This window comes from Lissotriton vulgaris, chromosome 1_1, assembly GCF_964263255.1.
Source record: "Lissotriton vulgaris chromosome 1_1, aLisVul1.2, whole genome shotgun sequence".
NCBI classification, from domain to species: Eukaryota; Metazoa; Chordata; class Amphibia; order Caudata; family Salamandridae; genus Lissotriton; species Lissotriton vulgaris.
Window position 1 is genome coordinate 120,619,328 of NC_141685.1, and position 144,179 is coordinate 120,763,506.

At 47.3% G+C, this 144,179-nt stretch overlaps 2 protein-coding genes and 1 long non-coding RNA gene across 3 annotated transcripts; all 3 read right to left on the bottom strand.

Moving 5' to 3' along the window:
* Window positions 1-4,645: 4,645 nt before the first annotated feature.
* LOC147737714 (uncharacterized) lies at window positions 4,646-98,437 on the bottom strand. The gene is made up of 6 exons (XM_086942433.1): window positions 98,393-98,437; window positions 94,632-94,699; window positions 86,957-87,007; window positions 85,707-85,825; window positions 6,881-8,184; window positions 4,646-6,798 (listed from the first exon to the last, which is right to left on the bottom strand). The coding sequence occupies exons 5-6, from the start codon at window positions 6,901-6,903 to the stop codon at window positions 5,724-5,726; spliced, it is 1,098 nt and encodes a 365-aa protein (XP_086798559.1). The 5' UTR covers window positions 6,904-8,184; window positions 85,707-85,825; window positions 86,957-87,007; window positions 94,632-94,699; window positions 98,393-98,437; the 3' UTR covers window positions 4,646-5,723.
* Window positions 98,438-140,229: 41,792 nt separating this feature from the next.
* LOC147737715 (uncharacterized) lies at window positions 140,230-141,405 on the bottom strand. Its single transcript, XM_086942435.1, has one exon. The coding sequence runs from the start codon at window positions 141,281-141,283 to the stop codon at window positions 140,390-140,392; it is 894 nt and encodes a 297-aa protein (XP_086798561.1). The 5' UTR covers window positions 141,284-141,405; the 3' UTR covers window positions 140,230-140,389.
* Window positions 141,406-142,080: 675 nt separating this feature from the next.
* Window positions 142,081-143,714, bottom strand: LOC147737716 (uncharacterized). The gene is made up of 3 exons (XR_015300848.1): window positions 143,648-143,714; window positions 142,935-142,988; window positions 142,081-142,399 (listed from the first exon to the last, which is right to left on the bottom strand). It is a non-coding gene; the product is annotated as an uncharacterized LOC147737716 (long non-coding RNA).
* Between the last annotated feature and the right edge of the window lie 465 nt (window positions 143,715-144,179).

Consider the following 144,179-nt stretch of genomic DNA (forward strand, 5'->3'; position numbering starts at 1 on the left):
TTCAGTAACAATGTGAAATAATTACTATTAAAAAAAGAAGACTGTAAAGTAACTAAGGTAGACGTGACTTTAGTACACAACGTCAAAAAATTCAATACTGCTTTTATATTAATATACCTTTGAAAGCTTGAAGTGAAAGAAAATTCTAAGAGGCATTTGGTTATGAGTAGGCCCTAATGACTATTTCCGGATGATAATGTAATTAGCATTTTTTGTATAAGATGTGTTAAAAGTATGGGTAGGGAAAATGGCTATTTTGGCCAAAGGCTGCCCTTTCTATATGCATGCTAGTTTTAATTTGTAAACAGAATCACGATTTGTTATGTGGTACACTGTAATGTTAGATGAATCTGTTTTACCCTTCTGATAAGCAAGGGATGACGATGAACCGTTTTTTCGTCCCTGGTTTTAAATGGTTTCAGGTTGGAACAGAAGAGGTGTTGGTTGACTTTACCTCAGAAAATGGTTGTTTCCCGCATGCTGCTTTCATGCGACTTAAATCCCTTCAGAGGAAGAGGCGGCTGCATGCCTGCATATATGGCCAGATCAGTACTTGGCTGTTTCGGTTCTCCGGTGGGGCTAGAATAGAAGCTGTTAGGAGCAGGGGCTTAGCTTCCCATTGGTGCAGCAGGTGCAGTGGCTCCAGGTCCCAGATGCCTTAAAGGCCCACTGAACACTGATAACTGCTGTTTGTCACAGTTCAAACAGAGGCCTGAGGGGCCCACAGAACAATGATTATTGCTGTTTTCCACAGTCCAAATAAACGGCAGAGGTCACATTTCCTTTCTTGCCTTGGGGCCCAAGGCACACTGGCAAGGCCACTGGTTAAGGATGCAGTGGGGAAGAAGTGGCGAGACAGGTGGATTATCTAAACAGCTCGACGATGACTTCATGCCTGAGTATTAAAGTATTAATTACAATTAAAGACTTAAGCAGGAATAGATATCATAATATAGGAAGGCCTATGTACAAATGCAGCTCGAATAGCGGCTGCCTTTAACTTCGCACTTATCAACTCTCCTAATTTACAGTTTTATATTAGATGCAGACATAAATCGTGACCTATGAATATGTTTATCTATCTTTAGGTTCAAATGACCCAACTTTTCCATATGCAAGTATCAGACAGGTCGGAAACGCCTAATGGCTTTAAACTTGATAAAGCCACATTAATCACTGGTCTTGAAATACAAATGGCAGCATTAGACATGCAGAGGTGTAATCTACGTAATCTCATTATGTTCAGGGTACGCGAGAGTATTTAGGGCATAAAGCACTTTGACAAAAACATTTCTGCCACCATAGAAATTCAATCTTCCTTGTCCTACCCTAGTATACAAGTAGTACCACATTCTTTGTATACCTGAATTAAATAGGCACACAAAATAGTACCGTATTTAAAGGCCCAGTTCAGAATTACATGGAAGGTGCACTGTCCCAGACTACACAATGGTGCAATTTTCAGTGGGTGCTATCATCCCACACAGGGGGAGCACACCAGATTATGCTGGAAAAAACATGTGGTGCCCCAACGTAGGCGCAGTTGTAAGCCACCAGTCTGCTTACATAGTAAAGCGTCTGGCAGCTATTAAGTGAGGTGGCACGTTTCCCCTGCAGGTGGTTGGGGTCTGTCACCATCCTGTCAGGTGGGGGTATACAATCAGTGCGCCTCCTGACTGCTTGTTTGCCTTTTTGCCCGTGTCAATAATACAGTGGAGTCCTTGGACGAGTAGTCAATCTGTATTCATGAAAGACACTTGTGTTTCTCGGATGTGTAATCCCCAGATGATGCCTGAACCGTTCCCCAGTGGGCTATTTGTATATCGTATTGAATTGTATGTTCTTATGAGGACTGTTAATAATAATAAAAAAGATTTAGTGAGTGTTTATTGCCCTTTATGTCACTCTACTTCTAAGCACCTAATACAGCTTGTACAGTGGTTACTGTCATCTGCTCACTTACTTGCTTATTATGCTTAATATAAATAGTGCACAATTTAGGCGTTTGTGTCTGCCTACAACGTGGACATGATACAAATAGCAGTACCTACAAGGTGGATGGTACAATTCAAAAAGAGTCTAAGATACTCCAGCACAGATGACTTTGCATCAACATTACGGGGCATCAGTCTTGATAGCAAGCCAACTTAAAACTTATCAGTATTGTATACATTATTATCAGAGACTATACTTGCCTCTTGGATACAACTTTACAACGGAATTTTATTAATTTGTGTACAGTTGTGTGTATACAATAAAACAACCTCCCCACCATAATTGATCTGTCTATTCATCTTGTTGGGATCTGGAGTAGCATGCTACTCGCCGAAAAGCACTTCAACACTTCATCAGGGGTAGCAAGCGCTATATAAATGCAAAACCTCCCCTCTTCTATCCCCCCACAATCTTTTTTAACCCAACTAACAGACCAACATGTCCAGCTCTCATATACATTTTATATTTCCCTATACTAATTCACCACTAATAATTTTTGGATCCTAGAGTAGTGTGCTACTCGTCGAAAAAGCGCTTCAAAGTTCGTATGGGGTAGTAAGTGTTATGTAAATCTAAATACATTACAATTACTGTTTACATCGGGCTGCACTAACACGAGGATAGAAGTAGAGTGGGGATTAGAGTTTATCTGCCCAGAACAAAGCATACTACAGAAAGTGTGTGAAGAGTCTATATGTTGTGCACCTGGCAGAGAAAAACACAGCAGAGGTGGGAAGAAGGTAGGTAATCTGATGGTCAGACCTATGTGGAAAGAGGCAATCACTTTGGGCAGAAAAGAGGGCTTACACGGAGGAATACTTTGTTTGGATGGACAGCAAGAAAGGGAGGTCTGGAGGATAAACCTGAAGCTCACTCATCCGGCAAGCAGAGGTGATGGCAAGCAAAAAAACTAGTCTTCTAAGGAGGCGAAGAGGACAATTATGTAGGCGCTCAAAGGGAGCACACATAAGATAAGTGAGGTCAACTCCCACTAGGGTATTACGAGAGGAAAGAGATGAGTAATGCACTTCAGAAATCTGTTAACAATAGGATCAAAGGCCATGCTCAAGAGCTCGGGGTACCAGACTTGGGACTGATCGCGTTTGATCTTCTTCAGCAATATTGGCATAAGTGGTACAGGAGGCCGCAACTCCACTTGCAACGAAAAGGGTCGCCGAGCGAGAGCCGCTTTGGAAACTCTAACACGCAGAACTGCTGACATTGAGCGTTCTCTTCGGTGGCAAATAGATCTAACCAAGGCTCTCCCCACTACTGAAAGAGACCTAGCACAACCTTCGAGTGAAGATGCCATTTGTGATCCATCATGCACTGGCGGCTGAGTGTGTCCGTCCTTGCGTTCAGTGAACCTGTTAAGTGTTGAACTACCAGAGATATGCCCTGATGTTCCAGCCATGTCCAAAGGCGAAGAGCCTCTTGACATACGGTCCACGACCCCACCCTGACCTGTTTGTTGCAGTACCACATGGCGGTGGTGTTGTCCGTGAACACCTGCACCACTCTTCCTTTGACAGAAAGAAGGAATGCCTTCAGTGCAAGATGAATCGCCCGGAGCTCCAGAGGGTTGATGTGGTGCCTGGACACCGCCAGAGACCAGAGGTCTTTGATCTCCACCATTCCCATATGGCTGCCCCAACCCAGGAGTGATGCATCCGTCACTACTGTGAACTCAGGTTGGAGAAGGTAGAGGGATCTGCTGTTGACCCAATCCTGGTTCGTGAACCACCACTGCAACTGACTTGCAGTCCCCTCCGAAATCTGAATGTCATCGGAAAGATTCCCCTGGTGCTGCGCCCACTGAAACTTCAGGTCCCACTGCAGAGCACGTATATGCCATCTGGCATGATGCACCAGCAGGATGCTGGAGGCCATGAGGCCCAGCAGCCTCAGGGTGATTCTCACCGAACACCGGGATGGAGGCTGAAACATCGGTATCATAGCCCCAATATACTGGACTTGCTGCTAGGGAGGATAGACCCAAAACTGTGTTGTGTCCAGAACCGCTCCGATGAAAAGGAGCTTATCGGATGGAATCAGGTGCGACTTCAGCACGTTAACTGAGAACCCCAGCAAATGCAGGAAGTCCGTCGTAGTCTGGAGGTGGGAGCCTTCAACAGCCAGTCGTCGAGATAGGGGAAGACTGGAACCCCTGATCTGCACAGATGAGCTGCGACCAACACCATCACTTTTGTGAACACACGGGGGAGGGGGTGGCTGGTAAGGTCAAAGGGAAGCGTGGTAAACTGAAAATGCGGGTGGCCTACCGTGAACCATAGGTAATGCCGGTGGGCAGGCAAGACGGGGATGTGAAAGTAAGTGTCCTGCAAGTCCAACGCTACCATCAAATCTCCAGGGTCGAAGGCAGATAAGACCTGAGCCAAGATTAACAACTTGAACTTCGCCTTTCGGAGAAAGCGGTTGATGTCCCTGAGAACTAAGCTAGGATGCAGGCCTTTGTCCTTCTCGGGTACCAAGAAATAGTGGGAGTAGCAACCCCGACCTACTTCTGGCACAGGGACGCGTTTGACAAAGAGATCCATAACTTCCTGGAATTGAAGGGCCAAATGATCCTCCGACATGGGATGAAATCACCACAAACTGCATGACCCTTACGCACTCCGCTGCTTGCGGAACTCCGCGTAGACCGCCAGAGTTTTTTTGTCACTTTGCGGAGTTCCTCACTGAGGAACTCCGCATAGGCTTAATCTTATCATGAAAAAATAGATATCAGTCATATGTTAAGAAACAAGGGTGAGTAGAAGCCTTTTGGGTGGAGTAAAATTTAAGACATTATTATTGTGATTTTTTGGGCAATTAGTTGATTTTGCAAGCACTAACACTTCTCTGTGTAAAGTAAAGACCTTGAGAGTTTTGTAACTTTCAGATACTCAAATTGTGGATTCTGTTGCAATGAAAAATATTTCCAGGCCTGAAATTTCTTTGGAGGTTGCAGGCGGGCAGCCTAAGTTATCCTGCAAGAGTTTCTTGATGAATTCTATTGCAACTACAATATGTGCTCTCTCATGTAAAGTCAGGTTGTTAGAAGCTTTTCTGCAACTCAAGATACGCCTTACTGTTCACCTGGTGTGGATGCATTTCTCATGTTTAGTGATATCTCCTTTCTGAGTATAACGTTTCTGACTTTCCACTCCTGTATATGGCTTTAGTCCGGTGTGAATTCTCTCATGTGAAATGACATTGTATTCAAGACTAAACCTTATCTGACATTCAGAACACACATAAGGCTTTTTTCCCCCGTGTGAGTTGGCTCATGTCAAGTGAGAAGTAATTTGTACCCAAAACATTGCTTGCATTTCAAGGACTCATAAGGTTTTTCCCCAGAGTGAGATCGCTCATAAAGCATAACACTGTCTTTCAGATTCAACCTTTTATGGCATAAGGATTTTTCTAATGTGGAGTTTCTCATGGTGAAAAGGCGTTTTTTCTGCAGCTTTTTTGGCATTCAGAGCACTCATAAGGTTTTTCATCAGTATGGAGTTGCTTATGGTTAGTGAGGCTGTGGCTATCAAATAGGAATTTCTGGCATTCACAGAAATTGGTAATGTTTTTCCCCTGTGTGCGTCTCCTCATGTAGAGTGAGATTGAGTTTAAAATGTATGCTTTTCTGGCATTCGGAGAACTGATTATTTTGATGGTGTGTTTTCTTATGGCCCTTGTAACCATCTCTACCTCTGAATCTTTTCTGACATTTAGAGCACTGATAATTTTTTTTCTCCAGTGTGGATTTTCACATGTTCAGTGAGATGAGATTTTTGTCTGAAACATTTTTGGCATTCGGAGCACTGATAAGGTTTTTCCCCAGTGTGGGTTCTTATATGCTGAGTGAGACGGCTTTTTACACTGAAACATATCTGGCATTCGGAGCACTGATAAGGTTTTTCCCCAGTGTGGGTTCTTATATGCTGAGTGAGACGGCTTTTTACACTGAAACATATCTGGCATTCGGAGCACTGATAAGGTTTTTCCCCAGTGTGGATTCTTATATGCTGAGTGAGACTGTTTTTGTACATGAAACATTTCTGGCATTCAGAGCACTGGTAAGGTTTTTCCCGAGTGTGGATTCTTATATGCTCAGTGAGATCGCTATTTTGACTGAAACATTTCTGGCATTCAGAGCACTGATACGGTTTTTCCCCAGTGTGAATTCTTATATGCTCAGTGAGATTGCTTTTACGACTGAAATATATCTGGCATTCAGAGCACTGATAAGGTTTTTCCCCAGTGTGGATTCTTATATGCTCAGTGAGATTGCTTTTTTGACTGAAACATTTGTGGCATTCAGAGCACTGATAAGGTTTTTCCCCAGTGTGGGTTCTTATATGCTGAGTGAGACTGCTTTTTTCACTGAAACATTTGTCGCATTCAGTGCACCGATAACGTTTTACCCAAGTGTGGGTCCTTGTATGTTTAGTGAGTCTCATTTTGTCACTGAAACATCTCTGGCATTCAGAGCACTGATAAGGTTTTTCCCCAGTGTGGAATCTCATATGTGCAGTTAGAAGTGATTTAAGTTTGAAATCTTTTGGGCATTCGGAGCACTGATAAGGTTTTTCCCCAGTGTGGGTTCTTATATGCAGCATGAGATGTCTTTTTTCATTGAAACATTTCTGGCATTCAGAGCACTGATAAAGTCTTTCCACAGAGTGGGTTAATTCATGTCGATATAGACTCGGTTTGATACTAAACCTTTTCTGACATTCAGAGCACTGAAAAGGTTTTTCCCCAGTGTGGATTCTCATATGCTCAGTGAGATAAGATTTACGCCTGAAACTTTTTTGGCATACTTTGCACGGAGAGTGTTTTCCCCCAGTGTGGATTCTCATATGCTCAGTGAGATAAGATTTACGCCTGAAACTTTTTGTCATACATTGCACTGAGAGTGGTTATCCCCTGTGTGCATTCTGTCAAATTCTGTGAAATAAGATTTCTGGCTGTTTCTTTTTGGGCACAGGTAACTTTTTTCCCTAACTTCGGTTATTTTGCCTCGATTTTAGAGTCGGGCTTGTTTAGATAATGTTCAGCACTTATCTCTAAAAGAAATTGTGTGTAATCTTCTCAACACTTGAATTGAGCAAAAAATGTCGGGAAGCAGTCCTGTAACACCTGTTGAAATTTTTCTAACAGATAATAGTCTTTAGGTAATAGCCTCTCCGGCATCAACTTAATTTGTGACTAAAGTTTTTCTCAAATCTATTTGTATAGGTTCTTAGCAATGCAGTAATAAGATGTTAGTCTGATATTTAATGATTAAACTGATAAGTACCTTTTTGCACTGGTGGAATGGCAGTAACTGAGGGCGTTAGAACGTGCAGAGTACTATTGTGGATCATTAGTCGCAGAACATCAATTCCTTCTACCCTTTCTATGTTTGGGGTAAGGTTAAGGTTTGTAGTTCTGAGGATGAGGATTTATTTACATTAGATATAGCGCAACGGTGCTCCTTTAATCCATTTTTATATTTAACAGTTTTACATATCACTCCTGCACAACAGATAATGTTGAGGCGATTTACATAGAATTACAGAACAGTACACAATAAAAAGGAAACAATCTGAGATGGTCATTAACACAATAAAGTGGTGAATTTTTAAGGTTTTCGCAAGAGTGAGCAGAGTGGGTCGAGGTGTTATATCCCGAGGCAGATAGTCTCAAACTTGCACAACTGGTTAAAAACAGTTGTTGAACCAAGGTGATTTTCCAATCTTTTGGTTGTTAACGTGTCAGCTTCGGAGTCTCCTTTCAGCGTCTTTTCTTTGATGGGATCCAGAAGAAACCTTTAGTTGTAACTTTCTTTTATGTAGTGTGTGCTTCCTCTCTAGAATTGCACGATGCTTCAGATGAACGTTATTCTGTCATGCTGAGGCAATTTGTCTTTCTGATAATATTTCAGATGAGGATGCTGAAGCGGTCTTTCTACATTATTTCTGATGCTGTGTGCACAGATATGGCTTTGCTCTGGGTTAATGAAATGCAAAATTAGAGACTTCACTTACAGGTATAGTACTTTCCTCGCCACACTTAGATTTTTGGAAATTGTTTAAGCGTAGAATGCTGGATGTCCTTCAGTTTTTCAAAATAATCCTTCTTATGGCACTGACATTCAATTGCTTAGTGCTAAATCTTGCTTTCTTCGTCCGTAATTTCAATCACCTATAATATTAAAATTAAATAGTTAATACATGTACATTTCAAAAAATATAATTTACAAGCCAAATCAATGCAGAATTTTGAATATGCTGAGCTGTTTTTCAGACAGAGCAGAGTGTAGAATGGTAGCCTGAGAGTACTTGGATGTAGGAGTGAGGTTTTGTAGAATATTCAACATTTTATTAAGCTCACAAAGGATACATGTACCCTATGGAGTTGCAACATAGAATGCCAAAGGCAGATATGAAAGTCATATGGACTGGCACCAAACAGATATTTAAAAAATATATACTATTGATTAATTTGTAATGCAGATTTCTGGGAAGGGAATGACTCATCCACGGACAACAGGCGTTTTCCCCTGCCCTGAGTTACCACCTACTTGTATCTGGTTTCCTGACTTTTGAGTTTTGGCCTCTGCCTCAAGCACATCTATTGTGTGCTGCGAGGACTATGCCTAGACCTATCCCTCAACTATGGTCCAGAGTATGAATCAAGTGCAATGAAATGAAGGCGGACTTTCATGTGTTCATTTTATTCCACCTGATCATTAGTTGTTAGGTTTTTCTGCACCTGGATTTACTGGGTGCAGAAAACCAGGACACAATCTTTTTCCAGACAGAAAACTTAGACTGAAAAGACGCATAAGACTCTGGGTGCAGGAGAAGCAGCCAAGACTTATGCTGTTTTTTTTCACTAACTGGGGGAAACACACAATTCTTCCCTCTGTTGGTGTTCACAGTTGTTTTCGGCCTGTGATTCGGTGTTGAGTGCAGAGCGTATCGATTAGAGCCGAGGGGCCGAGCAAAGGAGGAGTTGACGAGCAAGCGGAGCGGAGCCTGGGACGACTGCCAGGGTTTGTTTTGTGACCGGTTCCCGCTTCACCGCGTCCTGTTATACGGGCCCTTTAAGTTCTATGGATCTGCGATGGAGGCAGGAATGGCCGCTGCCAGCACCGCGATGCTAAGGCGCTGCTGGTGCTGCTCATACGGTGGCTGCTGCAGGGCACAGAGGGCACAGAGGAGCCTTGGCCTGCCACCTGATTTATGTCAAAAATGTGTTTATTAAATTTTTTTTTTCACAGTCCACAGGCAAAAATTACATCATCACTTGGTCCCACGCAGGGGATCAGAAAGCCTCAACAGAATTATAACAGGTGGACAAAGTGCATTGATCAATATAAATCAGCTCCTCCTCTTATTAGATAAGCCAAATGAAAGATACAGCTTCTAAATGCCCCGGAGCTTAGAGAGAAAGATAAAAAAGAAAAAAAAGAAGATCATGCAACTTTGCTAAGCCAGCAGATAGGTCTAAAGAAAACTCAACGGCCTTCTGTAACGGTAATTTCTCCAGGTTGCTCCACCGAGGTGTTGTATGCGGAATAGCCAAAAAGCGTGGACAAACTCATCCTAACATGGGATAAGTAATTATGAATCTAACAAGGAACAAAGAAAAAAAACTAATAAAAAACCCACTTCCCGGCGTGGCTACCGGCCGAGAAAGATGGCCGCGTTCCAGCAGAGCTCCGTGACTGCAGGGCACCTTCCTCGACAATCCGCACAATAATCCTGACTTCAGCAGGCGCTGCTACGGCTGTATAAAAACGGGAGATCTTCCGGTTCCCGGTGAAGCAATCCGCTACTCCAGACTTCTAAAAGTCAAGCGGCTACGAGACAGTGCAACCGGGGCCTAACAGCACTACGGAAGCCGGGGACTAAAGTTTCACGGCGGCCCGGCATACAGATGACCCGACAAGAACTGCTCCTGAACACAGAATAAAGGCGGCGAAAACCAAAACGGACGCGGCTGCGCGCACAGGACATCCTCGGACTACACGGTACTGGCGACTGCTAGAGGAGGCAGCGAGGGGGCTCTGAGTGAAAACCCGACGTTACCGGGCAGGGACTGGGGCGCCGCAGTACGGCCGCACAAAATGGCGGCACAAAATGGCAGCTCAATCCTGGTTCCCGCCGCTGAGCACACCAGCCTGCTCACCTGCACCACACGCAGCACTAGCTGCAAATCAATGACACCAGCAGGCATTTTAAGGGGCATACCCTAGATAGTACTGTGAGAAGACACCCGGCGCAGTCTCACGAGCTCAGCGGGGGCTATAGGGAGCAGTTCCACGGCTGAAAGACAGGAGCTGGAGGTACCACAGGCCGCTGGTTCGACACAGCGGACCAGCCCAGCGCAACGCAGGCCCGGAGTCACCAAGGAACACACTGTACAACACATCGAGGAACAGTTGACAAACGGGGCTCTTCTCCTGTCCTCATGAATTTTTGGGTGCGTGTCCACTGCGATCAAGTACCATGACGGGCAGGGGGCCCAAGGTGCAACAGCCTCCGCGCTTGGAAAAATATGCCTATGTAAAAGAACCCCAGAATGGTCACTCGAAAGCAAAGCGCCACGCACATCATCCCAGACGACCAACCCGCCTGGTGACGCCGAACAGGTCACCCTGAAAGACGTCATGGCGGCATTGCAGACAATGCAAACTTCAATGGGCACTATCTCCACTGATATCTCCCTGATAAGGGCGGACTTCTCCAAGTTGTCAGACCGTTTGATTGAGGCGGAAAAAGCTACATCGGGGCTAACTGACGACATGGCGGCCTTGAAACACAAAGTACAGAAACTGGAAGATGACAATCTGCTATTAAAGGCGAAACCTGACGAACAGGAAGGCCATTCACGGCGCAACAACGTACGCCTGGTGGGTGTACCGGAAACAACAGGGGGGCCTGTGTTGGACCTATTCGTAGAAGATTTGATCCAAACCAGGCTGCAACCGAAGGGCCTGTCAAATTATTTCTCAGTAGAATGTGCCCACCGGGTGCCAGGGGGGAAACCGAAACCAGGGGCACCACCGCATCCAATCTTAGCGAGGATCTTCAACTTTCGCGACCGCGATGTCATCCTGCAGACAGCTCGAATGGCTCCACCAGTCAAAATTGACAACGCAGAGGTCACCTTCTATCCAGACTACACGGCAGCGGTGGCACAACAACGACGAAATTTCACGGAAGTGAAAAGGGAACTCTGTTCTAGGGAACTCAAATACTCAATGCTCTTCCCAGCGAAGCTGCGTGTTGACGCGGAGGGAAAAACTTGGTTTTTTGAATCGCCCAAAGATGCGCAAGAATGGTTGAAGGGCTGGCGGCAGACAGGGAAACCCAGGAACCGGGACGCAAGACATAATAACCGATAATGGAAAAGACAGAAGCCCACAACAAACTGCATCACAGAAGCGATGCTATGACTTGGCTTTTTAAGGATTAAGGAACTCACAGGCTGCCACGCTTCACAACACCGCAGTAGGAGACTATGATATGGACACGGCCCGAGATTGGGCGGTGAGCGCAAGGTGGTGGGTACTGTTACATTGACCTTCCTTAGAATGGGTCGATTAAGGACGCGATACACAGGCAAGTTATGAAGACTCCTACAGGTAGGACCTACCGTGATGTTGGTAGCGCTGCATGGACATTGATGGGTGGGAAGGAGGCTATAACAGTCACAGTAGTCTCACCCTCACGAACACTACATTTTGTTCTGAGAAGTAAGCACTCTGCTCAGTTGGGGGTGGTGGATGGTTCTGTATCTGCTTGGCAGGGAGGCAGGGTGGGGGGGGTGGTATTTTGATAGCGATAGTCTAGTCTAAGTCTAGGATCTGGTAGTACTGAGACCCCCTCCGATTGAGACATGGTTCCCATCACTTGTGTCCAGTAGGGTGCAATTTTCGGGCAGTCCCATATAGTGTGATAGAAGGTCCCTTCCTCACCACAACCCCGCAGGCAGTAAGGATGTGTTATTTGTCTCATCTTATGCAGTGTGTGTCTCGTGTAATATGATCTATGTAATATGCGTAGTTGTACCAAGCGGAGAAGTGAGGGGATGCCTAATTCTTTCGGGGACGCAATCGCCTCTTGCCACTCCGAATCCTCAATGTTCCCACAATCATGCGTCCACTTCTCCCGCAGGGGCCCCGTTGTGAGATGTAGCTTTTGATGTGGAACCACTGATAGTGTTAAGGTTGAGAGTACCAAGGTTGACGAGAACATGTGGAGGCAAATAAGATCAGTGAGGGACATTTGTCTGAGCTTCCGAACTAGTAATGGAATTAGCAGGAGAGGCAGAAAAGCGTGATCAAATATCCCTGACCAAATCGTCCATAGGCATTGCCTTTGGATGCTGGGTGTGGGAATCTGGATGCAGAGTTTGGGCATTTTGCGTTGTGCACTGTGGCAAACAGATCTATCTGTGGAAAACCTCAGTTTTGAACGTAGGGAAGAAGAAGTGGGGATGAAGTTCCCACTCGTGGACTTGCTGCCTGTGTCTGCTGAGCAGGTCTGCATCTGATGGTCTTCTCCTGGGAGGTGTTCTGCTAGGAGATAGATTTTCTGGTGAATCACCCAATACCAAATGCTTTGTGCAAGGCACGACAGCTGGAGAGAGTGAGTCCCTCCCTGTTTCTGTAGGTAGTACATTGCTGTCATGCTGTCAGTGCAAACTAAGACAGTCTTGCCTACGCGTTGGGTTAAAAAAGCTGAGTGCCAGGAACACTGCTAGAAGTTCCAGGTAGTTGATGTGGAGACGTTTGTTTTTGTCCGACAGCAGCCAGTGGACTCTGTAATGTTGAAGATGGGCACCCCAACCGGTTAACGATGTGTCTGTGGAATCGGGTCTATGAAAGGCTGTCCTTTTGCTAAGTTTTGAGGGTTCAACCACTGCAGCGAGCGATGGTTGCGGCGGTCTACCAACACTAGATCGGTTAATATTCCCTGGGCCAGATGTAAGACCCTTTCATTTTGCGCCTCGCAATTTGCGACTTATTGTTATGAAATGCTAAATGAAATGCACAGTAGTTGTTATTACACTAATTAGCGATTCCCAATGGGCTTGTAAATTGCGAGGCTCATTAATATTAATGAGCCTCTCGCAATTCCCCAGCTCAGCAGGCCCCGGATGGTGGGCTCAACAGACCACCACGTCTGGGACTGCGTTTTAATAAAGCAGCTTTTTTTTTTAAATGCAGCCCGTTTTTCTTAAAGGAAAACGGGATGCATTTAATTTTTAGAAAGTGAAACGTTTTCGTTTCATACTTTAAGGGCAGGCAGTGGTCTCTGGTACCACTGCCTGCTCTTAAAAAATATTTTTAGACACAGTCACAAAGTAAGGGGACCCATTTGAAATTGCGACTGCATTACCACCCTCTTGAAGAGGGTGGTAATTTGCGACCGCAATTGTGGTCGCAAAACATTCACACATAGCATTGAGAACGCAATTAGGAAGGGAATGGCCCTTCCTAACTGTGACTCTCAATTCCTAAAAAGCGAGTCGCAAATAAACTGTGACTCGCTATTTTGGAATTGTACATGGCCAACAGTGATTTTGCATGTGCAAACGGGTTCGCAAACCCGTTTGCGCATGCAAAATCACGTCGTACATCTGGCCCCCTGTGATTGATTCCACTGACTCGCTAGACATTGTTGCAGAGGACACATGTGAAGCCTTGCATGAGGTACGATTGCAACGCAGGATGCCATCATTCCCAGCAGCAGCATGAAGACTCTAGCTGGTAATGATTGGTTGGGTTGAAATTGTAATAGTGTGGCCTGGATATTGTGAATCCTGGCTATATTAGGAGTGGCTAGAGCTTTGAGAGTGTTGATGGAGGCTCCCAGATAAGATTGCACTTGTGCCGGACACAGGTGAGAGTTTTGTGCAATGATTGTAAAACCCAACTGGTTAAGTAGATGTACTATTGTCTGATTGTGTAGCGTCCTTGGTGAGAGGGAGGATGACCTGGATGTGCGTTGGATACTATACTGAGTCCGTGCTGTTTGATGATGGTGGCGAGGAGGGCCATGTAGATTTTGAAGAGTGTGGGGCTGAGCAACGATCCTTGTAGGTCCTCGGCAATTGATTTCTGTGGGTTCGGAGAGGAAGGGTGGCAGTCTGATTCTTTGGGTTCAGCCAGTGAGGAAGGAGCGGATCCAGTCAAGGGCGGTTCCCTGTATGCCGGCGTCATAAAGTCTGCCGGTGAGGGTGCAGTGGGAGACGGTGTTGAATGCCGCACAGAGATCGAGTAGGATCAGAGCGGCAGTGTGCCCTTTGTCGAGGAGGGTGTGGATGTTGGCTACGGCAGCGAGTACAAAAAACAAGACAGCTCAAGACAGTGTTTCCCATGGGGACTCACTAGAAAAACATAGAATATTAACAATTAGCTTGTCAATGGGGATGGCTCCCTCACTAGAAGACAGTACAATTTGAGGTATAGTCTTTGCTGCAGTATATATCAGAACACATGGTACCCCTTCATTGGCTGTTTTGATAGAAGTGCTTAAACCGATCCAGAATGTACGGGGTAGTACCTGCCCTGGACTTGGGAATAAAACTGATGGGCAATTTTGCAACGATGTCCTCCATAATGTTGATTAACATAAAGAGGGAAGCAGCAGCGTTGGCTATATGCCAGCGTTTAAGGATTTGGCTCCTGCATAGCAGGAGCGCACATTTCCTATAATTATCGAAGAAACATAAGCTACGCTGGATAGAGATAATTTGAGTGCCAGACCTGGTAAACCACAATTGAAGAGTTATTCTGCAGATGATAACTCTAAAAAAGCACCTGACTTTTCAACAAAGAAGTAGTAGGAGAATAAGAAAAACAAATATAAAATAAAACTACAGGGTGGGTCTCCTACACAGGAAGCTACTGAAAAAAACTACAATCTGCTTAACTGCGATAACATTAGACCACCTAAGAGGTATCAGGATACTGATACATGTTCATCTCGTTCCTTTCAGGAGTTATCCGAAAAGCATTTGGAGAGAGGTGAACGGTCAAAGCCCAGATCGGAGGAGAACGTGAAACCAAAGGATCCCAATGCTCATCTGACTACATCATTAAACAGGTTAAACAAGTTAAACCTTCCAAACCTCAATTCAAAAAGAAGAAAGTAGCTGGACTTACAGTCAGGGATGCCCCGCATATTCAGGACACTGCTTCTGAGCAGGGAATGGGCAGTGACCATGCTAAAAAGCACAACAGAAGTCACAATAGTTCGCCAGAACCTGATGGATTGTCTGGTAGGAGTAGCGCTGAGTGAGTACATCACCGTTGAGACACCCGATTTATTTTTTATTTATTTATTTATTTTATGACATTTGATTAAGCGCGAACAAATGCCCGTGGGCGTCTCGGCGCTGCAACATCTGCAAATAATTCTCCTGCTGCGTAAAGTGTGTTCCGGTGTTACTGGTTAAACAGCCAGGTCTTTAGCTGTTTACGGAAGGACCAGAGAGTGGGACTGGTCCTGATTGACTGGGGTAAGGTATTCCACAATTTAGGTGCCGAGACCAAGAACCTGCGGTCTCCCCAAGAAACAGTTTTGGTGCGGGGGACCACTAGATCGTTGAGGGTGGTAGATCGAAGCAATCTGGATGGACAATAAGGGATCAATTGTTCTTTGAGAAACAAGGGTCCTTGTTTATGCAGTGCCTTGTATACAATGCAGAGAGTTTTAAACTTAATCCTGCTTCTGATAGGGAGCCAATGAAAGTTTCTAATGGTGTCAGTCGCAGACTTGTATTTAGGGATTCTAGCAAGTAGTCTTGCTGCTGAGTTTTGAACAGTCTGCATTTTTTTGATGACCCTGACCTGAGCGTTTGCAAAAAGACCATTACAGTAGTCCAAAGTGGACAGCACTAGAGAGGTCACCAAGGTTTTACCAGCAGTATCAGGAAGGAAGGGGATGATTTTCTTTATTAAGCGTAGTTTGTGGAAGGCTGAGGAGGCGATTTGGTTGGCATGGGAGTTGAGGTGGTCGTCAAAGACAACTCCCAGGTTCCTTACCTTGAGGGCAGGTTTAGGCAGGGTTCCGAAAGCCGTGGGCCACCATGCGGGGGACCAACTTGGAGTAAGTTGTCCAAATATGACAACTTCCGTCTTTTCGGAGTTGAGTTTTAGACAATTGGATGCCATCCAGTCCCCAATTGCCAACATTCCTTCTTTAAAACTCTCGGCCACCTTGTCGCCGTTGTTTTTGATGGCCAGGACTAACTGCGTGTCATCCGCATATGAGGTTAGGCTCATCCTATGTGCTCGAATGATGTTAGCTAGGTCCGACACATAGATGTTAAAGAGTGTCAGACTCAGGGATGAGCCTTGTGGAACCCCGCATGGCAGAGACAGGTTGGACGATTGGAACGATCCCAGTATAACAGCCTGAGTTCTTTCAGACAGGAAAGATGCCAATAGTTTTTTAGCTGTTTGTTGAATGCCCATTTTTTCGACACGGTCGACCAAGATCGAATGATCGACCGTGTCGAAAGCTGCAGATAAATCTAGTAGTACTAGTACTGCTGTTCCTCCCTGATCTCGATAGTTCTAATGTCATCTGCGGATTTAATCAAGGCGGTCTCAGTGCCATGGAACCTACGGAACCCAAATTGGGTGTTGTCAAGTAGGTGATGTTCTTCTATGAATTCAGATAACTGTGAGTTCATAGCTTTTTCAGCGACTTTTGCCAGAAATGGGAGGCTTGCTATTGGCCGGTAATTTTTCAGTTTGTCCTTATCAAGATATGTTTTTTTTAATAATGGTTTAAGGAGAGTTTTTTTGAGTGAATCTGGATAGGTTCCTGATCTAAACATGGCATTACAGATTTGGGTAATGGCGGGTATCAGGGAATCCATGATTGGTGGGAGAATTTTAAAGGGGCATGGGTCTAATGCAGAACCAGTTTTGATCGTGGTGATGATATCTGCTATTTGAGCGTCGGTGATGTCTTTGAAGAGAGTAAATTTGGGAACAGGGTGTTTGAGGTTAGTGGTACTTGAGGGGGTATTGATATTATCCGAAAAGGCTGAAAAACATTTCGTTGACCTTTGTAAAGAAGAAAGTGGCCAAGGCATCACAGAGGGATTGAGAGGGAGGTGGGTTTAGATCAGGGGAGTACCCTGCTAGCTGCTTGGTAGTATCATAAAGTTCTTTGGAGGAATTCTTGGCTAGCTCTATCCGTTCGCTAAAGTACTTCTTCTCAGCCTCAGTGATCATGGATTTGTATTTGACCAACGTCTCCTTATAGCGAATTTTGTTTTCTTCGCTGTAGGACTTCCGCCAGTGCCTCTCCCTGTTCCTACAGTGTTGTTTCTGGGTCCTTAGGTCTTCGGTAAACCAAGGGGCAGAGGGGGCCGATCTATTTCTGGTCACATGTTTGAGAGGAACCAATGAATTAGTGGCAGTGCCCAGCCAATCCTGGAATTGCTTAGTGGCTGTGTTGGGGTCAGTAGAAAATACAGGCTGGGAATTATCGAGTAAAGTTTTTAGGCTTGAGCTATCTATGTCGTTCCAGGCTTTAAAAGGTTGGTGGCAGGTAATGGATACTTTGGGTGTAGGTGTTTCATAGATGGTGATTGAGCCCAGAATGTCATTGTGATCCGACCATGTGAGTGGGAGGATGTGAGTTATATGAAAATCCTCCAAATTGGAGAAAATGCCATCCAGAGTGTGACCGCCGTCGTGAGTGGGGGAATTGACCAATAGGGGGAGACCAAGGGTGTTCATGTCCGAGAGAAGGGAGGACGTGTCCCTGTCCTCTAATTTGTCTAAGTGAAAATTAAAGTCACCCAGTACTGTTAGTGATTCTTCAAGTGCAAGAGACTCGAGGATAGAGCTTAAATCAGTGAGGATATCTGACCATGGTCCTGGTGGTCTGTATACGAGAATCCCTCTAAAATTATTAGAGGGGGATAGATTGATGGCAAATTGCATGGCTTCACAAGAGGATGAGGAGATAGCGAAGGTCCTCACATTAAATGTGTCGCGAGCGATGATGGCTAGCCCTCTCCCTTTTTTGCGCTGTCTATCCTGTCTATGAACCGTGAAGCCTCTTGGGACCGCAATGACTAAGTCTGGGTCAGATGTGCTGTCCATCCATGTCTCAGTCATGAATAATATGTCTAATTTCCGATCCTCTATCAGGTCTGCTATATCCTGTCTATGTTTACCAAGTGAACGGACATTGGTAAGGGCTATCAGTGTGCTCTTAGGGGTATTTTTGTTGCCGGAGAGAATTGTTTTATTTGCCAGAAGAATGGAGGCCTTACAATGGGGGCAGGACTGCATGGATGGACCAGAGATGAATATAGGATCAAGCTTTAGGCAGGCATTATGATCGCGTGGGCGCAACTTGTGCAGCGTAGTGTTTGAGTACTGGACACGGGGAGCTGGGGCGTCTGGACCAGGGGTAGCGGCCCTGGGCCCGGTGCAGGCGCGGACGGGCGCAGACGGGCTTGCCTTTGGCGCGCCTTTGGTGCGCCGCCGGCGTGCCCGCTGCGCCCGCCCGCTGAGCGGACGGGAAGGCCAGGTGTTTTTATACATGTTAGAGGAGGGTGGGAGGCGTCCAACAACTGGACCGCAACCCTTTCCTCCCAGCAAGATGGCGGCTAAGGTGGATCAAGTCACGGTGTCAGCGCCTGAATCGGCTGCGCCGTGCGAGGAAATGAGGTGTTGATGCCTTCAGTGCGACGCAAATCTCGCCCCGAAGTACGGATGACTAGGTAATTAAAAATGACAGATTAAAATATCTACAGTTTTTAAAAACGGGAAATTCGCGAGTAAACAAGGATAGTACAGAGTGCCCCCGGCTTCCGCCTCAGGGGAGAAATAGCCAAATGCGCTGTAGTTGCTTGATGTGCTTCGCGGCGCTACACTTCCTCTCTCGTTTGAATTCCGATGGCTGACTGCTCCGCGCTCTCTCACCAGGAGGATGAGACCCCAGAGGCCATGATGCTCGTACCGATATAAGGTTAAGCGTCCCCCATCTTTTATACAAAATACAACTTCTATTGGAGGGGGAGGTACCTAGAAACATTAATTTTCTCTTTTGGAAGGACTTCACTAAAGGTTAAGAATATTCTTTTGGCTAAAAAGGATTGTTGACCTGATTTCGTAATGGATTGCCTAAACGGAGAAACTGTGATTTTACCTGCCTTTTTCGAGCTTGTTCAATTTTGGAATTTGGAATTTGGAATTGGATTTGTAGAGCGCATAGCTACCCTTGGGCATCCCAGCGCTGAGAGGACCTAGTTTTTCCAGGGGGGAGGTGGACGGTTGGGAAGACAGGGTTTTAAGGGAAGAGCCAAGTTTTTAATTGTTTCCGGAAGGAGAAGAGGTTGTGTTCTCTCCTCATAGCTACTGGAAGGGTGTTCCAGAGCTTTGGCGCGTTGTAGGCGAACAAACGGCCGCCGGATCTTGACTTTTTTATTCTTGGGATGTTGGCAAGGGCAAGTGCGTCAGATCTTAGATTTTTGGTAGACTGGTGGGGCTTCATCAGGGGTCTGAGAATTGGGGGGCCTTTGTCGTGCATAATTTTGTGCGAGATGCATAGCGTCTTGAAGGTGATGCGCTCCTTCACTGGGAGCCAGTGTAGGCTTTTGAGGGCTGGTTTCGCCGAGCATCTCGCTTTGGTTCCTGTAAGGACTCTAGCTGCCGCGTTCTGAGCCACCTGAAGTTTCTGGATGACTGCTGCAGGGGCTCATAGGTACAAGACGTTACCATAGTCTAACCTGGAGTTGACCAGCCCCTGCATCAGTAACTTCCTGGACTGGAAGGGGATCAGGTGGAGGATCTTTCTGGACAGGCGAATAAGGCCGAAGCAGGACCCAGAGGTTTTTCTAGCCTGGGTTTTGAAATGAAGGTCCTGGTCGAGCCAGATGCCTAGGCTTTTGACCTCGGTTTTTGGGGTCGGGTAGGTACCCATGCAGGGTGGCCAGGAGAGATTGGTAGGTAGTTTGTTCGGGTTGCCAAGGAGAAGGATCTCCGATTTGTCACCATTACGTTTTAGTCGAGAATCACACATCCATTGTGAGATTCCTTCGAGACATCTGGCGAGATTTTCTAGGCTGGTGTTTGATTGATTGATGGAGACCACCAGCTGAGTGTCATCAGCGTACATCACTGTCTTGACGCCGAAAGGAGTGATAACGTCTTCAAGGGGGGACATATAGACGTTAAAAAGTGTGGGGCTCAGGGAGGAGCCCTGGGGAACCCCACACTGCATGGGCAGAGCTTTGGACGTGGAAGTGCCATCTGACACCTGAAAGGATCTTCCCTCAAGGAAAGACTTAATCCAGGCAAGGGCAGAATCGGTGATTCCCACTCGACTTAGCCGGTGGACCAGAATGGCGTGGTCCACCGTGTCGAAGGCGGCACTTAGATCGAAGAGGATCACTGCCACTGATCCTCCTGCGTCTATGATGCTTCTCGCCTCTTCGACAATTGCCAGGAGGGCGGTATCGGTGCCTTGCCCCGGTCTAAAACCGGTCTGGGAGTCGCGTAGTAAGTGATTCGACTCCAGGAAGTTGGAAAGTTGCTGGTTAGCTATTCGTTCGGCCACTTTGCTGATCCCGTGGAGGAGCGAGATGGGTCTGAAATTGGAGGGATCCGTGGGGTCTAGGTGGGGTTTTTTCAAGAGGGCCTTGACGGTAGCCTTCTTCCAATTGGCTGGAACGGTGCCCTTTTTAGGTCTCGCAGCGATACAGTGGGTAAGCACTGTACTCGCCGAGATCTATTGCTACTGACTCTGCTTCCCAGGAGACAGCGCCGGACGCGCGCTTCTCTCAAAATGCGATCGGCGCAGGCCACGCGCTCGCCGTGTCTGTCTCCTGGGAAGCGCATACATACACAGGCACACACCCCCCCCCCCTTGCACGCATGCGCACACACATACACAAGCACACACACACACACGCACGGAGACATCCCCCCTCCCCCTCCCACACACAGACACACGCACAGATACAGGCACCAACCCCTCCCCCCTCCCCGCTCCCTGCTCCCCGGCACTCCAGACTTGTGCAGCCCCATGCCTCCCCCCCCCACCCCCCCCCCGAGCCCAGCTCCAGGACCTGGCCGATTGTCCCCACTGCCGTCCCGGCCCCCACACTCACCTCTGTGCCCTCGGCGGACCCTAGGCTGCTTCGCCCGGACACGGGTGAAAGGAACGAGAGGGCTGCAAGCTCCGACTCAGGCTTACCGCGCCTGCGTCCCCACTCTTCTGCCGGTTTAATGCGCATGCGTGCACGCACGCACGCTTATTTCGCAGGAGTTTTGGTTTTTGTTTTAATCTTCACAGATCGGAAACCCACGGCCTCGGTCTGCATTAGAGGCTGAGAACTCTCCCAGCTGCTGCTGCAGCCATGAAACCTCCCACTTTCCCCTGAGTCTTTTTGCATGGTGCCCAGCCCGTCGGATCGAGTCTGACACTTTCACCGGGTTATGATTTTTTTTTCTTCTTTCTTACCACTTGGGTGCCTTCATTTGCTAACGTCGGACTTCCCCAGGGAGCCCTTGGTGGGGTGCTGTCAATGTCGATACCTTTTCCCCCCCCCCCCTCCCACTGTACCCTTGCATTGCCTATCTGCATATTTAACGAGACAATATTACAGTTGGAAATGCCAGTATCTATTATGAGATTCCTAGACATGTAATGGGGTACGGAGCAGTACTTCAGTACTTCTCAGCAGACTGTTGGGCATTTAATGGGATAATTGACAGTACTGCTTGCCATGATTTCTATACATTTATTAGGTCAATACCAGAACTTCTGAGCTGTGAGTTATATAGTTTATTTTTTAAACCTTTATATTTTATTTAAACAGTTATCGCAGCAATCATACGAATAGAAGTATCAGAGACACAACACCAGCTGCACCGGGGTCTCTGTCTCACACATGCAATACCAGTACTTATGAGGTGGTAATTAATAGTACATTTAAAATCAGGGGTATGCATTTAATCTATAGTCATTAATAGTACATTTGAAATCGGGGGTGTACATTCCATCTATAGTCATTAAGAGTACATTTGAAACCAGGGGTATACATTCCATCTGTCCATCACACGTCACCTCTCTCGCTCCTCCTCCCCTCAGACGTGTCCCGATTGTGCGGTTTGTAGTTAATGGGATAATGCCTGTTCTTCCCAATTTGGCCGCAATACATGTAATGAGATAAACCTGTGGCTTCTCAGCACATTTGCTATACATTTAATAGGATCATACAGCCGCTCCTTGCCACGCTGTACGTATAATGGAATAAGGCCAGTACTTCCCAGCAATGTTGCTATACATTTAAAGTGATTATACCACTACTCCTAGCACGGTAGCTATACAGTCAAGATTCCTATACATTTAGTGGTATGACACCAGCATTTCTCACCATGGCTTCACTACATTGACTAGGATAACTCCAGTATTTCTAAGCAAGGCTGCTATACATTTAATATGATACTGCTAGTACTCAGCAGGGCTGCTATACATTCAACAGGCCCGCACCTGTACTCTGTGGAGGCTGCAGTGCATTTAACAGGAGAGCACCAGTGTGCCTCAGCAGCTGCCATGTTCAAGTATTAGTGTCACTCGTTCCTGCTTCCCCTCGTGTGTGCGCATGCGTGAGTGACTAGCGTAGGGTGTGCACAGCCAGACGAGGTAGCGCCAATACACAGGCAGAACCTGCATAAATCGGCACCCCTCTGACGTAGGGGGTGTACAACACGACGGGGTGGAAATATAGTTAGAACACCGGCATGAGCTAAAGAAGGGACTGCGGAAGTATAACAGGGCATGTACGTCAGGCAGGGGACGTTCACTACGCCTGTGCACAGACAGGTTGACACCGTGAGCCAGGCAGGGCGCGCTCACTGCGCACAGCAACAGTGCCTCTGCCCGGCATGAGCTAAAGGGACTAAGGAAGCAGAGCAGACAGTAGAGCCAGTGACGAGGGGGGTGCTTCCTCGCCCGATTCCCAGAGTACGACGGCCGCGGGATGGTTATTGCTGTGCTGGACACTGGCGTGGACCCTGGGGCGCCGGGTATGCAGGTAACAGAATGTGCATGAAACGCAGGGACGAGACGCGCTTTCGCCACCCTGCACGCGATCAATGCTGTGGGGTGACATGGTTCATTAAACACATTCTTGTAGATATGACCTCTTACGAGCATCTTCCATTTCACTTTTCACCATTACAGATGCAAAATTGTATGAACATTGGGAGCAACATAATAAAGTATAGGCGGTGCTGTTGTGCCGTTCGGAAATTGTGTGACTTCATGAATTTCACACCCTAGTTGACACCGCAATTAATTTGTGCATATATGCACTGTTGTACCAGTGCGTAATCTGTTTGCCCTGCATTCCATGACGATTACCCAAACGTGAGGTACAGTGTGTAGTTTAATCAACGACAGAGTGTCTGCATAAATGAAGTCATCAGTTGAGTCGATCATCTTGGCGTATTATTAGCATAGTCCCCAAGAAATTTAAATGGTCTGTTTTTCAGAGAGTTTTCCAGAATATCGTTTGCTTCTGCATGTAGTTTGTAGTTCCTATTTAAAGTGTGTGATATCAGACTACTATTCGGATTTGATGAACGGTAAGATATTTGCGTGCATGGAAAAACTACCTTGTAGCTTGAATGTGGCACGTGCCTCTCGGTTTCTGGTGATAGCTTAGTGATGTCTACGGTTTTCTGTGCATTATATAGTTCTGCTCCATAGCTTATTCCTCTACTCACTCCTCTCCTCGAGCCGAGTGGTCGCTCCCAGCGTCCCCTGCTGGTTTTGGTATCGTAGCGCTGCTTTGCCTCTGAATCTGCCAACTATTATTGCCTGCTGCCTGCCTGACTGCCGCTTTGCTTGACTTGCATTGTGATTGATATTTACTGCTGTTTTGTCCTTGGTCGCGCGTCTACCTGTAGCGCTCCGCTGTGCTCCCCCCTCCGCCTCCATTTTGATTGTTGTTGTGGTCCTCGTGTGCCCACCCCGCCTCCCAGCTGAGACGCCCTCGCCCCTCCCCCTTCACTATCCATATATGACAGTTCTTCCCGCGCGCAGCGTTCACGCTCAGCGACCGCGCCCAACCCGCGCCGAAGGTGCGCCAAAGGTAAGCCCGTCTACGCCCGTCCGCGCCTGGACCGCGCCCAGCGCCATACCCCCTGGCCCCCGTCCCTCCCAGCCCTCCCGCATTACCTACGATGCCGCAACCCTCCTAGCCCTTAACCCCGGTCGCGCCCCCAACTGCGTCCAAGCAGCTCCTGGACACACCAATGGACCTTTCTCCTGCTACTCCTGCAAATTCAGCGGCTCCGACAACTACTCCGCTACGACCACTCCACAGACTCCCGACCCCAACCACCTACAATGCATCCTTCTCAACACCCGCTCGGTCCACAGACATGCCATTGACCTATGGAATCTACTAGACACCATCTCTCCAGACGTCGCCTTCCTAACAGAAACATGGATGAACGCTTCCTCCGCCCCAGACATCACCATTGCCATCCCTGAAGACTATAAGATCACACGCAAGGACCGTACCGGCTAAACAGGAGGAGGAATCGCTATCGTCCATAAGAAATCAATCCGCATCTCAACCAGCTCTGACGCCAACCTCGCCAACTCCGAACACCTTCACTTCCAAATCCACATCAACCCCAAGACCACACTCAGAGGCACCCTCCTCTACAGACCACCAGGACCCCGCGCAAAATTCAGTGAAGACATCACGGACTTCATCACTCCACACGCGCTCCCCTCCAAAGATTACATCCTTCTGGGAGACCTCAACTTTCACCTTGAAAAGATCAACGACCGCAACACCACCACCCTCTTGGACAACCTCGCCAACCTCGGACTTAAACAACTAGTCACTTCCCCCACCCACATCGCAGGTCACACACTCGACCCCATCTTCACCTCCAGCAATCATGTCTCCTTCAGCCACACTACGGATCTCCTCTGGACTGACCACAGCTGCGTTCACTTCACCTACAACAAGCCAAAACCCACCAACCACCTCCAACCAACTCTGCAAAGAAACTGGAACAAAATCACCACCGACCAGATCTCCGCATCGCTCCTTCTAAACACCCCAGCCCACTCTTCTAACCCAAACCAAGCCGCCGCCAACCTCACCCTATGATTATCCAACACCGCCGACACTTTAGCACCACTGAAAAAACGTCAAAGCAAACCTGGCAGCAAGAAGGCCTCATGGTTCAACGATGATCTTAAGAAGTCCAAGAAACTCTGCCGCTCCCTTGAAAAGGCCTGGAAAAAAGACCCAACCACTAGCACCAAGGACGCCTTCAAAAACGCCACCCGCACTCACCACCAACTAATCCGAAAGGCCAAGAAAACAGCATTCAAGGATCGACTCGACAACAACGCCCACAACAGCAAGGAACTTTTCAACATCGTCAAGGAATTTTCCAATCCCTCGGCCAACTCCAACGACATCACCCCCTCTCAAGCCCTCTGCGACTCCCTAGCCTCATTCTTCCACAACAAGATTGCAGGCATCCACAACAGCTTCGACAACCAACCCGGAGACCAACCCACCCAACCATTTGCTGAACATTCTCCCCCCGTGAACACCCTTAACGACTGGAACCCAATCTCCACTGAGGACACCATCCGCCTGATGAATTCCATCCACTCAGGATCCCCCACAGACCCATGTCCTCACCACATCTTCAACAAAGCAGACTCCGTCATAGCACCGCACCTCCGAGACGTCATCAACTGCTCCTTCAACTCCGCCACCTTCCCGGAAGACTGGAAACACGCTGAACTCACCGCCCTTCTGAAAAAACCCACAGCGGACCCCACCGAACTCAAAAATTACCGCCCCATTTCGCTCCTTCCATTCCCGGCCAAAGTCATCGAGAAAGCTGTCAACAACCAGCTCGCCGCTTTCCTCGAAGCCAACAAATCCCTCGACTCCTCACAATCTGGCTTCCGAGCAAAACACAGCACTGAGACCGCCCTCATCGCAGCAACAGACGACATTCGAACTCTACTGGACAATGGAGACACAGTCGCCCTCATCTTCCTCGACCTCTCTGCAGCATTCGACACAGTCTGCCACAGCACCCTTTTACAACGCCTCAATAACATCGGAATACAAGGAAAAGCACTTGAATGGATCACCTCGTTCCTCACCGGAAGAACCTAGAGAGTCCGCCTTCCACCATTCAAGTCCGAGGCCACTGAAGTCATCTGTGGCGTACCACAAGGATCCTCACTCAGCCCCACCCTCTTCAACGTATACATGAGCCCCCTCGCGGCCATCGCCCGCCAACACAACCTCAACATCATCTCTTACGCGGATGACACTCAACTAATCCTTTCTCTCACCAATGACCCCAGCACCGCCAAAACTAACCTACACGAAGGAATGAAAGAAGTTGCCGAATGGATGAAACAAAGCCGTCTGAAACTGAACTCAGACAAAACAGAAGTCCTCATCTTAGGTACATCCCCCTTTGCATGGGACGACTCTTGGTGGCCGGAAGCCCTTGGAAAAGCACCCATCCCGACAGACCACGCACGAAACCTAGGCGTCATCCTGGATTCTTCACTCTCAATGAACAGACAAGTCAGCGCCGTATCCTCATCCTGCTTCAACATTCTTCGCATGCTCAAAAAAACATTTCGCTGGATCCCCACCGAAACCAGGAGAACAGTCACCCATGCTCTGGTCACGAGCCGACTGGACTACGGAAACACCCTCTACGCAGGTACTACCGCTAAACTCCAGAAGAAACTCCAACAAATCCAAAACGCCTCAGCCAGGATCATATTAGACATCCCGCGCAACGAACACATCTCTGGTCACCTGAAAGACCTCCACTGGCTACCCGTCAATAAGAGAATCACTTTCCGACTGCTAACCCACGCACACAAATCACTCTACGACATCGGACCAGAATGCCTCAACTCACGACTGTCCTTCTACACCCCCTCCCGCCAACTACGTTCTTCCAGCCAAGCCCTCGCCACTGTACCTCGCATCAACAAGACCACCATGGGAGGCAGATCCTTCTCATACCTGGCTGCTAAAACATGGAACTCACTCCCCGCTTACCTTCGCCTTACCCAGAACCACCTAGCATTCAGAAAGCAACTTAAAACGTGGATATTTGACAAGTAATCCTCCTCCCCTTCCTAAGCGCCTTGAGACCCTCTGGGTATGTAGTGCGCTATATAAATTCTCTGACTTGACTTGACTTGACTCATAAAAAGGTCGGCAGGAGTTTTTTTCTGATTTCGATCTCTTGGGAGCTGCCATGCTGTTTGTCCTTTATGTTTGGCCTGGGGCTAGTAGAGCTTGTCGCTCGAATGCTTTTTCTTTTATGGATGTTGGTAGCTAATTGTATGTCCAGTTAATTATGTGTCTGTTGCCCTGGGCTGAGAGAAGAAATGAGATGCTTTTATAGTCGAAGTGAGTATTCATGTGTGCCAGCAAGTTTCAAATGGTATGTGTGAAAAAACTCAATGCTAGTTTGAATGAAACTAGGCATGAGCTGAAACATAGTGTGGTCATGAAACTCCAAATCAGGGTAGGCGGATACAAGGATCTGTGTGAGACATACACTTAGTACACCCCGAAAAATCATGGGCTTTAGCTATAAGTAAGGACTGTCAATAGACGCCTTTTGTAATTTCTCTTGGTGATTCCGCAAACTTTCTATATTTTCTGCCCCGTGCATGAGGTGCATCCTCAGAGCTGTGTGAATAATACCAGCTGTGAACCCCTGTGTGAGGTGCATCATCAGAGCTGTGTGAAACAGCTTTGAGCCCCTGCGTGAGGTGCATCATCAGAGCTGTGTGGATAATAACTGTCAGCCCCGTGCCTGAGGTGCATTATCAGAGCTGTGTGAATAATAACAGCTGTGAGCCCCGTGCTGAGGTGCATTATCAGAGCTGTGTGAATAACAGCTGTGAGCCCGTATCTGAGGTGCATCATCAGAGCTGTGTGAATAATAACTGCGTCAGCCCCGTGCGTGAGGTGCATCATCAGAGCTGTGTGAATAATAACTGCGTCAGCCCCATGCCTGAGGTGCATCATCAGAGCTGTGTGAATAATAACAGCTGTGAGCCCGTGCCTGAGGTGCATCATCAGAGCTGTGTGAATAACTGCGTCAGCCCCGTGCCTGAGGTGCATCATCAGAGCTGTTTGAATAACCGCTGTGAGCAACAGCGTACTCTTGCACACACTCTCACTGCTCACCAATTCAAAGTTTGCAAAAAATGTTATGCAACGCATTGTCATACACAATGCCAATAACTCAAACTTTAATGCTGCGAGACCTATTGCATTGTAAATGCTTGTTGAAAGAGGCATTGAAGAGGTTGGTGAAGGGTAGGGCTACCGTGGGGGCAACCAGTTTTAACTTGCTGATGGGGGCTGGGTCAGATGTGAGGAAATATAAATTTTATGGTCAAATTGTGTTCCCTAGCGCGTACCCCACCGTCTCCATGTACCAGCTTAAAGTGCATGTAACTTCCCTCCTGTGCCAGCTATGAAGACGCAAATACATTTGCGTCCAACGTTAACGTGTCCTCTTTCAGATCCACCCTGAATGGATTAAATAGTCCGTTCCTAAGTGTGCTATGCCAACGTCTTTTTGTAGTGTACCTTACATGTTTTTTCAGCTCTGGCAAGGTAGGCCCTGAATTTCTGCCATCGAGCCTCTTATTCTGGCTTCTGACTCTGAAAGCCTCAGCCCAGGCTGCCTCTGTACCCGTGAACTCTGACTTACTTCCAGCGTGGCCCACCGCGCTCAGCTCAGCCTGCTGCCTGCCAAGACTGACTATAACCTTCGAGTTATCTGTTCCGCTCCTCGAAAATGCATTCCTGCCTACTAGCTTCAGTAAACATCCCCCTCAGTTACGGGGCCAAAGGGCCGACCTGTCTCCGTGCAAGTAATTCACAGCCTCTGTTACCATGCTCCCATGGAAGGCCCCATGCCCCACGCTTCTCATGCAGACACTTAGGCGCTTAAACACGCACTCACAGTCAGTATAGAATAGCTTCTGCCCCAGAGACCTTTCCGTCCAGATAATATGGTTCCTAAACATCAGATATCAGATACGATAGAAGTACAAGTTGATCTGACATGCCAGACTTCTGTCTCTTTCCGTCAGTGTAAATGTCAAGTCCCCTGCACCCCTCCAGTTTCATGTCTATCACACGTCATGCAGCTGCGCGCGCATCCAAGCTTCCGATTTCTGCTGACATTGCAACATTTCTGTTTTGTGCCACCCCCTAGTGACACCTATCTGTGACGCTTCTAGCACACACCTCCAGTTCACGCCTAGTCCACGCCTTCTGATTACGTACTAGTAACACGTGTATACTATTATCTTGTCTTCTCTCAGCTGTTACGCCTACTGTACTGTTTTCTATGACATGAATTAAGTATATAAGCTATGTACTATCAATAAAATGTGGCGCGCTCTATCCCTTCTTCCACCCCTGCGGTGGGAAGAACATGATATTATGGTCTTGACCATTCCTTTTTGAGGAATAAAACCCCTAAGAACTCTAACACCACGGACTCTGGTTCTTTCTTTCCGACTTGAGTTATTATTGATTAAGTACTTACCTGCATAGAAATTTCGACGGTAAATCATATATTTACATCATTTTGGCGCCCGAACAGGGACCCCTCCCCCACCTCACGCGCCGGTTGGTGCCTTGCAAGCTCTGTCCCCTGCCATCAGTTAGACGGAAACTACGCGTACCGGCAGGATTTCCTGCATCTCCCTCTGGCCCACGGAGGTGACGAAGACTGCGATCAGTACCCAGACGAGGCGGTGAGGAGTGCGGAGGATCCCGACCAGAGCCTAGCCGAAAGAAGCAAGGTCCGAGGTGTCAAGAGGCCCACCAGTTTTCCAAAGTTTTCCGAAGTTTTCCGAAGTCGAGCCGAGTCGAGTCCAGTCCAGTCCAGTCGAGTTTTCCGAGGCCTTCTGTTTCCGTGCTTCCCGGTGAGTACCATTGCTGGGACGTATCTAGACGGGTTTGGGTACACAAGTCCGGTCTGCACTGTTTTTAGACAGTGTATCTGTACTGTTTAGCAGTATATCTAGTATTCTGAAGTTCTGCACTGTTTACCAGTGTATCTGTGCTGTTTAGCAGTACATCCAGTATAGGGGGTAGTCATATATGTTTCAAAAATGTCTTTTCGTGTGATAAATGTCGTGGTATGAATGAGACCGTTTTTTTAATGTGCCTTATTGTGTTCTTGTATAGCTAGCTGTATCCAGTATTAAGTAGTAAGGTTTGAGTATTCAGTATTAAGTAAACAAGATGCCGTTTTTCGACAAATTAAAGCAGATAGGAACTAGGAAAGGGATACTAGAGGAAGCAATTCCTATCCCCCCTAGGGACACTCCAGGAAACTTCATGTACCACAAGCATGGCATAGATGCCATATTATTTCTAGAGTTATGGGCCGACTATACTAAACACCTAGACGAAAGACACAGATGGCCTGTTAACGGAACATGGGATGCTGAGTGCATCATGAAGGTGGAGGAAGTACTATGGAAAAAGAAAGCCAGACAATCTCAGAAAGACGCCATAGAGTTTTGGCGTAAGGAATCGCATAAGCGTGCTGAAAAAGCACTACGTAGAGAAGACAGACTTAAAGAATCAGAAAAGGCCCAAGAAAATGAGTTAGTTACCGAGGGGATTCGAGTAAAAACAGAACAAGTAGACCGCGCACGAAATAACCTCGTGAACGGTATGTATCTCGCGGCTGAGGGTTCGCCTGAGGCCATTTCTGAAATACCGAAAAACCTACCGCCACCATTAGTTCCAACTAAAGTAATGCATAAGACTACTAAAGACATATTCCTGAATTCCTATCTAGAGGATGTAGCACCCGCTTACACCAATCTGCCTGTCCGCGCCCTGCCTAACGACAGGGACGGGGGTGGTAACCCGCCCCAAGATCAAATTCCGCCAGTACCACAACAGAATCCTCCTGTTCCACCACCTCCACCACTTCCCGCACTTAAAGTTGATCTACCGAAACCACTTCTACCTGATCCGACTAAAAGACAAGTTCAAGTTCAGATACAGACTCCGCCGAGAAATGATACCCAAGCCTCCGCCTCAGGGGGTGCGGAAGGGGGTCTACACACCCCGCCATTGACACACAGGTTACAGCTCAGGGACTTTCGGAGTCCTTTTACGTTCAAATCAACCCGCCTTGACGCATTCAAAGAAAACCTTTCAGTTTGCAGATATGATCCAGTACCCGGAAAAGACGATATAATGATATTGGCATCACTACGGTTAAGATCGGCTACTGATTTCCTGCTATGCTATGCAGGAATGAGGGAGCGCCTAGATAGGATATATGAGTTTGTTCAGACAGGGAAAGACCCTGACAGTATTCAGGAAGCCATGGAGCGACAGAAAGTTGATGTTCAAGCACAGATACTACGTTTTTTTATAAATTGCCTAATAAGAGAACGAGACAGGCCTGGAACAGAGCAGAGTGAATTAGATGCACTAAACAGATGGGGTCAAAATATAGCTGACGGAAAACATGACAAGGGGACTTGCATAGCCAGTATGTACAAGAAAATTAGAAAAACAGTGATAGAAATACACCAAAAAGAGAAAGAAAAGGCTTCCTCCGAGGAGGAAGAAGAGCTTGAAGAACCAGAAAAGACTACAGATACTATAGCATATGTAGGTAAGGGAACTTACCTTAGGAAAGGTATCCGTCCAGAAAGCAAGAGAGTTTTTCTCTCTGCCTTAACAAATCCGAATTCTTCTGAACACCAGTTCCAGGAGACTGATAAAAGACTCAGAGACCGAGTGGGGTACCACATACTCAATTCGATGGATGAACAAGAACTAGCCCGGTCAGCCATATTATGGGCTGAAAATCCGGATATGTATAATGATGATACATTAGCGCAGACATTTCTGAACCTCTCCCCAGACGAACAGAAACTAGCAGGTGTATACATGATTCAGCACCTCCTCACGAAATACAGAAACCAACATTCTGATCCAGGTCCCTTACACGAAACATTAGAAGCACTACTCATGGATAGATGGAGAGGTTTAAGTACCAAGTTAATACAAATAATTCTAGAACAACGACATAGATATAACACTTTCATAAGCTCTGAATATGTTCCTGCTCCGCCCCCAGAAAGGAAAACGTATCACATGCAATGCCTGAGTGGCATTGAAAGTCAGAACCCCTTACGAGAAGTACACCCAGTTATGGGTGAGGATCATCTCTTGAAACGTGTATATGTACACACGCCACTGACTAAGTTAGAACTGTTAGAAATAAAGAAATGGATTGAACTAGGAGGGATCCAGACAGATCAAGGTTGGATAACGAAGGGAAAATCTACATGGTTTCTCCCTGACTCCATGGTTCAAGTCATGATTAATACAGCACATAGTCCAGCACATCTAGGAGAAAAAGCGATGCTAGACAGTTTACAAAATCTTTGGAACAATAAACACTTACGAGCAGCAGCAAAACAGAAAGTGCGTACTTGCATGATCTGTTGTCAGTTCAATCCAGGTAAAAGCGTCCCTGTAGAGCAAGGTGGATTTCATCCTCCCGATCACCCTTTTGAAGTCCTCCAGATGGATTATATCCAGATGGACCGTTGTCGAGGTTTTAAATATGTTCTCGTAGTTGTTTGTGCTCTGTCCCGTTGGACCGAAGCATACCCAGTCCCAGATTACACTGCTCCGACCACTGCCAGGCAGTTGGTTCGTGAATTCTTCCCACGGTACGGCTTGCCTCGTGTCGTGTATTCAGATAACGGTCAGCCATTCTCATCCGAATTAATGAAAGAAGTTTCTTTATTGCTAGGATACCAGTGGAAATTCCATTGTGTCCGACATCCCGAAGCCGCAGGCCTTGTAGAGAGGCATAATCAGACATTAAAGACACGACTTGCTAAAATATGTAAAGAGAAAGGGGTCGACTGGATAGTCGCCCTGCCAGTGGCACTGTTCTATATGAGGATGGTTGCCCATTCGAGATCAGGACTATCCCCGTACGAAGTGGTCTTTGGGAGACCACCGAATATGTGGGGGACGCCCATTCCGAAAAAAATTACTGATGTTGATTGCAATATGTTGACAGATTACCTTGCCTCCTTGATGTCTGCACTCCAATCATGTCGTTCACAGGTTGCCGCAGCCTTCCCTGACAACACCGATGTAAAGCCACATGATGTCCGTCCAGGTGATCTAATACTGATAAGAAACTTCGACCGGAAAAGTCCGTTGGAGCCCCGCTGGAAATCGCCGAAGACCGTTCTACTTACTACAAGGACAGCGGTGAAGGTTGAGGGCAGGAAGGGGTGGGTCCATATGAGCCATGTTAAACTGTGTAATGAACTGAAATCCGACCCAGGCTCATCCACCCCTTCCAAAGACTGTATCGAGCCCAGTGACTTTAAAACTTCCGAACGAGAAAAAACTCCCCAAGAAGAATACAGACTCAAGCTCCGATCTAGCAAGTCAGACAGTTTAATTGTTTAAGTCCTCCCCTAGGTGAATCGGTTAAATAGTTTCTGATATGTATCCCCTAGATCGAGATAGAGAGAGAGAGAGAGAATACAAGAAACGTACATACTGTAAATCACTGCGTAGTCACTGTATAGTGACATTGTTAATAATGTTTTTTCTAAGTCTTCTGATAATAGTTGCAAGTATACTTCTCCCTATCTACTACCCTATTTTCAAGCGTGAACAATCTGCTTACAATGTCTCTGCTGAACACACTTTTAGCGAGTTACCTCCACATGAACTCTCCTACAGACTTGCGCTGCGCAACAACACGTTCATTAGTATGTTACACCATTCCCATCAAACTAACAATGCTACAGACTGCTGGATATGTGGCCGACTCCCTCCCTACCAGAATTACAAGGGAGCTCTGCCCCTCTTTCCGTACCCGTTCACTCACAATGGTTCCTGTGGTGCATGGTTTAAAATAATTAATTCCTTAGATCCTGATATTGCTGTTTTCGACGAGGGCTGGGTTTGGGGAAACTTGAACTTGGTCCTGCTCGACGTCTGTTACCCTGATAAGGAGGGACTCCCCACTAGAATAGGAACTGATCTAGAAAATGAAGTGTATGGATTAGGTAATTACACAATTAGCCTTATGATTCTTACTGTTGAATCCGAAGCCGCACCTGTTATACCCACTATGTCAGTATTACCCGTCTCTGGTGAATTATGTGTCAGGAAGAAAGGTTCAGTACACTTAGGTCATAGTAAATGCACTACTGTGGTCGAATTCAGTGATCATGGAAAATCGTCCTTTAAAGCTATCAGTCATTCCTATTTTGTTTGTGGTCATACCGCATACATACGCCTACCTCCAGATTGGGGATGGAAGATCCTATCCTTCCTAGGCATTGGCCTAGTCCTAGTATTCAGTTGCTGCCTGTGCCTGCAGTGCGGGCCAGCGATTTGTGGACTGTGTGCCACATCTTGTATTGAACATTCCAGTTTTCTCTCAAAACGTAAAAGAAAGAAAGAAGAGCAAATGATGTTACAAGAACAAACTGATCGATTCATGAGGATCGATATATCATGAAGGGTCCGTAGGGAACAAGGAGGGAATGAGGAAATATAAATTTTATGGTCAAATTGTGTTCCCTAGCGCGTACCCCACCGTCTCCATGTACCAGCTTAAAGTGCATGTAACTTCCCTCCTGTGCCAGCTATGAAGACGCAAATACATTTGCGTCCAACGTTAACTTGTCCTCTTTCAGATCCACCCTGAATGGATTAAATAGTCCGTTCCTAAGTGTGCTATGCCAACGTCTTTTTGTAGTGTACCTTACATGTTTTTTCAGCTCTGGCAAGGTAGGCCCTGAATTTCTGCCATCGAGCCTCTTATTCTGGCTTCTGACTCTGAAAGCCTCAGCCCAGGCTGCCTCTGTACCCGTGAACTCTGACTTACTTCCAGCGCGGCCCACCGCGCTCAGCTCAGCCTGCTGCCTGCCAAGACTGACTATAACCTTTGAGTTATCTGTTCCGCTCCTCGAAAATGCATTCCTGCCTACTAGCTTCAGTAAACATCCCCCTCAGTTACGGGGCCAAAGGGCCGACCTGTCTCCGTGCAAGTAATTCACAGCCTCTGTTACCATGCTCCCATGGAAGGCCCCATGCCCCACGCTTCTCATGCAGACACTTAGGCGCTTAAACACGCACTCACAGTCAGTATAGAATAGCTTCTGCCCCAGAGACCTTTCCGTCCAGATAATATGGTTCCTAAACATCAGATATCAGATACGATAGAAGTACAAGTTGATCTGACATGCCAGACTTCTGTCTCTTTCCGTCAGTGTAAATGTCAAGTCCCCTGCACCCCTCCAGTTTCACGTCTATCACACGTCATGCAGCTGCGCGCGCATCCAAGCTTCCGATTTCTGCTGACATTGCAACATTTCTGTTTTGTGCCACCCCCTAGTGACACCTATCTGTGACGCTTCTAGCACACACCTCCAGTTCACGCCTAGTCCACGCCTTCTGATTACGTACTAGTAACACGTGTATACTATTATCTTGTCTTCTCTCAGCTGTTACGCCTACTGTACTGTTTTCTATGACATGAATTAAGTATATAAGCTATGTACTATCAATAAAATGTGGCGCGCTCTATCCCTTCTTCCACCCCTGCGGTGGGAAGAACATGATATTATGGTCTTGACCATTCCTTTTTGAGGAATAAAACCCCTAAGAACTCTAACACCACGGACTCTGGTTCTTTCTTTCCGACTTGAGTTATTATTGATTAAGTACTTACCTGCATAGAAATTTCGACGGTAAATCATATATTTACATCAGATGGGGAGCCACTTTTCACAGTTTGCAGGGTGGCTAAGAAAGTCTCCGTGGTGATCTGATCAAAGGCTCGTAGGTATGGAGCCTCAGGATGAAGGGGAGGTGCGGTGGCATGGTGAGGGGCAATGGGTATAGGGAGTGAAGTAAGTATTTTGTTGATTTTTGCTGAGAAGAAGTCGGCCATTTGATTGCATCTAACGCCCTCTGGGTCTGGCGGGGGTAGGGGATCCTGGATTTTTGTCAGGAGGCGTACAATGCGGTAAGTTTCCTTCGCAGAATTGGCCGCTGCTGCAATCTTTCCTTCGAAGAAGGTGGCCTGTGTAATTTTTATGGAGTTCTTGTAGAGCTTGATAGCGGCTCTGTACTCATTTTTGGATTCCGTTGACCAATTTTTCCTCCATACGCGTTCAAGTTTTCAAGCATCGGTTATACACTTGTATGCCAAGGAGTGGGCACTAGAACTAGCTCCTACGTTATACCCCAACCCTGAGGGTGGTATGACAGTTGCCCTTGCCATGAAGTACCACTGAGGACAATTCCATAACCTTAAAGATAATACTCCATTAAGCAAGAAGCTAAAAAAAAAGTTAGGGAAATCCTGCAAGAACTTGAGTACCGGGGTGTAATAAAAAGTTGCACCTCATCAATGAATAATCCCTTGTTTCCTGTGATGAAATACGATCATTCATATAGTCTAGTGTTAAACTACAGAAACTTGAAAACAGAAAGTCGCACATTTGTAGTACAAAATACACATAGTGTCGCACTAATAAACAACATTGTGCGGAAAAAATACAAAACCAAACTTGATATCTCAAATGGATTTTTCTGCCAAAATATATCGCCTGGAAGCAGGTATTTGACGTGCTGCTGGATCCCGGATAAATGTGAAAGCAGCAGCACTAATTTCTATCTTTTGGGGGTGGAGTTGGGGCGAGGGGGCTGGCAGGCACTGACCTGGAAAGAGTATAAGTCTGGTGGGCACCAGGCAGTATAAGTCACTTAGTCCTCGTCTTTCAGGAACTGGTCCTTCTCGGTTTGGTCCCACAGGCTCTCCTTGTCCTCCATGGCGCTGGTACTTGTACACTTGGCCGTCATGGTTCTATTTTGTTTACCGTATTTATAGAGCGCAACACTCATCCCTAGAGGGATATCACAACACTAGTCATCCAGCTGGAACTCATTCTAGTCTCACTAATCCAGATCCTTGGTTTTCCTAGATCTGGTCCTCAAGGCCGTGTCCCAACCATTAACATCTGCATATCCAGGTCTTGATCCATATGTTCTTGCTTTTTCTCCTGATCCTAGTCCTCAAGTGCCCACTGGTCCTGCTGTCGCTGCAGCTCATTCTTGAGGTCAAAGTGCTTCTGGGCCATGTCCTAGTATTCTTTGTCCTCCTCGTCTTTGTTCTTGTAGCCGAGACTACTGGTTCGTGCCTTCGCTGGTTATGGCTCCCTCTGTCTTCAGCGCTGCGAGGCCTCTGGGCAGTTATGCGCTATATAAGTGGAATTTTTCACTTCATTTCATTTCATTTCATTTCTCAGTCCTGCCTACCCTTGTTGTCCTGGTCCCTTATCCTCCTGGCGTAGTCGCTGGCCAACTGACTCCAGTCCTCATGGTCCAAATGCTAAATGTCATGACTCGCTCCCTGCTCTTTTGTGCCCACCACCATTGTGCTGAATTGTGAGACTCTCCAGTGTTTTAATAAGCTTCTGGACCTTCCCATCTATGCATATCTTGACCTCCAGCCATTTTGATGCTATTTGGAAATTCCCATCCATTCCCAATCCATGCCGGGTTTTGTGAAGCCAGTCTCTCTGATCATGCTTGAAACTCCATTACCTATAATGCCCTGTTCACTACTTCCTCTCCACCCCTGCAGGCCAAGCATGAGAGGAGGAATACAGCAAACCTGTAGCTGGCAACTGGTAGCATGTTCACACCTGCTGCATGTGAATACTGTGAGCTCTTTGAAGCCCCAGCTCCCTTCAGCCCAGTGTTGGTCACTGTAGCTGTGTTCCTGCGAGGCCGACCCTTGTTTCTTGAGCTTTTGTTATCATTGTTTCCAGAGTTCCTGAGCTATACCTATTCCTTGCTTTCTGAGCTATAGCGATTCCTTGTTACTGAACTAGCACTGCTTTCACAGCTATCTTCACCCTGAGCCTTAGCTACTTCTTGTTTGCTTGATTCCTGAACCAGTACTGTTTAGTGCACCCTTCCAGCCTCCCTCCTGTATTTCCCTTTTGCAGTCCTTGCTTCCCCTCCCATTAACTTTGTTCCCGTTCCATGTTTGCTGTCTTCCTGTGCCTACGGTCTTGCTACTGGTTTCCCCTGTATGTTTGTTACCTGCTTTCTGCCAAGTGTGCAATTTCGTTCCCCTTTTTTTCCTGTACTTTGATTCCTTGATTTCTGAGATAGAGTTAATTCCTTGTTCCTTGAACTAACACTGCCTTCAGTGCAACCTTCTTTTCTTGATTCCCGAACCAGTACAATTTAGTGCACCCTTATAGTCTCTCTCCTTTTGTAGGCATCTATTCCGAGTCCCTGCCTTTTTTTGAAAATTTACCTCTTATTCCAGTTCCTACCTTCTTGTCTTCCTGTTCCTTTAGTCTTAGCTTCCTGTATCCTAGTGGTTTTCGCTTCTCACTTTCTGCCAAGTGTGCCCTTTGTTTTCAATTCTTTCCTGTTAAGCACTCCTCCTTGCTAACTCTTGGTCTATTGTGGCTGTATATTTAGTTCTTCACCCTTGCTGTTACCATCTTGCCGGGTCCGGTTTGATCGCCAGGATCTGTGGGCACAGCTGACAACCCTGGTGTGTTTCTTGTTATTTTTGAATATTGTGTTTTAGTTAAATTTCTATTGTCATTATAGGTATTTGCTCCACAGACCCTGTCTTTTCATGTATATCCTATATGAAGTTTGAAGTTTATTGACGTGTATAGCGCTGAATCACCCATGAGGGTATCTCGGCGCTTAAGACAGTGGGGAATACCAGAAACGAAGGAAAGATTAAAAGAGGTGGGTTTTTAACATCTTTCTGAACTGAGCCAGAGTAAGTCCAGAGCGCAGGTGTGAGGGTAAATTATTCCAAAATGCTGGAGCAAGATGAGAGAATGCTTTCCCACCACTACGTGCCTTTTTGACTCAGATGCTCAGAGCATGACCTAAGAGTTCAAGCAGAGAGTTTAATTGCAAGATACGAAGGGCCTTGACCATTGAGGGCGTTGAGAATAATACAGACTATTTTGAATTTTACCCTTTTTCCTATAGAGAGCCAATGGAGTTGGTTCAGGAGAGGTGCAGAGGGTGTTCTAGCTGGGGCGTTGACAGTAAGTCGGGCAGCGGTATTCTGCACCACCTGAAGTCTTTTTATGGCAGATTGATTAGCTGAGAATAGGAGGGCATTGCAGTAGTCAAATCTACTAAGCACCAAGGCCTGCATCAAAGTTTTCTTAGTAGAAGAGGGTAGAAGGGGAAAAATCCTTCACAGGAGGCCAAGAATGTAAAAGCAAGATCCTGCAGTAGTGTTAGCGTGAGTGTCCTAGGTAAGTTTGTGATCCATCCTGACACCTAGGTTCTTAACCACTTCTTTAGGGGTAGGGTCAGTACCCAGCTCTTCCGGCCACCAGGTACGCGACCAATAACTGGCAGCTCCTCCAAACAACATAATTTCAGATTTGCCTGCATTAAGTTGTAAATAGTTGGCACGTATCCAGGCAGCGATGGCTTTCATGCCTTCAGAGAACATCCGTTCGATGTTAGGTATGTTCTTATCAAATATAAGTAGGAGCTGGGTGTTGTCAGCGTACGAAATGGGAGTAAATCCCAAGGATCTCATAAGTCTGGCCAGAGGGGTGACATAAATATTAAAGAGGGTCAGGCTCAAGCAGGAGCCCTGCGGGACCCCCTTGCTGACCTTGGTAGTTGTAGACCTAGTTTCCATAGGGAAAATATTTTTGGATTTGCTAATAAGTTTGGTGTTGTTTGACAAATCCTCCTGAAATTCTCCCAGAAAAAAGTCTATATAGGTCAGCTCCTATCCTGAAAGTTTGGGGGTGATTTGTCAAGCGGGGGTTGAGAAAAAAGGGGGATCCTAAAACGTGTTTTCTTCATGTTAATTTCCAGAGGAAATTTTGGGGGTGGGGGGGCGGAGCTAGCTGCAAAGCGAGATGGCCGCTGCTTGAGCGAGCTCCTCGCCTGAGCCAAAGCAATCCTTAAGAAACCATCCTTTTTTTTTCAGCTGAACCTGCACCGACACATGCCGAGGGCTGTTGGGGGCACCGGGACAGCAGAGACAGAAACCGGGAGGAAAATCGAAGCCCCGGACCCCCCAAACCTGATTGGAATTCCGGGGGGCCTAGTGACGGCAATGCGAGGTCGAAGCCCCATCCACGTGTAAAACGGGACTCGCGACGCAGATCACGCACGTCGGCCACGCTACATGGTGAGTTCCACCCACAATACTCGCCGAACCGCGCTGTGCTGTCCTAGGCCACAGCAGACATCGAGAGCGCAGGGGCTGAGACGCTCCGCATCGTGACCCGCCCTGGGGGGGTGAGGGCCGGGCGGACGCTGGGAAAGGCCGGAAGACGACCGTGAAGCAAGGCCCGAAGACTTTGAGGCTGGAGCCGCCTGGCACTGCGCCCCACCCCACCCCTGCTAAATAAATCTGCTGCGAGGTCCTCGATGCGGGCTGGATCGGGCCTAGACCTGGCCCCCCAGACTCTGGGTGGCGGGCCACGATCCGGCTGGTAATCCTGATGATCTGGCTGGCGTGGTGCGAGACGAGGAGGCACTGAGCACCTGGAAAAGGGGGACACTTTGACCATACTGTGGTGGAAAGCTTGTTTGCAGCGGCTGGATCGGTGACGCACCGAGGGACCAACGGCCTGCCGCGAAAAAGACGACACGGGCTACTACACTCAACAGGTCCCGGGGCCTGGGACAGACACCGAGCCGGCAACATACCTTACCGGGGGTATTTGGCGGAGCTGTGGGGCGAACCTAGCCCAGGCGAGCATCTGCGGTCCGGCGCTGAAACAGAAAGACCGAGGCGCTGCAGCCTCTCGACAACCTTACGCTGACCGCGCAACAGCGCCACTGCACTGAGCTTCACTTAGAAACACCCCCGGTCAGCGCACCTACTCTCTACGCCCCCACCTACACAGAGACCACCTGAACTGACCCACTATAATCAATACCGGTAGAGTAATGGGGAAACCGGACCGTAACCAGCCTAAGATAACTTTTGACAAGGTCAGAAAACAACAGGATAACACCACGGAAGCGCAGGCCCCGCTCCCGCTCACATCCTCAGAGGCAGGAGCGGGACAAATGACGCCACACAAACTATGTTTCACACCATACAGACCTCACTGACGAACATAGACGGGAAAATCGACTCTTTAACCAACAGGGTTTATAGAATGTCGGAACGCTTAGATAAGCACACAGAGCGCTTGGATATGGCGGAACAACGAATCTCAGAGGCTGAAGATTCACAGGTGCAAAAGGAGGTGAAACAAACGAGAATAGAGAAACAGCTGGTGGCCATGGCGTCAAAGACGGAAGATTTGGAAGCCAGGTCCAGGAGGAGCAACATCCGCCTGATGGGAGTTTCTGAGACCACGAACACGGGCCCAATGGAACACTATGTTGAGAAACTGCTAATCACCATGTTAGGACGGGACACCTTTTCGGAGGTGTTCATCGTGGAAAGAGCGCATAGGACTCTGGCGCCGAAACCACCCGCCGCGTCCAGGCCGCGGCCCAGGCCGCGGCCCAGGCCGCGGCCTGGACCCGGCGGGTGGAGACCGCGACGCGGCGTTGCGGAAAGCCAGGGAACAAGGCACGCTAACCCATGAAGGGATGAACATCTCATCTATCCCGACTTTACCGCTGCAGTGCAAGAAGCGCGGAAAACGTTCATGGATGTAAAGCCGAAACTTCGAGAGCTCAACATACCCTATGCAATGCTATATCCGGCAAGGCACAAAATCACTGCCGAGGGCAGAACTCGGATCTTCAATGACACAGCGGAGGTGCAGAAATTCATGAAACAAAAGGGGAAGCAGAGTGTGAGGAGAAGATCACCAAGAAGCGAACAAGGAGAACAACCTGTAATGTCAGACGTGGAATAGCTTGGACTAAGGCTGAATGGAACCTGCGGGGGGCTGGGATCATGGACATGATTCAAGAATCGGCAGACGCTGGACACTGGTGCTTAACATACAGGACTACAACAGACAGCGCTCCCAGATAAGTGGACATTTGCTAGATATCTTGCCAGACATGATTGCTGCCGGTAACTGTGGTGGGATCGATCTTAGAAACGTAATGTTGTTCAATGTTGTTCCAAAGGGCTTCACATATAAGATTGAAAGTAACGTGAGTGAGTGAGCTGATAACATGACGCGGCGGGCTCAGACTCATGTAACTGAGGTTACAGGAAATGGGTAGGCAGCTCTGACTCCCACGTGTGAACCGCACAGTTTTATTGCATTATGTTATTTCTTTGTTCTTTTCTATTAAGTTGGCTATGGGACAGGATGATGTTCGTTGTAAGGGATGTCTCCACTAGGTTTGGGGTGGTGGAGTGGGTGGGGGGGATATGGGGAAATCCGAAAACTCTGATCGGCAAATTGAACACTGACACACCTGTGGCTGGCATCCTCCGACAGCAAACACGTAGGGGGCTAACATTAGACTGTGACATACAAGATGGGAGGTCCCTCTAAGGATTGTAGACCATTAAATCTCATTACATGGAATGTACGGGGCCTACACAATCCACAGAAGATACGCAAGGTGTTGGCGTATCTAGACAGACATAATATTGATGTAGCTTGCCTGCAGGAGACGCCTCTCACTGACATTCGGGAACAACATATTGGAACAAGGTGGGCTTCGTTCTGTCTGGCATCCTCTTATTCGTCACACGCTAGAGGGGTCTTGATATGGGTAAAGCGCACAGTACCCTTCACTCACCTTAAATCAATACGAGATGACCAAGGGCGCTTTGTGGTATTACAGTGCAATTACGGGGGCTCTGTACTGACGATAGTGAACGTGTACGGCCCGAACATGGACAACCCTTCTTTTTATGCTAAAGTCTAGTTGACCCTAAGAGAGATGCAACCAGGCACTATAATCTGGGGCGGAGACTTTAACACCTGCTTAGACCCCACATTGGATAGGTCAACTGGGCTGGATAGGTATGGAAAACGCTCAGCCAGGGTGTTGCGGGACGGAATGTCACTATCACGCAGTGCGCATGCTCTAGGTACTTTATGGTGTCCTGACGAACACCAGAATCACACTCTTGCCCCATGATTGTCCGAGCAGGATTGTTTCCAAAGTCCCACGCGGATAAGCTACTGCTCTGGGTGGGGCGCGTGCTCCCCTTAACCAACCCAACTGGTGCGGAGTCAACTTCACAAGCACTGTTTTACAGAGACCGGACATTCCCAAGCGCATATCAGCAGAGGAAGCACCTCAGGGTCCGGTATGTGTTAACACTGATGAGCTATTCGTAATGTTATGCTTTAAAAATACTATGCTATCAGCATTCATACTGTTATGCTTTAAATACTATACTTTCGATTTCCATGCTATCATCAGCATTCGTAATGTTATGTTTTAAATACTATACTTTCTATATCCATGCTATCATCAGCATTCGTAATGTTATGCTTTAAATACTATACTTTCGATTTCCATGCTATCATCACCATTCGTAATGTTCTGTTTTAAATACTATACTTTCGATTTCCATGCTATCATCAGCATTCGTAATGTTATGTTTTAAATACTATACTTTCGATTTCCATGCTATCATTAGCATTCGTAATGTTCTGTTTTAAATACTATACTTTCGATTTCCATGCTATCATCGGCATTCGTAATGTTCTGTTTTAAATACTATACTTTCGATTTCCATGCTATCATCAGCATTCGTAATGTTCTGTTTTAAATACTATACTTTCGATTTCAATGCTATCATCAGCATTCGTAATGTTATGTTTTAAATACTATACTTTCGATTTCCATGCTATCATCACCATTCGTAATGTTCTGTTTTAAATACTATACTTCCGATTTCCATGCTATCATCACCATTCGTAATGTTATGCTTTAAATACTATACTTTCGATTTCCATGCTATCATCACCATTCGTAATGTTATGTTTTAAATACTATACTTTCGATTTCCATGCTATCATCAGCATTCGTAATGTTATGTTTTAAATACTATACTTTTGATTTCCATGCTATCATCAGCATTCGTAATGTTCTGTTTTAAATACTATACTTTCGATTTCCATGCTATCATATGCATTCGTAATGTTATGTTTTAAATACTATACTTTCGATTTCCATGCTATCATCACCATTCGTAATGTTATGTTTTAAATACTATACTTTCGATTTCCATGCTATCATCAGCATTCGTAATGTTCTGTTTTAAATACTATACTTTCGATTTCCATGCTATCATATGCATTCGTAATGTTATGTTTTAAATACTATACTTTCGATTTCCATGCTATCATCAGCATTCGTAATGTTATGTTTTAAATACTATACTTTCGATTTCCGTGCTATCATCAGCATTCGTAATGTTATGTTTTAAATACTATACTTTCGATTTCCATGCTATCATCAGCATTCGTAATGTTCTGTTTTAAATACTATACTTTCGATTTCCATGCTATCATATACATTCGTAATGTTATGTTTTAAATACTATACTTTCGATTTCCATGCTATCATCACCATTCGTAATGTTATGTTTTAAATACTATACTTTCGATTTCCATGCTATCATCACCATTCGTAATGTTATGTTTTAAATACTATAGTTTCGATTTCCATGCTATCAGCATTCGTAATGTTATGTTTTAAATACTATACTTTCGATTTCCATGCTATCATATGCATTCGTAATGTTCTGTTTTAAATACTGTACTTTCTATATCCATGCTATCATGAGAATGAGGCTCGGGTTTGCCTGACTGCAATGGCTAACCCTGGGGACTAGATCACGCACGTGGTTTTTTTTTGCACTTCGTTCTTCTGATCTCAGTTGCAGTTCAAACGTTGGGGGGTTTCTTTGGGTTATTTTATTCACGGGACACAATGACGTCAGCTTTGAACAATTACATCCTTACTTATGCTGCCGGAGCTTCTTTTATATTATCTATGTAATGGATCAATGCAACTTTATTTTATTATGGAATTTCACTTTTTGTAGCAGTGGGCGTTGAGCTGACGGGTTGAGTTTTACCTTATATGCAAGTGACTATAGATGATGTGCAAGCTTCTGATTTCACCCACAGTTGGTTATGGACTTCAGCTATGGCTGCTGCTAGCAGTGCCTGCATTACTTTAAGCTAAATTTTATGTGAATTGTCCTATCTGCACTCAGAACATGGAGGCAGGAATTATATCTGATTTAGGCCCAAGCTTGAAAACAAAATCAAGATACAGTGATGGTCCGATAATTTGATGAATAGTAATGTGCACGTTATTCGGCTGATGGGATTACTTTAACTAGGACTATTTGGAGCTGCCGCTGAGGACCTAATTGAAACACACACTGCACTTCAACTGAAATAGCCGTGTTTTTATTTTTTTAATTAAGGCAGGCATGATCTGCAATGACGCCATCTATTTGAAGCGGTGAGGAAATATAAATTTTATGGTCAAGAAATGTTCCCTAACGTGTACCCCACCGTCTCCATGTACGAGCTTAAAGTGCATGTAACATCCCTCCTGTGCCAGCTATGAAGACGCAAATACATTTGCGTCCAACGTTAACATGTCCTCTTTCAGATCCGCCCTGAACGGGTTGAATATTCCGTTCCTAAGTATGCCTTGCCAACGTCTTTATGTGGTGTACTTTACACGTTTTTCAGCTCTGGCGAAGTAGGCCCTGAATTCTGCCATCAAGCCTTTTCCTGCCTTCTGACTCTGAATGCCTCAGCCTGGGCCTGCCTCTGTACCCGTGACCTCTACCTTACTCCCTGCGCGGATAACGGCGCTTAGCTCAGCCTGTTGCCTGCCAAGACTGTATTCAACCTTCGAATTATCTGCTCCACTCCTCAAAAATACATTCCTGCCTACTAGTTCAAGTAAACATCCTTCCAGCTGCAGAGCAAAGGGCCCGGCCTCACTGTCTCCGTGCAAGTAATTCATAGCTCCTGTTACCATGGTAGGCCCATGCCCCTCACATCTCATGCAGACACGTAGACGCTTATACACGCACTCACAGTCAGTATAGAATAGCCTCTGTCCAAGAGACCTTTCCCTCTAGATAATATGGTTCCCAAACATCAGATATCAGATATGATATAGGAACAAGTTGATCTGACATACCAGACTTTTGTCTTTTTCCTCTAGTGTAAATGTCAAGTCCCCTGCACCCTCCAGCTTCACGTCAATCACACGTCATGCAGCTGCGCGCGCATCCAGATCTCAGATTTCTGCTGACATTGCAAGATTCTGCTATGTACCCACCCACTTGTGACAATTTCATGTGACGTTTCTTCGCACACAACTCTATGTTCACACCTAGTTCACGCCTTCTGATTACGTATTGCTAACACGTGTGTGCTCTTATCTTGTTTCTCTCAGCTGTTACGCCTACTGTATTGGTTTCCATTATATGATTTGAGTATAAAAGTTATGTATTATCAATAAAGCATGGCTCTATCCCTTCCTGAACCCCAGTGGTGTCAGGAACCCGATATCCGGTTCAAGAACCATTCCTTTTTAAGGAATAAAACCCCTAAGAACTCTAACACCACGGACTCTGCGTCTTTCTTTCCGATTGAGTTATTTTATTTTTAGTACTGACCTGCATAGAAATTAGGACGGTAATTAAATATTTACCACATTATTTTGGCGCCCGAACAGGGACCCCTCCCCCACCTCACGTGCCGGTTGGTGCGTTGCAACCTTTGCCCCTCGCCATAAGTCAAGACGGACAATTACGCGTACCTGCAGGATTTCCTGTATCTCCCTCAGGCCTACGGAGGTGACGGAGACTGCGATCAGCACCCAGACGAGGCGGTGAGGAGTGCGGAGGATCCCGACCAGAGCCTAGCCGAAAGAAGCAAGGTCCGAGGTGTCAAGAGGCCCACCAGTTCCGAAGTATTCACGTATCGAGTCGAGTCCAGTCCAGTCCGGTCCAGTCCAGTCGAGTTTTCCGAGGCCTTCTGTTCCGTGCTTCCCGGTGAGTACCATTGCTGGGGACGCATCTATTTTTTTTTTTTTTTTTTTAAATATATTTTTATTGCAGAGTTATAAACCACAGGATACAATTATTCAGCCAGTACACTTGTGGGGTCCCCCCGTCCAATAAGAATTCCCAGTCATACACAGCCATTCAGCCCGCATCCCGGAGGCCGGGCGGCATATTATATCGCTCAAGAGGAACACATCACAGTGCACGTCCCATAGGGACCCTGGCTGAAAGATCGTTTTGCGTATCTGCTTTTACCCCCCCACCCACAACAACATTCCCGTCAGCCATCCCAGTGATAGTCAGTAATGTCGCCCTTGTCGGGACCTGCCCTAGGCGCTATGGGTCGTCACACCTGGCCGCTCTACCCAGCCATTCTACCCTCCACATAGTATCCACCGTCCCAGTAGATCCAAGGCCCTAACAAGCGACCAACTAATGGCTTCCGGCCCTCCCCAAACACCCTACAACCAACCCCCCCAAAGCCCCCCCTCCCCTGGCAACTGCTAAGGTGTGTGCCTCGTTCTGTCGAATTAGATGGGTCCACTACAGTGCGCGGTACCATACTTCTGTGTTCGCCCCACGGTGTCCAGCGGCTTAGTTCTCGCCATCCTCATCCTCTACCAAAGAATCACGCAGAGCCTGTACCACTAACTCCCATGCACGCGCCGCATCCAATGCCTTCTCATTCCCCAACTTCACAGCTTGCTTCATCCGGAGCACACTCTCGCAGTCAGACCACCGCAACAGCTCATTCTTCCATCTACGCAGTGAGGGTCCCCCCCTGGACTTCCAATGCCATGATATTTCCCTCTGTGCCAATATCAGGCCCAGATCTATGAATTTGCTTGTCACCCTGGTGTGCTTAGTATGCGGGAACCAGAGCAATAGGCACGCCGCCATGTCGAATTCCACCTCCCTGTCAGTCACTTCATTCAGAAGTTCCCCTACCTCCGCCCAATAGGTCCCCAGTTGTGGGCACCCCCAAAACAAGTGGTCCATGTCCGCTCCCGGGGACGAACACCGCGGGCAACAGGCATCCGGCACCTGAAAGTACTGCTGTAATTTCTCAGGAGTTAAATAGGCCCTATGGAGCACATAGAAATGCACCTGCTGAAAACGCGCGTTTCTAGTGCCCTTCCACGTGCGTCGCAGGATGTGACCCCATGCCGTCTCCGGTATGGGCCGGCCGACGCTCACCTCCCATTTAGCCTTGAGCCCTTGGAGTGGTTCCAGCCCCTCGTTCAGCATCCTATTATGGAGGCACGTCACAGCTTTGAACGTACCAGCCGCCATCACCACATATTGGCACGCCATAGTCGTCGTGGGTTCCAGGAGCCCCTCTTTCCAATGCTTTTGTATGGCAGCCACTACTGCCACGTGTAGGAGGAAGCCCCCAGCAGGCAGCCCGAACTGGTCCCGGAGCACTTCGAACGGCGCCAAAGCCCCATCTATGTACAAGTCGCCCACCACCTGCAGTCCCGCCTCCTCCCAATCCAGCAACGGGGACCAATCTCCTCCGTGCGGCAATGCCGTCAACATCCCGATCGGGATCTCCGGGGCATAAGGCCGCGATGCCCTCGCTCTCCGAAGGCTCCTTTGCCAGCACAGCCGGAGCGTCCGCTCTTCCATGGTGAGGGCCCGTAACTCGAGCCGCTGCTGCATGATGATGTAGGACAGCACGTGGCGTTGTATTCCCCGATCCCGGTCCTCCTCCGGGCCCCGGAACACCCTGGCTACGTTCTGTGTAAGGACCTGTAACTGCGCTGCAAGATAATACAGCTCGAGATCGGGCACAGCCATGCCCCCTTCCAGCTTGGGGCGAAGTAGCGTGCTCAGGGCTACTCTACGGCGGCCGTGCCCCCATAGAAAGCCAATTATCATTGACCGCAGTTCTCTAAACACCCCCTGGGGAATCCAGACAGGCAGCGTTCGGAAATAATAGAGGAAGCGGGGGAGCGCCACCATTTTCAACAGTGCTATCCTGCCCAGGACTGTCAGCGGGAGGGTTGACCAGAAAGACAAGCTGCCCCGCAGCGCCCGGACACAGCGGCCAATGTTGCCCTCCAATAGGTCCGCAGCCGCGTGGTAAATGCGGACACCCAAATAGGTGATGCAAGAGGGTTCCCATACCACACCCAAATCGCTGCTAGGGGCTGGCGATCCCGCTCGCAGCGGGAACACACAAGTCTTCGCCCAATTGACCTTAAGGCCCGACAGCCGGCCGAACTCAGACAACAGATCCATCGCTCCAACCAATGCCCCCGAGGTGTCAGCTAGGTACAGGAGCAAGTCATCCGCGTATAGCGATATATAATGCCACTGCCCGCGACTAACTATCCCCGCGTATCGGTCACCTGACCTCGCATGGACCGCCAAGGGTTCCATCGCCAGGGCAAACAATAGGGGGGAGAGAGAACATCCCTGTCGTGTTCCCCTGCCCACCGGGTACGCCGCAGACACCAGGCCGCCCAATCGTACTCTCGCCGTCGCCGAGGTATATAAGACCCTCGTCCACCTCCGGAACCCCTCGCCCATGCCAAACCTCTCTAGCACTCCATCCAAAAAAGGCCATTCCAAGCTATCGAAGGCCTTCTCGATGTCCACAGACAGAACCGCCGGTGCTCCCTCCCTGTCCAAGATGGCGTCCATTATTCCCACCAGGCGGCGGATATTCAGCGCCGTGCTCCTCGTGGGTATAAACCCGGCCTGGTCCCTGTGTACCAGGCCCGTCATATGCGGGGCCAGCCTGGTGGCCAGGATTCGGCTCAGGATCTTATAATCCACCGTCAACATGGACAGCGGGCGATAAGACCTCACATCCGCGGCATCCCGGCCAGGCTTGAGGAGCGGTACAATCAAGGCCTCCCGCATGGACCCAGGCAATGCCCCCGTCTCGAAGGCTTCCGTGTACACCACCAGCAGCCTGGGCGCCAAGCTGTCCACATATTGTTGATAGAATTCAATTGGCAGTCCGTCCACCCCGGGCGTCTTGTTGCGGGCCATATGTTTGATGGCCACCCGTATTTCTGTGAGCGTGATCGGGCTACCCAGCTCCCTCACGTCGTCCTCGTCCAGGACCGGAAGCTGCCTCTCCCCCAGGTATTCCGCGATGTCCTGAACCCCTACTCCCAGCTGACTCCGGTATAGTTCCTCATAATACCCCCTAAATCGTTCCAATACCGCTGCCTGGGAGTACACCATCTCTCCCTGCGCGTTATTAATGCTGAGAATCGGGCAGCCCCTTAGTTCCGGGTTAGCTAGTCTGGCCAAGAGGGTACCCACCTTGTCTCTTTCTGCGTGTGCCCTGATGATGTACTGCCTATAGTCATAGCACCTTAAACGTTCCGTCTCGGTGGCAACCACTTCCTTCGCCTCCAACAACTGGGCCTGTAAACCTGGCCTAGCCGGCCTGCGGCGCTCCAAGTCCCTCAAAGTTTCTTCCGCTTTCATTAGGTCATTCAGCACAGTCGTACGAGCATTTGAGAACCTACCCAAACACACCCCTCTCACAACCACTTTCATTGCGTCCCATTCAGTAGACCTACTCGCAGCCGTGCCCTCATTCACTCCGAAATAACTATCAATGCCTTGCCGAACCGCATCGCTGAACACAGAATCCTCTAGCGTCTCCGGCCGAAGCCGCCATGTTGGTATCACTGAGCGCTCCCTCTGCCACTGAATGTGCACCAATAGGGGGTTATGATCGGATATAGTCCTAGCCAGGTACTCCGCATGGGTAATCAACGGGGCTAGGGATCCCCCGCAAAGCACCGAATCGATCCTGACATGTAGATCATGGAGAGCGGAATAAAAGGAATAATCCCTGGCTCCCCCGTGCCGCTCCCTCCAGACATCCAGCAACCCCCATCGTTCCTGCCAGTCCTTCCTGTGCGCGGCCAGCCTGCGCACCGGAGAGTCTACCAGGGGGGGATGGGACCTATCCAGAGTAACATCCGTAATCGAGTTGAAGTCCCCCCCTAACACTATCGGACCCGCCAGGAAAGAGGCCAAGGACCCCGAGAGACCATCAAAGTATCGGCCTTGGTCAGTGTTCGGTGCGTAGACACAGCAGAAAACCACATCCCGTCCATATAACCTCCCCTCCACCGCCACAAACCTGCCATCCGGATCTACTACTTGGTTCAGCACTTGAAAGGGTATCCCCGCCCTCACCCAGATCAACACCCCCCTGGCATACGCTGAGTAAGTGGTGCCAAACACCTGGCCCGCCATCTTTTCTGCAAGGCAGCGCACTCTTTTTTGGTGAGATGAGTCTCCTGGAGCATAGCAATCTGAACCCCCCTGCGTACCAGATATGCATGGACTTTGTGACGTTTCACAATGGTCCGCAGCCCCCGGACATTCCACGTTAGGCATTTCAAGTTAGGTAATGTCCCCATTCCAACTTCGTACAGTCCGAATCAAATAACAAAGGTCCATGGCCCCCCCAGTGCAGTTGCCCCCCCCCGAACCTTCCCAAAACTGAAACACTTCCCCAACCCCACTCCCCAGGACAGAGCACACGAACCCTATGGCCGCCCCCATCCAAACCTTGAACCAACTTCGCACACTCTTACCCTGTGGTCTCCACCACAGTCGACCTTAAGGGCCCAAGGGGGGTGAGTCGCCGCCGACCCCAGCTAGCGGAGCCCGCACCCCGCACCTGCATCCCCTCCAAAGCACACAGCTCCCCCTCCCGGCAACCCGCCTTCCATCAGCAGGATATCACCCTACCATGAAGTCCCGATCTAGTCCCAGTTCTATCTCAGCCGCAGAAAATACCATCCGATGTCTGTGGGGTTACTATCGGCCCCTTCGAGCTTTCCGCCTCTGAAAGTTCCTCTCCTGTTCTGCTGCCTTCCCCTCCCGAGTCCGTTCCTGCTCGTTCACTGTCCTGTTGCGACCCTGTAATGGCCGCCGTCGCTGCAAGCGCATCCCTCTTCTCCGCCGCCATTTGTGCCTCCCGTTTCTCCCTCTGACGCCTGTTGCGGGATCTGATGCGTTGTGACTGCCGCACCCGGGGCTGCTTGGGTTGGTCTCGCCTACTTTGGTGTGATCTGTCCGTCCCCGCTCTATATGACTCGAGCCATTGCCAAACTTCGTCCGGAGTCTGGAAAAAGTGCGTAGTGCCGTCCATAATGATCCGCAGCTTTGCTGGGTAGAGCAAGGAGTACTGGATGCCTTCCTCCCTGAGCTCCTTCTTCACAGCGAGGAACGATGCCCTGTTCTTCTGGACCGCTTGAGTATAGTCCGGAAAGATCGTTACCTTACTGTTCTCCACCTCATACGGGCCCGACATCCTGGCCCGCTGGATGAGAAGATCCCGGTCCTTGTAGTGGAGGAGCCGCACCACCATCGGTCGGGGGGGGCGGCCAAGCCCCAGCGGGCGAGCAGGCACCCGGTGAGCTCGCTCCAGAGTGAAAAAAGGAGTAAGCCCCTCCGGTGCCACCACAGTGCGGAACCAGTTCTCCATGTAGGCCACCGCATCCTCCCCCTCAATCCGTTCCGGCAGGCCTACGACCCGCACGTTGTTCCTTCTATTGCGGCCTTCGGCATCCTCCGCCCTCCGCTCCAGTGAGTCCAGTCGGGCCAAAATGTCCGAGATCCTGTGCTCCGCGGTCACCACCGATGGCTTCAGGTCCAGCAACAGCTGGTCATGGTCCTTGACCCTGTCTGCCAGCTTCGCGTGATCCGCGCGTAGCAGCCCCAGGCCCGTGGCCACTTGGGCAATGTCATTGTGCAATGCTTCTTTAGTGGAGGTGATCGCATCAAGGATGGCATCCAAACGCCGGTTCAGCCGCTGTTCCTGATCAGGCTCCGGGGAGGGACTCTCACTCAGCCGAGTTGATGTCGCTGAGTCCCCCTCGCGACTCCCGGGCATCGGCCCTCCGATCGCCGCCATGCCAGGGTGCTGCGTCACAAGTCCAGTCGCCCATTTAGCGATTACGCCCGTGGTTCCGTGCCGGTCTCCGGGCACCGGGCAGCGCAATGTCCCCGCCGACGCTCTCAGAAACAATGGCCAGGTGGACGGCCTCCGTTCGGTCACCCCCCTCCGGCCTGAGGGGGGAAGGATGAGTCTCAGGGCGGTGGCCAGCGAGGGTCCCCGAACTCCTGGGTGAATCAGGTCAGCGTCCCCTGGACTCAGGACACAGCACCGCCAATCCTAGTGCCTCGGGCAGCCGAGTACAGGATCTCTTGCCACTCGGCGACAACTTAGCTCAGAGCTGAAGTTCGGGACCGTCCGACCTCCTCGCCGCCATTTTCTTCTCACCCTCGGCAACACCTCGGCCTCCTCTTCTCTCGATCTTCTCGGGGCCAGCAGTCCCCCAGCGACTCTCCGATTGCGCCCAGCTGTCCCCTTACACTTCAGAGGGCAGGAACGTCGTCTTCGGGTCGCCTAGGGTCCCAAAAACAGGAGAATTAGCGGGATTCCGCGCGGAGCTGCGAGCTCACGCCGCCATCCCGATCGGCGTCCAAGCCATGCCCCCCTGGGGACGCATCTAGACGGGTGCATTTATGTATCCGGTAAAGACGGGTTTGGGTACACAAACACGGTCTGCACTGTTTTAGACAGTGTATCTGTACTGTTTAGCAGTACATCAGGCATTCAAGTTCTTGCACTGATCGCAACAGTGTATCTGTACTGTTTAGCAGTACATCTAGTCTCAAGGGTAGTCATATGTGTTCAAAATGTTTTCATGTGATTAATGTCGTGGTATGAGTGATTGTTTGATGTACATTACTGTGTTTTTGTGTAACTAGCTGTGTTCAGAGTAAGTAACAAGTATCGAGTATCCAGTACTAAGTAACAAGATGCCGTTTTTCAATAAATTAAGACAGATAGGAACTAGGAAAGGGATACCAGAGGAAGATATTCCTGTCCCCCCTAGGGACACTCCTGGAAATTTTATGTACCATAAGCATGGCTTAGATGCCATACTGTACCTAGATTTATGGGCCTATTATACCAAGCACCTAGAAGAGAGACACAGGTGGCCTGTTACAGGAACGTGGGATGCCGAGTGCATCATGAGAGTAGAAGAAGCGCTATGGAGAAAGAAAGCCAGACAATCCCAGAAAGATGCCATAGAATTGTGGCGTAAAGAATCACATAAACGTGCTGAAAAAGCACTCCGAAAAGAAGATAAACATAGAGAAGAGTCGGATGAAGTCAGAGAAAACGAATTAGTTAATGAAGGGATCCGAGTAAAAGCAGAACAAGTAGACCGCATGCGAAACAGTCTTGCAAATGGCATGTACTTTGTGGCTGAGGGTTTGCCTAAAGCCACTTCAGAAATACCGAAAGATCTGCCGCCACCATTGGTTCCAACTAAAGTAAGTCACAGGACCACCAAAGACATATTCCTTGCTTCCTATCTAGACGATGTAGCTCCCGCTTACACCAATCCACGTGCCCACGTGCCGCCTACTGACGGTGACGGAGGTGGCAACCCACTCCAAGACAATGTCCCGCCATTACCGCAACAAAGTTCACCCGTTCGACAACCTGCTCAACCTGCTCCTCCACCTCCACCACTTCCCACATCTAGTAGGAATATACTAAATCCGTTTGCGCCTGATCCTAGTAAGAGACAAGTTCAGGTACAGATACCGACCCCACAGACACACAATGCTCAAGCCTCCGTCTCAGGAGGTGCGACAGGAGGTTTCCAGACTCCGCCATCAACACACAGATTAAACCTTAGGGACATAATGAAGCAACGTACACCCCAAACACCACGTTTGGACATGCTTAAAGAACCCCTTCCAATTTGCAGATATGATCCAGTACCCGGTAAAGACGATAGAATGTTGTTAGCATCACTACGCTTACGAAAAGTTGCAGATTACCTAGTGTTATTTCCAGGAATGACTGAACACCTAGATAGAATATATCATTTTGTCCAGACTGGGGAAGATCCTGAAAGTATTAAAGAGGCCCTGGCTCACCAGAAAGTTGACACTCAAGGTTGTATATTACGTTTCTTCATAAATTGCTTAATAAGAGAACGAGACAGGCCTGGAGTAGACCAGGAAGAGATGGAAGCACTAAACAGGTGGGGTCAAAATATAGCCGAAGGAAACCATGATAAACTGAATTGTATAGCAAGCATGTACAAGAAAATCAGAAAAGCAGTAATAGAAATACACGAAAAAGAACAAGAAAAAGAAAAAGGAAGCGGCAGGAATGACTCCTCCGAGGAGGACGGACCTGAAGAACCTGACACGGCTAAAGAAATGATAGCGTATGTGGGTAAGGGGAATTACCTTAAGAAAGGCATTCGCCCAGAAAGTAAGAGAGTTTTTCTCTCTGGCATATCAAAACCGAGTTCTCCTGAATACCTGTTTCAAGGTACCGATAAAATTCTTCAAGAACAAATGGGGTACCATGTACTAAATTCTATGGATGAACAAGAACTAGCCCGGTCAGCAGTACTATGGGCTGACAATCCTAGCATATACAATGACGATACAGTAGCACAGACATTTCTGAACCTTTCCCCAGACGAGCAGAAACTAGCTGGTGTGTACATGATTCAGCATCTCATCACGTTATACAGACAACAACATTCTGATCCAGGTCCCTTACCTGATACATTGGAAGCACTACTTATGAATAGATGGAGAGGCCTAAGTACCAAGTTAATTCAAATAATTCTAGAACAACGGCGCAGATATAACGCTTTCTTAGGCCCACAATATGTTTCAGCTCCGCCCCAGAAAGAAAAATGTTTCATTTTGACAGGCAGAATCCTTTACGAGAAGTACACCCAGTTATGAATGCCGATAATACCTTGGAACGTGTGTTTGTGTACACACCTTTAACAAAGTTGGAATTGTTAGAAATGAAGAAACTAGTACCCTGTCATGATAAAGACCCTGCAGGTTTTCACCGAGAACTTAAGGACATGTTACTCATGGGAGATTACACGTATACGGATATTATGAAATTGTTAAAAGTACTGCTGCCCACCGGCATTTACGAGAAACTGAAGGAAAAAGAATGGGAGGTGGGAGATAAAAAGATTATTTGGACTGAAATAGAAGTCGAGGAAAAAGCTCGTACTCCAGGGCTAGGCCTTGGGGACAAAGCTAAAGCATTACCAGGTTTAATAGTACAGGTTTTGCCAAGATTATTGACAACTAAAAAGGAAGACTGGGACGCAATCTCAGCCTGTAAACAGAAACACGATGAAGATACTAGTGACTTCTATTCAAGATTCGAGAAATGTTTCATTATTAATAGTGGCCTGAAACCGGGTAGCGAGTCATACCCACATCTCTTCGTAACAAAACTAGTCGAGAATTCCCTGACACAAGTTAAGAACCGTGCATATAAAGTTGAAAGTACATGGCAAGCAAATACGCCATCCCAGATGTTACAAATGTTACAATATCACCAGAACAGAATTAGAGAAGAACAGGATCATGAACAGAGACGTATGAAAGACACGAAAATGAAAATGTTAGTGGCCCAGTCAGTTCCAGCCGACGGTCAGAGAAAGGGTGCGACCCAGACAGGTAATTCAGCAGCTCTCGTTAAAGGGACATGCAACTATTGCAAACAGCCAGGTCACTACGTACATGAATGTCCAGTCCTGAAACACAATATATCAACAGGTAAAACTAAAGAAAGACCGCGTCAGCCTAGACAAGACCAGGTCCAGCAACAGACTCCACAGAATACACAGCCTATGCATGCTCCACCACATACAGTACAGACCACAGCGGTATCACAGCCACAGCCCATTGCCGCGACGCAGCAAGTTTCACAGCAGATGTACCAGTATGCCCAATCTGATTACCCCGATTATCAGCGATACACATGAAACAGCCTAGAGAGGGAGGTTGGCTTGCCTCTTATTGAGATTCCTGTAGATCAAGAGGGTCCTTATGTACACAGTCAAGTATTGGGAAAAGACAGAAAGTTTTTAATTGACACAGGGGCAAGCCGCACAACAATAAGCCATGATGAAGTCCCAGGGGCACCCCTCTCAGGCTCACAGAATGTTTCCCTTGGTTTTTCAGGACAGCCTATTGTAAATGAAGTATCGAAACCAGTCCCCCTAGCAGTAGGTCCATTATCACGTGTTACAGACTTGTTACTCACGAAATCATGTCCAGAAAACTTGCTAGGTATCAAAACGTTGAAGGCTCTAGGAGCAGTGATATGTTGTTCTCCGGAAGGAGTTAGACTTTTTCTGCGTGACTTTAAGGGTCACTATGCATTACGAGAGTTTGATGTCAGATTGAAAAATGTACCGAAACACCTGTGGGCACAAGGCCCAACCGATGTAGGTTGTATGCACATCACACCATACCGTGTTACACTCAAACCAGGAGTTGTTTTACCACGAATCAGACAATACAAGTTACCACCCGATGCTGTAGTGGCTTTACTGGAAATCATTGAAGAGCTCATTGCCCAAGGAGTGGTCGTAGAAACCGACTCCAATATCTGTAATTCCCCTATCATTCCGATTCTTAAACGTACTGATCCACATGCACCGCCAGTATATCGGCTGGTGATTGATTTACGAGAACTGAATAAATGCATTGTTCCACAGTATCCTGTGGTTCCCGACATCTCATCCTTATTGACTGCTATTGATTCAGAAGCGACGTTCTTTACTGTAATTGACCTCAAGAACGCCTTCTTCAGTGTACCCATTGATCCAGAGAGCCAATATCTCTTCGGATTCAGTTTAAATGGCCGAAGTTTCAAATTTTCACGCGCACCTCAAGGATTCACAGAAAGCCCCAGCATCTATAGCCAAGCACTGAAAAGACAACTTGACTGTATCCAAATGCCAGTTAACACTGCCTTACTACAGTACGTCGATGATCTGCTGATCACCGCACGAAGTGAACCCGAATGCGAACAAGCATCACTAACAGTTCTACATTTTCTGGCTGACAAGGGACACAAGGTGTCTCCTTCGAAGCTACAATTCTGTGTTCAGCAAGTTGTGTACCTGGGTCACTTGCTGTCCAAAGTGGGGAGACAGCTCACTCCTGACCGCATCCAGTTAATTGTAAACATGCCACAACCCCAGACACAAAAGGAAGTGCGGGCCTTTATAGGCCTCACCTCGTTCTGCAGACAATGGATTCCTCAGTATGCATTTCTAGCTAAACCACTCACTCAGTTGACAACACAGGAGGCAGCGACTTCGACTGCCCTCCCTTGGACTCAGGAACATACACAGGTTTTTGAGGAATTAAAGAAAGCTTTATGTCAAGCACCAGTTTTAGCGACACCATGTTACAGCAAACCTTTTACACTTTTTGTTACAGAACGTGATGGTACAGCGTTGTCTGTCCTCACACAAGATCAAGCAGGTTCACATAAGCCTTGTGCTTATTTTTCAAGTACATTGGATTCAGTGGCCCAGGCTCTGCCTGCGTGCTTAAAATCAGTTGCAGCAACAGCCCTAGCAATCAGACAAAGCGACTAAATAGTATTAGGACATCCATTGACAGTACAAGTTCTACATTCTGTAGAGGTCCTTCTAAACCAAACACAGACTCAACACCTGACTATAGCACGACTGACAGGTTATGAATTAACGTTATTCCAGCCACACATAGAAATCAGACGCTGTAACATTCTAAATCCTGCAACATTGTTACCTTCGATTATGACAGATTCAGCCCCGCATGATTGTATAGAGATCATTAATGCAGTAACAAAGCCCCGACGAGACTTAACAGATGTTCCACTGACAAATCCAGACCTGACACTTTACGTGGACGGTTCATGTATGAGAACAAACACAGGAGAATTAGTAGCCGCGTATGCAGTGACCACTGAAACTGAAGTCAAAGAAACACATCGTATAGATACACTGTCCGCTCAAGCAGCAGAGCTTATTGCTCTGACCCGAGCCTGTATACTAGCCAAGAACAGAAATGTTAACATATACACCGATTCACGTTATGCTTTCGGAGTCGTACACGACTTCGGAGTGTTATGGCAAGAACGAGGTTTCTTGACCTCTCACGGTGCCAAGATCCAACATGGTCCCCTTATTCAAGCACTGTTAGAAGCAATACATCTGCCTTCAGGCATATCCATCATGAAGTGTAAAGCACATACTAAAGTTATAGACTCTATTTCCCAGGGTAACGACCTGGCAGACCAAACAGCAAAACATACAGCCTTGACTTACACCCAGACAACTGATGTAACAAAGATCATAGTGCCGACACATTGTATGACAGTTAGGGATCCCACACTAGATGTAATCGATATTCAGACACATGCTACTCCAGATGAAATAAAGAAATGGACTGAACTAGGAGGGATCCAGACAGATCAGGGATGGATGACGAAGGGAAAATCTACATGGTTTCTCCCCGACTCTATGGTTCAAGTCATAATAAATACAGCACATAGTCCAGCACACCTAGGAGAAAAAGCTATGTTAGACAGTTTACAGAATCTCTGGTACAACAAACATTTACGAGCAGCAGCAAAACAGAAAGTGCGTACTTGCATGATCTGTTGTCAGTTCAATCCAGGTAAAAGTGTCCCTGTAGAGCAAGGTGGATTTCATCCTCCCGATCACCCTTTTGAAGTCCTCCAGATGGATTATATCCAGATGGAACGTTGTCGAGGATTCAAGTACGTCCTCGTAGTTGTTTGTGCACTTTCCCGTTGGACCGAAGCATATCCAGTCCCAGATTACACTGCCCCGACCACTGCCAAGCAGCTGGTTCGAGAATTCTTCCCACGGTACGGCTTGCCTCGTATCGTGTACTCAGATAACGGACAGCCATTCTCATCCGAGCTCATGAAGCAGGTTTCACTTCTGCTAGGATACCAGTGGAAATTCCATTGCGTCCGACATCCCGAGGCAGCTGGCCTTGTAGAAAGGCACAATCAGACACTGAAAACACGTCTTGCTAAAATATGTAAAGAGAAAGGGGTCGACTGGATAGTCGCCCTGCCAGTTGCACTATTCTACATGAGAATGGTCCCACATTCGAGATCAGGACTATCCTCGTATGAGGTGGTCTTTGGCCGACCACCAAATATGTGGGGGACGCCCATGCCTAAGAAAATAACCGATGTTGACTGTAATATGCTGACAGATTACCTTGCCTCCTTGATGTCTGCACTCCAATCATGTTGTTCACAGGTTGCCGCAGCCTTTCCCGACAACACTGATGTGAAGCCACACGATGTCCGTCCTGGAGATACTGTCCTGATACGAAATTTCGATAGGAGGAGTCCGCTGGAGCCCCGTTGGCAGGAGCCGAGGCTCGTCCTTCTGACCACGAGGACTGCAATCAAGGTTGAGGGCCGAAAGGGGTGGATTCATACGAGTCATATTAAAAAGTGTAATGAACTGTTGCCAGAGACTGACTCTTCCACCCCCTCACAGGACTGCCCCGATTCTAGTGACTTTAAAGTTCCCAAGAGAGAGAAAACTCCGCAAGAGGAGTATAAATCAAAGTTGCGGTCTAGCAAGTCAGACAGTTTAATTGTTTAAGTCCTCCCCTAGGTGAATCGGTTAAATTAGTTTCTGACATGTATCCCCTAGACCGAGATAGAGAGAGAGAGAGAGAGAGACAACTCAAGAAACGTGCATATTGTAAATCACTTCGTAGTCACTGTATAGTGACATTATTGGTTATGTTTTTTCTAAGCCTTCTGATGATTGCTGCCAGTATATTGTTGCATATATATTACCCTATCTTCAAGCGTGCCCAATCTGCTTACAATGTCACTGCCGAACATTCTTTTAGTGAATTACCCCCACACGAGTTATCTTACAGACTTGCGCTGCGCAACAACACATTCATTAGTATGTTACATCACTCCCATCAGACTAATAATGCTACAAACTGTTGGATATGTGGCCGACTCCCTCCCTATCAGAAATACAAGGGAGTTCTGCCTCTCTTTCCATACCCGTTCACTCACAATGGCTCATGTGGTGCATGGTTTAGATTAATTAATTCTTTAGATTCTGATATTGCTGTTTTCGAAGGGAATTGGGTTTGGGGAAACCTGAACTTAGTTCTGCTTAAGGCCTGTTACCCTGACAAGAAGGGACTTCCCACTAGGACAGGAACTGATCTAGAAAATGAAGTATATGGATTAGATAATTATACAATTAACCTCATGATTCTTACTGTTGAATCCGAAGCTGCACCAGTTCTCCCTGCTATGTCAGTATTACCAGTCACGGGTGACTTATGTGTCAGAAAGAAGGGTTCAGTACACTTAGGTCATAGTAAATGTACTACTGTGGTCGAATTCAGTGATCAAGGCAAGTCTACATTTAGAGCTACTCGTCATTCCTACTTTGTCTGTGACCATACCGCATACATACGCTTACCTCCAGATTGGGATGGTACCTGTTACATTGCATTCCTTCTGCCACCTGTTTTCCTAGCCCCTCCTGATTATCACAGAAATGCAAATCTAGTAAACAATAGACTCCGAAGAGATCTCCCGATTGTCGACTATACTGAAACGGCATGGGAGCAATACACAGACTTCAATAAAGGTTTCTTCCCCTACTTAGGTACTGTCTTTAATAGTAAACTGATACGAAAATTAACTAGAACCCTCGAAGCAGTAGTGAATGAAACTACTTCCGCTCTAGGCAACTTAACAGAGGAGCAATCTGCCATGCGGGTTGTTGTTCTTCAAAATCGTCTTGTTATTGACGTCATCCTAGCAGATAGGGGCGGAGCCTGTAAGGTCATCGGGTCGAGTTGCTGTGTTTTCATTCCAGAAAACGCGCCAACAGTATATAAGGCTATCACACGTCTTCATAAAATTGCAAGTTTGATACATCAGAATCCAGGCACCTGGACTTGGTCCGGTTGGTTCTGGACAACGTTGACCGCTTGGGGATGGAAGATCCTATCCTTCCTAGGCATTTCCCTTCTCGTAGTATTCAGTTGTTGCCTGTGCCTACACTGTGGGCCAGCGATTTGTGGTCTGTGCGCCACATCATGTATTCTGCATTCAAGTTTCCACTCAAAACGCGAAAAGAAGAAAGAAGAGCAAATGATGTTACATGAACAGACTGATCGATTCATGAGGATCGATATATCATGAAGGGTCCGTAGGGAACAAGGAGGGAATGAGGAAATATAAATTTTATGGTCAAGAAATGTTCCCTAACGTGTACCCCACCGTCTCCATGTACGAGCTTAAAGTGCATGTAACATCCCTCCTGTGCCAGCTATGAAGACGCAAATACATTTGCGTCCAACGTTAACATGTCCTCTTTCAGATCCGCCCTGAACGGGTTGAATATTCCGTTCCTAAGTATGCCTTGCCAACGTCTTTATGTGGTGTACTTTACACGTTTTTCAGCTCTGGCGAAGTAGGCCCTGAATTCTGCCATCAAGCCTTTTCCTGCCTTCTGACTCTGAATGCCTCAGCCTGGGCCTGCCTCTGTACCCGTGACCTCTACCTTACTCCCTGCGCGGATAACGGCGCTTAGCTCAGCCTGTTGCCTGCCAAGACTGTATTCAACCTTCGAATTATCTGCTCCACTCCTCAAAAATACATTCCTGCCTACTAGTTCAAGTAAACATCCTTCCAGCTGCAGAGCAAAGGGCCCGGCCTCACTGTCTCCGTGCAAGTAATTCATAGCTCCTGTTACCATGGTAGGCCCATGCCCCTCACATCTCATGCAGACACGTAGACGCTTATACACGCACTCACAGTCAGTATAGAATAGCCTCTGCCCAAGAGACCTTTCCCTCTAGATAATATGGTTCCCAAACATCAGATATCAGATATGATATAGGAACAAGTTGATCTGACATACCAGACTTTTGTCTTTTTCCTCTAGTGTAAATGTCAAGTCCCCTGCACCCTCCAGCTTCACGTCAATCACACGTCATGCAGCTGCGCGCGCATCCAGATCTCAGATTTCTGCTGACATTGCAAGATTCTGCTATGTACCCACCAACTTGTGACAATTTCATGTGACGTTTCTAGCACACACCTCTATGTTCACGCCTAGTTCACGCCTTCTGATTACGTATTGCTAACATGTGTGTGCTCTTATCTTGTTTCTCTCAGCTGTTACGCCTACTGTATTGGTTTCCATTATATGATTTGAGTATAAAAGTTATGTATTATCAATAAAGCATGGCTCTATCCCTTCCTGAACCCCAGTGGTGTCAGGAACCCGATATCCGGTTCAAGAACCATTCCTTTTTAAGGAATAAAACCCCTAAGAACTCTAACACCACGGACTCTGCGTCTTTCTTTCCGATTGAGTTATTTTATTTTTAGTACTGACCTGCATAGAAATTAGGACGGTAATTAAATATTTACCACAGCGGAGGTCTCAAACAGAGAAAACTCGACCTCCTAACTCTGAGTGTCACCTTAGGGCCCTGATCCTCAAACTGCAGTGATCTAAAAGGGGTTAAGATAGCAATATAAATGAAACCAGTCAAACTTTACACGGGGCCTTCCACTGTGCGCGGGCTGCAAAGTACATGTACACACCTACATGTTTAACTGTAAAAGCGTGGCTCCAGGGTCACCATTGTGGTTTGGCTGTATGAAACTTAATATCCTGCAGTAGGATAGCGATCTAACATGTAAACATTATAAACGTCGCTCCTGAGTGTGCCTTGTCGAGCCCAGGCTCGGTGCCTAATGTGTAAAAGTTGGACATGCAGACTATTGTGGGTTCTTACAGTGTAGAGTTTCGCTTCAAGAGTTGTTTTCACTCTGTAGACAAAGTGTGATTATTTCTAGTGACACCCGGACAGGACTTAATCCCCCAACTTATAAAGTTGAAAATGACAATGTTTTTTGCTTTTGCTTTTTTATACCATTGACAATAGTGGTATGCAAATATGATAACTCCACTGCAGATAAAAAGAAACCCAGAGTACAACCTAACCCGGAATTAATATAATATTCGTTTGTCACATTTTAGAGCTACTAATTGTATATATGGGCATAGCAATTTGAATGTACTAGTGGCACTGTCTTACATGCAATGTATAATGGTAGCGCGGATTTACCATATCTTCTGCCGGGTGCAGTACTATATGTGGCCAAAAGAGGTCTCATGGGCCAACTTTTGGCCACATATGGTACGACACCCTGCAACATGGCTAGGTGAAAAATATTGCCATTTATATTGCCAATATTTCCAACTCCAAGAAATGCGAGACCGTTTGTATTGCCAATGCAATAGGTCTTGTATTTGTTAGTTAGAGCTGTTGGGGTTGAAAATAACAATTTTGTTTCTCTTGCTTTTTTAGACCATTGGTAATAGTGCTATGCAGATATAACAACTCCACTGCAAATTAAAAAACAAAAGCAAAAACATTCTTATTTTCAACCCCAATCGCTCTAAATTTAAAAAATGCAAGACCTATTGCATTGCAAATGCTTGTTCAGTATTTTGAAAAGATAAAGGTTTAGCAACTTTTACTAACCACCGTTACAACAGGTCTAAAAAATCATCGACATAGCCAACAGATCTCACATAGGCGAAACCTATTTTTTTTGCCAATGCCAGTTAACTTCTCCTGACACTGCTACATTGAGAACCCAAATAATTGCTTATATATCCTTCCCTGTTCCCAGTAGCAGCTTGCACGGATCAGGGATCGTCAGGCAGCCTGGAGGAAGGGGGGAGGAACCATACCTCCTCTCTCCTCTTCTGCTCTTTCCCATGTTGTTTCTCTGGGGCCCGGAACAGGAAGCAGCCATGCTCCCTCCCCTGAGCCAATCACAATAGTGAAATGCAGCATTGTAATTGGGCTGAGCGCCGTGGATCGGTGCACGCCAGTGAATGGGGGCCGGGCATGTTCTCCACGCAGGCTGTAATGCAGCCTGAATGAGAACATGGAGGTGCGCATGACTGCTTGACCCTGTATGCAGACGATTTATTAATATATGTCCGGGACGCCACTAGAGACCTGGCGGCCGTCTGGAGATCACTAAAAGATTTTGCGGAAGTCTCAGGCCTTAAGGTGAACTGGGAGAAATCCTCGCTCTACCCACTGAGCCATCACTTGGCTCCATTCGAGGCCAGGATCGGGACCCAATCTCTCATATGGAACACAGAGGCCCCTAGGGATCTGGGAGTGCGGCTGTACCACGCCCCAGAGGATCCGTACGAGGGGAACCATTGTAAGGCGCTAGCAGGACTTAGGTCGGTACAAAAAGGGGTGGTGATGGACGGAGCATCCGAATCAATCAAACACTCACACCCAGTCAAAAGATCTGGGTTGAATCCATCACCATTCTTTAGCCCACTCTGCCACCCCAGTTCAGACATGGCTATATGCAAATCAGTCTGACCATGTGCCTCATGGGAACAGTCCAGCCCGAACTGCCAAGCCATGTCTTCCCTGGACCGGAAACAAGCTTCCGAGGACCGGTTTCTGGCATTCCAGCCGTCTTCAGCCCGGCTTGCTTGAATCCAGTGGCAAAGTGAGCAAGGGACTCACGTCTGAGCATACCCTGCCACACTTATGGCGGCCAAAAGCGGTACAAAAGGGGGTGGTGATGGACGGAGCATCCGAATCAATCAAACACTCACACCCAGTCAAAAGATCTGGGTTGAATCCATCACCGTTCTTTAGCCCACTCTGCAACCCCAGTTCAGACATGGCTATATGCAAATCAGTCTGACCCTGTGACTCATGGGAACAGTCAAGCCCGAACTGCCAAGCCATGTCTTCCCTGGACCGGAAACAAGCTTCCGAGGACCGGTTTCTGGCATTCCAGCCGTCTTCAGCCCGGCTTGCTTGAATCCAGTGGCAAAGTGAGCAAGGGACTCACGTCTGAGCATACCCTGCCACACTTATGGCGGCTAAAAAAGTGGTACAAAAGGGGGTGGTGATGGATGGAGCATCCGAATCAATCAAACACTCACACCCAGTCAAAAGATCTGGGTTGAATCCATCACCGTTCTTTAGCCCACTCTGCCACCCCAGTTCAGACATGGCTATATGCAAATCAGTCTGACCCTGTGCCTCATGGGAACAGTCCAGCCCGAACTGCCAAGCCATGTCTTCCCTGGACCGGAAACAAGCTTCCGAGGACCGGTTTCAGGCATTCCAGCCGTCTTCAGCCCGGCTTGCTTGAATCCAGTGGCAAAGTGAGCAAGGGACTCACGCCTGAGCATACCCTGCCACACTTATGGCGGCCAAAAGCGGTACAAAAGGGGGTGGTGATGGACGGAGCATCCGAATGAATCAAACACTCACACCCAGTCAAAAGATCTGGGTTGAATCCATCACCGTTCTTTAGCCCACTCTGACACCCCAGTTCAGACATGGCTATATGCAAATCAGTCTGACCCTGTGCCTCATGGGAACAGTCCAGCCCGAACTGCCAAGCCATGTCTTCCCTGGACCGGAAACAAGCTTCCAAGGACCGGTTTCTGGCATTCCAGCCGTCTTCAGCCCGGCTAGCTTGAATCCAGTGGCAAAGTGAGCAAGGGACTCACGTCTGAGCATACCCTGCCACACTTATGGCGGCCAAAAGCGGAACAAAAGGGGGTGGTGATGGACGGAGCATCCGAATCAATCAAACACTCACACCCAGTCAAAAGATCTGGGTTGAATCCATCACCGTTCTTTAGCCCACTCTGCCACCCCAGTTCAGACGTGGCTATATGCAAATCAGTCTGACCCTGTGCCTCATGGGAACAGTCCAGCCCGAACTGCCAAGCCATGTCTTCCCTGGACCGGAAACAAGCTTCCGAGGACCGGTTTCTGGCATTCCAGCCGTCTTCAGCCTCGGCTTGCTTGAATCCAGTGGCAAAGTGAGCAAGGGACTCACGTCTGAGCATACCCTGCCACACTTATGGCGGCCAAAAGCGGTACAAAAGGGGGTGGTGATGGACAGAGCATCCAAATCAATCAAAGACTCACACCCAGTCAAAAGATCTGGGTTGAATCCATCACCGTTCTTTAGCCTATTCTGCCACCACAGTTCAGACATGGCTATATGCAAATCAGTCTGACCCTGTGCCTCATGGGAACAGTCCAGCCCGAACTACCAAGCCAGGTCTTCCCTGGACCGGAAACAAGCTTCCGAGGACCGGTTTCTGGCATTCCAGCCGTCTTCAGCCTGGCTTGCTTGAATCCAGTGGCAAAGTGAGCAAGGGACTCACGTCTGAGCATACCCTGCCACACTTATGGCGGCCAAAAGTGGAGTGGAGAAATGTGGCTCACTGGATAGAGGAGGCAGACCTGGAAGCAGAGGTCAGCCCGGGACCAGGGTTCAATTCCCGGCTCGGCTGGGTTGAGTCCTAAAATGTCCATGGACTCGACAATTCTCGCTCCAGTGCCTACTTGATTCACGGGTTCACACTCTGCGACTCTGGGCAATAGCTTGCTTAATCTCCACAACGGCCCCTCGCGGCGGGATGCCTGGCTTTCACCTTGTGGATACCCTGCTGGGGTTATCTCACAGGGGAATACCAGGACGGGTTCCCTAAGCAAGCGCTTAGAAACCGCTTGGTGATTTGCGCTATATAAATTCCTGTACAAAAGCGGTACAAAAGGGGGTGGTGATGGACCGAGCATCCGAATCAATCAAACACTCACACCCAGTCAAAAGATCTGGGTTGAATCCATCACCGTTCTTTAGCCCACTCTGCCACCCCAGTTCAGACATGGCTATATGCAAATCAGTCTGACCCTGTGCCTCATGGGAACAGTCCAGCCCGAACTGCCAAGCCATGTCTTCCCTAGACCGGAAACAAGCTTCCGAGGACCGGTTTCTGGCATTCCAGCCGTCTTCAGCCCGGCTTGCTTGAATCCAGTGGCAAAGTGAGCAAGGGACTCACGTCTGAGCATACCCTGCCACACTTATGGCGGCCAAAAGCGGTACAAAAGGGGGTGGTGATGGACGGAGCATCCGAATCAATCAAACACTCACACCCAGTCAAAAGATCTGGGTTGAATCCATCACTCTGCCACCCCAGTTCAGACATGGCTATATGCAAATCAGTCTGACCCTGTGCCTCATGGGAACAGTCCAGCCCGAACTGCCAAGCCATGTCTTCCCTGGACCGGAAACAAGCTTCCGAGGACCGGTTTCTGGCATTCCAGCCGTCTTCAGCCCGGCTTGCTTGAATCCAGTGGCAAAGTGAGCAAGGGACTCACGTCTGAGCATACCCTGCCACACTTATGGCGGCCAAAAGCAGTACAAAAGGGGGTGGTGATGGACGGAGCATCCGAATCGATCAAACACTCACACCCAGTCAAAAGATCTGGGTTGAATCCATCACCGTTCTTTAGCCCACTCTGCCACCCCAGTTCAGACATGGCTATATGCAAATCAGTCTGACCCTGTGCCTCATGGGAACAGTCCAGCCGAACTGCCAAACCATGTCTTCCCTGGACCGGAAACAAGCTTCCGAGGACCGCTTTCTGGCATTCCAGCCGTCTTCAGCCCGGCTTGCTTGAATCCAGTGGCAAAGTGAGCAAGGGAAACAGATCTTTTGACTGGGTGTGAGTGTTTGATTGATTGAGATGCTCCGTCCATCACCACCCCCTTTTGTACAGCAGGACTTAGGTCGGCAGTGAGGTTTTGGAAAACGTTACCTCTGGCTCCCATAGGACGAGTGTCACTAGCAAAAATGATAATGGTCCCTCGACTATTGTATCTTTTCACCAATCTCTCAGTTGTCCCACCGAGATCATTAATTAAAGAACTGGATAGTCTCCTCACTGAGCTTATATGGGGAGGAGGGCGGCGACGGGTTGCGTTATCCACATTACGCCTACCCACGACGGAGGGGGGCTTGGGAGCGCCAGCATTCGAAGCATACTTCTTGTCGGCACAGCTCCAATGGCCATCGTATTGGACGGCGGGGCGCCATATAGGAGCGACTATCACCATGGAGGGCCCCATGCCGCAACCGGCAATCCACAGATTACTACTGCCGGGTACTAAACCCATACGCACACAGCCACTGCAGGTGTCCATAGCTCGCACCTGTATGATGAGAATACATCGTATGTCTGGGACGCGGCTGCCGTACTCGCCCCTACTGCCTCTAGTGGGGTTTCCAAAAGGAGACACATACTACACAACGGGCGCCCTCCAGGCATGGACGGATCTGGCGGTCACAGAGATGGAATCATTCTTTGAAGAGGGACAGCTGAAGACATATGCCCAAATGATGGAACAGTATGATCTCCCACCCGGGCAATTTCTAATGCATAGGCAAATTTTAGATAGCAGCCGTAGATACTGGAATCCTAACACAGGGGAACCTCCAACACACCCAGTAATTCACACAATACTACACAAGGGAGTGGGGTGCCATTTGGTTACTTGGCTTTACAAGGCAGTGCGCAAACTAATCCTTCCATCCCTTGAGCCCCTACGTCAAAAGTGGGAAACGGACATAGGGAGGGTAGTCCATGATAAAGAATGGAACACAGCTCCGGAATACCCCAAAAAAGTCTCAAGAAACGCGAGATTCCGGAACATACAGTTAAATATCCTCCACAGAGCTTACCTCACACCGCACCGCCTTCATCAATTCTTCCCAGATACACACTTTGCATGCCCCCGCTGTCAAGCCCCAGCAGCAGACTTCAAACACATGATTTGGGACTGCCCCACACTTATAGGCTTTTGGGACCGGGTTCATCGGTCACTCACAGCAATTACCACCATCACAACAATGCCCACATGGGAGGCATGTGCGCTCGGGATTTTCAGCAGGTGGAAAACCGAGAAAGTACAATGTCGTTTCATGTCCCTAGCCATCCTATTGGCGAAAAGGGGAAAGCCATGTACTGGAGATCCCCTACGGGACCTCCGGAAGCAGCCTGGATAGGCGCCATGATCAAATGGGGAAAAGCTGAGGAAGAGACACATCAGGAGGAAGAATTGAAGGGAGTCCGCAAACACCCTATTTCTTTGGAATGGGCACAACTAATGCACGAATTTACACAGACAACGAACCCACCGGAGACACCAATAGCCTCACAGGCCCAGGCCCAGCCGGCTGTTCCGGCATCCCCTATTTTAGAGGAAGCACAACAACGCCCGCCACCCCGAGCCCAATCTGGAGTGGAACCCACACAGAATGGCCACCCCTTGACAGAGTAAGGATCACCACAACGACTCGAATCCTCGACCCCCTCCACACCACACGCGCTGCCGCAGCCCCGCACCTCACCGCAGCTTAAGGACAGCCCACCAAGGCTCAGTTGGAAAGGGGTACTCCACCAGAGTTTTTTTTGGGGGGGAAGGCATTTAGACAAACAAGACAGGACCACAACATGAGATGCACATTACATTGAACCCGTCAAGTACGCGATAATGCGCTGGAAGGGAGGTGTCAACTGCCCCGACAGGTCTTAATTATAAGGTGCACAACACGGCCGATACAGGCATAGGACGTATGTAAACACGGACCAAACAGTACAACAACGGTCGGACAATGCAATGCGTATGTAGAAGAATGTTTATCTGGTGATTATTGTTGTTGTGTATTCACAGCATAGCACTAATGTACTGAACCATAACTGTCATAATGAATGCTAAAACCCAATCAACAAACCTAAACAAAAAAATTACTGTTTTACCGGCCCGAGAGGCCGGCCAAACAGTCATTGTGCACTAGGGAGTGGGCAAACCCTTCCTCCCCTGCTCTGAGAGCAGAGCAGCCCCACCCGTACCACAAAGCTGCCCAGCAGACACAAATACAACGATAATCTCAAGTTATTATCAATGTATTTGTTCTGTCTTTCATTGCTTTGCAGCAGTGGGGCAACGCCCCTCTGCCTTAGCGGAGGAGCCGCCACTGCCTGTCCTCCCACATCCAATCAAGCATGTCTCAATGCACTTCAACATTTGACATCCCTTGGGACCCTTTCGCTGAACTCATCCTCAACAGAGGTCTACTTTACCTCCTCTTCTGCTACCATCACCTCACGTAACTCTCTCCTGGTCCCCGTCTCTCCTCGTACCTTGTCCTCCACTTCTGCTACCATCACCTCACGTAACTCTCTCCTGGTCCCCGTCTCTCCTCGTACCTTGTCCTCCTCTTCTGCTACCATCACCTCACGTAACTCTCTCCTGGTCCTCGTCCCTCCTCGTACCTTGTACTCCTCTTCTGCTATCATCACCTCACGTAACTCTCTCCTGGTCCTCGTCCCTCCTCGTACCTTGTACTCCTCTTCTGCTATCATCACCTCACGTAACTCTCTCCTGGTCCCCGTCCCTCCTCGTACCTTGTCCTCCTCTTCTGCTACCATCACCTCACGTAACTCTCTCCTGGTCCTCGTCCCTCCTCGTACCTTGTCCTCCTCTTCTGCTACCATCACCTCACGTAACTCTCTCCTGGTCCCCGTCCCTCCTCGTACCTTGTCCTCCTCTTCTGCTACCATCACCTCACGTAACTCTCTCCTGGTCCTCGTCCCTCCTCGTACCTTGTACTCCTCTTCTGCTATCATCACCTCACGTAACTCTCTCCTGGTCCTCGTCCCTCCTCGTACCTTGTCCTCCTCTTCTGCTATCATCACCTCACGTAACTCTCTCCTGGTCCTCGTCCCTCCTCGTACCTTGTCCTCCTCTTCTGCTACCATCACCTCACGTAACTCTCTCCTGGTCCTGGTGCCTCCTCGTACCTTGTCCTCCTCTTCTGCTACCATCACCTCACGTAACTCTCTCCTGGTCCTCGTCCCTCCTCGTACCTTGTCCTCCTCTTCTGCTACCATCACCTCACGTAACTCTCTCCTGGTCCCCGTCCCTCCTTGTACCTTGTCCTCCTCTTCTGCTACCATCACCTCATGTAATTCTCTCCTGGTCCCCGTCCCTCCTCGTACCGTGTCCTCCTCTTCTGCTACCATCACCTCACGTAATTCTCTCCTGGTCCTCGTCCCTCCTCGTACCTTGTCCTCCTCTTCTGCTACCATCACCTCACGTAACTCTCTCCTGGTCCTCGTCCCTCCTCGTACCTTGTCCTCCTCTTCTGCTACCATCACCTCACGTAACTCTCTCCTGGTCCTCGTCCCTCCTCGTACCGTGTCCTCCTCTTCTGCTACATCACCTCACGTAAATCTCTCCTGGTCCTCGTCCCTCCTCGTACCTTGTCCTCCTCTTCTGCTAGAAACTGAGGAGTGCTTCTCAACCATTCACCGTGTATAACAGCGCTCATTACTATCACCGTCACCACAGGATGAAACCAAGTAACACATCGATGAATAATATATATCCACGTCTACTATTCCACGCCACTAATGCACTGATCCACTCACTGCTCAACAGCAGATTGGATTACTACCACTGCTGTTGAAGTCTCTCAGTATCCGTTCTCCCCACTGGATAAGACCCAATACTACGACCACACCCTTGGAGCACGGAGCTGCAGGGCTCCGCCGAAAGCAAAGAACACTCTCTACAAGTTGTCGAAAATCATATTCAAAGCGCACCTTAGCATTTCTATAGACTACCTAAGTACATTCATGCTACAGTCATGTAGGAGAATTGCCAAAGAGAACCTCATTATCACACCCAAAGTCACTCTGCATCATTCCGATTCCACCTTCTAGGACTTCATCGTTTGACCTCACGGCCTCCCGAGATCTGAGCCTGCCCCACACCCACTCACTCACTGAGATCCGAGCCTGCCCCACACCCACTCACTCACTGAGATCTGAGCCTGCCCCACACCCACTCACTGAGATCTGAGCCTGCCCCACAACCACTCACTCACTGAGATATGATCCTGCCCCACACCCACTCACTCACTGAGATCTGAGACTGCCCTACACCCACTCACTCACTGAGATCTGAGCCTGCCTCACTCACTGAGATCTGAGCCTGCCCCACACCTACTCACTCACTGAGATCTGAGCCTGCCCACACATCCACTCACTCACTGAGATCTGAGCCTGCCCCACACCCACTCACTCACTGAGATCTGAGCCTGCCCCACGCCCACTCACTCATTGAGATCTGAGCCTGCCCCACACCCACTCACTCGCTGAGATCTGAGCCTGCCCCACGCCCACTCACTCACTGAGATCTGAGCCTGCCCCACACCCACTCACTCATTGAGATCTGAGCCTGCCCCACACCCACTCACTCACTGAGATCTGAGCCTGCCCCACGCCCACTCACTCACTGAGATCTGAGCCTGCCCCACACCCACTCACTGAGATCTGAGCCTGCCCCACGCCCACTCACTCGCTGAGATCTGAGCCTGCCCCACGCCCACTCACTCACTGAGATCTGAGCCTGCCCCACGCCCACTCACTCGCTGATATCTGAGCCTGCCCCACGCCCACTCACTCGCTGAGATCTGAGCCTGCCCCACGCCCACTCACTCACTGAGATCTGAGCCTGCCCCACGCCCACTCACTCACTGACATCTGAGCCTGCCCCACACCCACTCACTTTGGTTTATGTTACTGACTATATCTGCCTATCAGGTTAGGTACCACATTTACCCTTTTGTTTGATGCTTCTGATCGAAATTACATTCCACTCATTTCAAATAAATAATAAAACATGCATTGTTATTTAGGAGGTGAAACGGCACGGCCGATCTGCAACACGAATAGCAACATAAGCTTGGAGCGAATATGGTAGAGGCAACTGTCCAGGAGGGTCATTGTACACATGTGCAGATGGTCAGGCACATCGTTCAGTCGCTGTGTAATACCTATAGTCTTGATTCCGTTCCTCATTTACTGAGTCCTATATTTGTGTCTGCTTGGGGTTGCATAGTGTAACACTTTGTTTTGTCGTTAAGCTTTGTGTGGTACCCTATGGTGTGATGCTACGAAGGGTGGTGAGTCTTAAACTAAAGTTCTATGTTGTGGTAGCGTGTGGAACATTGCGAGATGGTACTTTAGGCAGAGAGGTCATACGTGGGATGGTGCGTTGGGGCATGGTGTTGTTTGTTGCGCTACAGTGTAATATAATGTGTTGCCTTATCACACCACAGTGCACCAGATGCACCACAACATATGTTCTTGTGTGTAGTATGACACAGCAGGGTGTAGAATGCTGTCTGGAGCAGTAAATGAACTGTTGTATGTAAAAGAAGGAATAGTTATATATACTGTACCAGGCATACTGGTATCATATCTATAAAAAGATCCTTATTAAGCCAGATATGGCCATGAAAGAAAAAACAAGACATAAGAAAAGCAAGCACGTAATACAAATAAATATGAAAAATCATACAAAAGCCATAAAGTACAATTTGCAGTTAAAGGAAATGCTACTTTCCAGTATGCATCTGTTCTTGGCATGTAGAGCTGCAGAGTTGTACACTATGCATAGATCGCCATCGCTATCTGGTGTTGGACTCGGATGTTTGCATGTTGTTTTTGTCTTCGAAGAAGTCTTGTAGTCATGAGGTTGGTGACTCCTCCTTCGGTCGACAGTGTGCATGGGCTTCGGCTCCATCGTAACATTATTTTGCCAGTAGGGTTAGATGGAGAAGTGAGAAATAGAAAGGTGTCAATGCGTGATGATCTAATTCAGATAATACTGGATCAGATAAAGGTATCCGGGGAGGAGGGTGGGCGTGTACAAGTCTGCAGCTCTACATGCCAAGAACAGATGTATACAGGTAAGTAGCATTTTCCGTTGAAGGCATATGAGCTGCAGATTGTACACTATGCATAGACTATATAGCAGTATCCTGCTTACCGGTGGCTACCTGTATCTGTTGTAGTAGTTTGAAAAAGTGTTTTTAATACAGCCTGGCCTACACTAGCTTGTTGTTTTGCATGCACATCTACAAAATATTGTTTTGTGAAGTTGTGCAGCGTGGCCCAAGTTGCTGCTTTGCATATGTCATCTAGGGGAATGTTCCGCAAGAATGCCATAGATGCGTGTAGAATGAGCTTTAGGGCGAATGGTTAACGTGCGTTTGGCTTTAAGGTAGCATATCTGTATGCATTTTACAATCCACCTTGCAATTCCTGTCTTGGCTATAGGATTGCCTTTATGAGGTGGGGAGAAAGCTACGAAAAGCTGTTTGGTTTTCCTAAAGGGTTGTGTTCTTTCGATGTAGTCAAGTAATGCTCTTATAACATCAAGGGTGTGTAGAGTTCTCTCTGCCACTGAGTCTGGTTGGGGGAAGAATACTGGTAGTTCAACAGACTGGTTTAGATGAAAGGCAGATACTACTTTGGGTTAAAAATGTGAGTTTGTTCTAAGAACTACCTTGTTATGATAAGATTTGAAAAAATGTTTTTGTTTAGTTAATGCCTGGAGTTCGCTCACTCTTCTGAGAGAAGTGATTGCAACTAAAAAGCTACTTTCCAAGTAAGGTACTGTAGTTCACATTTGTGTAAAGGTTCAAATGGAGGACCCATTAGTCTGGATGCGAAGCTTGGGCATGTTGCTTTTTGGTGTGTGGCGAACAGATCTATGTCTGGCTGTCCCCACATGTGAAAGAAAGGAAGAAGTATTTGAGGATGAAGTTACCATTTGTGGATCTGTTGTGTTTGGCGACTGACAAGATCCGCTATTTGATTGTGTACTCCTGATAGATGTTCTGCTAGGCGGTATATTTTCCGTGGAATGGCCCACCTCCAGATGCTCTGTGCTAGACGGGGTAACTGGAGAGAGTGTGTCCCCCCCCCCCTGTTTTTGTATGTAATACATTGCTGTCATGTTGTCTGTACGACTTAGGACAGCTTTGCCTAGGAGTTGTGGTTGAAATGACTCCAGCGCTAGAGAGATTGCCAACAATTCCAGGTAGTTGATGTGGAATTGCTTTTGTTGAGAGGTTCATAAACCTTAAATGGTATGGTTTTAGAGATGTGCTCCCCAGCCGGTGAGCGATGCATCTGTTGTTAGCACTGTCTGTGGAACTAGCTCGAGGAACAACCGTCCTTTGGAAAGATTTTTTGTGATCCACCACTGCAGAGAGCAATGGGTGTGGTCGTCCACCAACACCAGATCTGTTAGTTGACCTTGAGCTTGGTCCCACTGACGTGCTAGACATTCTTGTAAAGGGCGCATTTGCAATCTTTCATGAGGGAAGAGAAAAACGCAAGATGCCATCATACCTATTTGCTGCATGAACACTCTTGCTGATAGTGAGTGTTGTGGCTGAAATCTTTGAACTAGGTTTTATAAAGCATTTATCCTGATGGGATTGGATATGCTAGGGCTGTGGAAGTATTCACTGCTGCCCCTAGATATTGTTGCATTGTAGATGGTTGGAGATGGGATTAGTCTAGATTTACTGTGGATACCAGACTGTGAAGCAACTGTATTGTCCGGAGTGTGTGTGAAGCAATCGTCTAGATAGGGGAAGACATGAATTTGTTGTCTTCTGAGATGGGCTGCAACTACCACGAGGCATTTGGTGAAAACCCTGGGTGCTGTGGTGACTCCGAATGGGAGCACCTTGAACTGGTAGTGTTCACCATCTACCACAAATCTGAGATACTTCCTTTGAGCGAGATGTATTGGAATGTGGAAGTAGGCATCTTTTAGATCTATAGTGGAGAGAAAGTTGCTTTGCTGTAGTAGTGGAAGCACTAGTTGTAAAGTGACCATAAGGAAGTGGTCTTATTGAATGTAAAAGTTGGCGGTCTGAGGTCCAGTATTGGTCTTAGAGATCCGTCCTTTTTTGGGATTAGGAAAAAAGGGAGTAGACTCCTGTCCCCTGATGAATTATCGAAACTGGCTCTATTGCATCTTTTTGCAACATTGATAAGACTTCCTGTTTGAGGAGCGTTAGGTGTTCTAATGACATTGGACACGGTCTTGGAGGAATGTTGGGGGAGTAGAAGTGAGTTCCAGGCAATAACCATACTGGATAATTTGTCTTACCCACCTGTCTGTTGTGATGGAATTCCAGGCAGGTAGGAACTGTGAGATGCGTCCCCCGACAGGAGTGGGCTGATCGGGGGAAGCACAGGGAAGTCACTCTTTATTGCTAGGGGAGATGCGGGTGTTGTTACCTCTGCCTCTACCCTTATTGTTGTTATCTCTGTAACCTCCTCTATTGTATCCCCTAGAAAAGGAGCCCTGGTTGGGACATTTATAGGATGATGTGGGTGTATAAAAGGAGCGACGAAAGGAGCCTCTGGCAGATGGGACTGTAAGGCTCCCACAGACTTTGCTGTTTGTGTCTTTTTTTATTTTTTCTAGAGATGCGTCGACTGCAGGTCCAAAGAGATGCTGTTGATCAAATGGTTGATTTAGCATCGTATTTTGCACCTCTTGCTTAAATCCAGATACCCTGAGCCAGGCGTGTCTATGTAGCAGAACACTAGTATTTATTGCACGCAACGCGGTGTCAGCTGAGTCAAGCGCACATTTGATTGAGGTATTGGTTATAAGTTTGCCGTCTTGTATAAGGTCATTGGCTTGGTCCTTATATTCTTGGGGCAGATGTTGAATGAGCTTTTCCAGCTCATCATATTGAGCCCTATCGAATCTTGCTAGAAGGGCTTGTGGGTTTGCTATTTTCCAAGAATTAGCAGCTTGAGACGCCAGACGTTTACCTGACGCGTCTAATAACTTGGATTCTTTGTCAGGAGGTGGTGTGTCACCTGACCCTTGGGAGTTTGCACGTTTGCGTGCATTGGCAACTACTAGTGACTCTAAGGGAAGTGGGCCCTTAATGTACATCGGGTCACTGGGAGCTGCCTTGTATGTTTTATCTACTCTGGGGTTAAGAGCCCTAGCAGCTCTAACTGGGTCTTTGAACACCTCAGGAGCATGTCTAAGGAGGCCTTGTAGCATGGGTACGACATGAGTAGATTTTTGTGGTTGGGCAAAAGTCTCCAATAAAAAAGATCTTCTTCTACGGGGTCTAAATGAAGCTTGAGCATGTGATATGTAGCAGCTCTGTTGATTAGTTGGGCAAACCCCACATTGACATCCGGTGGGGATGGTTTTGAGGGATAGAAGTCCGGATCATTTGTTAGATCGAGATCAGTACTGTAATCGATAGCTTTTCACCCTCTGAGGCGGAAGCCGGAGGTTCCTCTCTGCTATTCTTTATCATTACGATTTAACATTCATTTATAGAGGGTTTTTGTGTACTTTTAGCGCGTCCCGAGTGACGCGTGTATTTTACTCGTTCTCGCTTTTTTAAAAGCGGACTTTTACTTGCATCTGTGTCTCATACCTCCTCTACCTCCTGGGCCGCTCTCAGCTGAGTATTGACGCTGAGAGCTGGTCCCGGGGAGGCGAGGGCTGTTCGGCGGCCATCTTTAGTGTAGGCGCGCCCTCGCGCTCTAGCTTCTATAAAAGAGTACTCAGCGGCTCCGCGCAGCGGACGCGGCAGCGGATGCGCCGGATGCCCGCCGGAGTCACGCCAGAGTCCAGCCCGTCTGCGCCCGTCCGCGCTAAGGACGCGCTGGACGGCGGGACACTGGACTCGGACAAAATGTCACCCCCCGCCTGTAGCTATTCTCTGCGTGACATGTTGGCCCTTAAACCTAGGAACAAACGCTGTCATCATACCTACGATCCGGACGCTTTCTTGTTTCCCCCCCGTTGCGGCTGCTACCTTTCTCCAAGATCTTCCAATCCCGTTTCCATCCACCCTACCTCTGAACCCTCTACTTCTCCCACTTCCAATCTAGTAGAAGTAGAGGGCATCTTAATTAATGCCCGCTCGCTGATTAAGAACAGGGTTATGTTTAGGGAGATGGTATTGGATAGAACGCCTACTGTGGTGTTTGTGACAGAAACTTGGGCCAAGGACACCTCTGACCCCGATCTAACAGAGGCCGTTCCGGAAGGTTACTGCCTGGCCAGACTCGATAGGCAGAGACGAGTGGGAGGGGGGATAGCGATCCTCTATAAGGATCACCTTCAATGCCACACTGTACCCCTTACTGATTTCCCTGATAGTTTTCAAGCTCTTCACTTCTCAATAAAGGAAGAACAACGCCCCTTCTTTAACGGCATTCTCATCTACCGTCCCCCTGGCTCGAGAACTCATTTCACACACCACCTTCTCCAATCTCTTTAACCCTACTTTGGTCTAGATAATTTTTCCATCATGGGTGACTTCAACTACCACCTAGAACGACACGACCTCTCTGACACTTCCTGTCTTACTGAGGCCTTACAATCTTGTGGGCTTATGCAACGTGTCATGGGAGCTACTCACCGTGCTGGACACACCCTAGATGGCATCTTCTCCAATGATCCTCGTCTGACTACCAAGGATCCGATCCACCTTTCTTGGTCTGACCATCTGGCGGTCCCTTTTCTCTTGAATCATCTTAGGGTAAAGTCCCCTATACCAGCAAACCACACTATAGAGACGACGAGGAATTTTAGGAATATCAACAGCAATTCCTTCGTGCCCTGGGCTGCAAACCTTGCCATCTCTGGCCCGTGCAGCGTTCAGACTGCAGTCGCCCATTTTGACCAGGTCACGACTGAGGCCTTGAATCAACTGGCCCCAGAACAATCCCGACGCCGCGCTAGAAAGAGACCCTCTGCACCCTGGTTTTCTAACTCCCTTAGGCTTCTTAGGCAAGAAGTGAGGAGAATGGAGAGACTATGGCATGCCAGTTGGGATTTTAAAAACAAGGAAGCGCATCGACTTCTGGTTAAAAAATACAAGGCAGAAATCTTGCAGGCTAAACAACAATACTTCGTGACAGTGACCTCCTCGCTTTCTTCCCCGAAGGAACTTTTTAAAACTGTTGACTCCCTGATTAGACTGCAAGTCCCTGACCCCGTTATCCCCTCACAGGATCTCTGCGAGAAGATCGCCTCCTTTTTTCACTCCAAGATCCAGGACATTTACTTAGCCCTTGAGGAACAAAGAGCTGCCCTCAGTGCACCTACACCTGGTGTGGAGATGAGTCTAACCATCACCGAAATCTCCACTCCTTGCACTCTGGACACCTTTCCCTCGCTGACCGTACAAGATCTTGAGCTCTTGTTAGCCAAGACTAAGTCCGGATCTCCTTTGGATCCTTGTCCGCTGAAGGTCATTAAACAATGTAGGGAGACCCTCCTACCTCCTTTGGTGGAGATAATGAATCTTGCCATTAGAGATGGTATCTTCCCTGCAGAGTGGAAGAAGGCGGTAGTGAAACCCCTGCTGAAAAAGGCTTCCCTGGATCCGGGGGTTTTAAAAAACTTCCGGCCTATCTCCCTGCTCCCCGCTCCTGCCAAGATGCTTGAGACTCATCTCAACAAACATCTCGCAGCCTTTGTCGAAAGTTCTGGATGTCTAGACCCCTCTCAGCATGGATTCAGGAAGGAATTTAGTACTGAGTCAGCCCTCACCATCGTACTTAACAAGATCCGTACATCAGTAGATGAGGGCCAGACATCTCTCCTGGTCCTGCTAGACCTAACGGCGGCTTTCGACACCCTCTCCCCCTCGGTACTTACATCTCGGCTGAGGGAGGTGGGGGTGAAGAATGCAGCTCTTGATCTCTTGACCTCCTTTCTTACAGGGAGGGAACAAAGAGTCAAACTTGGGGAGTTTCTATCTCCATCCCGTCCGGTGCTATGTGGGGTTCCTCAAGGGTCGGCCCTCAGCCCGACCCTTTTTAATATCTATGTTACCCCACTGGCCAAACTTATAAGATCTTTCGGGATGGAGGTAGTCTCGTATGCAGACGACACTCAAATCCTCGTTTCTCTACCCCATTCAGATGAACCAATCGCCTCCAAATTTAGATCTTGTATGGAGGCGGTCGGCAGGTGGATGGTTCTGAACTCTCTGAAACTGAATGGGGAGAAAACTGAGGTGATGGTGTTTGGGGGAAAAGAAAACATCTGGTCAGCCAACTGGTGGCCTGACTCCCTGGGTACCTGTCCCTCCCCCACCTCCTCTGCTAAAAATCTCGGGGTGATAATAGATCCTGCCCTTGACCTAGGCAACCAGGTGAGCAGAACTGTCTCCACTTGCTGGGGCTTGATTCATACTCTCCGTAGGGTTAGGAAATTTCTTTCCCTCCAGGCAAGAAAACAAATAGCTGTCGCTCTCATCGGCTCGCGTTTGGACTATTGCAATGCGCTGTATGCAGGACTCAATAAAGGACAGCTGCAGCGCTTGCAGGTGGTCCAAAATGCCGTAGCCAGATTTGTTCTGGATATCCCCAGACGCTCTTCAGCCACGGCAGCCAGAAAATTTCTGCACTGGCTGCCGGTGGAACTGCGTATTCGGTTTAAGGTCCTGTGTATGACCTACAGAGCCATTGCTAAAAAGAGCGACACTGGAATTGGATCCATTATCTCCCACTATGTTCCCCGTAGAAACCTGCGTTCCTCCGGGAAGCTGCTTCTTGCAACTCCCCGTGTACGGAAAGCCAGGTGGGGCGGCAGAGCCTTTTCCACTCTGGCTCCTAAGTGGTGGAATGAACTTCCTTTGGATCTGAGATCCCTTCCATCCCTACAGATTTTCCGCACTGCCTTAAAGACCTTTTTCTTCAAGCAAGCTTATGTCTAAGATCTTTGTCTCCCCTCTTGGTCCTTCCTGACCTTTTGCTAGGCGCCTTGATACCTTCGGGTTATTGTTCTGCGCATTACAAATTATTTTTCAATTCAATTCAATTCAATCATGCCATGGGTCTGGTTCGTGTGGTGAATCATCAGGATCTAATGGCATTATGTTTTCATCTAATTGCCCATGCCCTTGTGATTTGTCACTATCCTCTGATTCTGGAGAGTATGGCGGCGAAATAATTAAATTAGGGTTAACGGGTGGTGGCGGTGAAGTGTTAGTCGCTATATGAATCTTCTTTGGAGGAACTGGAATTTGTGGTAAATGATCTGGTTTCCTCTTTGTAGGTGGCTTGGTGACTATGTGACCAGTCTTTGGGTGAATAAAGAGAGTAGTCTGCTTTGGATCCGGCAAGAAAAGCTCTTTGTTTTTAAAAACAAAAATAATATGCAGGCTTGGCAGACACAACTAAGCACACCCGGCCATGCTATGCGACAGCTCCGCCGCATACTCAATCCCTTGAGATACTGCTAACCTATGGAGCGTGTAGACACCTAATTATGCATCTTTACAGAACAATGCGACACATACAGTAGACACTACATACGGACCCAAGACGCCTGGAATTTAGACTTTTACCTTCCAATGGAAGATCAAGACTGGCAGCGGGCCTGTGAACTAATACGCATGGTTTCTAGTAATGCCCATTTTCGACTAATACATTATCATTGTCTGCAAAGAACCTACTTAACGCCACAACACCTTCATCGAATGGTCGGGTCTTGCTCAGATATATGCTTGCGCTGCAACACTGTGGGGGCCGATTTTTTACATTAACCATGGTCCTGCGATGAAATACACTCCTTCTGGCAACTAGCTGTCGAAGAAATGGTGCATGCCACACAACTAAGTATTGAGCTGACACCCAAATGCTGTTTATTAGGCCTCTTTAGATGCCAGAAGGGAGCAAGATAACCTATACATTTGGTCAGTCGCCTATGGTACTGGCATAACGTAGAATTGCAATCACATGGCTGCTACAGCATGCCCCATCGATTGCGCTCTGGCATAGAGATGGGCCTCTTCTTCTACGGCAGACGCTTCTATCTCGTCTTGGTCAGATTCTTCCCCGAAGATATCCAAAGTGTGTTGAATGCTTTGACGCAGCCTCTCTCGTCGTCGAGCCTGATGATCGGGTAGAGTCCTCTTGGACAAGCGTCGCAGTCTTCCTCCTTGTGCGCTGGAGAGAGGCACAAGTTACAAACTTGATGTAGGTCGGTGTGAGGGTATTTGGCGTGGCACCCAGGACAGAAATGGAATGGAGTCCGTTCCATTTGCAGATGGCTGGCCCTATGCAGCAAGGCCCGACGGTTGCCCTCGAGGTTTTCTATTGAAAATGGGGAGTTTGTCGATCTATTTTAAACGCAGAGAACAGGTAAACGGGTACTGAAACATTACCGTTGAGGGTAGAGTGGATTGCATACTGAGGGGAACCCGAAGAGCGGTTTCAGAGCGCAGCAATACACATCCGAACCCATTGGGGGTAAAAAACAATCTAACAATGGAGTTGATGCCCATGCGCACTATCACCGAAAGGAGGAGTCACCTTACCTCGTGACTTGAAAGACTTCTTCAAAGAAAAACAACTTGCAAACATCCGGACTCAACACAAGATGGCAGGAGTATGCAAAGCATGTGCATCTACAGCATACATGCCTCGAACAGAGGATTAATGGCCCCAAATCCCTGCCGTGGTATCTGGTCATGTTGTGGCTGAGTGTGCCATGTGATGTGGTGGGCTATAGTGCTTGATGTGATTTGGTCATTTTTGACAAGGTGGAGTGCTGAACGGTTTGATTTTGATCTTTGTTTTTGGGTTCGTGTGAAATAGTGCAGTACCTACCGTATGATGTAAATAAATTATTGGGGTGGTGTTATTAGGGCAGAAGCCTTGCTGATTATATGCACAATAACAGGTCTGGGAGGTCACTACTGACTAGAGGAGGTTAGCAGCTGCACAGGCCATGGGCATTGATCCTATTGAGGATAATATGTGACGGGCCACTGGTGACTGGAGCTGGCTAGCAACAACACTGGCCTCTGGTATTCATTACAAGCAGGGTAACAATGCATGTCAATATTGACTGGAACTGGTTGGCAGTAGAGTTGACCTCTGGTTTTGAATATTTGTAGGATTTAAGGTAGGGGTCACTACTGACTGGAGTTACTTAGCAGGATAATAGGTCTCAGGGAGCCAATACTGCCTGAAGCTGGTTAGTATGATCACTAGTCCCAAGGTGCTACTAATGACTCAAGTTGGCTAGCATGATAACAGGTCAGTACTAACAGGAGCTGGCTAGTAGGCTTACATAGAGGTCCAAGGGGCCACTACTGACTGGAGCTGGCTAAAAGAATAACAGGCCCAAGGGTGGTGGGGGTGCGAGTGGAACCAGTGACCGGAGTTGGCTAGAAGCATTGACAACCTTTGGTATTGATTAAATGCAGGATTCCTGGTCACAGGAGGCACTGCTGAATACAGCTGGCTAGCAGCAGTGGTGGCCACTGGGAAGAAGGAATTGAGAAAGCATAACTGGATATACTGGTTTCTTTAATACCGATAATTGGTTACACATGAATGCCACAACGTGCATTAATATATTACATAACCATTGATGTGTCTGTTCGCCTTAATATGCCTGCAAAGTTACATGATTCTATTAGGACCCAGAACCAATTTATTTAGTGATGTCCATCAGCCCACTTTCCTACATCTTGTAGTAAATTTAATATTGACAAACAGAAGTGGTATTTCCAGAAATAGTGAGTTCTGCAGCTTGTCTGTGTATCTTTTATCTGCACCTCACTGACTCCTCACATTCCTCTCGAGAGGAGATCCTGCCTCCTACTCATTAGTATTGTTTTAGTAACTGTTTCTATCACGTGTTCATGTTTGATTGACTTGTATTAGGAGAAAAGTGTATAAAAATACATTGTGTAGCATTAGCATTATATACTCCAACTTGCTTTAGGGTGGATGCTCTCGTCCATTGCAAAGACAATTGTCACTTGTTAGTTTGCTTGGCCTTTTGCTATTTTTGCATTAAATGTATGATAGGTGTGTTGGCCTCCCGGTGTGTTGTGTTTTATTTTACATATCACAAGAGATGCTGAGGAAAATGGCAGTCCAGTATACACATTCTTCATATAAATCAACTCACAGTATACTGTTCTGGAGGTTCAGTCCCACAGACATTATCTCTAACTGAACGCAGGCACCCTAGGAAGCATGGGCTTTTCAAACCAGTTGCCCTCTGATGCGGAGTCCTCGCTATTGGATAAGTCAGTATGTCCTGACCCTTAGGGGGGTTACCGTAACTAGTGCACTCTGTTAGACAGCGCTCACCTGTGGTAGTAAGATGTTAACAGGCACCTTATCACCTATGCACGGTGCAGGGCTTTGAGTTACAGAGCTCCTCAGGCTGTGGAGAAGATTAGGTCGCATTTACCCATTTTCCCATATGGTCCTGATGAAATGCCAACAGATTGCTCCATGACTACACACGGCATGAAAAAAGTTGACCTGAAGTATAGACCCCAGCTTACCAGCAGGTCCATAGGTGATCGACACTTTCACACAGCGATAGGGGCCATTAGTTCCTCAATTTCTCTGCCACTGTTTTTAATCTCAACATGGACCTGGAAGATCACATTAACTATATTGTGGCAACGGGTCGATAGTTGATCTTATATTCAGACTTCACCAATCTCACATCTAATGACACAACATCCTCTGTCCTACTATGCGCATCCGGCGTACTTATTCAAAGATCTCCGACAAAATGCCCTCTTGTGGTGCCCGCCATTCATTGTAGCATTAGCCTGGTGAGGAGTATAGCCCAATGATGAAGCATGTAATCTTTAGGTGAGTGAACGCAACTTGTCTTAAAAGCACATGCTTCCTAGGGTGTCTGCGTTCAGTTACAGATAATGTCGCTGGGACTGAACCTCTGGAACAGTATACTGTGATTTGACTGTTTTATTTTAACAAATGTACATAGCAGATATTGGTGCTTGCTTGTTTCACAAAAATGATCGGATACCTGCCTCCGAGCGCACTTCTTACAGACGAGTATGGGGTTATCATGTTGCTGCTACAAGCTCCTTACCTGTGCAAGTTATCGGGAACGATGCAGGGGCAGACCCAAACCAGCCACATGTGGAGATCAATGACAAATACTGAAGAATTAGCAGAGCTTCCAAGCTGGTGACCATTACTTAATTGACCCTGAAAATAAAAGACACGTTTTTAGTATCCTGGTGACTCATGACCATAAAAAACAAAGGTTATAAATTCAATATTGTGTCAAATACTTAAAACATTGAACTGGATGGCTGACACCTTCCACCACTATTGATTATGGGACTTGTAGTTTTGTTTTTCTCATTAAAAGGATGGTCTCTAAAGTCCCAGTGTTCTAAGCGATGTTAGTTAAAATCAGAGGCCTGAGTGAGGGTGAAGCATGACATGGCTCTGCTTAGCAGTGAGATGACTGACAGATCCCCAGCTCTTCCATTCTTTGACAGACAGAGGCTCGTCAGCCGTTCATATTTTTTTGCAATGGGAAAGAAACTTTTATTGCAGCTTGTGCCAACTGAAGAGATAAAACCCCTGGGCATGTTTCATTAACTACTGACAAACATGAACAATCAAGAACATGAGTTTCTGGAAAACTATCAAGCACCCAATCAGAATCAGCCGCCCTTCACACCCAGGAATTCTTGAGGCTTTGGAGAGGATGAATTGCACGTGGTATAAGAGGAACACTACATTGACTCAAAGCTCACTTCTCAGGGATGTACTGAAATGCCAGCCTCATGGCACACTTAGCCAGCTCTTCACTGCCTCCTCCTCAAACTGTTGACCAGCTATCAGGGCAAATGAGCCTGCAGCAAAGCATCGCTGGCTTGGTTCCACACCGCACAGGGCAAGGTGGCCAACTCCATACTCCTCCAAGTCAGCAAGCACTCTGGTCGAGCCAGTCCTAACCCCACATGAATGTTCCCCATTACAACAATGTTAATGATACAAAGTTATGTTTCTGCCAAATGATTGAGTCAAAAATTGAAAGGTTTTACTATGAAGTGCTGAAAGAGAAATCATGAAGTACACAGGAGCATTATTTGTCTACAGCAGCAAATCATGTATGTATGTAGTTTCCAGGATAAGCAAATGATGGTAATGAAATGTAAACCGCAGCATTAAGGTCACACACCACAACATCTTTCCCTTTAAACCGAAGATAACAGCCTACAATAAAAAACTAACCAAAAAGCAACAAAACTAGAAAATACATTTCCAAATGCTGTAAAAGAGAAACAGTTAATACAAATGAACAATATTAAACTTTGTTGGTACCTTAGTAATGTGCTTACTTCTTGGCTTCACTCCATCTGCAGCAATAACGCTCTGAAAGGAGAAATTACTGGTGTGAGTCTCAGAGTCTTCAGTGTTACTGGTCTCAGTCACGAAGACTGCGGTGTCGGAAGATAACTTTCTCTTATTTGGCTTTATTGTTCCACCAGTCACGCCATCGCTTTTAGCAGACACGCTACTGTCAGCAGCATCATAACTTCAGGCAGACCTGCAATGCGGATCTCACCACTCACATTGGGTGAACACTTGTCTCTGCTACATACATCCACTCTGTTCTCAAATTTGCTTGGGGCTGTCAAAATGCAAAGAGCTGCAATATATTCCTCACACTTTCCTGACTACCTTGTTTTAAAAGGGTGTGACATTCAAGCGTGATCCTTGGTTCATCTGCAAGCTGAATATTTTTAGAGGTTCTATTGCCACACAATACTAGTCCCATATTTCAGTTTGTCCACAGGGTGTTTCAACCCTGATAGGTTATCAACTGCCTGTTTTGCAGATAATTTCAGATAGTTTCTGTAAGAAACTGAATTATTATTTGTGGTAGATGAGGAACAATCACAACCGTTGTCAGAGTGAACTTTCAAAGCCATTCAATTAACCTAGGATCAACCCCCTGGTACCTAAACACCGAACAGGCAGGCTTAACTTAATATAAAGAAACCAAAAAAGTAAAAGTCAAAATGACACTAAAATGACAAAATCCAATAGGGGAATAAGATATGAACTGTAACGCTGTAAGAATCACATGGTGCCAATGGATGAGAGGCCCGGGCATGGATTAGTCTCTCTGGAGCTGACTGCTAAGTCAGAGGAAACCGGAGGCCATGGCCTGCAAGCACATAGTGCAGGAATTAGCTGCAGTGGTCCAAGAAGACATCTAGTGCTCCAGGCTCAGATAGGGGGGCTGGCCTACAGGGGGATTCACGGCAGGTTCGGGCGCAAAGTGCTTAGAGTATTGAGAACAAGCAGCAGATGCCCAGCAGGGCAATAGCAGACGGTCGAAGGCAGCAAGGCCCGGACAAGACTGAAAGGGAGTGATACCCTGGCCCTCACCATCATGCAACAGCGTAGTGGAGCTCAGCGGGAGGACAACCCGATGACAGCCACCCACTGGGGCTGGGACCCCCATGACAAGGCAGGCCGATCTGGTGATGTGGTAAGAGATATAGGAGTCATGTCCTCAGCGAGAAGCAAGAAGGATCAGAATCTAAAAAAGATACTGACCAAGCTCCCGATGACCGGCAGCAGAGAAGGGAGGCTCTCCCCAATGACACAAATCAGCCAAGATGCAGACACCTCTGAAGCCCCAGTTACCCACGCCTTTTTAGAGTCGCTATTCGGTGCATTACGAGGCGACTTGCAGACGCTTGCAGACGCTGAAAAGGGAAATAGCGGGGAGATGAAGGAGATAACCAATGGAGGCCACACGTTCCTAAATGGCATAAACATCCCGCCTTATGATAAGGCGGGACGTCGATGCCATTGGAGACCGCATTGCCTCCATCGAGGATCAGGAGAAAGCCCGGGAAGAGGAGGTGGAGCATCTACAGCAAGAGATACTCCGGCTCGAGGCTCAACATAGCGATCTCCAGGCACACACAGAAGCCCTGGAGAATCGGTCTTGGCGAAACAACATTAGCGTTAAGGGAGTTCCCCCTAAAGAAGAAGGTCCAGACATCACACAATACCTGCAGGGTCTCTTCAGGAGCATACTGGGCGCCCCCACCGGATATTTTGGCTTGCATTCCAGACTTTCAACTAAAAGAGTGTATACTACGTGCTGCCAGGGACAAGCAACGACTAAGATATCAGGCCCACTCCATACCTTTGTACCAGGACCTGGCTCTAATACCTCTTCAAAAGTGTTGGGTGTTCCGAGTGGCAAACACGCGTCTTCGAAATCAAGGAATACCGTATTCTTTGGGTCACCATTTCCGGCTGATTTTCATATGGAAGGGCAAACTCCTCCAGCTCAGATCCATGCAGGACACTTGCCAGGTGCTGGGCATTGAGAATCCAATTCATACACAAAACCTGATCCTGATATCTATAAGCTTTATATTCCTTTTCATCATCTGTTGTTTCGTGTGTGTGAGTTCACTTACTCCTAGCACTCACTATGCCTCTTACAACAGAGTGTGCTTATCTCTATGATGTCCTCGTAACAACCGTGTGTCTTCCCGTGTGTGTCTGTCCTACTCACTCTCAGGCGCTAATGTGTGTCCACCAACAAGAGTAAAGGAAAAAGTGTGGGCGGGAGGAAGGAACCTCACGGGAGCAACCACCAGGGACCTGCTGACTGGTACTCGTCAGTATGTTCCACTTCTCATCATCGGCTCCTTCCCACCAAAAAGAAATAGAATTTCAAAAGAGGAAAAATACCAATGGGAAAAATAATAAACAACTCAAAAATATTCTAATCAGTGCCAAACTGCCTAAGACATGGTCTACTAGCACGATCGTTCCCATTTTTAAAAAGGGCGATTGCACACAACCTTGTTGCTGTAGACCGATCTCCCTCATAGATAACACCCTTAAAATTTTAGGCAGCGTTTTATACACAAAAATTTTAACCTGGACAGAGGACAATCAGATTTTACAACAATGCCAACTAGGTTTCAGGGGTAAAGTTTGCACAAACGAGCAAAGTCTTAATCTTAATTCGATCATAGGGAAGTACACTATTGCACAGCACTCCCCACTTTACTTAGCTGTTATGGACCAGTCCTCAGCTTTCGATTTTGTCAATAGGTCCCGTCTATGCAGGTGGTGGGGAGAAGTTTCCAATTACATCAGTGTAGATAGAGGGGTCAGACACTTATAAGGTCCCAAAGGCGAGACCTACTGGCTATGCCAATGCTTGTTTACCTGATGGTCATTGGCTGACCACCACCTGGTTGCTGAGGGCTTAGTGAGGTTGAGACATATTAGGGGGAGTTTTAGCCACATCAGATGATGCTGTGCACGCCCAAGCCTAGGTAGCAATGAGGCGCAGTCGGCAGTGCTGACTGTGAGTGTTTTCTTTCACTTTCAATTGACGTGACTGCCCCCCTTTAGTCTGGTGAAAGCCAAAAACGGAATTCAAGTCGATCTTTTCATCACACAGACTTTTCAGGCGTAAAAATTGTCAATGTTTGCTGAGGCCCTTCAAAATAGTTACCCAGCTCCAAAAATGAGGGTCAATGAACATTCATTGCAAAGACAGTTTTGATGAGATGCACACCTTTTTTGTTGTTCGCTTCTAGCTTTCTCCATATTCATTCATTTTCAACCTTTGTTCGGCGTTCAAGCTTGCTCCGCGCTCCGCCCAATTGCGCTGCAATTGTGAAACCAAACTGAAGAGGAGCCAATTATGACCCCGTCAAGCTGCACAGCCGTGCCTTCAAATAAATCCAATAAATCACTCATGTTATACCATATTTACTCTATTTTTATCAATCTTTTTTTCCTTTGTTTTCTTCGATTTATTTAATTTCTTTGTCAACGTCTTTTCACAACAACACAGGAGAAACGTGTTTCCACAGATCACAATTTATTCAAGAACACCCAATGCATTTCGGGATTACCCTTCGTCAGGGGTTTATCTGGGGGAAAATATAAGCACAACTATCAATAAAATCCAACTTCTAAGTTTCTGTACATAAGCATCAAGCCAAGTGTAAAGCGTCATTTATCTGTGCTATCTACTACAACAGTCAAACAGTGTGCAACATTTCATTGCTCATTTTTCAAACTCCACAGCTCGGTCACAATACCCTCCTCAATTTAATACATCACATGGCTCCCTTTTTGATGTGGAAACTAAACCGTTAATATAATTTACATGTTAGTGGATTGGCAATCGCATCCTTTGTGGAAACTTTAAAGTACATCAAGTCTCCCAGTTTCCCCCTGAGCCCTCCATCTAATCTCTGTTCTAGTTTAAGCAATCGAAGAATTAAACCCCATACCCCGCTTACCGTGACTAGTGTTTGTAGGCTATTTAAAAGCCTCATTATAATCCGCTTTACGCGTTTTATCAGAACTTTCCCGTACCATCTCACGGTCTATCTGCGGTTACCCCCGCATTCCTTTACAATCAGTGTCATGATCAGGGGTGTCCATAGATAAAGGGATTACAGATTCGTATTGGTAAAGAGCCAGGTCTTCATGGCCTTACTGAATAAGTTTCCAGAATCGAAATTGAAAGCGGAAGGGAGTTCAACAAATTGTCCGCAGCAAGCGAAAAGGACCTCCCCCATCTAGATTTTCTGAATCTAGGCACAGTCACCGAATTACTTTAAACTCAATTCTCCGACCCAAAGGAAGCCAAGGAAGGCTCATGATGGTAGCCGCAACAGAGTGGAATTTAGGAGGGCCCATCACCAGCCTGGCAGCAGCATTCTGCACAAGTTGGAGCCGGTGTAGGAGACCCTTATTGATCCCTACATAAAGGGCATTGCAGTAATCCAATCTGGACAACACAAGGGCTATCACTGCCTGTTTCCACGCGGAGGGGGAGAGAAATTGACATATCTTTCTGAGGGTTCTTATCATTCCGAAGCAGGTGGAGACTTCTATTTATTTGGGGGCCCAAGGAGAGGCAGGTATCAACCATGATGCCTAGATTTTTGGCAATGAAGTCAGGGCGAGGGCAAGATCCAAGCGTATCTAGCCTCCAGGCCCTGGACCAAATCTCCTGATTGTCTCCGAAAAGTAAAATATGAGTTTTATCCCCATTGAGTCTTAGATAGTTCTCTGCCATCCATGTAGCTAAGGCCTGCATGCAGCTTTAAAAATTTGCTGCTGAAGCTTCAACACTCTCAGGGATGGTAATCATGATTTGAGTGTCATCAGCATAGGATAACACTTCTAGGACAAAAGATCTTACAACCCTGGCAAGCGGGGCTACATAAAGGTTAAAAGGGTGGGAGGCAATGAGGATACCTGGGGAACTCCGCAGAAAAGCCGTTTAGGAGCAGAAAGGAATTGACCCATCGTAACACTTTGAACCTGTTCCGTAAGGAAAGATGTAAGCAAATTAAGGGCGGAGCCCTCAGTCCCTATTTCCCGGAGCCTCCCAGCCAATCTAAAGGGAAAGATGGTATCGAAGGCTGCCGTTACGTCCAGAATGGTCAGTAAGGTGGTGTGACCTGCGTCGACCTGTTGTTGAAAGTTGTTAAAAACAACGGTTAACGCCGTCTCGGTACTGTGCTCACTTCTGAACCCATGTTGCGAGCCATCGAGCAACTGATGGTCCTCCAGATAGGTGCTAAGATGGAGGTTCAGGTGTTTCTCCAAGATTTTAGCTGGGACAGGCAACAGGAAATTAAACTGTAGTTCTTTAGTTCCGCTGGATCCTGAGAGGTCTTCTTTAAGAGAGGTTTAACCACAGCCGTTTTCCAGGCAGTGGGATACTGGCCAGAAGTAATAACGGCATTAAGAACTAAGGTCATAGTAGGAACAATAGCCTCCATTCCTAGTTTCAGGATCTTCAGGGGACAGGGCTCCATAGGGGAGCCAGATCTAACTCCACTTAACATTCGCGTCTTCTTGAAGTATAGAGGGAAAGGTGCTCAAACGGCAATCCTTTGGAGGAGCCACCAGAGAAGCCGAAGGACGATCAGCCTTTGACCCTCCGACCTTGGATATCTCCAGGGAGGAATATACGTCCTTGATTTTGTCATAAAAAAGCATGCCCTTTTATCACATAGCTCCTGGGAGACCTCGGTGTTGGCAGAGGCCGAGGGGGCTAGGAGGGAATTAATCACAGTGACGAGTTCCCTCTGGGATTTAATGGATTCCGTCATCTTGGAATAGTAGATAACCTTTTCCTCATTAATAGCTAGCCTATATTCCTTCAATCTGAGTTTATGCAGGTCCCTTTCGGCTGGGATAAGCTCACGGCGCCATATTCTTTCCTGCTGTCAGCATACCTGCCTAGGGTTTCTCAACCTTTCAGTGAACCAGGGCACTGAAGGGCGTTTTCTGGCCACATAATGCTCCAGAGCCGCTAAGAGCCAGTTGGAAAAATCATCGTAGATTGAGTTAACATCCAGGCGGGGGAGACAGCAATAATTGTGAAGATCTTCCTTATTTATGCGGCTTATGGCGTAATGATGAGACCAAGAGAGTGGGATGGGATCATTCACCTCTATCCTAGGATCGTTAGAGAAGATCCCGTCCAGAATGTGTTCGCCGTATGAGAGGGGCTCCTCACCAGCTGAGGAAGGCCACAGGAGTCCATAGCTTCCAGGAAAACCTGTGTTTCAGAGCACAGACTTTTCTCCAAATGGAAGTTAAAATCACCCAAAGAGTGACAGTGGATCTAATAAAAATGAGGCTCAATCCAATTGCTGAAGTCCTGATTAAACATTCCTCTGGGTCCGGGAGGCCGGAAGGTGACCACTCCCACAAAACTATCAGTGGGTAGGATCTTCAAGGAGAAATATAGGGCCTGATAGGGATCTGAGGGAGTGGTGAGGGCCTCAGTGAAGCACAAGAAGGTGTCTTTATAAAGTACTCCCAAACCCCCCCTATTAAGTCTGGACGGAGCATACCCTGAGGGGATGGACTCCACCAGGTCAGGCTCTGAGCAATCTCTAGCCCAGGTTTCAGTAATAAATATCCAATCAGACATACGGGAGGAGACAAAATCATTAAATTCTGCTCTATGTTTAATCAGAGATCAGGAGATACCCTTAAAAGGACTGTTTCATGGGTAAGGGTAGGGCTGACATGTTTCCCCTTGGGTTTTTTAGCTACCCCCAATGAAATGACTGTCTTACAGCTAACACACTCAAATAGCCCAATGCTCACAGTTCATCGACTTGCAGTGCACATCCTTCTATCCTTCTCTCCTTGAAGCTCCAAGAGCTGTCCTCTCGGGTAAACATGGGGCTTACCAGGGTCTACAATAAAAAGGACAGCGTCCCTGGCACAAGGCGTAAACTTGGCCAGACGGACACAGACTGGCATGCTTTTGGCGCGCCTGCTGCGTGCGTTCACCGGCGTCCGGCCCGGCATTCAGATTAAATAGCTGGGCCAGTCAGGAACAACTAGAGCGCTGCCCATCGATCTGGGACAGGAAGTGGAGTAGAGCAGCAAGAGTGAAACACTCACTTCCCTCCATACAATTGGCGAGCCGTGGTGGACCGGGGAAGGAGCAAAAGACCCCCACAAGCCCCCCACACCCCTCCCCGAGATGAAGAAAAAAGCAGAAGAGTGCCTGGAAAGAATGCAGTAACCGGATACAAGTAAGCATTTAAAATAGTTTTTAAAACATTCCCCCAATTAGAACGCACACAATGATTCAATAAAATTTTAAAATCACAGTCACTTTCTAAACGCAGTAGCAGCGCAACAGCGTGGCACCTCTAATCAGGGTGAACCACCATCACGTGGTGTAGAGGAGGAGATAAATGTGATAATAGTTAAGGAACTGCTGGGCAAAACTGACCTAAAAAGGAACTGGGCCTGCACTGCACCCCCCAACATGTTCCAAGAGTGGAATGTGGCTCCATCATATTATTATCAGAAGTTTGATAACAACAAGAATAGTGCACAGAGAGAGTCAAAAGTTGAAGTAAAGAGACAAAAAAAACAGAGATCAAGAAAGGGAAGAGAGAAAGAAGAAACAGGGGAAAAGGAAACATAGAGTTATAGGAATCCTTACCTGACAATTATTTTTTTTGTTCCCCCAAGGGTGGCAGCCACGCCGCACTGCCTGTCATCCCAGAATACCTTGAAAGGAAGTAAAGAAATAATTTTGCATCAGACGACAATCACACTTCATCACATTTTACAAATAACCGTCCTGGATTTACAAAACAACCGAGCCCAGGGAGAACCAGAGTCTGACTTCAGCCTCCTTTAACAGCTATTGCTGTGAATGTTCAACAATTAACCGCCGTGGTCCCGCATGCGGCTGTTAACTGTTCAAGTTTCACAGCAACAGCTTTGAAACAAAGGTTTCAGAGTACAATGGGGTGTTTCAACCCCCTCGGTCTCTGGGACACTGTTGTTTTATTGATTAACACATTCTGCCCTCATGGGGCAAACAGTGCAATGACCTTATAGTCATTACTGCCCATTAAAGGACCACTCCCTTGGTGAAGGCCGTTGCCTTTGGAGCTACATAAAGCATCAAAGCTATATTAAAGTTTCAAATAATTACTGAAGGCATAAACATGGTTACTCAGTCAGAGAAATAATTATCATAATATTTGCAGGAGGATCACATAAAGGGAACCTCTAAAGTATATGAAAAGCCAGAATCAGAAATAACTCTAGCTGTAAAGTCAATAGACAGACCACACACAACAAATGTGTGCTAAGATATAAGAAAACACTTTTTAATAATATCAAATAGCAAACTTATATAGAATCTGCTCAGTTAGGAATCAAGGAAAAGTTCTTAAGTTTTTAGACAGAGAGAACACATTATTGACATGGTTCACGATGAGGTAAAAATGACAGTTCTTGAAAACATGGCATAACAAAATGTAATTTAATAAACCACACCTACAAAATGAATAATTAATTGTGACTCTTCCTCAAAAAGCCACAAGTCATTTTACAAGGTAATTCCCTAACATAATAACTGGATCTTAGTTACAGTATACGTTTCTAGCCATTCATCATTGACCCAATTTGTAAAGGAACATTTACTGACAGCTTATTAGTTGTTTATTAGAAATGCCTACAACTTGGACTCCTTTCCCAAGAGGGGTGGGTTGGGGGCTCCCGTCAGTCTGACTGTGGAACGGGAGGCACATTTATTGATTAAAAGAGATGCTGGATTCCCATTTACTTCTTCTACGAAAAGAGCCACTCTGGGTGACCTCTAGGACTGCACCAAGCACGCAATCCTTCTCCCATCTCAGGCACCGTCATTGTGTCTGATTCAGTCCAGTAGAAACTCCTAGTGTAGGAGGAAGTTGTGGAAAATCCTTATTAATCACTGAAGGATTTTGTTGAAATCCTGAATTTGTTGAGAACTTGCCATTGTATTCTGCACTGGGCTGTGGTACCATCAGGACTGAAGGCATGTTCCAATATATCTGCCTTTGATTCTGCATGCTCGGCACAGAGGCCAGTTGGGCTGGGACCATTGACTGTGACATCCCATTCTGGCCATCTGATTCATGTTCCAGTTTCCCAGGTTCCTGCAAACATCGCAAGGAGCGTGTCTTATTCTGCACACTATTAGTGTTTGAGGTATTTAAATTGCCACTGTCAGTGAAACCTACACCCTGAGCAGAGCCGGACTGGCCGTAACGGGCTTCGGGTGTTTCCCCGGGGGGCTGGAAGAGTGGGGGCTGATTCTTCAGTGCGGGAAACGTATTTGTTACTGGGGGCTGGTTTTGCTGTGGTTCTGCTATATCGCCCCCGGCAACAAAAGAGGCAGGGGCTGTCCGTCAAAATTGTCAGGCCTGGTTTGGGTTCCCAGTCCGGCCATGACCCAGAGGAACTACTTCTCCTCCATGCATATACCAAACATCATTACTCCGCACCCTAACGCCGTGCATATCCAAATTCACACCAGCAACAAACCCAGAATCAAAACGAGAATACAATCCATGAGAACCACTTTCGTCACCCGTTTGGAACATTTTTGTCTGAGCGCTCATTATTTTTCTGCTTAGTAACAAAATTCTCACTACAGAACTTTGCGTAAAACAAAAACTCATCCGGAATGTTAGTCTGCGGCCCCTCACATTTTTCTGGATATGTGCTCTAACCTCTGGATGCAACGCTAAAAGATGCGCCCTCTTTTACCCGGTCTTTGCCTTTGCAATATTGTCTGTAACTCTGCATTAATCTCTTGTAATATAATAAAATATTTTGAGGCGCTTCACTCTGTGGTTCTTCAATTGGCCAGTTTACAAGCAACTTACACTCATTCCACAAATCTCTTGGGACAAATATTAACAAACTTAAACTCAGCTCTCGACCACCCCGCTTGGACGAACAGGCCTCATCTCCACTGCATCCCTCCTGGAGAGGCCCCACCTCCTTTGAACCACCCAAACACAGGACAGGCCTCACCTCCTCTACACCTTCCTGGACAGGCCTCTCCCCCTCTGCATCCCTGGACAGGCCTCACCTCCTCTACACCGCCCTGGACAGGCCTCACTCACCTCCTCTGCACACCCTGGACAGGCCTTGCTTCCTCTGCATCCCCCCGACAGGTCTCGCCTCCTTTTGCACCTACCTCCAAACAGGCCTTACCCCCTCTACATCCCATGGACAGTCCTCCCCTCCTCTGCACCTGCTGGACAGGGCTCACCTTCTTTGTGCCTCCCCCTGGACAGGCTTCACCTCTTCTAACCTCCCTCCGACAGGACAGGTCTCACCTCCTCTGCACCCCCGGACAGGCCTCATCTCCTCTGCACCCCTGGACAGGCCTCACCTCCTCTGCACCCCCTGGACAGTCCTCGCCTCCGCCACCCCCCCTGAACAGGCCTCTCCTACTCTGCACTCCTGGACAGGCCTTACCTCCTCTGCAGCACTGGACAGGCCTCACCTCCACTGCACCCCTGGACAGGCCTCACCTCCTCTGTTCCCCTGGACAGGCCTCACCTCCTCTGCACCCCTGGACAGGCCTCACCTCCTCTGCTTCCCTGGACAGGCCTCTCCTCCTCTGCAGCCCCTGGACAGGCCTCGCCTCCTCTGCACCCCTGGACAGGCCTCACCTCCTCTTTGCCCCTGGACATGCCTCTCCTCCTCTGCACCCCCTGGACAGAACTCTCCTCCTCTGTGCCCCTGGACAGGCCTCTCCTCCTCTGCACCCCCTGGACAGGCCTCTCCCCCTCTGCACCCTTCGACAGGCCTCACCTCCTCTGCACCCCTGGACAGGCCTCTCCTCCTCTGCTCCCCTGGACAGGCCTCACCTCCTCTGCACCCCTGGACAGGCCTCTCCTCCTCTGCTCCCCTGGACAGGCCTCACCTCCTCTGCACCCCTGGAGAGGCCTCACCTCCTCTGCACTCCTGGAAAGGTCTCTCCTACTCTGCACCCCTCTCCTCCTCTGCAACCCTGGACAGGCCTCGCCTCCTCTGCACCCCTTGGACAGGCCTCTCCTCCTCTGCACCCCTGGAGAGGCCTCACCTCCTCTGCACTCCTGGAAAGGTCTCTCCTACTCTGCACCCCTCTCCTTCTCTGCTACCCTGGACAGGCCTCACCTCCTCTGGACAGACCTCGCCTCCTCTGCACCCCTTGGACAGGCCTCTCCTCCTCTGCACCCCTTGGACATGCCTCTGCTCCTCTGCCCCCCTGGACAGGCCTCACCTCCTCTGGACAGGCCTCACCTGCTCTGCACCCCTGGACAGGCCTCACCTCCTCCGCTCCCCTGACGTCACTATGAATGCCAGGAAGGGGAGAATCTGATCCATGGATTAATAAATTGCAGCCAAGTGAGTTAGCAGCTCACCTACCTGAGCAGAAACCTGTCCAGGCTCTCTCCTCCTCCTGGAGCTGGGGGGGGGGGGGGGGGGGGGTGAGGAGCAGGGCAGATTTGAGGTCTGAGGGGGGTCTGTAGATGGTGGTAACTGCCCACCAGACAGGGCTCCTTCCTCCTCTGCAGCAGGCTGGACACACCAGGAGAGGCCGGAAGTGATGTCAGCATCTGCTGCTGGTGCTGTCTCTGCCACCGCTAACACCGAAGAGGAAACCCTTCTCCCTTCCACCTAATGTGCAGCTCCGTAGTTTCATCTGCAGGGGAGGAGCGCCCTCTGATGGCCGCTTACTGAACCGCCACCTCCAGGCTCCAGGAGTGAATACATTTCACGCAAACAAGCACTTATACCTGTACAGACCTGGGATTTCAGATGTCACAGACGGGAATGTTTTTAAGGGTCAGACAGTTCAAGTACAGGGCCTCACACTTTGCTGCTGCTGTAAAAAAGTATTTATAGCTGCACTTCAGATGAGCATCTTCCAAACACTGATGTAGAGGACTAAAGAGTATTTACAGAAAGGTGACAACTGGAAGTGGTAGTCTGTATTTCAATGAATATATTTGTATTTCAATGAATATATCTGTATTTCAAAGAATATATCTGCATTTCAATGAATATATTGGTATTTTAATGAATATATAAGTATTTCGGTCAGTTTTGCAATTAAACTGGGCAGCTTATTTATTCTTTTAAATCATTTATTTGCAGTTTTTCAAATCCACAGTGTGCTAGATAGCAAAGTAAATAGAGGTAAATACCATGGAGTTTCATACACCAGATCAGTGACAATGAGGCATAGATCATGTGTCAAAGCGACAACTGAAGGAACAGCTTATTTCTAATTTTCCTGTGTCTGTGGCTTATTCCTTATATTTAATACGGTTTTATATCCTCAAACAAGACTGAAATGTAGGTTCTAATTAGGTTTTGAGTTTCTGGTTTAAGAGCACAACTGTCTCCTAAAATCTTAAGATAGCGGTCTCTTCCAGGCTTTGGTGTTTTGTTTACAGTAAGCACCATCCTCTCTCAACAAAGTTTCACTGACAAAAAATAAAGCAATATATCTTTGAAACAATTAATTCCTAAGATAGGGCAACCAAGTATGAACCAGACATTTCTGACACAGTTTACATTGTATCATAAAAATGAGTGGGTGTTACTGGCCTGAAGAACAGGGCAGGGGCATTTCATTACTCGAAAATATTCTACTCCTTCACATGGGCCCCTATATCACAGTACACTCGTCATCAATACACCGCTGATTAGTGAGTGAGTCAACTCTTTGTAGCATTGTCATGCAAGCAGTCTTGAATGCCTCGACAGCAACATTAATTCAGACGTGCATACATCAGAGCCCTCAAGCCTCACTCATCACGAGTGACACTAACACATTTGGAGGTCGTGCTGAAGTATCACTCAAACTTGGCCCTTTCTTCCAAAATATGGGGATTAACTAGAACTTCACACGTGACTATTCAGCACAGAGCAGACCCTCTGTCCCACATTTTGTTGGCAAACGTTTCTCATATTTCACCATGAGTACTGCACACAGTTCAGTAGAATGTTCAATTGAATGTCTATTTTAGTGAGACTTGGTTGTCAATCATATCACTTTACATGTGTTCTCATCATGTCTATAAATTCAGTAATGTTTCTTCCTTTGGTATTGTCAAAGTCAAATGTTAAGTGACACCACTCCCTGTGTCTTTGTTTAATACCTCATTTCTCTATTGATTTTTCATATACAATGAGCTTATTACAGGGATGGAAGTTTATCAATTCAGTCCAAGATACTGTGTAAACTAGAACTTGTGAGAAGACATTGATAACCGGAAAAACAATAAATAAAATAACCCGTCCAGATAGAGGTGATGTAGCCCAGAAGATCCTGCAGATTATCAGGGAAGGAGGACGAGGGGAAACATGAGGGGAAGGGACGTGGGAACAGGAGAGAAAAGTCAGGGTGCCAGGCACCATGGTCAACCCCCAAAAAGCCAACTCCCACTACGAAGGCCGTAGCCAGAAAACTCTTACCATGATGTGTTAAATCCTGGAATATTGACATTTTGTGAAGCAAGGTCAGACGGGCCATTAATTGCGGTGCCAGCCCTAGGTTGGTCATCAAGGTATACCAAATGGAGCCGTAGCAGCACAAAGTGCTATACAGTCCGCAGGAAATGCAAAATGTCACAGGCAACTGCGCCACACCGTCTGCTCCTCCAGCATGTGGAATAGTCTGCCGTAAGTGCTTTATAGACACACTCCAACGTCCAGTGCCAGTGGTGTAGGGACTTGAAATAACTGAATTTCAACCTGACCGCCTGGAGGAAACTGCCATAGTCTTTCCAATGGTCGTGCCTGTCCTGCCCAGAGAGTGAGAGGCCCCGCGGTACAACGGTACATGAGTAGGGAAGATCCTGACTATTTTTTCAATAATTTCGAAAGGATGGCCATGGCACCATCTTGGCCACTTGATAAATAGGGCCAGTACTTGGGACCTCTCCTGTCTGGTGACTTACAAGCAGCCTACCAGGCCGCTACAGTTCAAGGGATAGCTCCTTATGCTGATATAAAGAGGTGCATCATGGAGAGGTTGGGTGTAGATGACGAGACCTACCGGCTAAAACTATGACAAATGAAGGAAGGACTCCAAGCCTTGTACGGTAAAAGATATGGCGGATCGCTGGTTAAAACCAGTCACTACAGATAAAGATGGCATCATGGCCAAAATATATTTGGAGCAATATTTGTCCTCACTTCATCCGCCCATTCAGAGGTGGGCGCGTCAACAGGCTAATCTGACCCTAGAAACTGCCGTAGAGATTGCTAGTGCCTACAACAGAGCTCAAGAGATTCAAAAAGTGTGAGAGGAGTCAACAAAGAAAACAGGAGGCCCAGGAGTACATCGTCAGCCCCGTCCAACCCTAGCAATGAAGTCCAAACCTGTAACCATAATTCCTGGAACCCCTATTATCAGACCTACTACTATGGGTCCTCAATGTTTCCAGTGTGGAGGGATGAGACATATTGCCCAGTTTTGTCCCCAAAAGGAAGACCCCATGGAAATAGGTATGGCCCGCAACTACTATTGCCCCCCTTCAGAAAAAAATCAACTCCCTATAGCTGTACAGTTTCAGTGAATGGACACCCCGTGACAGCTCTGGCTGATATGGGATGCCTACACAGCATAGTCCGACCTCAAGACCTGGGATCCAGCCTTGGCCCGATTGATGGAACTGTAGCTATATGTTGTATTCATGGTGACACCAAACCATACCCCACGGCACAAGTACAAATACAACACCCCTATGACTCAGGAACCACTTTAACTGTTTGACGTATACCCCGGTTACCAGAACAAGCTATACTCGGAAACGATTACCCAAAGTTATCTCAGTTGTTGCAAGGCACTAAACTCAAAGATGAAGAATGGTGGGCCACAGCACCTTTTTCACAGGAATACAGACAAGGAGTGACCACCATCAAAAACTAGGAAGAGTAGAAAACAAAGGAGGGCAGAAAAAGGCAGGAATCCATTGGTTTTTTCCGTTCCACAAGATAAGAACCCCTGGGAAACCGATAGAAATTCCTTACGGCACAAAGGGAAGATCCGGTGTTGGAACAAGGCCCTAGAGGACAAAGACCCACACCACGTAGTTCCATATTTCTTTAAGAAAAAGTGGTTGTTGTATAGAAAAGGGAGCCCCACTCAGAACCCCCAGCTATTGATCCCTCGTCCATTCAGGGAAAAAATGATGTATCTAGCCCACAGCCACTTATTGGGGGACATTTTGGGGCAGACAAACTGAAAAACAGATCATGGAACGGTTTCATTGGCCCGGCATATACCAGCATGTAAAAATATACTGCAGAGAATGCCTGGTACGCCAAAAAATAACAGATACCATCCTCCCACAGCACCCCTTCAACCACTTCACATAATAAAACCCCCCACAAGAAACCTTACGATCCTCAACTGCCAACCTCCTCATGATTCCCGGCACAAATAAGGTCTCCTGGGGCGATAAAAGATTCACTGTTGCTACGGCCAGACTGTGGAACACCCTACCTCAGCAAATTAAATCTTGCCCAACGCTACCGGCCTTCAGGAAGCTTATAAAAACCTGGTTTTTCAACCAATGAGCAGCACACCATTTGACTACTGCCTCTTCCGTCCATAGCGCCGAGACACTCACGGGTATTTGCACGCTTTACAAATTGCTTAAAAAAATTAAATAAATAAATATAACCCTTTAGTCGAATAGGTATGGACATGATAGGTCCTTTGTTACCTTCCGGCAGTGGATGTTGTTATGTTCTTGTTATGGTAAACTACACCACCCGTTTTCCAGAAGCCACACTCTTACGCAGACCGGATGCCTCTAACATAGCCAAGGCCATGATAACGTTTTTTTCAAGGGTGGGATTCACAAAAGAGATCTTGACCGATCAATGGACTCCCTTTGTGTCCCGATTGATGAAGCAAGTCTGTGTGCAGTTAGGGGTCAAACAAATCAGGACAGTCGCCTATCATCCCCAGACAGATGTGTTAGTTGAAAGATACAATGCCACTATTAAAACCACCCTCAAGAAACTCCTAGCTTTGGAGTCCAGGAAATGCGAGGACATGTTGCCCCTGTCATTATTCGCCATTAGGTGCAAAGAACAAAAAAGTACAGGGTACTCTCCCTTTGAGCTGTTACATGGTCATAAACCACGTACCTTTCTAGTGTTTGAGGTATTTAACCTCTTCAATGCTAATGACAAGGGTAACTCGTCATGATGCACTGGTTGACCTGTGCTGATGACAAGGATAACTCGTCATGTATAATGGGAATCATCAAAGATCAGCGCAGGAGGGGGAAAACCCCTTAGCATCCAAGGTGTTAAATTGCCACTGTCAGTAAAACCAACACCCTGAGCAGAGATGGACTGGCCGGAACGGGCTTCGGGTGTTTCCCCGGGAGGCTGGAAGAGTGGGGGCTGATTCTTCAGTGCTAGGAAACGTATTTGTTACTAGGGGCTGGTTTTGCTGTGGTGCTGCTATATCACCCCCAGCAACAAAAGAGGCAAGGAGCTGGTCCGTCAAAATTGTCAGGCCTGGTTTGGGTTCCCAGTCCGGCCCTGACCCAGAGGAACAACATTTCCTCCTTGCACATACTGAACATCATTACTCTGCACCCCAACGCCGTGCATATCCAAATTCACACCAGCAACAAACCTAGAATCAAAACGAGAATACAATCCGTGAGAATCACTTTTGTCACCCGTTTGGAACATTTTTTTCTGAGCCATCATTATTTTTTCTTTGATTTTTTTCTGCTTAGTAACAAAATTCTCACTACAGAACTTTGCGTAAAACAAAATCTCATCCGGAATGTTAGTCTGCAACCCCTCACATTTTTCTGGATATGTGCTCTAACCTCTGGATGCAACGCCAAAAGATGCGCCCTCTTTTACCCGGTCGTCGACTTTGCAATATTGTCTGTAACTCTGCATTAATCACTTGTAATATAATAAAATATTTTGAGGCACTTCACTCTGTGGTTCTTCAGTTGGCCAGTTTACAGGCAACTTACACTCATTCCACAAATCTCTTGGGACAACAATTAACAAAGTTAAACTCAGCTCTCGACCACCCCGCCTGGACGAACAGGCCTCATCTCTACTGCATCCCTCCTGGAGAGGCCCCACCTCCTTTGAATCACCCAAACACAGGACAGGCCTCACCTCCTCTACACCCTCCTGAACAGGCCTCTCCTCCTCTGCTCCCCTGGACAGGCCTCACTCACCTCCTCTGAGCCCCCTGGACAGGCCTTGCATCCTCTGCATCCCCCTGACAGGTCTCGCCTCCTCTGCGCCTACCTCCAAACAGGCCTTACCCCCTCTACATCCCATGGACAGTCTTCCTCTCTTCTGCACCTGCTGGACAGGCCTCACCTTCTTTGTTTCTCCCCCTGGACAGGCTTCACCTCTTCTAACCTCCCTCCGACAGGACAGGTCTCACCTCCTCTGCACCCCTGGACAGGCCTCACCTCCTCTGCACCCCTGGACAGGCCTCACCTCCTCTGCACCCCCTGGACAGTCCTCGCCTCCGCCACCCCCTGAACAGGCCTCTCCTACTCTACACTCCTGGACAGGCCTCACCTCCTCTGCAGCCCTGGACAGGCCTCACCTCCACTGCACCCCTGGACAGGCCTCTCCTCCTCTGCTTCCCTGGACAGACCTCACCTCCTCTGCACCCCTGGACAGGCCTCTCAGCGCTTCTCACAGGAGCTCTCGGTGAAGGATTCTCATTAAGGACAGAGGAGCCCAGACTTCATTCCACCCCATACAGCGCCTCTGACTCCGCCCTGAGCCTTGGGGCGATATGCACAGGCCCCGAAGAAAGACACTGCTACCCTAGACAGGCCTCACCTCCTCTGCACCCCTGGACAGGCCTCACCTCCTCCGCTCCCCACTCAGCCTCAGCAGCTCTCCTGATATCACCATGAATGCCAGGGTGGGGGGCCTGGGGGGGTCTGATCCATGGATTAAAAATTGCAGCCGAGTGAGTTAGCAGCTCTCCTACCTGAGCAGAAACCTGTCCAGGCTCTCTCCTCCTCCTGGAGCTGGGGGATGAGTATGGGAGGGGCAGGTGCAGATTTGGGGACTGAGGGGGGTCTGTAGATGGTGGTAACTGCCCACCAGACAGGATTTCTTCCTCTTCTGCAGCAGGCTGGACACACCAGGAGAGGCCGGAAGTGATGTCAACATCCGCTGCTGGTGCTGTCTCTGCTGCCGCTGACCCGGAAGAGGAAACCCTTCTCCCTTCCAGCCATCGTGCAGCTCAGTGCTTTTTCATCAGCAGGCGAGGTGCGCCCTCTGGTGGCCGCTGACTGAACCGCCACCTCCAGGCTCCAGGATTGAATACATTTCACGCAAACAAGCATTTATAGCTGTAAAGACATGGGATTTTAGATGTCACAGACGTGAATGTTTTTAAGGCTCAGACAGTTCAAGTGCAGGGCCTTACACTTTGCTGCTGCTGTAAAAAAGTATTTATAGCTTCACTTCAGATGAGTATCTTCCAAACACTGATGTACAGGACTAAAGAGTATTTACAGAAAGGTGACAACTGGAAGTGGCAGTCTGTATTTCAATGACTATATCTGTATTTCAATGAATATATCTGTATTTCAAAGAATATATCTGTATTTCAAAGAACATATCTGTATTTCAATGAATATATCTGTATTTCAAAGAATATATCTTAATTTCAATGAATATATCGGTATTTTAATGAATATATGAGTATTTCGGTCAGTTTTGCAATTAAACTGGGCAGCTTATTTATTCTTTTAAATAATTTATTTGCAGTTTTTCAAATCCACAAAGTGCTAGATAGCAAAGTAAATAGAGTTAAATACCATGGAGTTTCATACACCAGATCAGTGACAATGAGGTATAGATCTTGTGTCAAAGCGACAATTAAAGTAACAGCTTATTTCTAATTTTCCTATGTCTGTGGCTTATTCCTTATATTTAATACGGTTTTATATCCTCGAACAAGACTGAAATGTAGGCCCTAATTAGGTTTTGAGTTTAAGAGCACAACTGTCTCCTAAAATATTAAGATAGCGTCCTCTTCCAGGCTTTGTTTTTTTGTTTACAGTAACCACCATCCTCTCTCAACAAAGATTCGCTGACAAAAATAAAGCAATATATCTTTGAAACAATTAATTCCTAAGATAGGGCAACCAAGTATGAACCAGAAATTTCACAAAGTTTATATTGTATCATAAAAATGAATGGGTATTACTGGCCTGAAGAACAGGGGTGGGGCATTTCACTACTCGAAAATATTCTACTCCTTCACATAGGCCCCTATATCACAGTACACTCGTCATCAATACACCGCTGATTAGTGAGTGCATCAACTCTTTGTAGCATTGTCATGCAAGCAGCCTTGAGTGCCTCGACAGCAACATTAATTCAGACGTGCATAAATCAGAGCCCCCAAGTCTCACTCATCACGAGTGACACTAACACATTTGGAAGTCAATCTGAAGTCTCACTCAAACCTGGCCCATTCTTCCAAACTATGGGGATTAACTAGAACTTCACACGTGACTATTCATCACAGAGCAGACCCTCTGTCCCACATTTTGTTGGCAAAACCTTCCTCATATTTCACCATGAGTACTGCACACAGTTCAGTAGAATGTTAAATTGATGTCTATTTTAGTGAGACTTGGTTGTCAATCATATCACTTTACATGTGTTCTCATCATGTCTATAAATTCAGTAATGTTTCTTCCTTTGGAATTGTCAAAGTCAAATGTTAAGTGACACCACTCCCTGTGTCTTTGTTTAATACCTCATTTCTCTATTGATTTTTCATATACAATGAGCATATTACAGGGATGAAAGATTATCGATTCAGTAGAGTCCAAGATACTGTGTAAACTAGAACTTGTGAGAAGACATAGATAACCGGAAAAACAATAAATAACATAACCCGTCCAGATAGAGGTGATGTAGCCCAGAAGATCCTGCAGATTATCAGGGAAGGAGGACGAGGGGAAACACGAGGGGAAGGGACGTGGGAACAGGAGAGGAAAGTCAGGCTGCCAGGCAACATGGTCACACCCCAAAAAGCCAACTCCCACTACGAAGGCCGTAGCCAGAAAACTCTTACCATGGTGTGTTAAATCCTGGAATATTGACATTTTGCGAAGCAAGGTCAGATGGGCCATTAATTGCGGTGCCAGCCCTAGGTTGGTCATCAAGGTATCCCAAATGGAGCCGTAGCAGCAAAAAGTGCTATACAGTCCGCAGGAAATGCAAAATGTCACAGGCAACTGCGCCACACCGTCTGCTCCTCCAGCATGTGGAATCGTCTGCCGTAAGTGCTTTATAGACTCACTCCAACGTCCAGTGCCAGTGGTGTAGGGACTTGAAATAACTGAATTTCAATCTGACCGCCTGGAGGAAACTGCCATAGTCTTTCCAATGGTCGTGCCTGTCCTGCCCAGAGAGTGAGAGGCCCCGCGGTACAACGGTACATGAGTAGGGAAGATCCTGACTATTTTTTCAATAATTTCGAAAGGAGGGCCATGGCACCATCTTGGCCACTTGATAAATAGGGCCAGTACTTGGGACCTCTCCTGTCTGGTGACTTACAAGCAGCCTACCAGGCCGCTACAGTTCAAGGGATAACTCCTTATGTTGATATAAAGAGGTGCATCATGGAGAGGTTGGGTGTAGATGACGAGACTAGGCATGAGCGGATTTTGCGGATTGGCAATCCGCGAATTTGCGGATTTGCAAACTCGCAATCCGCAAAATCCGCGAATTCCCGCGAATTTGCGGATTTTTTTTTTTTTTTGTGTTCGCCCGTGTTTCTGCCAGTTCGCGAGGGTTTTTACAATTTCGCAATTTGCGAACTTACCTGTCGGGTCGCAAGTTTTGCGAACTTGTTGTTTCTACGTGTCCAACCTGTTTGGGACACTCTTCTTCATCACTGCCACTCTCTGTCACCACTGCCACTCTCTGACTACTCATGCCACCCTCTGGCCCACCCATGCCACCCTCTGTTTCATCACCACACCCTCTGGTTGTCCAGTGTACATTATTTTTGGCAAAGCAAAGCACACCTTCCCTGCCTCAAGTGACCTGAATTAATTTGGGGCTGATTAATGTGTCACAGAATATTTTTTTAGCTGGCACCTGCTTCCTTAGTGCGCCCTGATTAGTGATCTTTTGCACTTGCTAAGTGCTTTCATTGTTGCAAAATTAGTTACAACACCTGCCCTGCCCCAACTGACAATAATGAATTAGGGGCTGATTAATGGATTTTAACTTCCAGCCTGGCTCCTGCTTGTCTCCCTTAGCTGTAATTCAGGACCTTTGTGGCATATGTGTAACTATTCTGAGGTTCAGAGCAGGGTCACATAATAGTTGCAACTGGCAACTGAACTCTGGAGGGGCCCCTCAGGAAGCACTACAGGAAATGGCTACTAATGATGAGCCTGAACTTTTGAACCTGGTAAGTAGTTACTTTCAGTTTTGCTAAAATCGTATTTCTGCAATTTCGCACTTATTCGCGGGGCGCGAACTCACGCGAACAGTGCGAGCAGTGCGAGCAAAATCCGCTGCTCGCGGATTTGCGGATTTTTCAGGAAATTCGCAAATCTCGCGGATTGCGGATTTCCCGAAAATCCGCAAAATCCGCGAGCGGAACGGATTTTCCGCCCATGCCTAGACGAGACCTACCGGCTAAAACTATGACAAATGAAGGACGGACTCCAAGACTTGGACGGTAAAAGATATGGTGGATTGCTGGTTAAAACAGGTCACTACAGATAAAGATGGCATCATGGCCAAAATATATTTGGAGCAATATTTGTCCTCACTTCATCCGCCCATTCAGAGGTGGGCGCGTCAACAGGCTAATCTGACCCTAGAAACTGCCGTAGAGATTGCTAGTGCCTACAACAGAGCTCAAAAAAAGGGTGAGAGGAGTCAATAGAGAAAACAGAAGGCCCAGGAGTACATCGTCAGCCCCGTCCTACCCTAGCAAAGAAGTCCAAACCTGTAACCATAATTCCTGGAACCCCTATTATCAGACCTCCTACTATGGGTCCTCAATGTTTCCAGTGTGGAGGGATGAGACATATTGCCCGGTTTTGTCCCCAAAAGGAAGACCCCATGGAAATAGGTATGGCCCGCAACTACTATTGCCCCCCTTCAGAAAAAAAATCACCTCCCTATCGCTGTACAGTATCAGTGAATGGACACCCCGTGACAGCTCTGGCTGATATGGGATGCCTACACAGCATAGTCCGAACTCAAGACCTGGGATCCCGCCTTGGCCCGATTGATGGAACTGTAGCTATACGTTGTGTTCATGGTGACACCAAACCGTACCCCACGGCACAATTACAAATACAACACCCCCATGACCCAGGAACCACTTTAACGGTTTGACGTATACCCCGGTTACCAGAACAAGTTATACTCGGAAACGATTACCCGAAGTTATCTCAGTTGTTGCACGGCACTAAACTCGAAGATGAAGAATGGTGGGCCACAGCACCTTTTTCACAGGATACAGACAAGGAGTGGCCACCATCAAAAACTAGGAAGAGTAGAAAACAAAGGAGGGCAGAAAAAGGCAGGAATCCATTGGTTTTGCCCTTTCTACAAGATGAGAACCCCTGGGAAACCGATAGAAATTTCCATGCGGCACAAAGGGAAGATCTGGTGTTAGAGGAAGCAAGGAACAAGGCCCTAGAGGTCAAAGACCCACACCACGTAGGTCCATATTTCTTTAAGAAAAAGGGGTTGTTGCATGGAAAAGGGAGTCCTACTCAGAACCCCCAGCTATTGATCCCCGGTCCATTCAGGGAAAAAGTGTAGTTTCTAGCCCCCAGCCACTTATTGGGGGGACATTTTGGGGCAGGCTAAACTGAAAAACAGATCACGAAACAGTTTTATTGACCTGGCATATACCAGCATGTGAAAAAATACTGCAGAGAAAATACTGCAGAGAAAATACTGCAGAGAATGCCGGGTATGCCAAAAAAATAACAGATACCATCCTCCGACAGCACCCCTTCAACCACTTCCCATAATAATACCACCCACAAGAAACCCTACGATCCTCAACTGCCAACCTCCTCATGATTCCCCACACAAATAAGGTCCCCCATCCCTAGCTTCGACAGTGGCAGAGGAGACCGCTGGGCCGGGAGATGAGGAGATGCCATCACTAAATAATTTCTTGAAACTTTATTTGATTCCCTGCGCGGATATTTTCAGGCGCTAAAACAGAAAATGGCCGGAGAGCACGGCGAGTTGCGTTGAGATGTAGATGGATTGGGGGAACGAGTGGCGGCGGTGGAGGAGGCGGAACAGTCCAGAAGCGAAGAAGTGGAGCAGCTTCAGCAGGAAGTTATCGGCCTCAAAGAACAGCAAGTTGACCTGCAGGCGCACGCGGAGACCTCGACAATCGGAAATCGCTCTAGGAGGAACAACATTAGGGTCCGAGGCGTTCCATCCAAAGCAGAAGAGGACAGTGTCACAAGCTCCTTGCAGGGAATGTTCCGGGAGATTCTGGGGGAAACTGACGACTTTGCAATTCGCATAGACTGGGTACACAGGGTAGGCCTGGCATGGGGTGCACCTGCCCCCCCGCCGACATCCTGGCCTTCCTGCCGGACTTTCCCTTGAAAGAGAGGATCCTTCGAGAGGCGCGTCAGAAACAACCTCTCCAATATCAGGGATACCAGGTTGCATTGTATCGGGACCTCTCGGCCATCACCTTACACAAGAGGAAGGCCTTTAAGGTGGCCACGACGTTCCTGCGTGACAAAGGCATCCCCTACTCGTGGGGCCACCCCTTTAGACTGATCTTTAAATGGAAGGGGACCCTGCACCAACTCAGATCCCTGCACGACACGTGCGCCCTCCTGGGCATTGTCCTCCACGAGGAATCCCAGTCACAGGAAGCTTCTCTGCGATCTTCACAAGAGAAATCACCACAGCCCTCGCGAGATGGGTGGCAGCGAGTGGGCCGCAGGCGTTCGCCCAAGGTCAACTTAAAATCGGACCTGGCCACTGTAGCACAGGAACAAGCCTCGGCTATTCAGGAGGTGTCTAAGGACACAGCGGCATTGAATTGACCTAACAGAGATGGGGTCTTTCTTCGCATTCTGAGCATGCGGGTCAGATGGGGGGGCGGGCGGCAGGGCAAACGGGTTGCCACAGCCACTTGCTCCTTCACATAATGTCACCACAGACCAGAACTGGGTGTTATCCAGCCTGGGACTATGAAACGACTCTGGGAGTTCTCTGTTGGGGTTAGAGCGGGGGGTGGAGGGGACTGGGGTGCTGGGGAAGGCTTTGGGGAGGTTGGGGTTAGGGAGGGGGGAGGTGGGCAGAGGGTGTTGGGGCTCGGGTGGGGGTTGGAGGAAGGCGGGTTTGGAGGGGGAAGTTGGGGAAGGGGGGGCGGGTAGATGGGTGAGACGGGAGGGGGTAGGCGGGTGAGTTACGGGGTTGAGGGGAGGGGGGTGGGAACCAGTGTGCCGGCAGGGGCCCTGTGCGCAAGGTGCAATGAGACAGCAGGGGGCGAACCTTGCACACACCACTCATCGAAGCCACGATGACTAACGATACCTTAAAAATCGTAACACTGAATTTGAAGGGCCTCAATAACCCCATTAAAAGGTGAGCAGTACTATCATATCTAGAGAATTTAGGGGCGGCAATATGCCTACTTCAAGAAACACATTTACTTTCTAAAGATTGGCACAGGCCTAAGTCCCGGGCATTCCCTCATCAATTCTTCTCCTCCACCCCTGATAAAAAGGCGGGAGTTGCGATTTTAGTTGCCAGGCATATCCATGGTCAAGTCAGAGACAAAGTGGGGGAGATTAAAGGCAGACTTCTGGCCCATAGTATCACGGTAGGTAACATGCAGCTGACGGTGGGGTCCTTATATGCTCCGAACATGGGGCAAGAACCTTTCGGTCGGCACTCCCCAAGATATTGCACCTCTTTCAAACTATTCCTGTGACCCCGCCGGCCGGGACTATCACACAATTGAAAGCAGCGATCCAGCATTTCAAGAGACCGCGCATGCACAAACAACTGGCATACCGGGGAATGGACGAGGGGAGATGGGGATTCCCAATTTACAACAATATTTTCAGGCAACGTAGCTACGATACTTAGTGGAATGGTATAGGCCTGAATCAGTGAAGAGATGGCTCTTCCAAGACAGAGCCATGGCTCAAACGTCTCTGTGGAAGATTCCATTCCTCCGCCACCCGCACAGACCACGATACCTCCAGAATTCGCCCATCACGCGCATCATACTAAGGGTGTGGGACTCGGTTGCTGCTAGGTGTAAGCTCACAACCTTCCCTTCGCCGCTCACTCCTCTATTGGACAATCCAGAGTTCCCCCCGGGCACGGATCTCCGAGCATTCCCGCAATGGCGATGTTCCAGCTGTAGATCTGCAGGGCATCTCGTCGACTTAGAGGGCTTTCTCCCATTCACCGAGCTGTCCCAAGGGTACGACATCACATCGCCACAGCTCTTTCAATACTTTTAGCTGCGGCACTGGCTTCTGCAACCCACGATTAGCCCACTTGTTGGTAGACGTATGACCGCGTTTGAGAAATGGTTGGTAACAAGGGACTCGGATCGAGGCCTTATCACGGATCTATACAAGTTGCTTACTCCTCTCCATTAGACACGCCACACTGCAGGGCAGAGACGCTGGGAACAGGAGTTGGGGAGAACGTTAACACTCCAAGAGTGCCTATCGATTTATTACAGAGTCAATCACACAGTGAGGAATGCAGCAGGCAGAAAATCAGCTGTGAAATTGGCCATGTACTGGTACCTCACACCTGCGAGGCTTCACAGGGGCAACCCAGCCCGGAGCGCGTCCTGCTGGAGGGGATGCGGGGAAATAAGCACACTAACACATCTCTTATGGGAATGCACTGAAGTCAAGGCGTACTGGACCGCAGACCTCAATGGTATAGATAGTTCCATAGACACTGAAATCCCACGGCCTCCGGCCTACACCATTCTAGGTCTCCCGAATGCACTCACTTTCCCTATGAAATCCAGTAGGGAGCGCCAAATGTAAATGTGATGTGTAAATGTACAGGAATTTATATAGCGCAAATCACCGAGCGGTTTCTAAGCGCTTGCTTAGGGAACCCGTCCTGGTATTACCCTGTGAGATAACCCCGGCAGGGTATCTGCAAGGTGAAAGCCAGGCATCCCGCCGCGAGGGGCCGTTGTGGAGATTAAGCAAGCTATTGCCCAGAGTCGCAGAGTGTGAACCCGTGAATCGAGTAGGCACCGGAGCGAGAATTGTCGAGTCCATGGACATTTTTAGGACTCAAGACCCCGCCGAGCCGGGAATTGAACCCTGGTCCCGGGCTGACCTCTGCTTCCAGGTCTGCCTCCTCTAACCAGTGAGCCACACTTCTCAAATGGGCCTTTGCGATACAGTCTGCCTCCCAGCACATACTTTCCTTCTGGGGGACTGACACAAGGCCCACCCACACGGGCTGGCTGCACAGACTTTGGTTCACACTAGGGATGGAACGTATCCAAGCTACACTTACACAAACTACAGCAACATTCCACACGGTATGGAAGCCACTGCTTACACTTCTCTCTCAACAGTTCAATGAAATTACGTGCCTTAGATACCTCCGTCTATTGCGCCTGACAGACACAAACGATGATACCATAGAGCCCAAGAAGAACGCACCATAAAGCGTCGTACTTGAAACATCCTATACTCATTAGGTTCGGCACACTGGTTGGGGAGGGGGGAAGTTTTGGGGACTGGGTGGGGGGTTTTTTCTTCCTGTTTTTGCTAGCTAAGCTTCACGGAAGATTATTGCTCGATGCCGCAACTCATTGGAGTGATACAATGAGAGAACGACTATGGGATCCTACAAACTGTGTGAGTTATTTGTTGTATCAGACGAAGTGGATCGTCCAGCATGTTCGCCACTTTTTTTTGTGGCCGCAATATTGCATTGTATTATCTGTGCTTTTTTCTTTCCCTGAAACCAATAAAACAAATTTAAACATAAAAAATTCAACATTCCCTTCCACCTCCAAGCAGATGATACCCAGATCTATCTGGAAACCTCCTCCACTGAAGACATTCAGAGACTGAACGGCACTCTAAGAGAAGTCCAACACTGGCTATCACGCAACCACCTAAAACTCAATCAAGACAAGACAGAAATCCTACTAATCTCCAACGATGAGAAGAAACCCCAAATGGCAGAATGGCTAAAAGGGATTGATGCGCTCAACTACAAACTCACCTTAGCCAACTCTGCAAAACCGCTGGGAATCACCTTGGAACCTAAATTAGACATGAGCAAACACATCAAGAACACTGCAAAGAATGCCTTCCTCAACCTTAAAGTACTCAACAAAATAAAACCCTTCAGCCCTCTGAATGAACTCAAACAGGCTACTCGTGCACTTGTGCTGTCCAGACTAGACTAAGGGATTGCAACCCTCACAAGATCAGCCAAATCTTTTTAAGATCAACTCTGAACGCAGCAGCCAGAACGGTCACAGGAGTAAAGAAATACGAACACATCTCTCCTGCACTCATAGAGCTAAAATGGCTCCCCATCGAAATGCGGACACATTTCAGAACTGCCTGCCTCACGCACAAAGTGCTGCACACAGGGAAACCTGCCTACCTGGCCGTCAAACTCCAGACAGACGCTTAGACAAGAAGCCTGAGAAGAACCAACACCCTACTCCTTATCCCTCCGAGAACTCGCAAACAAAACAAGCATTGGAAATGCAATAGGCTCGCATTAGGAAAGTTTGAGCTATTGGTCTTATAAATGATTTTTTTTTATTTATGTGTTATTTTTTAAAATAGCTAAATTAATAGCTTTGTCATTTACAATGCCAATAGTTATAACTTTCGCAAATGTGACACCTATAGCATTTGTAATGCAATATGTTTTGTATTTACGTGACTTAGATGTATTGATATTACAAATGAGGAAAAAAAGAAAGAAAAATGGACCAACAAAAGAAGAAACGGGTATGAAGAGAAAATGCAAAACAGGAAAAGGACAGAAGAATGAAAACAAAACTTTTAAAAAAAGCTTGAAACAAAGGGCAAGAAAATAAGAGACAAGAGTATGATGAAATGGAGAGCTAGAGGGGTCGGGGTGAGCACAGAACGAAGGTAGGAATGATTAACCGTCAGCACCAACAGTGGACATGCGATTGTGAAAATTGTGCTCTGGAAACAGGACGGACACAGCCGTGGGCCACAGTGCAGAAACGCAGTTAAAGCTTAACTTGAGAGAAGTACAGACACACTTTGCGCCGGTGAAACTAGACACGCGATTGGGAGTGGGGCTGGGCCAGGCGGTGCTGCTCTGCACATCATGGAAAACAACAGTTTATCATGGCGGGGGAGGAAGAGGCAGACTGCGGGAAGAGGGCAGGGAGGGAGACGGCTATTCGTAAAAGATGGAGACAGAAAGAGGAGTCCGTGAGAAGAAAATGCGGGCAAAGACAGGAGAATGATGTGAGCGCGGGGACTGGTGATAGATATCAGGGCGACAGGAGGGAGAGGGCGCGAGGGAAGGGACTGCGGGTCACAAGAGCTTTCTGTGCCGGGGAGGAAGAGGAGATAAAGGAAGAGGGAGGAGATAAGACAGAGAGCAGCAGCGGGAGGGAATGGGATGGAGAGATGTGGGAGGAAAGAAAAAGAAGGAAAGCCGGTGGAGGGAGGGGTAGAGAGGGAAGCAAAGAAATGTGGCTGGCGAGAGGGGGAGGGGAAAAGAGATAGAAAGAAGGAGCTAAAGTGTGTATTAAAGTAGAGACAGAGTCTGAATACTGTAGAAAAAAAGCTCTTGGCATTGCTGTGGGGAGGGGGGATGAGAAATGCGGAGAAGTGCACTTTAAAAGTAAAGTGCACCCTACTGCGATTGCTACAATAGTAAATTGTGGATGCGTTCACAATTGATGTGTGCACTGATGGCTGGTGGTGTGTGTGCCTGTAGAAATTGTGCACTCATGTCCGGTGGTGTGTGTGCCTGGTGAAAGTGTGCACTGCCGGCTGGTGGAGTGTGTGCTTTGTTGGGAGCGTGCACTGACAGCAGGTGGTGTTTGTGCCTGGTGAAATGGTACACTGACGGCTGGTGGTGTGTGTGTGTCTGGTGAAAGAGTGCACTGACGGCTGGTGGTGTGTGTGTGCCTGGTGAAAGCGTGCACTGACATCTGGTGGTCCGTGCCTGGTGGAAACATGCACTGACGGCTGGTGGTGTTTGTGCCCGGTGAAAGCGTGCACTAACAGCTGGTGGTGTTTGTGCCAGGTGAAAGCGTGCACTGACGACTGATGGTGCCTGTGCCTGGTGAAAGTGTGCACTGATGGTGTGGTTGTGTGTGTGGTTGTGTGTGGTTGTGGTTGTGGGTGGTTGTGTGTGGGTGGTTGTGAGTGGATGGTTGTGTGTGTGTGTGTGGTTGTGTGTGTGTGTGTTTGGTTGTGTGTGTGGTTGTGTGTGTTGTGTGTGTGGTGTAGCAGAAAAAACATGCTAGTGAGCCACGACAAAAAAATGGATGGGCATAGTTATAGGTAATGACCTTCAGTTTGTGCATTTGTCATCTGGCATGATATTTGTATTGGGAGCGAGCTGTCAGTCTGGGGAAGCTACAGAGGCTTTGTATAGCAAAGTTAATTATTTTGTTTAGGCAAGGGAATCTATATAGGCTGAATATAAGGGTTTAAAATGAACTAAAAAATGTAAATGGTTATTGTAAAATTAATTAAAAATATACCTTACATAGGGCATTAAAATTAACAATTAGAGGACAGAATCCAAACAGTCTTATTTTGATTGATGTAACTCATCTGCTTTATTAAAAATTTAATCTCCAAAATTCTTCATCGTGGCCTAAAAGAACAAAAATATATGAGTCATACCGGCAAGCCTTAATTTGTCCTAGATATAAAAGTATGATAATAAAAGTTTAGAATTTAACTTAAAATCAGACCAGTGATCATTTTGTTGGTATGGGCCAGGCTCTTTAGCCTTTAGGCGTGGCAGGGCAGCGTATATGAATTTAACAAGGCGTCTGGTTATTTTGAGATTCTCTCTGCTCATTACATATTGTAGATATTTACAACAAGGGGTGGTGAGGGACAGAGTCTCTGAATTAAGCAGAAAGCTCTCACCCAGTCAAAAGATCAGGGCTAGATCCAACACCGTTTTTTAGCTCACTGCACCATCCCAGTTTCAGAACCTGGCTGTATGCAAATTAGTCTGTTCCTGTCCCAGTGCATGATGGGAACAGGGCAAACCAAACTACAAAAGCCAATTTTTACACTGGGAAGGAAACAAGCTCCCGGGGACCGGTTTCTGGCATTACAGCCGTCTTCGGCCCGGTTTGCTTGAATCCCTATGGTGCAATGAGCAAGGGTCTCACATCTGAGAATACCCTTCCACGCTTAGGGTGGACAAAAATATTTACAACAAGGGGTGGTGAGGGACAGAGTCTCTGAATTAAGCAGAAAGCTCTCACCCAGTCAAAAGATCAGGGCTAGATCCAACACCGTTTTTTAGCTCACTGCACCATCCCAGTTTCAGAACCTGGCTGTATGCAAATTAGTCTGTTCCTGTCCCAGTGCATGATGGGAACAGGGCAAACCAAACTACAAAAGCCAATTCTTACACTGGGAAGGAAACAAGCTCCCGGGGACCGGTTTCTGGCATTACAGCCGTCTTCGGCCCGGTTTGCTTGAATCCCTATGGTGCAATGAGCAAGGGTCTCACATCTGAGAATACCCTTCCACGCTTAGGGTGGACAAAAATATTTACAACAAGGGGTGGTGAGGGACAGAGTCTCTGAATTAAGCAGAAAGCTCTCACCCAGTCAAAAGATCAGGGCTAGATCCAACACCGTTTTTTAGCTCACTGCACCATCCCAGTTTCAGACCCTGGCTGTATGCAAATTAGTCTGTTCCTGTCCCAGTGCATGATGGGAACAGGGCAAACCAAACTACAAAAGCCAATTCTTACACTGGGAAGGAAACAAGCTCCCGGGGACCGGTTTCTGGCATTACAGCCGTCTTCGGCCCGGTTTGCTTGAATCCCTATGGTGCAATGAGCAAGGGTCTCACATCTGAGAATACCCTTCCACGCTTAGGGTGGACAAAAATATTTACAACAAGGGGTGGTGAGGGACAGAGTCTCTGAATTAAGCAGAAAGCTCTCACCCAGTCAAAAGATCAGGGCTAGATCCAACACCGTTTTTTAGCTCACTGCACCATCCCAGTTTCAGAACCTGGCTGTATGCAAATTAGTCTGTTCCTGTCCCAGTGCATGATGGGAACAGGGCAAACCAAACTACAAAAGCCAATTCTTACACTGGGAAGGAAACAAGCTCCCGGGGACCGGTTTCTGGCATTACAGCCGTCTTCGGCCCGGTTTGCTTGAATCCCTATGGTGCAATGAGCAATCGATTTTGGCCACTATAGGTGTGGCAGGGTATACTCAGACATGAGTCCCTTTCTCACTGCTCCATCAGGATTCAAGCAAGCCGGGCCGAAGAGGCTGAAATGCCAGAAACCGGTCCCCGGTAGCTTGTCTCCTTTCTGGTAAAGAATTGGCTTGGTAGTTTAGTCTGCCCTGTTCCCATGATGCACTGGGCCAGGGACAGACTGATTTGCATATAGCCAGGTTCTGAGCTGGGATGGGGCAGTGAGATAAATAACGGTGATGGATCAAGCCCTGATCTTTGGACTGGGTAAGAGTGGTCTGCTCAATTCAGACACTCTGTTCATCACCACCCCCTTTTGTAAATCGATTTTGGCCACTATAGGTGTGGCAGGGTATACTCAGACATGAGTCCCTTTCTCACTGCTCCATCAGGATTCAAGCAAGCCGGGCCGAAGAGGCTGAAATGCCAGAAACCGGTCCCCGGTAGCTTGTCTCCTTTCTGGTAAAGAATTGGCTTGGTAGTTTAGTCTGCCCTGTTCCCATGATGCACTGGGCCAGGGACAGACTGATTTGCATATAGCCAGGTTCTGAGCTGGGATGGGGCAGTGAGATAAATAACGGTGATGGATCAAGCCCTGATCTTTGGACTGGGTAAGAGTGGTCTGCTCAATTCAGACACTCTGTTCATCACCACCCCCTTTTGTAAATCGATTTTGGCCACTATAGGTGTGGCAGGGTATACTCAGACATGAGTCCCTTTCTCACTGCTCCATCAGGATTCAAGCAAGCCGGGCCGAAGAGGCTGAAATGCCAGAAACCGGTCCCCGGTAGCTTGTCTCCTTTCTGGTAAAGAATTGGCTTGGTAGTTTAGTCTGCCCTGTTCCCATGATGCACTGGGCCAGGAACAGACTGATTTGCATATAGCCAGGTTCTGAGCTGGGATGGGGCAGTGAGATAAATAACGGTGATGGATCAAGCCCTGATCTTTGGACTGGGTAAGAGTGGTCTGCTCAATTCAGACACTCTGTTCATCACCACCCCCTTTTCGGAATCGTTTTTGGCCACTAATATTACAGGCAAAAACATTTGAGACATTAGCAATATGACGGGTTTGGCTAACAAATAGCACAGTATTAGTAAATGTAATATTTAACTAAACGGAAAAGGGCAGTGGAGCTGTAGCTGAAACCGAAACATTGCCTTGAATGAAATGGGACAGTAAAGCAAGCTTCTGTGCAAGTCCGCTGGCTAGGTCCATAAGTATAGAAATAATATCGGCAAACACACAGCACCAATGTAAATGAAACAAAAACATTGCCTCAAACGAAATGCTGCATATGTGCCGCTGGCTATGGAAGCCCAGAGGTTACTGCTGGCGCCGCTGTTTTTTATTGAAGCTCTTTAACGTTTACTGAACATGGCACAGAGAAGGCTTAAGAAAATAGTGAGATACAGAGGGAGATATAAGATATAATTAGAATAAGGGTGTGTGACAAAGAGAAAGAGACAAAAAAAGGAGAGAAAGCATGAAGGAGAGAGGGTTATGGGTTGACGCATGCATGGATGAGTGGGTAGATAGATGGGTGGGTGGGTTACTGGCTAGCTGGCTAATAGGATGGAGTGGTTCGGTAAGTGGATGGGTAGTAGAATGAGGAGATAAAAACTGAGGCAAAGAAAGAGGAAGAGTATGAGGATGGTTTTAACATTTGTGCCATAGCAACTTTTCGTTTGTAATCCGGCCCTTAACCTGGCTCACCAAGTAATTTTTAGGCAAGTTTGCGCTGAGAACATATTGATGACAAAACTGTTATAGGGAGCGCAGTTAGATGTCCATATAGCTGGTTACAATACATGCTTATTAACTGTTTGGCGTGTTTGCTAAGCGCACGAACTACTGTGGGCTGTTTTGTTTGCTTACACTAACAGCACATTGAGTACATTACTGTACAAGGAACTCAGTTAAATGTCCATATAGTTTGCTACAATATAGAATTACTAACCTTTTTTTTTTGCTGAGCGCACCAAGTGACGCAGAGTGTGTAGGTGTTATAAGCAAGCACCAATGTAAAGGGCAGGAGAGCTGGAAACCGAAGCAACGCATCGAACGAAATGGCAAAGTAAAGCAATCTTCTGTGTAAGTCTGGTGGCTGGGTCCATAATTATACAAATAATAGCGGCAAACACACAGCAGTCTTTAAGAACTTAATTGGCATATAGTATGAATAAGGCAGTGGTATAATGGAGGTGTGGGAGGGTTGTAGCTGAAATGAAAATAAAAACTTAGCCTCAGAAGCAACGCTAATGTGTTGATGCAGAGGCATGGATCACTAAGAATGCGGTCTGAGAAATGCCGTTGCGAAAACGAAATGCAAAACACGACATAAGCAAAGCAGTTGCTACAGCGAAAGAGCTGTAGCTAAAACCAAAATATAGCCTCGAAAAAATCACCTTCTGTGGAAAGCAAAGCTGTAGCTGCAGTCTTTTGCAAAATTAAGCCACCATTAACAAGCAAGCAGCAAGCACTAACGCAAAGGGCAGGGGTGATCGTACAGCGGTGGTGGGGGGAGGGCTGTAGCTAAAATGTAAATAAAAACATCACCGTAGAAGCCATGCTAAGTGGTTGATGCCGAGGCATGGAGCACTAATAATGCGGCATGAAAAATGCTGGGGAAGCTATAGCGAAAACGAAAAAAACATAAACATCACCTCACGTTGAAAGCAAAGCTGTTTTAGTACAGTATTTCGCAAAATTAAGCCACTGCTAACAAGCAAGCACTGATGTAAAGGGCAGGCGAGCTCTGGCTGGAAACCAAAACATTGCCTCGAACCGCAAGCTGGGTCCATACCTATAGAAATAATATTGGCAAACATATAGCAGTTTATAATAACTTCATTGCCACATTGCATTAATAAGGCGGTTGTACAATGGAAGTGAGGGGAGGGCTGTAGCTAAAACAACAAGTTAAAACAAGCATTGTCCTGAGCAAATGGTGGGGGCCTGAAGCAGTGGAGTGGGAGAGGTGAGGGGGGAGTCACGGGGAGATTAAGGGACTGAAGGCAAGCAGATGAAGCGACAGGGGCGTGAAGTGCGGGGGGGGGCGGGGAGCAGAGCCTTTGAAGAGCCAGAGTCACGGCCTACGGCCGTGAATAAGTGAAGTGAATAATTAGGGGAGGAGAACTGGCAGGCTGATAGGCAGAAGGCTCAGGCAAGCTCGTGCACGAGGTGTGCACTTCCCAAAATCCGCTTTTGGGGAGAGCCCTTGGCCTTAAGTAATGGTTTAGCTGCATTAGGGCTCTTTTTCCTATTCCTGCGGAATAGGAAAGGCGAGCCCTAAAAACGCATTCGATCCTTTGCAGGAAAGGTACCCAAAATCTGGAACTCCATACCAGTCCATATCAGGACTATCCTCTCCTACTTGCAATTCAAAAGGCAGCTCAAATACTTCCTCCTCAACCGATCTCTCCCAAATGGATAGATACAACCTAACCACCGAAGCCTGCCCACAGCAGCACACAGACACTTTGACATTAAGAGCTCTAGCTCACACTCCTCAAGGCTCTCCTATATCCCCCCTCCCTGGTCTAATCTCGCCACGAGTCATTGTGCTCTTGTTGATGACAAGTCTTTGTACATACTATTGAGTTAACATACCCTACGAGCGACACTGTGCTCTCTACGATATTATGCGCTGCGTCTTGAGTCATTGTACATACTATTATGTTTATGTATCTTTGGAGTGATCCTGATGTAAAGAGCTCTGATACTTTCGGGTCTGGCTCGCGCTATATAAAACTCTAAAATAAAATAAAATAAATAAATAGATACATAAGAAGTGAACTGTAATTTTCCTTCTATATATGATTTATATGTCTATCATCATATGGAAACCCTGTGTTGACGTTCACAAACTCAATAAAATATGTTTAAAAAAAAAAAAGAAAAACAAGCAAAGGTTTTGTTCAAATGTTTTTGAACTACCCTGTGGAGGTGTTGGGTAATGTTCCCATTGAGTGTAATTATAAACAGTGCATGTGACACTAGCTTTGTGTAAGAAATGGTGGCAATAATGTTTTTAATACAGCAGGACTCCATAATTTGATGCACCATTATACAATTCATCATTAGAAAATGCAGCTGATTGCTCTAGAATAACGTGGGCAGAGAACTCCACTCTGCTTGCGGAGTGTGTGGAGTTTTGCCTCGTCCGCGTTCCACAGAGAATGTTGAGTAGGTAAAACTCTGCACACTCTGCAGCAGAGCGGAGTTGGCTCGCCGTCCGCCTCAGTTTCTTGGGAATAATGCGCATGCGTGGACGTGCGCGTTTTCTTAAGCAGTATTATAATGGCGCGAAGAGGAGGAGGGCAGCCCGGGGATGCCACAGTTAAGAGGTAAGTGATTTTTAATTGTTTTAAATTAGTGTTAAGGTATATCTTAAAAGGGAGGTGGAGGCAGGCGGCGTAACAGAGCAAATCGGACTTCCATGGAGCTTGTTGCAAATTCTGTGGCACTCGACTTAGCCCTACTATGCACACTACACCCAAGGTTACTCGAGATCTGCAAGCAAATTATGCACAGTTTCAATGTCCCAATCATCAGACAAAGTACTAGAAATGAAGATATCATTTAAGGAAATTTTAAACAAATATGGAATTTTCAATAGCTCATTCGTACCGTACACATCATATGATACCCTGTCACAAACTATTCCTTCCCGAACTGGAACTAATGTAATCGTCACCAAGGACAGGTCTCTTAGTTCACGGTGCGATGAGCTTTCTGGGAGATAGTGTCCGCCCAGGAACAGGAAAATGACAGTCATCAAAGCAATCCAGAGGACCAGAAACAGTAAATTGTTTGTAATCCAGAGATGAATTCATGGAACAACAAAGTATGTCTTTTTGAGCCAAAAATAGAGAGTATACAATAGTAGCTTTAAAGAGAGAAGCAGTGTTGGCAGTTCAGGTTCACTAGAATCCGCTGAGAAGTCCCCATAATGCACGAAGGAGCCATATGCCGTTCAGACTATTTTTGGCAGCTCAGCAGGTTTTTTAGAACTGGGAGATGACTCAATCTGTGGCATATTCACATAGACTTCGTCAATTTTTCGAATTAAGATTTCAGTACTCGTCGACTGTTCAGTTGCAGTTGTTTCAACAGGAAGCAGTATTATTTCATCTTTGTATACAGCTTCTCTTTGCAGAGGGGAATCTTCTGTAGTTATTAAAGCAGTGGTTACCCAGGAGCCCACGCGGCCTATTGATGAAAATCGGCCACATAGTGTGGTTTGATCAGATCAATGAGACAAACTTTTTGTCTTTGCGAACGGCAATTGGCGGAAGAAGTACAGTTCTAGTACCTTTGACAGCCAGGACAGGTACAGGCGCTCAGTAAGATGGCCCAAATTCTTTCTTGTCCAAAATGTTCTCTCTGACTAGGTCTCCAATCTTCGGGATCCAGGCTGGTCTTGCTGGTACAACCTTCACTTCTCCAGTGGCGGTGCGTTTTTCTTGGACGTTGCTTTGTGCACCCCGGAATTCATTGAGTACCTGTAAAACAGCCAAACATTCATTGATGTCAAATGGTGTTTCCACTAACACTGTGCTGACGTTATTAAGGTCTGGTACCCACATTCTCATACTGAACAGGAATTTGTAAGGAGTACGACCTCTTAGGGATTTTCTTGGCATGTTATTGAGTGCGCTCAGGACCCCATAAATGTAATTGAGTCAATTACCACCTGACCCTGATACCCTTGCTGTTAAGGGCTGCTTTAAGTCACGTTTTTTCCTCTGAACTGCAGAATTTCCCTCAGGATAGGAGGGGGAGAAGTACAGCAAGGTCATACCCATACTTCCCATGGTTTCTTTGTAAGTCAGAGAGCTAAACGCTGGGCCCTGGTCAGAACCTAGTGTGCCAATTGCGTATATTCCAATGAAGATTCACAAATCCTTTATAACAGTTCGATCATCAGCCAAGCGCTGTGGCCAAACCTTCAGGAATCTGGATCATGGATCCACTGCCACCAAGATATACATGTAAACCCCGACTTAGTGTAAGGGGCCGCAGTGATCCAAATAAACAACCGCTAAAGGCTTGTCTGAGATCACTAGGGGTGTCTGAGGTGGATGTGCTACGGTTGAGCCTTTCATCTGCTGCCAGATGTCACATTTGAGGACGAAGTCCTAGGTCTATTTTGTAAGACCTGGCCACCAATACCAATACTTCAGTATTTAAACTATATCCACAACCCCTGTGTGTGCTGGCCCCAGACCCTCGTGAGCAGCTAGTATTAAACCCAATCTGCGAGCACTGTTTGGTATTACTCCATCCCACACTCCTGGAATTTCAGTATACGGAATGTTTGGTGCATCTAACTTGTAGGAGTACTTGAGTGGAAACCTTTCAGCAAGAGAGTGTCATTGTGAGCAGCATTGACTGCCACCATGATGCCTCTGTCCATTCTTGTACTTGAACCAGTGATTTCAGCAATGGCAGTAGTGCGAACTGCCGCTTTAGCAGCGTAATCAGCCATGGAATTCTCTGCAACGTGAACACAAACACATTCATAACTCAATGTATGAATAAAATGAGCCTGTGGCAGGTCTTCTTTCAGCATTGCCACCTGTTCACAAAGCAGCTTGTTAGTACAACCTTTGAATCTCGAAATCCATTCTGGCCCCAGTAGTGAAGGTGTTCATTATAGGACTGGACACAGTAGAATGAATCACACACTATAAGTATGGGGAGTCCATGATCCGTAGTTTGTAGTGCCATAATCAGAGCGTTGAGTTCTGCCAGCTGCGCTGTACAGTCCCCTAGGGACTGAGTGTGTGTTTTTTCAAAACAGAACTTTCCGTCATGCATGCGTCCCTTTACGATTGCGCATGCAGCAGAATGTTGCTATTGTGTTCCCATGGCAGGCTGGGCCATTGGTATAAATAATAGATATAAAGCTATATAGAGGCATTCTTTCATTCAGCAAAGGATATTCATGTTCATTCTGCAGGAATGCTTGTGTTTGTAATGTAGAATTGAATTTGTAATCTACATCTGTTGCAGTGAGAGAGTTAGGCCATTGTATCCATTGAGGATGTAATGCTTTGGCATCTAGAATGCTAGCTTTGGTAACTGTTAGAATTGGGGGACTCTGGTTGGCACAGGTAGTCACTTGTGACAAACAGGGACCCTCTCCACTAGTCAGGTCAAGGGAACTTCTCCTCAGAATAACCCCTGCTCACCCTCTAGGTTGCGTGGCGCGAGCAGACAAGGCTAATCCTCAGGGCGCTAGTTAATTAAGCATTTATACAGTAAACACAATGACCCACCACAAATGGACACCAGGCGTAAGATTTGTATAAAAAATATGTAGGCTTTATATAAAAATATTTCATTATGCAGAGTTATCACAAGACCATATAACGATTGAAAATGAGGCCACAAGATGTCAAAAAGGCAAGTGTTCTTTTAAAGTTCTTACAGGTAGTTTAGGCTGCTTCCATAAACTGCAAGGTACGAGCTCTATTCTGTTCTGGCAGTGTTTCACACTGCTGAGCGCTTCGTAGCGCTTCTGTACATTGTACACGATGCTCAAACGCATCCTCGCCAACCCTCACGCGCCTCGCGGACACGGTAGCCCGAGGCGCGGCATTTGGTACGAGGCGTACACCGCTATAAGAACTACAAAGCGGTGTGCGTCGTCACACTCCCGTGCGAGGCATACCTCGCTAGCGTACACATAGGGCTGTCGACTTCTACGCGCCTCGCGTACAAGGCGTACTGAGCTGGGTAGGTCGAGGCGAACAGAGCTGAAGGGGAAAACAGAACGGTGCGGACCCGAGTCCGTTGTAGACTTGCTTGTGAGTTACAGTACCTTGTTTAGATGTGGCAAGCACAGCGCTTAAGTCCATGCGGCGTCTCAGGCGGGGACGAGTCGTACTCTCCTAGTACGCGCCGATGGGCAACCGTACCCTCAGATCCTCAACGGCTGGCGGCTTCCGGCAGGCAAGTGCGGCCCAGGGCCTCCTGTACGGACCGTACTGGGGGGTCGCTTCAGGGGGCGGCACGGCCTTCTTCAAGAGCTGGAGGGCAAAGCGGGGCGGCTGGGTACGTTGTAATGTACGGGCGGCCGTCCGGGCGTAGATCGCGCTCCAAGTAGAATTCCGGCGGGAGGAGCGAGTGCTCCAAATAGCAGGCGGGGTGACAGGGGAGCAGGCGGCCCGGCCTGACAGGTAGAGAGCGACTCTGCAAGAGCGGGGCTCTCAGCGGGCAAGGGCAGCCAGGCTCCAGGGTGTCACGGCCCTAGGTGGGGGCAAAGGTGCACAGGACTCAGCTCTGGCGGGAAGGAAGCACACGGCTCGGTTGAAGACAAGCGAAGGCACAATGAGCCCACTGTTCCTGGGGCTCAGTTCAGGGGGCAAGCTCAGATCAAGCCCTTAGAGATAGTTTCAAGCACAAATGAAGCAAAGTCCTTTCTGGTCTTCTCCTCTCCTTCCTCAGCAAGGCACCACTGCAGGCCAGTCCTTCAGGTCTGGGACAGTCTTTCCTCCTTCAGCTTCTCTTGGTCCTTCTAGTTGGGCAGAGGTTCTTCGTGGTTAAAACAGGATCTAATGTTTAAGAGCAGGGCTCCTACTTTTATACACAGTTTCTTTTGTCTTTGCAGGCCAGGGGGCCTGAGCCTGGTTCAGCCCAGTTTTGGAGGACTTTGTTTACAGGAAGCTGCCTTCTTCTTTCAGGGTGTAGGGCAGGGACATCATAACTAAGTATTTTTATATAAAGCCTACGTATTTTTTATACAAATCTTACGCCTGGTGTCCATTTATGGTGGGTCATTGTGTTTACTGTATGTGATCATAAATGCTTAACTAACTAGCGCCTTGAGGATTAACCTTGTCTGCTCGCGCCACGCAACCTAGAGGGTGAGCAGAGGTTATTCTGAGGAGTAGTTCCCTTGCCCTGACTAGAGGAGAGGGTACCTGTTTGTCACAAGTGCCTACCTGTGCCAACCAGGCCCTCTCTGCAGGGTCATCCCTGAACCTTTTGCCTTCCTCCAATATTCTCTCTGACCTGTTTTTGTTGGTTTAATGACTCTGGGCACTTTACCACTGCTGACTGGTTGCCGCAGTCCAACCAGTCGATCACCGATTGTTGATTGCAGAGGTGGAAGGGGAGCAGCGCGGAAGACGCCAAGGACGCAGACCGTCTCCTCCGCTACAGCTACAGGGTCTAGGTCAGCAGCTTCCCGGGGGTAGACCTGCTAAACCCGAAGAACCAGGGTCATCACTAGAAGACCAGGCATTGGACACCCGAGATTTACCCGTACTAGACCTCCCACCAGCTGCAAGCCCCTATACAGTAGTCCTGACAGGGATTCCAGCATGTAGAGAGGCGAGGGAAGAAACCACACGCTCCTTGATCAACAAAGCAGTTAATTGGTTGGCCAATAATTTAGGCTTTAACATTATAAATCAGAGGCATATTCTAATGGCCAGAAGAGTATTATGGATCGGAAATAGCAGGAAGGGTTTCCGGGGCGACTGTAATTTTAAACTTTAGATATCCGGAAATGGCCAGAGAACTTTTGTATTACCAATAGAAGGGGACCTACCAGGAACAGTGCAGTACTATCATCAGACTGCTCCCACTTAGTTTCTTTTACAGAGACCTGATGCACCCTATGAACAGGGAAGATCTGAGGCGAAAGCCTGCGAGGTCAACCTGGGGGGATCGTCCAGCACAGTTATTTAATTGATACGCGCCACTCCAAAGTGTTTCCGCCCTAAGTGAATTAGATTGACTGGTTGGGGGGCCAATCCTAGGACAAGGGGTGGCACAGGAGGATGTGCACCACAGCAGGGATAATGGAGGGTTAGTCGAGGAGATGACGGTGACGTCAAAACCGCCCCTTATTCATGGAGCCCATAGCGCGCTGGATATAGAGAAAAATCCACATAGATTTCTTGCATCTTTAACTGGGCACATTGACCAAAGGTCTAACCCCCCAGTAGTAGGAGGGCAGGGAAATAATAATATAATCTCCTGGAACATAGCAGGCCTGTCCAGTAAACTAAAAAATCAGGACTGGCTAGGACATATCAGGAGATTTAACATTATTAGTCTGCAAGAAACGTGGGAGGCAGATTGTTGCGCACTAGCACTGGAAGGCTACAAAATGTATTCTGTTCCAGCATGTAGATCCTCTTCAGGGCGAGCCAAGGGAGACCTAATTACTTATGTGGATTTGAGGTTACATGGTAAATGGGAGGACTTAGCTTGGGATTCAGTATGCACACAGGGAATACGGTTTACGAACATGGGATTAAAATTAATTTGTATTAATTTTTGTAATGCTATCAAGGGCGGACAGACATTAGCCAGCTTGGTAGAGCTTGAACATAGGTTGATAGGATTAGAATCGCATGGGGTTGCTAGCGCCCAACTGGTGGTGTTGGGAGATTTTAATTGTCACTTGTGCCCCCACTTAATTAGCAGTGAGGGGGAATGGTCCGCTTGCCCAAGGGAAGAGGGACTGCATATGGAACACACCAGGGAGGGATTTGAGTTAAGCAAGCTGTTGGGCACACATGTCCTTACTCACACGATGGATTTGATAGGAGCAGCGGGGGACTATCGTATCCTCCCAACCTTTAAAGGGAAGGGAATGGGCTCTGTTATTGATTTTATTTTTGTTCCAAGCTCCTTAATATGTCAGATATTAAGTTTTAATGTGGAGTTTAGAACCTTCAGTGACCATAACCCCCTGGTGTTGATCCTAAGGGACCCTGACTCAGTTAAACATTCCCATCGTAAGCAGACCAGAGGCTCCTTTACAGCCACGGACCAGGGAAGGAGACTGAGATGGTCAAACATCAATTGTGATAAATTCTACAGGGCACTACTGACGGAGAAAACCCAGCAGGTCTGGAAGTGTCTAGACCCAACAGTAGAGGAGGTGGACCTAATCAATGCATTTAAGGGAGTAGCACATTGTTTTGACGGCCTGCTCAGACGTAGAACGCCAAAAGAAGATGAGGATACTCACAGGTGGTTTGATCAGCAATGCTCTAGTGCCTTGAGGGAACTGAAGGCAGCTTTAAAGATTGTTCCCAAAGATAAGACAACGGTGTCCACTTGCCGGGGGAGATATAAACAGGCACTAAAACAACACAAAACCTCATTGCAATACCAGGCCTGGGAGAATCTGAGGGAAGCGGCCGAATCAAGTATGACCGCCTTCTGGAAAATTGTAAATAAACCCTGTTTTCAGGATAAGATTAAATCCAAGCCTGTCTGCCACGTCCTGCCAGAGGCTTGGGTGGAACACTTTCAAGGCCTCTATAATCATGATAGTATGAGCAATTTAGTACCATCAGCAGGGATAGGAAATCAAAGGGTTGTTAAAACCCCATTTTCTTTGGGTGAGATAAAAGCGGGAATTGAGGGCTTAACCCGGAATAAGGCCCCGGGCCCGGATGGGATCCCTCCAGATCTCCTATTAACCCAGGTAGACTTGTGGGCTCCTATTTTATTAAGAGTGATCAATACGGCAGCGGAGGCAGGCATGCCTTCATCCTGGTCCACTGCGACAATTGTCCCAATCTTCAAAAAGGGTAACAAAGATAACCCACAATGTTACAGGCCTATTTCCCTCATTGATGTCACAGTGAAAGTCATGGGAGAGCTATTCTTAATCGGCTTATGGATTGGGCAGATGAACATGACATCATTTCGGATATACAGTATGGCTTCAGGCCGGGTCGCTCAACCTCTGACCAATGTCTCAACCTTTATCTCTGTGTCGCCAAGTACACTGTCGCCAGCGATGAGATAGTGTACTTGGCTTTCATGGACCTCACAGCAGCATTCGACCGGGTTAACCGTAAGAAACTGTGGGAGCTATTGGGGGCTATGGGCGTGGATTCAGGACTGGTTAATATTTTAGGCACTTTGCACCAGTACACTTCAGCCCACGTCAGATACAACGACAAGGGAGACATTTCTTATTCTTTCCCTTGCTCTAGAGGAGTGAGACAGGGCTGCATCCTGGCGCCTTTCTTATTTACTTTATATATTAATGGTTTAGAGAAGGCATTGGGAGCATTAAGGGTGGACTGTCCGAGGATAGGTAGAGGAGGGATCCCGGTTCTGCTTTACGCGGACGACCAGTACTTCTGTCACGCACTGCGCGGGGCCTTCAGCACCTCATTGATGGCTTTGTCATTCTGCATGGAGAACCTGGACCTCTCCCCTGATCTCTCCAAATCATACATCATGGATATGGGAAAAAGGCCAGGCAGGAAATTCACCTTCAGGATCGGCACCCACTGTCTAGAAAAAGTGCAGGCATTTTCTTATCTGGGAATTTTATGTGATAGCCGCATCAGGTTTAATACTCTGTCAGATGAGAAATGCAGATCTCTTATCAGCTCTTCCAGGGCAAACATGAATTTTGCACACAGGTTGGGTCGCTGGGCTCCTGAGCAAATCTTGAATTTGTATAGGGCCATCTGTAATGCCACAACACTATATGGCAATGAGGTTTGGGGTTTCATTGACCCATTAAGGATCCAAATAGAAGAAAATAAATTCCTTTGACGGTTACTCAGAGTCCCACAGAGCACCCCCCCCTATTCAATCCACGAAGGGTTAGGTCTCACTTACATCAGAGATGGGATTCAATTGAAGCCTCTCACTTGATGGCTTAAAATATGGACTAACCCTGAAGCGGCTCTAAGCAAACACATGGAGCATGGGTACAATATCCCTTGGCCTAAATATGTAAGGGAGCCCCTGTTGGGCCTGGGTTTTGCTGATTATTTTAACACCCCGAGATCCTTGTTAGCCCGGGACAAGGCGATTGTTCAGTCCGCTTTCTTAAAGAACAAGGCCTCCATCAGGGAAGACACAGAGATGGTAAAACCATCCGTGAGAGCCCACCTCTTGGCTAAATCCAGCCCAGGTTTGGAACCATACCTGTCTTATTTTTATAATGCTCAGGACAGATTCCTGATGACTAGATTTAGGTTGAACCTACTCCATAACACACTGGGGTGTCCTTCGGGGTTTCTATCATCCATAGAGTTGAGGGGCCCCTGCGGCTGCGATTATAAGTCTCCGCAGGACATGCTCCATTTTGTTTTGTTGTGCCCCTATTACGCTCACCCCAGGAAGTTGTTTTTGAAGAGCATTTTAAAGAGTGCTAGGTTCAAACACGGAAAGGTTGCTCTATTGTTCTTGAAATTGTCTGAGGAGACCTTCACACTTTTTTGCACTGTCAATTTCCTAAGGAATTGCCGCAAGACTGAGAAATACTAAAGACAGGGGATTATGACACTGGTCGTTAAATTATCCCTTTTTCTCTTTGGTACCAACACTTATGATGCCCTTGTTTTTACCCAGATGAATTTTATGCTTGGGGGTTTTTCCTTTTTTACCATGTTGGTTTTATATTACCCTTGTTTCGTAACTTGCCCTTTTTTTTTTTTTTTTAAATTTTTGGAAACCTTTATTGTGCCTAAACAGCAGACAAATACGGGCCTACAACCACCTGGCCGGCCACAAAACTGTGAGCACTGTTGCGAGCAATACGGTACATCGGCAGTAAGACGACACTATTAAGCAAGCGTTTGGAATTACACTGGACCATGCTGTACCGCCGATATACAGGAAGATTGAGGTTAATTTTAAGGTTTATAAAAACACATGAACAAGAATTAAGTCCAGGAGAGCCATAGTCCAGTCCATCTCACTACAAAAGTAATAGGCAACGTTCAGCAGGCGAGTTTCATGAGACACAAGAAATTTGCAATCAAAATATCGGCATCGCGAAGGTAACGACAGGAGAGGTAAGCAAGCACTACGACGAGAGCAAACATGAACCCACCCAGCTTCAAGCCAAACTATAGCCCAAGGACAAAAATAAGACAAGAAAGATGAAAGAAGAAAGAAAACAAGGCCCATAGAAACGAAAAAATTGGACATATAAATCCCCCCACCCTACACGCATGCAGAGGCTACGGCCTACCACCCCCCCCCCCCCCCCCTTGCAGTGTGTCTGTCGCCCATTAGAGTACCCGAAATATAGAGACAAGAGACAAGGAAAAAAGGGAACCATCATAGAAAGCCGGAGGAGGGCCAATTATAGGTATTCCCAGTCAATCCCGCCATGCAGTCCACCACCGCCCCGTGAAGTAAAAAAAACAGTATCAACATCAGTTACAATATAAGATGGGGCGAGGCATACCAATTCGCACATTTCAATTTATATTCGTAAGTGTTCCAAACCGAGTCCCCGCCAGCCCTTCAGTCCCGGTCATAAAACACAGTTTATCAGCCTTGGCCAGAGCGCGACAGTCCCCCCAGACACGGCGTCCGAGGGGGGCCAGATCCATATGATGCCGGAAAGCAAAATGGCCACCATTGATGAAGAAGAGGGAGGTAGGGACAAAATGGACGTCCATAATCAGTAGCCGAGCAGCAGGCAATCAGAAAAAGTACCCCCAAACACCAAATTCGAAATCCAGTCCATAGCTGGAGGAAGGGTACTCGGGAGGCGGTAGGCTCAAGGGGACACATTTGTAGCAACAGTAAAGGTCGGGAATACAACGTCAGCCCCAAAAACAAAGTCTCAAGTTCCGTAGATGACTGAAACAATGTATCCCCAACAGAGCCACCGACCTGCCCTGTGCAGGAATCGCGGCATCGGGAGACAATCTCCACCTCACCTTCAGCATCCGGCTCTTCAATCTCCCTTGTCGCAACTGAAAAGGTCGAATCCATACCATGCCGAGGATCAGCCACCCGGACCCGCTTCAACTGTCGTGCTGCTTCGTCTAGCCGATCCCCTAGCTGACCGGAGAGTGATCGCCATTCCGCCCTAAGCTCGACGAGCGCAGCAACGATGTCCCGGCAGGTCGGCTCCTTCCGAGCGCGAAGCTGTCTCTCTGTGCGCGGTGGGGCTTGCAATGGAGCTTCCAGTTCGCCGTCGAGCAGGGAGACTCTGTCAGAGGGCGAGATCACCTTCGCCACTGTAGAAAGGGCAGCCGCCATTTCGGTCGTCCAGGGGGGTTGCACGCCAGGAAGAAAGCTGACTCAGCCCCAGGGAGCTTAGGGTCCAGTCGTGTGGACCGAGCGGTTCAGGAGTGCTGCATCGAGGAACCACCACCACCTCGCAGCGAGTCGGGGGCAAGCCATGGGGCGACCCGCCCAATGGCCGCCGCAGGTCAGCCTCAGCGCCGGCCAGGTGGACGATAACTGCACCAAACACTTCTCCCCAGCACGCCGGTCACCCGAAACGGGGCTCTCGGGTGCAGCGAAGAAATACGTCCTACACCCCCTGTGACGGCGCCAAGAAACAGGGAATCCACGCTCTCAGGGTTCCAGCGGGCGGCGGCCGTTCTGAGGGTCCGCGGTGGCAGGGAGCGGCGCTGGTCTAGGAGCCCGGGTATGGAGACCGACACCCGGCACGGCGATATCTCCGGGAATCTGGCAGGCAGGGACTCCGGAGGAACACCCAGAGCATCAGTGCGGCCGTGGCTACATTCCGCAGCGGCTCAAGCACGGATTCACGAGCAGGATGTAGGTGCAGAACGCACAAGCTTGCGGAGCCGGGAATCGAGCGTCCGTTCAGGTCGCCATCTTGGCTCCTCCCTTAACTTGCCCTTTTTGAGTGTAATCTGCTCAGGAGTGTTAGACTTTCTAACTTTCAGCACATTTTCAACCTTATTACCCACAATGATTTGCTCTGTTATTTGCTAATATTTTGTACCAACTGTCTAGGTACCCGGTAGAAGGTTTTATTTCTTGTTTTTTTTAAAATTCTAACTGTATTGTACTTTTATGGTATTGCTGTATACCGAATAAAGTAATTTTGATTGATTGATTGATTGATTGATTGATAGTGGAAGGTCAGGCATTTGTTGTGTATGCTGGTTCTACGTTGTGCAAGGCCATGTAGGCATGACTTATCATCTTGAACTGGCATCTCTTCTGAATCGGGAGCCAGTGTAGTTTCTTGAGATGGGGTGTGACGTGGGTCCTTCTGGGAGGTGGAGTATGAATCTTGCCATAGAATTCTGTATTGTCTGGAGTCTCATCTGGAGGTGTGCAGTAATTCTTACGCAGATTGTGTTTCCGGTGTCCAGTCTGCAGTGATGAGGGCTTGCATGATGGTCCTGCTGGTGTTTGCTGGGAGCCATCTGAAGGTCTTGTGGAGCCTGCAAAGGGTGTGGCAGCAGGTGGATGAGAATGCAGTGACTTATTTCTTCATGGATAGCTTGCTATCCAGAATGATGCTGAGGTTGCGGGCATGGTATGTTGATGTGGGGGGGTATGCCGTGCTCCATGGGACACCATGGGTCATTCCATGGTGAGGTGTTGTTCCCAAAAATGAGGACTTCCATCTTGTCTGTGTTGCGTTTGAGACAGTTGTACTTCATCCAAGCCCTTGATACAAGCCCTGGCTATGCCGAGTATATATGGTTCGGACTTTAATTCTGCCCATGACACCTCCCTAAATAGATCCTTCCCCTACCACAACATGAGAATGCAATCAGAATGACCCACGCATTGTGGACTGGGTTATGCTTACCCAGATGTGAAACATCCGGTGGCAGATGGATCCTCGTACACGAGAATACTCGTTGTTCTCACCAGTACACTAACTGCACACCAGAATCGGCTTGCTCCTATGCAATCCCTCTGTGGCTTCCTTGGTCTTGTGACCTGAATGTCTAGGCCACACACTTTCAGACCTCAACCACCTCAAAATGATGATTCAGTGGGGCAGACGACATGCACCAGTATCTACTAGGAGGCTGTGTGCCCCGGCCCTACAGGACAGAGTCTTCTGTGATACTGAGGGTACACATGTCGCCATATTTGAGACGAAGGAAGGGACTGCCTATACGACAGTGATAGAGTGGGGTACCTTTAAGGGTCTCACATAAGGCCAGTGCATCAAGATGTAGCATTGTGTAAAACATGCCTTGCGAGCCCAGAACCTCTCTTCAACAAACAATATGAACAACGGAAATAAATGTGAGGTAGCTGAATGAAACTAGAACATAATCACCCCTCTGCGAAAGGAGTAAAGAGAGGCGGTGGTCAGACTAGGAACACTACAGTATCAGATACTAGCATGGCTACTAAGGTCATTGACCCCAAAGACCCCCAGAAAGGCCAGCAGATCCCCGGTGGGAGTGATATTGAATGTACAAGCAGATATAAACCAGGCTTTCCTGTAGTACCAGACGTCTGTATACCATGCTGTGTTGGGAGTGCAAGCGCCCCAATTAGATGAGTATTTGAATAGACTGACAATCCCAAGACTTAACCCCCTTCAGGGACATACACCAGATGAAACCCTGACCACTGAGGAAATTTGCTTCATGATTGCCTAGATCGCGTGCAACAAAACTCCTAGGATGGTCGGGTTCGCGGTGGACTTTTACTTCACCTACAGAGCAACCCTCTCTCCAAAGCTACTCCAAATGTACCAACAGGCCCGGCAGGTGGGCACATTGCCGGGATCCCTATGGGAGGCTATGATATTAGTCCAGCCTTAGCCCAACAAGGACCCCCTGGAGCTACGCTCCTACTGGCCACTGTACACCAACCACAAGATTTGCAGGAAGGTCCTTGCAAACAGGTTGCTCCCCTGCCTCTCTTCATTGGCACCAAGACCAGAAAGATTTCGTACCTGGGAGAAAAATATGTCTTAACCTATGGCGCCTCTCCGGCTGATGGAAAAGAATCTTCATGAATTGTCTCCATACACAGCACTCTCACTAGATATAGAGAAGGCCTTCAACACCCTTGAGTAGTTTTACTTAATGAAAGTGCTGATGGGCATGACACTAGGCCCAAAAATATTACACTGGATAAATCTCCTCTACACAAACATGCTGGCCCGCATCCGGACAGGCAGAGATCTCAGTTTCTTTTGAATGCAGCAAAGATGCCTGCTGTCGATTACTTTCGCCCTAGCCATGGATCTGTTCGCTGTCCTGTTTCGTTCACAGGACCCAGCAATCAGTATACCGAGTGAGTCAAATTGAGAGGACATATCATTGTATGCTGATGATGCATTTGTGTACCTCAGGAACATGCATTCGTATCTACCACAGGTGATGGATGTTCTAGACGATTTTGGTAGGGTTTCTAGACTAAGGCTAAATGTGACCAAATCCAGCTTGTATCCCATGCGCAAACTAACAACTTAAAACAGGAAGTGCTACCCAAATTAGCACTGGGGTGGCACCCTAACATCTTCTGGTATTAAGCGATGAACTTACCAAACGACAATGAACGTGTACAGGGCATCTTAGGTGACATCCAAGGTTTGCAGCTCCCTGTTGTTTTGGGGCTCCCTGCAACCATCGACCCATGGGAAATGCAAAATGCTGTTAATACATTTATACTGCTTCTCGACCACTCTAGTTTACCTGCCTCTGCACTTCTTCAGGAAATTGGACTCTGTTTCTGTTCTTATGGACTTAATCTGGGGAGCGGGCCACAAGAGAGTCGCACTTCGCAAACTATACTCTACCTTGGAACGGGATAGGGGGATGTACATTTAAAAGACTAGTAAAGAACTACAAACTACTGTGTGACTATTTCTCAATACAGCCCTTGTTTGTGATCTCGTTAGTTCTCACATTATCATCCGCAGTAGAAGAGATGGGAGCCTGGGGTGTCTGATCACAGAAACTCATTTGCATACAAAGGGGGGTGAAAGCCTGTTCACAAAGCACAACACAACTTCTTTATGTAAAAGTTCGTACATTGCACAGGGAGTGTGATTCAGTGTGAGTGTTGTATGACAGGAGCGAGCAGTCTTAGTTGCTAGGACATGAATCTGCCTCTTGAGCTCTTTCAACTGTTTGAGACTGTTTGAGAGGCAGTCTCAAATTCCCGGGGCACAGCTACCAACAGCTTCCCTCATAATCTTTGATTTTTGCATCTACAGGTGGTGCAGATGCCACCTAGGACAGTAACTTTAGTGTGCTTTCTGGAGTCAGCCTGCTTTGCTTTTTCCAAACTTTGGCCAGCAAAGGTAAATGTGTCTTCTACTAAAGTGTTCTTAGCAAGCTTTTGGTAACGTGGCTTGAGCAGTATGGCCTAAGGCACGCTCGAAGGTAAAGCAAAACAGTGGAAGTCACAAATTTCAATACAGTTTATTAAAAAAAGACATGGGAACTGTAAGATTCAAACCAACTTTAGAGCAAAAAGAATATTTAATAATTATTCAGAAGCAAAATCTAAAGGTGGGCTGTGATTTAAGGATTATTAATTAGCAAAAACAACTGTCAAATCCAAACAAAAAGGTAAATAAATAAAAAACAAGCAGTTCTACTGAATCAATCAGGAAGCCATCTACAAAATTGTAGCTGACTTTGGGAGCTATGCTCGAGAGGACAAAGATAAGTTTAGTCTCAGGTAATGATTAACACTGGAATTTGATGCAAGGTTTTTGGCTGAATCAGTCTCAGAAGGTGACGAGCTGTACAGAAGTGGCTTGAAGTGCAAAATTCCCACAGAGTAGAGTTGGGTCATCAAGTTGAACCTGAATCCACAGCCATCAAAATGTGTGAAACTTCAAGCAGTTACAACAGCTGCGAAGTCTTCGGAGCTTCCAAGTTATGGAGATGGTTCAAGGTTGAGGATAAGAGCCAAAGCATGGAACGTGGCAGGCCTGAGGCATGGTTAAGGGGATAGCAGGTTCCATTTGAAACAAAAAGAAGATGGAAAGAGGCCACTCATGTGGATCTTTGTAATACGAGGCTGTGTCCTTTTGGAACAGAAGTCATTAGTGTCAGGAACTGAGATCTGCATGCGCCTACATTGTTACAGACATCGAGAACTACATGCCCCAGAATGCCTTCAGGCGGAAGCAGCGCTAGTTGATAAAAATCACGTGACAAAGCGATAGCGTTGTACGTGATTCTGGCTTTCCTGGACTCTGTCAACAGCTGTGCTGTTAGAGGATTGGATTCCTGTGTTCCTTCCCATTGTTTTCCTGGGGATTAGATCCATGTATCGCTGGAGGCTCGGCTGAGCCGCTGTACTACCTCGCGTCTCATCTTCCGTGAGGACGCAATCCGGATTCCTTCATTTTTGCACGCTCGTGGCTGCGGCTGGCGTCTTCTTGTGTTCCGCTCGGCTGAGCGTGAACTGCTCTTGTTCCTCTCCTGGTCGCTGCTGCGTCGGGCTGTATTCCTGATCACCGCTCTTCTGAGCGTGTGGATCACAGAAGAACTTGTGGATTCCTTCTGTCTGGTGATTTTCAGATAAGGAGCCACAGCAGCATCTCACCCTGGACTCGATCTTCAAAAGGTATAGTTGTACCTTTTCATTGACAAACACTTGACCTCATTGATATATGCTAAGATATATATATATATTCCTGAGTGACTTCCTATCCTGTTCAGACAGTATACTTGTGGGAGACTAAAGTTCTGGATTTCCTTTTGTGTTTTTTCCACGTTGGGTCGAACCCCAAACTGAGTGTTTTTTCTTTCTTGGCTCAAGACTGAGACTGAGTTGTTTCCACAAGAACTTACTGGATTTGAACCCTATTTTTAATCTTTGGAGAAGGATAATTTTGTTCTATTTTTGTTCTGGGATCTGCGGGGTGTGGATGTGAGTCTGATTGAGTAAAAGGATTTTTTGTGTTTCAATACACGGTTACTGGTGTGGTGTTGATGAATGGTTATTGTCTATTACAGGTGGTGTTGTTTATCTGTTCGCAAAAAGAACATCTTGTTGGGAAAGACCTATAAGGTATAGTTAGGATTAAAGCGAGAACATATGAGAGTAGAAAGGATTGCTGTACAGTATTAATGTTATGCTTTTCTGTTACAGGTAATCTCTTTCCACCGCAGTTCCTACCCTTTCCCATCCCTCGCTTGATTATCTCTATACTCTGTATATTTCAATAGTCAGAGTGTGGGGGAAGTCAGGAGGTGGACCCCATATAGTATCACCCTGATCCTGAGGAGCCAGAGAGGACGTGACAATTAGGACTATTTAGGATGGGGCCAAGAATGGTTTGCATATGGCTGACCTCCTCTGTAGTTACACAAAGACTAGAGAATGATGTGGTGGGATGTTGCAGAGATTAACTACCAGTCCATCCATCACCTTTAGTTTTTCTCAATGATCAACCCTACGTGGTACAGACATAAACAGATGTTGGTCCCATAGAGACCTATGACAAAGGGACTCCTGCTGCAGCCCCCTGGTGAGGCTCGTTAAGGCTGGAAACAGTTTGAGGTTCAAGCATTCCTGATCCTTGGAGGCGTGGCCTCAAAGTTCAGGATCGAATGGACTCTGTGAGTCAGAGCCATGGATTATAAACACTCAGCAAACAAAACACGCTGAATGGAATGAGGCCACAAATAGTTACAAAAGAATGAGGTTAATTCAAGCATTTCCATCCCACGCTGTGTGCTTTTCTCAGTAGACAGTTTGATGGACAATCAATGTCTTTGTGGCTGCTTCATGTAAATGTTTTGCGAGTCTGAAAGCTCCTCCCCCAGGGTTTACAGTGAGCACCTTTTATTTTCCCACATTGTCCCTCTTATGTAGAAAGGTTACATTTACAACTAACGTTTTTGTCACATTGAGAGCACGAGTCATTTTCTTTCTCATTGTGGGTTCTCTCTTGTTGAATGAAACTGAATCTCCAGCAGACTCTTCCCTGGCATTTAGAACAATGATGAGGTTTTTTCCAGGTAAGTTCTCGCAGGTTGAGTGAGACCAGATTTCCGACTGAAACATTTCCAGCATTCAAAAAGCTAATAAGGTTTATCCCCAGTGTGAGTTCTCTCATGTCTAGTAAGAGTTGTTTTCAATCTGAAGTTTTTGTGGCATTCAGAGCACTGATACCGTTTATGCCCAGTGTGGGCTCGTTCATGCACAGTAAGGTTGGATTTCTGACTGAAGCTTTTCCGGCACTCAGAGCACTAATAAGGTTTTAGTCCAGTATGAGTTCTCTCATGTTCAATTAAAATGGATCTCTGACTGAATCCTTTCCGGCACTCAGAGCACTGGTAAGGTTTTTGTCCAGTGTGGGTCCTTTCATGTACAGTAAGGCTGGATTTATGACTGAAGCTTTTACAGCATTCAGAGCACTGATAAGGTTTTTGTCTAGTGTGAGTTCTCTCATGGTGAGTGAGAGTTATTTTCCGACTGAAGCTTTTCTGGCATTCAGAGCACTGATAGGGTTTGAGCCCAGTATGGATTCTCTCATGTTGAGTTAAACCGCGTTTGAGATAGAAACTTTTTTGGCATTCAGAACACTGATACGGTTTCTGCCCAGTGTGGGTTCTTTCATGCACAGTAAGGTTGTATTTCTGACTGAAGCTTTTACAGCATTCAGTGCACTGATGGGGTTTTTGCCCAGTGTGAGTTCTCTCATGGTGAGTGAGAGTTATTTTCCGACTGAAGCTTTTCTGGCATTCAGAGCACTGATAGGGTTTGAGCCCAGTATGGATTCTCTCATGTTGAGTTAAACCGCATTTGAGATAGAAACTTTTTTGGCATTCAGAACACTGATACGGTTTCTGCCCAGTGTGGGTTCTTTCATGCACACTAAGGTTGTATTTCTGACTGAAGCTTTTACAGCATTCAGAGCACTGATACGGTTTATGCCCATTATGGGTTCTTTCATGTACAGTAAGGTTGGATTTGTGATTGAAGTGTTTCTGGCATTCGGGACATTGATAGGGTTTTCGTCCAGCGCTAGTTTTCTCATGTTTAGTGAGGTGGGATTGATAACTAAAGCTGTTCTCACAGTCATTGCTCTTATTCAAGTTGTTTGTTTCTCCAAGTTGGGTTTGTTCCTGGATACATGCCATCTTAAGACTGAATCTGATTTCTGATCGTGTACTTGTTTATGTTACAACTCAACATTAACTTCTAAAATACATTTCAGATGCTCTTCTTAACATTTGTATTCAACTAATTATAGTCTTTACCTGGAAATTATTTTCCTACCTTTAAAGGCACCGATCTAACTTGTCTAATTAACTTTCACTGAGGAGCCCCTTGTATTGATTAAGAGGCCTCTCATGGATTCCTTTTCTCCAAGTTATGCCCGGGTGAATTCTCTAAAGTTGAATTAGTCTCATTTAGTGATTCTAGTTTATCACATTTGATTTAGGAGTTTTAAAATCACTGATAAGGTCTTTGGGCTTTAGTGTTTGACTGTAAGGTATGTTTGTTCATACAAGTAATGACAGATGATTAGGGCATGCCAGGGTGGTTTAAGAATTATCAATAGCGTAACACTGGCCCCTTTTATACTTCCTGTGCCAGTATATGCTTTTTTGCTCAGTGGCTAAGACAGGTACATGATAGACTTTGGAGTTACAGGACACTTTGAAACCACTCGGATCAAACTTAAGAGACAGAGTTGGTGGGGGAAAATCTTCCTATATTGGAAATGATAATCCAGCATCTTTGCTGTAACGACATCTGAGAAAGAGTATTTACAATGACTTTCTTTTAAACAATCTTTTCTCTCCTCCCGTTTTCAGGAAACAGAGACAAAAGCTTGTACTTGTAAACCATGAATATTAGTCTTTTTGACGGTTCTGTCACATCACAACACGTCTACAGATGCCGATCTGTTGTGGAGGGTTTAGGTCTCCAAAGCATTTCTCATAAACCATAAAAACAAAATGTACAGCACTGAGTTTTCTCAAGTGCACTGCGTGGGGATCAATTGTGGCCAATGTTCTCCTCAATCTGAGTTACTGACACTTGGTAAACATTTATGGCAATTTTACTATAGGGATTTGACAACTTTCTCATTCACCAGTTTCTTCCGCACCTACATCCTCACCATTCCTGGCACATAGAATGCGTTTCTTCTCAAGAGCTCGAGAATGTTTTAACTTTCCTTAAAATAATCCTTTTCGTTGTGTTTCACTAAATTTAAACCTTCTTTTTTCTGTTCATGCTTCAGTCACCTGTAGAAATGGAGTCAAAAATTGTAAATGAACACAAAGAAAAAATATATGTGACCTTATACTTTGCACAAAGAAAGTATTGACAAAAACAAGCCAGGAAATCTGTTGAGTATCATTTCTGATAGTGGTGAAACAGCTCGGGGACACTGTAGATCGGGAGCTTTGGATTACTGGAGCTCATGGATGTGAGAGAAAACTTAATTAATATTTAAGAAAGAAACACAAGTTGCACATATATTGCAACATAGATTCTTAGAAGCAGCCAACACTATCAATTTACACTCTGTGAAACAGGCTGGCACGATAGTGAGATATTTGTAATTCTTTTAATGAATTATTAGATGTTACTTACTCCCCTACTCACTTAAACTATTCATCTATTCTTTTTTCAAGGGATCTAGGAAGGGACATTTTATTGAAAAAAGGAATTCGCCTAGTTGCAATCAATGCTTTAAATGCCACTGTAGACTGACGCTGTGTCCAGTTAGCTCAGTGGAATTCACTATTTCAAAATGTGCTGATGATAAGGACTTACTTGGAGGCTCAGAACTCATCATGCTCCTCCGACAGGAACCAGGCACTGCAACACCTGAAAAAGAGAAAAAAACAGCACAACAGTAAAGGAAACCAAAAAGGGTCAGGAAAAGAAAAACACAAAATAGAGCAAAGGGGAAAAAAGCTATCTTCCACTTTGACCTCAGGGGTCCAGCACAGGAAACTGTGCAGCAGATGCTTGTGAACCCATAAGTTACATATAAACACAGTGCCTCCAAGGTCAGCACCAGGTACGGCTCCACCGGTTGCACCACCCTAAAGCAAGCCTTGTGTGCATGTGTGTCCACACACATATACTGTGTCTTTTGGTTGTAGTAGATAAGACAGAAAAGGATAGTTTAGGAGGAAGTAAAGAGATGGAAGTCAGATCAAGAGAGAAAAGACGCCGAAAGAACAGTCAGAGGGGGGAGAGTATCACCTGGTGTAGAGCAGAAGACAAATGTGCCAATAGTTAAGGAACTGCTGGGCAAAACTGACCTAAGAAGGAACTGGACCTGCACTACACCCCCAACATTTCTAGGAGGAATGTGGCTCCATCATATTATTATCAGAAGTTTGATAACAACAAGAATAGTGCACAGAGGGAGTCAAATGTTGAAGCTGAAGAGACAAAAACAAAACCGAGATCAAGAAAGGGAATAGAGAAAGAAGAAACAAGGGAAAAGGAAACTTAAAAGTTATAGGAATCCTTACCCGACAGTTATGTTATATTTTGTTCCTCCAAGGGTGGCATCCACGCTGCACTGCCTGGTCATCCCGGAATACCTTGAGAGGAAGTAAAGAAATAGTTTTGCGTCAGACGACTATCACACTTCATCCCATTTTACAAATAAACGTCCTGTACTTGCAAAACAAAAGAATCTCTTGTTCTCTGGAGGCCATTGTGATGCAAATATGGGTATGAATAAATACTTTTTTGGTTCACCAAGAACCATGATCCCTTGCTGGAAAAGGTCTCTGTGAATATGGAGTGCACCCACAGTCTCAGAGAACAAACCCTAACAACCCAGTCCACGTCTTCATAAACCCCATCTTTCCATTTACAGACCATGAAACTTGCAAATCAAAACAATCTGCTTTGCAAAGGTACGTTAATGTCCTTGTACATAATTCTGCCCCGTTAATAAATCTGTCAACCAGACTCTTAGATTCATACAAACCATGCTCTCGGAGCAACTGCAATTCAAGGTCAAACTGATGCAGAGTTTGAATGCTGAGCAATGGA

Coding starts and splice junctions, on each gene's coding strand:
- LOC147737714 (XM_086942433.1), bottom strand. CDS start 6,903: ATGTATGACAAAAAGTTTCAGGC. Junction 6,799..6,880: donor TATGACAAAAAGTTTCAGGC/GTAAATCTTATC, acceptor AAAAAGTTTCAG/GCGTAAATCTTATCTCACTG.
- LOC147737715 (XM_086942435.1), bottom strand. CDS start 141,283: ATGGCATGTATCCAGGAACAAACCCAACTTGGAGAAACAAACAACTTG.